The 127,259-nt window shown below is 42.9% G+C and overlaps 2 protein-coding genes across 4 annotated transcripts; both read left to right on the forward strand.

The window, feature by feature from the left end:
* Positions 1 to 28,186: 28,186 nt before the first annotated feature.
* Positions 28,187 to 37,461, forward strand: LOC310800776 (phospholipid scramblase 1; the record flags this gene model as incomplete). The annotated part of the gene is made up of 6 exons (XM_083663344.1): positions 28,187 to 28,255; positions 30,690 to 30,732; positions 30,865 to 31,085; positions 32,628 to 32,789; positions 36,736 to 36,897; positions 37,429 to 37,461. 6 exons carry the CDS (start codon positions 28,187 to 28,189, stop codon positions 37,459 to 37,461), a joined length of 690 nt encoding a protein of 229 aa, XP_083519470.1.
* Positions 37,462 to 63,366: 25,905 nt separating this feature from the next.
* Positions 63,367 to 120,950, forward strand: plod2 (procollagen-lysine, 2-oxoglutarate 5-dioxygenase 2). Of its 3 annotated transcripts, XM_083632181.1 has the most exons (20): positions 63,367 to 63,530; positions 86,496 to 86,587; positions 88,995 to 89,131; positions 93,379 to 93,542; positions 96,488 to 96,600; positions 96,794 to 96,857; positions 97,194 to 97,291; positions 99,378 to 99,479; positions 102,224 to 102,349; positions 102,456 to 102,577; positions 103,469 to 103,573; positions 104,490 to 104,615; positions 105,578 to 105,719; positions 107,318 to 107,380; positions 109,000 to 109,113; positions 111,188 to 111,253; positions 111,652 to 111,756; positions 112,539 to 112,685; positions 116,207 to 116,332; positions 119,504 to 120,950. In XM_083632181.1, exons 1-20 carry the CDS (start codon positions 63,428 to 63,430, stop codon positions 119,657 to 119,659), a joined length of 2,271 nt encoding a protein of 756 aa, XP_083488307.1. In that variant the 5' UTR covers positions 63,367 to 63,427; the 3' UTR covers positions 119,660 to 120,950. The 3 variants fall into 3 exon arrangements, with proteins under 3 accessions (XP_083488307.1, XP_083488308.1, XP_083488309.1); XM_083632182.1 differs by lacking the exon at positions 107,318 to 107,380; XM_083632183.1 differs by lacking the exons at positions 107,318 to 107,380; positions 109,000 to 109,113.
* The last annotated feature ends 6,309 nt before the right edge of the window (positions 120,951 to 127,259 follow it).

Consider the following 127,259-nt stretch of genomic DNA (forward strand, 5'->3'; position numbering starts at 1 on the left):
CGTTGGTACCAGCTGAATATCACAACCTGGGTGAGGTGTTTAGCAAGCATCGAGCTCTCTCTCTTCCACCTCATTGGCCCTATGATTGTGCCATAGAGTTAAAATCTGGGGAGTCTGCCTGGTAGCCGTCTTTATAACATCTCACGTCCTGAGCGGGAGGTTATGGAGGAGTATGTGCAAACGTCTATAGTGGCTGGACTGATTCGCCCCTCTTCTTCACCAGTTGGAGCAGGATTTTTTTTTGTGAAGAAGAAAGATGGCACCCTGCGGCCCTGCATTGATTACCGGGGGTTAAATGACATAAGCATCAAGAATCGTTACCCTCTTCCTCTCATCAGTTCGGCCGGGGATCCACTACATGGGGCAACCATTTTCACCAAGCTCGACCTGCGAAATGCTTATCATCTAGTACGCATTCGGGAGGGGGACGAATGGAAGACTGCATTTAATACCCCCAGTGGTCATTTTGAGTACCTCGTCATGCCTTTTGGACTCACCAACGCTCCTGCCGTTTTTCAAGCCATGGTTAATGATGTTCTACGTGACATGTTAAACAAGTTTGCTTTTGTCTACTTAGATGATATTCTGATCTTCTCCAAGTCGCTCCCTGACCACGTCCAGCATGTCCGCCAGGTGTTGCAACGGCTCTTGGAGAACAAGCTGTTTGTCAAAGCTGAGAAGTGTGAGTTCCATGTACCTTCCACGTCCTACCTGGGGTTCATTGTTGCTGAGGGGCAGATGAGTATGGACCCGGCCAAGGTGAGTGCGGTGGCGGAGTGGCCTGAACCCACCAACCGTAAACAACTTCAAAGGTTCCTGGGTTTCTCTAACTTCTATCGACGCTTTGTCCGGAACTACAGCCATGTGGCAGCACCTTTGACGGCACTAACATCTACTTCCTTCCAGTTTCGGTGGACTCCTGAAGCGGCTGCTGCTTTCAGGGACCTGAGGGAACGATTCACGTCGGCTCCTGTCCTGGTGCAGCCTGACACCTCTCGTCAGTTTGTGGTGGAGGTGGACGCATCTAACGTGGGAGTTGGTGCGGTCCTGTCACAACGATCTGCTGTGGATGAGAAGTTGCACCCCTGTGCATACTTTTCTTACAAGTTGGAGTCCCATGAGAGAAACTATGACGTGGGAAACCGGGAGCTACTGGCAGTGGTTCTGGCATTGGAGGAGTGGCGGCATTGGCTGGAGGGCGCCGAACAACCATTCGTGGTTTGGACTGACCATAAGAACTTGACGTATCTAAAAAGTGCCAAACGCTTGAATTCTCGTCAGGCCAGATGGGCGTTGTTCTTTAACCGTTTTGAGTTTATCTTGACTTTTCGACCAGGATCCAAAAATACGAAGGCCGATGCACTGTCTCGCCAGTATGCTGCAGAAGGGGAGGAGACGCGAGTGGTGGAGACCATTCTACCCGCTACTTGTGTGGTCGGAGTTCTGACCTGGGAGGTCGAGTCTGCTGTATTGGAGGCCCAGCGGGCGCAGCCGGACCCTGGTACAGGTCCTCCTGGTTGCCTGTTTGTCCCAGACTCTGTACGTTCCACGGTGCTCCAGTGGTGCCATGCCTCTCGACTCAGCTGTCACCCGGGCCGGAATCGCACCATTGAGCTGCTCTGGCGTAATTTCTGGTGGCCCACCCTGGAGGTGGATGCCCGCAGTTATGTGGCCGCCTGTCCGGTGTGTGCACAACATAAGACTTCGAATCAGCCTAGCGCTGGTCTTCTGCGGCCCCTGCCGGTACCACGTCGTCCCTGGTCACACATTGCTGTGGACTTTGTCACTGGTCTGCCACCATCCAAGGGTAATACAGTCATTTTTACTATCATTGACCGTTTTTCTAAGGCTGCTCATTGTGTTGCTCTCCCCAAGCTTCCCTCTGCCGCAGAAACCGGGGAGATTCTGGTTCGTCATGTTTTCCGACTCCATGGCATTCCAGTGGACATTGTATCTGACCGGGGGCCACAGTTCACCTCTAAGGTATGGAAGGCCTTTTGCACCGCGCTTGGCGCGACTAGTAATCTGTCTTCTGGTTTTCATCCTCAGACGAATGGTCAAGTGGAGCGATGGAACCAGGAGTTGGAGACGACTGCGATGTTTGGCTTCCTCTCAACCTTCTACCTGGGCAGCACAGCTTGTTTGGGCGGAATACGCACACAATTCTGCGGTCAGCACAGCCACGGGTATGTCCCCTTTCCAATGTTCGTTGGGTTACCAGCCCCCATTGTTCCCTGAACAGGAAGAGGAGGTAGCAGTTCCATCAGTGCAGGCACACCTCCGACGCTGTCGCAGAGCTTGGAAGACTGCCCTGCCCGCTCAGCCCTGCTGCGAGCATCCAGTCGCAACCGGCTACAGGCCAATCGTCGGCGTGCTCCAGCCCCAGTATATCGTCCAGGACAGAAGGTTTGGCTGTCAACGGCTCATCTGCCTCTACGTACGGAGTCGCGTAAGCTCTCACCCAAGTTCATTGAACCTTTTGTGATCGAGAGGATTATTAATCCTGCTGTGGTCAGGCTGAAGTTGCCCCGGACCCTTCGTGTGCATCCAGCTTTTCATGTATCTCATATCAAGCCTGTTGCCACCAGTAATTTGTCCACACCTGTCCCACCCCCCCCTCCTCCTAGGATGCTGGATGGTGGACCGGTATATACTGTCCACCGGCTCCTTGATGTTCGCCCCCGGTGTCGGGGATTACAGTACCTGGTGGACTGGGAGGGTTACGGCCCGGAGGAACGTTGCTGGGTTCCGCGGCGTCATATCTGCGACGCCGCCCTCATCCGAGCGTTTCATCTTCAGTACCCGGATCGGCCTGCTAGGGCGCCTGGAGGCGCCCGTAGAGGGAGGGGTACTGTCATGGATGCTGGCCAATCTTCTTCCTCTCACTAACTCTGATCTGTTCCCTGTTTGTCTGTGGGCGTGTGTTTAGGCTGGTTGGCTGAGTGGAGGCGGCGTTACACCAGGTGTGGCCCATTACCTGGCAGGTCCGCCCATCAATTAGGCGGGCTATTTATACCCTCGGGTTCTACAAGATGGCGTCTGGTTATTATTCTGGAAGTCCTGCCTGAGCCTGACGCTACTCTCGTTTGGTTTGTACTTTGATCATATCTGCTTTCCTGCTGGTTTTGTGGATTTCCTTGTTCTGACGTCTCGCTCTCCTCTCTCCTTGCCAGTCTGCCTGAGTCCTGCCGACCTGCCTCTCTCTCTGCCTGTCTGTCCCGATCTGCCTGACCGCCCTTGCTCCACGGAAACCTGACTCTCTCTGCCTGCCTCTCCCGACCTGCCTTGCCGCCCCTGCTTTACTTACGCGCCGTTGTGCGCTCCGCCAAAGCGGACTGGACTTCCTGTGCGATCTGAAGACGCACTATTTATAATTGTGTTCTACGTTTTGGCTTATCGCCTATTTACGTTTAAAAGACTTATTAAATACAATCTCAGTTTAAGCATCAAGACTGTGTCCGTGTCTGGTTTTGGGTTTTCTGTGCTGCCCGTGACAGTCAACAATGTTTTCACGTCACCGTATGAACCCGGGTTCACAGAATAGAACCACGACGAGGCAGGTACTAAAAGTAGCACGACTCGACCCCAATACAAACCGGGCTGGGATAGTTTTTAGTGGTGGAATGAGACCATTTATCGAGTTGAGCGGAGCGGGACCGCGCTACTAGCTGCGGTGGAATTGGGCCAATATGGTTTAACGTTAGCTGACAGCATAGCCATATTGTCAACAACACATTTTAGCGATCTTGAATTCCATGTTGGGTAACGTTATTCCCAGAACCTGCTTTAGTAACGTTCCGTTTTTTTTAAAAGATAGTGTTAGTTAGCGGCATGCTAGCTGTTAGCAATGCTAACATTAGACGCTAACTACTAACGTTAGTGATGTCATTGTCTGCTAGCGCTAAGAACACGACTTCCAGTCAGATATTTTCCAAATAAAATGATTCTGCACAAGTCTAAAGCACACAGAAGCCATTGAAAAGGGATCCGTCTTTCTGTGTGTGCATGATGAAGGGGGATAATTTGCAGCGCACTGAGGCACATGTTTAGTCATACTGGGCAGATTTTAGGGTGCATATTGCCACAAATTGGTCGCACTCTGGAGCCATGTCTATGACATCACTCACTCTGTATATGACATCACTGATGATGTCCATGTCTGTGTCCCTTCTGCAGTCTTTGCATGTACAGCAGGACCAAACAATGACGTGATCCAGGTCTTACGTCCTCATGTGGTCTGGAAGTGTCTCGAGCTGGTCCATGTTATCGCAGGGTTCAGGCTTGCCTGTGAGCAAGAGTAATCAGATTTATAACCTTTCGTGGTGTTTTATGGCAGTTGGCATCCTCCTCTGGACTACTCACCATACTCATCCTTCTTGATCTCACCGCCGCCTTCGACACCATCTCCCACCCACTACTCCTGCAACGACTAGCTGACATTGGGATCACCGGCACTGCACTCTCATGGTTTTCTTCATACCTCACAGACAGACATCAGTTCGTACAACTTGGGAATCACAGGTCTGGGTGTTCTGCTGTCTCACTGGGTGTCCCCCAGGGGTCAGTGTTGGGCCCAGTACTATTCATCACTTACCTCCTTCCCCTGGGCACAATCCTCCGTCACCATGGTGTTCAATTCCACTGTTACGCCGACGATACACAGCTCTACATCTCCACTAAACCCACCTCCACCCTCCCCCCCACCTCCCTCACTGCCTGCCTCCATGACATCAACAGCTGGATGAGCAGGAATTTCTTAAAACTTAATGGCAATAAAACTGAGGCCCTGCTCATCGGCTCCAAAAACACACTCACCAAATCCCAAATCCCCCCCACCCCCCACATCACCATTGACGGTTTCCCTGTTCCCTTTTCTGCACAAGTCAAAAGCCTCGGTGTCACCCTGGACAATACCCTTTCTTTCGCCCCCCACATAAAAAATATCACCCGGACTGCCTTCTTTCACATCCGCAACATCTCTAGACTCCGCCCATCCCTCTCCCAATCCAGCACAGAAGTTTTGATCCATGCATTTGTCACATCCAGGATTGATTACTGTAACTCTGTTCTCTCCGGCCTCCCCACCAAACTCCTCAACCGACTCCAGCTCATACAGAACTCTGCCGCCCGGATCATTACCCGCACTAAAGCCTCTGATCACATCACCCCCATTCTCATCCAACTCCACTGGCTCCCTGTTCCATACAGAATTAATTACAAAATCCTCCTGCTCACTTATAAAGCTCTCAACCACCAAGCACCCATCTACCTCTCTGACCTCCTGCACGACTACACCCCCTCCCGTTCCCTGCGCTCCTCCACTGCTGGTCTCCTCACTGTCCCTTCACACCGCCTCACTACCATGGGTGCAAGGGCCTTCAGCTGCACTGCCCCCAAGCTCTGGAATTCCCTACCCCCACACATCCGACAGTCCGACACCATCACAACATTCAAATCCCACCTCAAAACCCACCTGTTCAAACTGGCCTACTCCCTCTAACTCCCTGCTGTAATTTGCCTTGTTCTTAATTTGTATATATTTTTACTACTTGAAACTATATGTATATGTTCTATGTATATGTTGTATATGTTTTATTACTTGAAACTGTTTTTATGCACTGTAAGGCGACCTTGGGTGTCATGAAAGGCGCCTCGAAATAAAATGTATTATTATTATTATTATTATTATCCTTTATGTTGCCTCAGCAGGGAAGGCTTTAAGACATCACTGATGACGTCACAATTCAGTGTATGACATCACTCAGTCTATGACATCACTGATGATGGCATAGACATTGTGACATCAGTGATGCCACAGACATCACAATTGGTCAAGTGACATCACTGTTGATGTTACAACATCTATGACATCATCAGTGGGTATGACATCAGTCACCACTGGCCACCAATCGACGATGATGACAATGACGTCATCACTCTGGCCACCAATCGATGATTGTGGGGCATGACATCCTCAGTGGGTATCACATCATCATCAGTGATCTCATCGGTGATTTATGACCTCATCAGTGATGTCATAGCAGGGTGAGCTGTGATTGGTCAAGATGTCATAGCAGCGTGAGCTGTGATTGGTCTATGTAAGATGACGCCATAGCAAATGGAACCACAGTTCTTGTGGAGGTGTCCAGGCTCTTCTGAAGTGTCCGTCCTTCTGTCTTGATCTCCTGTCATTTCGGCGCCTGATTGTCTTCACGACGCTTAGCTGAAGCTGGAGAGTTGCCGGTCCCTTCCCTTTGGGCATTGTTGGCACAGTCAAGTAGTGTAGTACCAGTCCTACAGTACTTATACTAGCCCATCACTTATAGCCTCACCTTTATTATCACAACTGTCTATGACCTCAATTGTGATTGTGATGTGATCAGTGATGTCACTGTGTTATGACACCTCTTTACCACTAGGTGGACTGTGTTATGACACCTCTTTACCACTAGGTGGAGGTAGAGAGCCAGGTAGGGCCCTACCTATGTTTCCACAGAAGATTGTTTTCTTTCCATATAGGTTTACCCCGAAGAGGGGGAGGGGGTAGACACTCGCACACAAGAGACTGTGGGCTGATTGAATGAGTGAGCAAGACACAGGGGCTAGCTGGGAGCAGCTGGCAGCCTGAGAGACACGTCACGCATCGAGCCAGCATGGGATGCACGCCACTACACCCTGAAGTGACATCCAACCGCGTCTGATCTGGTCGGGATTCAAAAGCCTGCAGTCTGCGGCACACAGGGACATCCTAGTGCCAGAGTCCAATCCCTTGGCCTCGCATCAGACGTCAGGAGCATATTAGAAGAGGTAAGAAACCACCTTATTCCCCGAGGCCTGGCTCCAAGTAAAGCCTGGATTATGCTTGACGCTTTGGCCGGCCGCATGGAAATGAGAGACACGGAATCCTGACGAGGAAACGTGTGGAGCTTTTATACTCTGTGTGGGTTTCTGCAGGCGGAATTGAGCGCGAGTCTTGAAAACTCCACTTTGTCCGCCCGTCCGCGTCCGCGTAGTTACAAAATTCGGCGTGCGCACGGCCGGTCGAAAACCGTCCGCATGGAGCCTTGCGGAGGGGCGTGTCTGCTGATTTGACGTCACTTTTCCGCGTGGACACTCGCGTTCCTCGCTGATGCGGAAAGCATAATGAGACCTTAACTCAGTGACGGAACTAAACTAAACAAAGTGTAGCTTTGCAATGTCAATGTCATGGTAAGAAATCCCTCGCAATGCTGATTATTGGGCATTTGATGCTCCAGAGTTTGCGGGCACTGGTGCCCCCCCGCCCCCGTGGCCTCCTCTGCCGTGGCCAAGGATACAGTGTGCACCACAGCCTTCATCTTCATCTTCTCCCTCACTTTCGGAAGACGACTCTCCAAACTGCCTGGGCTTCTTATAAACACAGCAACATTTTGAAGACCTCCTTCCAAGATGCTCGTTGTCCACTGTGTCGCTGGTCCACTCCACTTTCTTATCAGTCTTTCTCATCCTCAGCTTGATCATAAGCCCCTCCTGCTGGGGCGGCAGTGGTTTGTTAGCCTGGACAGTCTCCGTTATCGTCTCACTAGAAGTCCCAGGAAACTCTGCCATCCCTGATGCTGCTCTGCTAACACTTATGGGGCCAGCAGAAAGTGGGTCTGCAAAAAGCAATCAATGTCATATCATCCATGATTTATGACCTCAGTGATGTCATAGCAGCGTGAGCTGTGATTGGTCTATGTAAGATGAGGTCATAGCAGCGTGAGCTGTGATTGGTCTACGTAAAATCCCTGATGTCACAATGTCTATGACATCAGTCGGTATGACATCATCAGTGGGTATGACATCATGATGAGTGATGTCATCAGAGCGTGAGCTGTGATTGGTATAATATGTAAGATGATGTTATAGCAGCATGAGCTGTGATTGGTCTATGTAAGATGATGTCATAGCAGCGTGAGCTGTGATTGGTCTACGTGAAATAACACAGCATCTTCCCCATCCCCCAATGGGGAATTCCCCCCAAACACAGAGCATCAGAGCAATGGTGCACCTTGCAACTCCGGACACAAACAAAGCTCTCCAATTATAGTAGGAATTAATTGTGCTATGTATCATTATATTATTTTTGTGTGTACCTTTTGAGGCCCTGTGGTGTTATATTCTCAATCACAATAAGAACTAGAGGGACAAACCTGTCTTTATTTGTCAGACACCCACAACACATGCATGCATTGGCCAATTTGTCCATTGTCCAACAACTATATGTCCAACAACTATTATGTCCCAACAACTACAGTCCAAATATAGCCTCTTGACTATCGAATCAGAGATAGCTTGCCAGGCAGCTGGCTGCTGGCCTACATCTGACTCTGTCTGTGACTCACAACCCTCAAAATGGTCGAGTGACATCACTGATGACATCACAATTGCTCGAGTGACATCACTCACCATCGGTGTCTGTCACAAATTGCTGCCTGGGGTTTCGCCTAGTTTGCCAGGTAGCTGGCTCTGTCTGAAGCTGACTGACTTACTCACAACCCTGAGGACAAATTACGTCATCAGTGGCCGGCAGCCCTGCCTGGCAATATTTTTGCCAGGCAGCCAGATGCCGGATGACGTTATCAGTGATGTTATTATCAGTAACACACATAATGCTGCCTGGCATATAGTGCATTTGCGCTTGTTCTTTTCTTTACCAGCCTGACAGCATTCATATTTGGCACGGGTACTGGCAGAGGTCCTGAGCAGACGGTGATAGGGCCGGATATTTTAATTCAGTCCTTATGAACGATTAAATGGACAAAAACGGTCAATTAGTGATAGCACTACGCACAGCAGCCAGCAGGTGGCACACAACACACACAGACATGGCACACAAATGCACATTGTTTTGCAGGCAGTCACCATTCATGAATGAACATGCCGCCAAAGAGAAACAATAGGCTACCAGTCCGGTACAGCAATGCTGTTCACGGGATAGCAGTGAAGAGCTGAGTCTGCTATGTAACGTTAGAGAAAGGTGAGTTTTCGCCAGGCAATGGAATGACAATACTACCTTTAGCTTGCTACCATTGACTGTATATACTGTATGGACGGAGCCTACCACTGTTTTTTTGGACTCCCGTGTTGAAGCACATCCATGGTTGAAGTGGCCTGTCGCCATCTTGGGGTCCTTGCGCAGCACACGCGAGACGGGATAAGATGAGGGGTTCCCCAGAGCTGCAGCTCTCAACCTTGAACACACATGGCTCCAATGAGGACTACCAGGTTCAGCTGAGGAGACAAACACAACAAGTAAACATCTCAGTGGTGCTAAGAGGAAATCTATAATAAACAAATGAAAAGTTAAAGCAGGTAATAATATTAATTGGTGTTCCAGCTGGGACACAAATCTCCTTGCATTCCACAACTGGTGCCATCAGGCTATTGGAAAATTGTTTGTGCACACTAATGTTGTAACCTTGCAAGGCAGCTGGATTCACGCGGGAATGAGATCACGATCACGCAACAAATCCATCTTGCTACGCTCCAATCTATTGGTTTGAATCCGAACCACCAGTGTCGGACCGGACCAATCAGCGTTCGAGGAAGGAGGAGATGGTCCTAAGTGGTTGAAGTTAGCTCATGATAGACGCCTAGACGGTGAGAGATAGATGGTTCATCCAATCACCTGCCAAGTATTTTTTTGAAAGTGGCTGCCCTTTTTAACCAGTTTCCAAGATAGAGCTCCAAGATGGTTCTGTGAAACAAACCATCTGGGAGCACCAGGTTACTAATGTCTAACAACTAGGAAAGAAAAAAGACATAATCTGACAAAGATAGCTGTGGTGTGTCTAACTTCAGTAAAAGTGAATGGTCTGATGAGGATGGAGGTTTGTTTTTCCTTATATCTGGCTTTGTCCAGAAGGAATTACCAATTTAGGAACCACTTCTGTTGAGTGACGTCTCCTACACGCCAATCAGAGGAAGCCTTTCAGCCTTTGGTTGGGGCGGTACTCTAAGCCAATCACAAAATGCCTGGCAAATGGCAGCAAACTTCGCTACGAGAGATTGCTGCCTTAAAAATATTGAATTTTGTTTACAAAGGTCTTAAATTTATTCTTGTTACTTTGTACATGACAACAGCCAGATAGTCTGCAGTGTTTGGCTTGCACGTCGAAGTAAACACCCATTTCTTTCCGCATATCATTGCTTGAGCTACCACCAGTGAAGTGGAAAACAGACAGAGAAGCTAACTGGACAGCTAAGCTAACGAGTAAATACCATATAAGTGCGTGCGCATGACAGCCACCGAGACATGTAAACGGCGGTGTCCGTCTGTCCGATGCAGGAGTGTAGTGAAAACCGGGCCAGCGAGCAGAGAAACAGCGTTTCAACATGCTGAACGATGCCCAAATGTTAACAGCAAGCACTGAACCAGCGTCAAGCAATGGTGCGGCAGCAAATATAAGACTTCCGGTGGATGATTTTCAAAGTAAAAGAATGATTCTGCACAAGTAGAGCGCACACCATTGATAGTATACAGAAGCCACTGAGAAATTATTATTTTGCCCATTAGAAACAATAAACTAAGCATTTAAACGAAACTATACAATTTCTGGATGACAATAATAACATTGAGTTCTTCTCCGCAACATCTGTCGCCATTTTGAAGAGGATGTTAGGCATCAGATAGGGTCTTGCTCAGGTAGTAATCTTTTAAGACGTAGCCGCGAGAGTGGAAAGCTGGTCTATGGGGAAATGGCATGTGGTTGGACAGGCGCTAATGTTCAGTATGAGCGAGAAGCGCCTGGTGGTAAGTCTCAGGACAAGACTTCCTGTCATTATTCTTTTCAAAATAAGATGAATGTAAAATGTATGGTCTGACAATTGCCAGTTGTGGCACTTTTGACAGTAATCTACAGGTGTATTTTAAGCAGTGTTGGGCAAGTTACTGAAAATTGGTAATTAGTTACAGTTACTAGTTACTTCTCTCAAAAAGTAATTTAATTACTTTAAAGTTACTAGTTACTTCAAAGTAATTAGTTACTAGGGAAAGTAACTTTTGCGTTACTTTTAATAGTCTGCTTCGATTGTTATTAATGCGCACATTATGTTAGTGTCACTGTGCCACAGTGTGGCATTGAACATTCGCTTATTGGGGAAGCAATAGCTTACCCAAGGTCATTAGCCTCTGGGGCTCTGGCTGCAGCTGCAGCTCTCTCCCCGGACTATAGGTCGGAGGATCAGAAACCGGATAATCCTCTGAAGTTATTTTCATGTCCTAAAGTAACTAGTAACTAGCCCAGTTACTATTTTAGTAACTGTAACTGAGTTACTAAATTTGAAAAGTAATTAGTTAGATTACTAGTTACTGCAAGAAGTAGTTAAGTTACAGTAACTAGTTACTCCCAACACTGATTTTAAGTTCTTTGAAGTATAAGTCGAAATCTGCAGGACAAAAAAGAGAAAAGGAAACTCTCTAATTATATATTTAGCAAAATATTTAAGAATGCTGCTGCCTGCTACAACAACAGGCTCATCAACACGTTGCACGGAATTGTGTTGCTAGGGAACGATGTGAAACCTAGCTTATGTCCTGTCAGTTATTGTACTAGCAAACACTGCAACAAGAAGTAAGCTGGGGGCAATTTAGAATCAGAATCAGAATCAGAATCACTTTTATTGCCACAGTATGCAAGTTACATATGAGGAATTTGTCTTCGTGTCTGTATGCAGCATAGCGGTCACATCAATATACATAGATAAGAAGTAGGAAGATAACTAAAGACAATCACAAAGTTGCAAGTGCAATCAAATCAAGTAAATATATACAATATGTACATGAGTGGTGAAGTGTTCTGTGGATAATAAATCTGAATTTACGTTGAATTTACATGAGATTTACAGACTGAGTTAAATAGGCGTTAAATAAGCAGTGGATTTACATGAATTTACAGTCGGAGTTAAATAAGTTTTTATGTTGTTGAATTGAAACCATCTATCTATAGGTTACTATGCAATGAGTAAACCATATTGTCATCAAGCCTCACTCCATAAATGAGAATTCCAGTTATTTTCAACCTGGGTCTTATTTTTCTAGTTTGTCCAACTGTCAGCTGCAGGAAGGAAGTGCTGCTCTCAGTCTCCAGTACACACTGTCAGTTGCAGGAAGTGCTACTCTCAGTCTCCAGTACACACTGTCAGTTACAGGAAGTGCTGCTCTCAATCTCCAGTACACACTGTCAGTTGCAGGAAGTGCTACTCTCAGTCTCCAGTACACACTGTCAGTTACAGGAAGTGCTGCTCTCAATCTCCAGTACACACTGTCAGTTGCAGGAAGTGCTACTCTCAGTCTCCAGTACACACTGTCACCTGCAGGAAGTGCTACTCTCAGTCTCCAGTACACACTGTCAGTTACAGGAAGTGCTGCTGTCAGTCTCCAGTACACACTGTCAGTTACAGGAAGTGCTACTCTCAGTCTCCAGTACACACTGTCAGTTACAGGAAGTGCTACTCTCAGTCTCCAGTACACACTGTCAGTTACAGGAAGTGCTGCTCTCAGTCTCCAGTACACACTGTCAGTTACAGGAAGTGCTGCTCTCAGTCTCCAGTACACACTGTCAGTTGCAGGAAGTGCTACTGTCAGTCTCCAGTACACACTGTCAGTTGCAGGAAGTGCTGCTGTCAGTCTCCAGTACACACTGTCAGTTGCAGGAAGTGCTGCTGTCAGTCTCCAGTACACACTGTCAGCTGCAGGAAGTGCTACTCTCAGTCTCCAGTACACACTGTCAGCTGCAGGAAGTGCTACTCTCAGTCTCCAGTACACACTGTCAGCTGCAGGAAGTGCTACTCTCAGTCTCCAGTACACACTGTCAGCTGCAGGAAGTGCTGCTGTCAGTCTCCAGTACACACTGTCAGCTGCAGGAAGTGCTGCTGTCAGTCTCCAGTACACACTGTCAGTTACAGGAAGTGCTGCTGTCAGTCTCCAGTACACACTGTCAGTTACAGGAAGTGCTGCTGTCAGTCTCCAGTACACACTGTCAGTTGCAGGAAGTGCTGCTGTCAGTCTCCAGTACACACTGTCAGTTGCAGGAAGTGCTGCTGTCAGTCTCCAGTACACACTGTCAGTTACAGGAAGTGCTGCTGTCAGTCTCCAGTACACACTGTCACCTGCAGGAAGTGCTGCTGTCAGTCTCCAGTACACACTGTCAGTTACAGGAAGTGCTACTCTCAGTCTCCAGTACACACTGTCACCTGCAGGAAGTGCTACTGTCAGTCTCCAGTACACACTGTCAGTTACAGGAAGTGCTACTCTCAGTCTCCAGTACACACTGTCACCTGCAGGAAGTGCTGCTCTCAGTCTCCAGTACACAGTGAGCTGCAGGAAGTGCTGCTGTCAGTCTCCAGTACACAGTGAGTGAGCCAATGCAAACTCCAACAACTGAGGCCAAAATGCCAGTAAAACATGTCCGTAGAGCACAGTAACAATCACACTGCAATGGGACCTGCCAACATCTGAGTTTCCAATTATCCAATGCTTGAAAGTCTATTGCAATATTATATAATGTAACTGTGAACTAGTTGGCAAGTGACCGTTAAAGTACTCTGTTCATGCTGTGTCACATTTACCATACCATGGAAAGGCGCTATATAAATCCAATCATTATTATTATTATTTATTATACCAACTGCTGATTGGACAAAAATGTCAATCTTTCAAAGATACATACTACAGCATGCGCTGGGACGCGTCATCAGTGATGTTAACTGGGGTCGTGAGGTGTTTCGGGTCTGTCAACATCATACACCCTCGCCCAGTAGACCCACCCAGCCGAGGCCGATTACGACCCCGACCCGCGTCCCAGAAGCAGCCGCTCACGGGTCAGCCTTCCTACTCTGTCTGCAACGTTGCCCGTGGAAGGGTTGATCACGCCCAATCCGCTGCAATAGAGTTAGTGCTACACCGCAGTATTGAAAGACCTTCGGTGCATGGAGGTCTAAGGCCCTGTGGGCTGATTCCAGGCCGGGCACCTCCTTCGTCTCACCAGAACCTCCCGTGGAAGAAGGCAATCCTACCATGCCGTACCATGGGCAGGGAGGATGCCTCAAGAAGGCCTGTGCGCTGCACGTCATTCGCCTGCGCCGAGCACCGCGCTCTAGCCTGAAGGACCCCAGGCCGCGCCGATCTTTACGCAGATTTTCAGGAGGCTGATCCGTAGCGTTTGTGGATTTCTCCCTCACGAGAGAGCCAGGCTGGGGTGCTAAAACCCATCCCGTACCGGATGCCGTCTCTCCGACCGTCAACTGTCTCTCCAGCTTGTCACCAAACTATACTTGGTTGTCACCTAGTCTATTCCTAAGTGTCACTGGCCAGGGGGAGCCAGGATTTTAGTTTCAAAGATACATACTACAGCATGCGCTGGGACGCGTCATCAGTGATGTTAACTGGGGTCGTGAGGTGTTTCGGGTCTTAGTAATCTTAGTCATGCATAGCCAAATCGGTGCACAATCCACATAGAAAGCATCTATTTTAATTCAAACAAACAAAAAATCACTATCGGCCGCATATCGGTAAGCAGTGAAATTTTCCCCGACTAAAATCGGTATCGATCTCAAAAATCCCATACGGGTCGGGCTCTAGTACCACCTGAGGAAACCCCTGACAAGGTGATATATTATCTCAACTCAAAAAGTGATCCATGTACAACTGTGGGGGTGGGGGAGACACAATATGGCTGTGGGCATGTTATGTTACATCATCTGAAAGTCCTCTATTCCAGAACTGGCCATCAACAAGCCTCCTGGTGTATTAAGGCTGCTACAGCATGCAAAATAAAAAGGGCATGACTGAATCATGAAACACGTATTGCCTCTATCTCCAACAACACAACGTCTACACCAGTTCATGGCTTTCATGTACCATCGCCTTCATATTTTCCTCCCAGTCTCTCCCCTATTAGAAAAGAATGCAGTGGGAACGTCTTTTGAAAGTGTTTTGCACATCCTTGCATTTCAGTGAACTTTTACCATTGTGTCTCTCTTGACCAGAGCAGAGTGGCTTGGAGTAAAGCCTTGTGGGTACAGCTGTTGAGAATCATCTCTGCATTGTAGGAGAATAGTAGAATGCACAAGTGGTTGTTAGGGCAGAAAAAAAGAGTCTCCAATAACATGCAATTTCCTAGAATAGATATGGCGTGATTAGTATGTGACAGATCTAACATTATAATAGAGACCAATGCTGGTTTATAGCATGGCATTCATTCTGAGTCTTTATGTATTGTCCACATCGGCTGTGGCTCAGGAGGTAGAGCGGGTCGTCCACTAATCAGAAAGTCGGTGGTTCGATCCCTGGCTCCTCCAGTCCGCATGTTGAAGTGTCCTTGGGCAAGACACTGAACCCCGAATTGCTCCAGATGGCTGTGCCAGCACCCTGCGTGGCAGCTTGCTGCCTTCGGTGTGTGAATGTAGGCATAATTTGTAAAGCGCTTTGGATAAAAGCGCTATATAAATGCAGTCCATTTTACCATTTACATCAGAAATTCACTGCACAAATTGTTTTTATTGAACTCAGTGTATTGTACATACTGTACATATATGGTGTGTCCCATTAAAAACCCACAAACTCACATCCTGATTATGATGAAGCTGAAGGATATAGGGTTATGGTGATATTTGCAGGGACAATGAGGCTTAAAAACACCTTGTAAACACCTCCTGGTTGAAGTGCATGTGTTGGTCTGTCTGTGTAACCCACATGGAAATAATCTATATGTACCCTATATGTTTTAATATAGGGCCACATATAGTTTTCCCATATATGGTGCATACATAAAATTGGCCGTTTTCCTATATTATATGTACATATATGTACCTATATGTATAGGTACATATATGTACCTATATGTACATATAATATAGGAAATCGGACAATTTTATGTATGCACCATATATGGGAAACCTATATGTACATATGTACCTATATGTAGGGTTTTAAATATAAAAAAAATAGCAGCGCACACGGGATTCGAACCCCGTTCTCCAAGGTTCAAGCCGTGCGCTCTAGTGCTGAGCTATACATTTTGTTATACTAACCAGAGAGCCGGGCACATTATATACTCTCTCGCACACAAGGTAGACCACAATTGTCAGCGATCGGGAAGTTATTTTATGTGATGTGTACGATCGTAACAGACTAAAATGATGTTGTGTGTGTGTGTGCATCTATAGTCTGTAGGCTGTACGGCTTCAGAGGTTAACTTAATTTAACACCAGAGACTCAGGAGGTAGGCCTACACAGAGCCTCGTATAGTCTGTTACAATAACATAGTGTGCCCAGAGCACCTCGTTCCGCACTTGATGCAGACCGGTGCAGACCGCTTTGGTAGTCAGTCACAGCTAGTAAGTACTTGCGCATGCTCGTTGCTGCAGGAACTGAATTCATTATTTTATAGTATTGCGCTAAACTATTAACCATAGTTGTGTCCTGGAAGGTTTTTGCTGGCACCACATAGCCTATAGTCCCATATTTATGATATTTCATGTGACATAAAATGCGTTGAAATGTAGTTTTCGTGTAGATCAGATTTCAACTCTCAGTTACACAATAAAAGACAATAAAATGCCAATTCACACACTATCAATATTGTCTCTATTCCAAACTACAACAAATGTTTTAACAATATGATGAACCAAATTGTGTTTTTTTACACGTTTACGTTGTAACCGCATTTTAGCCGGTTGAAAAGAGGGTGAAATTAGGTCTTAGACGTTCAAACCCAATATCACCCAGATTTAAACTAAAAATCAACGTTGAAAAAACGTTTTGTGCTCGCTGGGTATATATGGATTATGACACAGTGTATACAAACAGATTTGTAAATGACCTATATAGGAGGCATATACCTTGTATTGTGTACATATATGGCCTATATGTGGATATAAAGAAGTGAGACCTATATGACCTGTATTATGAACATATAGGGCCTTTATGTGTAAAGAAGCTATATAGGAGACATATATGCCCTGTATGTGCACATATAGTACCTATATGTGGATATAAAGAAGCTATAGGAGACCTATATGCCCGGTATATGCACTTATATGCACCTGAATCTGGCCTATATGCAACCTATATGCGGCATAAATGTGGCCTATATGCGCATATATGCACCTAAATCTGGCCTATATGCAACCTATATGCGGCATATATATGGCCTATATGCTCCTATATGCGCATATATGCACCTAAATCTGGCCTATATGCAACCTATATGCGGCATATATATGGCCTATATGCTCCTATATGCGCATATATGCACCTAAATCTGGCCTATATGCAACCTATATGCGGCATATATATGGCCTATATGCTCCTATATGCGCATATATGCACCTAAATCTGGCCTATATGCAACCTATATGCGGCATATATATGGCCTATATGCTCCTATATGCGCATATATGCACCTAAATCTGGCCTATATGCAACCTATATGCGGCATATATATGGCCTATATGCTCATATATGCTGCATATAGGTTGCATATAGGTTGCATATAGTTGCATATATGTTCATATAGATTCTTTCCATGTGGGAAGGTCTGTTTCCAGGTTTACATGGTATTATCCTGTTGGTCTGTGTAAGGTCTGTTTCCAGGTTTACATGGTATTATCCTGTTGGTCTGTGTAAGGTCTGTTTCCAGGTTTACATGGTATTATAATTTATCCTGTTGGGTCTGTAAGGTCTGTTTCCAGGTTTACATGATATTATCCTGTTGGTCTGTGTAAGGTCTGTTTCCAGGTTTACATGGTATTATCCTGTCGGTCTGTGTAAGGTCTGTTTACATGGTATTATCCTGTTGGTCTGTGTAAGGTCTGTTTCCAGGTTTACATGGTATTATCCTGTTGGTCTGTGTAAGGTCTGTTTCCAGGTTTACATGGTATTATCCTGTTGGTCTGTGTAAGGTCTGTTTCCAGGTTTACATGGTATTATCCTGTTGGTCTGTGTAAGGTCTGTTTCCAGGTTTACATGGTATTATCCTGTTGGTCTGTCAGGTCTGTTTCCAGGTTTACATGGTATTATCTGGAATTTTTCATCTCACGTGGACATTTGGCACTGGGATATGAACATGCATCTCAGCTTATGGTGCATTTGACCTTAATTGGCTGTTGTGCATGTGAGCTGGTTTCAGGCATACACATGTCAACACATTCAGTACTCGCTAATGACTGAGAGACAACTTGGTGAGCAAGGCACCAAGGCCTTATGCCAAGTGATATTCTGTCAGCTCACTTTAGCTTCTGCAATACATGTTCATATAGAAAGAAGAAAATTACTTTCTAGTAGAGCCTGACCGATATATCGGTCCAGCGATATTATCGGACGATATTGGCCGATAACCGATATATATCGGTATCGGCCGATATCGCCGATACTTTTTTATTTTGTATTTTTTAAGTTATAGACAGCATGTTGTGTATATATATATTTTTTTTCTTAATTCAAGATATATTTTATATTTGTTCTATTTGTGCTTTTCTATTTCTAGTTATTTATAATTATAAAATTCCCAGTGAAGTTTACCGTTTCATTGCATTGATGTAATTTTTGACAATACAGTTTATTGATAAGCTGTAAAATATCCTCCCTACATTACATATCTTACGTCAAGTCATATCTTTGTCGAGTGTTTGATATTTGAGGGATCATTGCAAAAAATATATATATAATGGGTATATATAAGAATATCGGCAGATATATCGATTCGATATCGAAATTTTTTTACTCCCTAATATCGGTATCGGCCTCAAAAATCCAGTATCGGTTGGGCTCTACTTTCTAGATAGATTTTTCGACATTAGGTGGCCAATTTAAAATTTGTAATGGGATATTCAGGACTAAACATTTCTGGGCATTGCATTCTTTAAACCAATTGCCGATGATTGATGATGCCGATTGTAACAAAGCCCTAGCACTTTAGCACTTTTGTTACCAATCCTTTGCACTATTCTCACATTTATATGTATTTGTAACATTGAATTACTGAATAGTTTGCGCACCATAGTTTGCACAGTAACATTTGCACAGCATTAATAATTGCAGACCAAGTCATGTTTGAAGTATTGCATATATTTTACTAAGCATTTTCAGTTTGTGTGTGAGTTTGTCTTGTCCTGCTGGATCAGCTACTCAGCATGGGCAACGAGCTCCACCTGTGAAACAAACAAATGCTCAGTAGTCTGCTTAACCTGACATGGAGCAGGTTTTCATTGTTTGGTATGGGCAAGTGCAATAGAACTTCTGCAATATAATTAAAAAGTAAAGTACAATAATAAATTGGTGCAAAGCAACGATTTTAATTGTTTGATGCATGAAGTCACTTACCTTTGTTGTCTCTGTTCTCAGGGTGTTCAGGCAAAAGAGTCCTCAGGCTCCGAGCACCTATTTATGGTTCCGGGAGGAACTAAGTAATGGGATAGCAGAGGGTGTTGTGTGTTTGCTTAAGCTGTGTCTATTTGATAGATATGCAGAATGGTGGGTTAAAGGGGTAGTATACTGTATTATTGAATGTTATTGTTAAAGTGACCCCTATGTAATTGGTAGCATCCAGCTAATTACGTGTGGCAGACTATAAAAAGCTTTGTCCTGTTAAATGTATTTTTTGTCTTTTTTGTGGGTGGGTGTGGGTTTGGTTGCACAGTTCAATTGCCTCTTTTTTCTGTGAATCCAGCCGCTATTCAATTCAACTTTATTTCAGACACTTAGGAAGGTCCATAGGAGAACATAACACTATACAATACAATACAAAACGTAGAAAAAAAATAAAAACAACAGACCTTGATATCAAGATTACAGTCATACATAGAGGCTCTTCCGCCAATGTTGCCACACGGTTGAGTTGAACCTGGTGTTACTTTTGACAGGATTACTTAAGGCCACAATAACACTGTTCATCGAGTCATCTAGACGACACAAAAATCTGTACATGAGGTTTCTTAAAAGTGCTTTAAACAGCTGGCTTGCACTGTGCCATCTAGGGACATGCAACAACAGTCGTAGTGCATCATTATAGGCCACGTTTAGTTTTTGCAACCTGCTTTTCCTGTAGCTGCTCCACAGGTGTGCAGTATACAGCGGCGTACAGTACGCTCTGAACAGTGAGGCTTTGACATCTGAAGTACACATAAAATTTGCGAATCAACATGTTTGCCTGTGCATATAGTTTACAACGCTGTCTCTGAATATCGTTATCATCAGACAAATCATCTGTAATGCAATGGCCTAAGTATTTAATCGCAGTACACACTTCAAGAACATTGTTACTCAAATAAAAATCAGGGAAAACTGACTTTCGATCTTCTTTACAACGCACAATCATAATGTTACTCTTCTTGGCGTTATATTTGATGTCACATTCTATACCGTACCGCTAAGTGGGTCAGCCTAACACCGGTGAATGACTAACACCAAGGCGGGTCAATTCATTCATCACCCTGTTAATGTTAAATTGCGTTTGTTCCTGTTTGTATAGAGGGCCGTAGCCAGGGGGGGGAAAGTGTGGACGATTCCAAGGGCCCTTGACTGACAGGGGCCCCCAATTTTTTTCTTTTCTTTTACAGTGCACCTGAACGCAACATACAAGATACTCGCTGAATAAGTGTCCAAATGTTCATGTCATCTGGCCAATACTCCACTTCTGTTATAACATTTCAGTCTGGAATATGGAATATCTTTCAATAATCTTTATGACTAAAAGCCTAAAAGTAATCTCATGTGTAAGAAATTACTGTTCTACATTGAAGTAAAAAATGTAAATAATTAACTTGTTGGTTTTGGATTTATTTAGCTTCAAGAGTGCATTTTTGTTCATGTGACCCTCAACACAGGCTTTGAGAATCCCGGGCCACTTACTGATACTTATGCTTAAATTAACACACTCATATTCTGGTTTATTTCAAGAAAGACATTTTGGCTAGTGGAAATTCTAATTGGCTGGTAACTTCTAGCAGCCATATTGGCAGGTGGCCAAAAAAGGAAATGTCAAGCACTGCAGGGAGATTGTCACACTCATTGATACATATTTGAGGTTTGTTTATTAATTGGGAAAAGGACCACTGGAACAAACGCCGCAAACATGATCCGGCTACTTTTTTAATCTGTCTGGCTACTCAAAAGTTTGGGGAACTCTCTGATTTGAAATGAGATATTCCTCTAAATTGGGCTTCAAATGGCCAAAATTTTCGGCATCCGTGGGCCCGATGTGATATCCTTTCATGGGGCCCCGAAATCCCTGGCTACGGCCCTGTTTGTATATACCAGGGGTCGGCAACCTTTTTGATATGAAGTGCCATTTTTTTATTTGTTTGTCAATCAGTGTGCCACACCAAGATTAATGTCTCACACATGAACATTTAAATCTCCAAAGGATCTGTACTTATTCCATCCACAAGATGGCTGCTATTTTAGATAAACATCCACAACTGACTTGAACTCACCAACCAAATGTGTTCACCAATCTTGTTCACCAGCAATAAACTTAAAAATAAATGAATGTAAATTATCAGTTACCAATTGCAGCATATAGTCTCCTCATTTAGTGTTCCAACTTCCAATGGCAGCAAATGTCAAAATAATTTGGGAATTAAGTGCAACAGAAATACAGTATAATGAGCACCATACAAGAAGGCTAGCATACTGTATGTATGCAGACATCCATATCTGACTTGAAATCATTAACCCCTACTGTACCAAACTTCCATCATTCTTAAACCCTAACCCTAACCCATCATTCTTGTTCATCAGCAATAAACTTCAATTATCCCCTCTTAACAGTCTTCAGCAGCAAATCCTACATTTGTTTGTCATAGGTTTCTCATTCACACGTGGAGGTTGTCAACACACGCACATGTACAGAGGACAGCTGTGTGTGTGTGTGTCAGTGTGTGTGTGTGTGTGTGTGTGTGTGAGAGAGAGAGAGAGAGAGAGAGAGAGATATTTGATATTTGACCGTGCTGTGGTGGGCTTTACATAAATGATGCTTACCAGTCTTGTCAATGTGATCCGTGGTCCTGTTTTCCTTTGTCAGTCACTTAAAGTGTAACTTACCCCCAAAACACTTTTTTTCCAGCTTTTAACCAATATATATGACTTTGGGGGTGGTGTGTGAAGAATGCTGGTCAAAATTTCCACATTTGAGACCAAACTGTTGCCATTCTACCATTTGTATCATTTTTCAGCAGCATAACTGGCATAAGTGCCCTCTATGGGTGGAACACTGCTTTTTTTTTGCCCTCAAATGAATGAATGGGAGATTTGATACGTCGTGATGTCACGATGAACCACAACTCCAAGCCTTTTCCCATGATGTCACTTGACCTGTTAATCACCTGTTAATTGATTACAATCGCCTGTTATTTTCCTACCAACTCCTATGTAACACAATACTATCAATAAATGCCACTATAATCATAAAAGGAAGGAAATGACATTGTGTTGCTGTAAATCATTCCCAACCTTTTTCATACTAAGGAGCCCTATGATGAGATTTGGTCTCTCAGATGCAAATCTTATTTTTTATTTTTTATAGCCTAGATATGATTTTGTCCAGAATTCCATATAATTAGGTTGACAGACAACATAGAATGCTGGAATCCTCTCAAGGACCACTGGTGGTCTTCTGTGCCCCTTTTCGCTGGGGACACGGAGCTGCTGCACTGACGCTCTGCCCGCCTGTGTGACCAGCGGCTTGCCCAGTCGTATGCAGCGGTTCACGCAAACAGATGCGGGATTCCCACAATAGTTACTCCCCTACTCCCCCTGTACCCTTTCCTGGCTCCTCACAACTCAAGCCTATTGGAGGGAGGGAGGGGTTATTGTGTGTTTGCAGCTGCAGCTCCGAGGCTCCCCAGCCACACAGTCACACACAGACCCTCACCTGACGTTAGTCTGCCAGGACTCATGTCATGACATGTATCTTTCTGCTCAGTCAGCGACAGACAGCGTGCTGTCAGTATGTAAAAAACAACGAAACAAGCCGTGTGTGCCGCGTGTCCATCTGTGTACAGCGCAGACAGCTCCCGAACAGAGAGAGAGAGAGAGAGAGAGAGAGAGAGAGAGAAACAAGCCGTGTGTGCGTCCGTGTAGGCTACAGCAGCGGACAGAGAAAGAGCGAGAGAGAGAGAGAGAGAGGCTGCAGGAGCACGCGCAGAAGCTGAGGAACAGAGAGAGGGGGAGAGATGTGTCATATCGTAATATTGGCTTTGGGCCTCGCAACGGGCTCGGGCCAATTCATTTCATAACTCCTCCGGGCCGGATCGGGCACAGGCCTGTATGTCATGGGCCGGGGAGGGCTCGGCCCGAGATTTCAGGCCCGCGCAGCTCTCTACTCCGAGCCCCCGCTCCAAAGTGAGCCTCCCTGAGCGACTTTCATCCCCGCCGTCATTTCCGCAAACAAATCTCATCGCAGTTTAGCGCACATGTAAAATATAACGCTATACTACGACGTGACAACGTGACAAAGCTGCTCTAAACACATCGGCTACTATAATATATTTCCCTGCATCTCATACTGAGATTAGATCGGTATTAAGTTTGGACGGACTGAATGGCTCAAGGAGGGAGCTCTGCAGCTCTGCCCTGCGCTGCGCCCTGAGAGGAAAAATCAGAGGTGCAGTAACTTTTAACAAGAATCACGAAAAGCCCCCAAACGAAAATTTAAAACGGATTTCATGGCGCGGTATATGGCAAATTGGACGAGGGAATGACGTGGAGAAATCTCGCATTGTGTTAGGGTTAGGGTTTGTCCTATTGTGCGGTGTGCTGCGGTAACCAGCCTCGCGTCACCAGTCTCTCCTAACGTAGTTAGACAAGCCACACACACATACATGGGAGAAAAATAATTAAATTTCTAGTTCGCCACTGAATGGCCAAATTTATATAACTTTCAACCATTTTGAGCAACGCTGTTTCCATACAGGCCACCAGCGTTGGCTAGTTGTTGATATTTATAAAGATATTGCAGCTCTCATATAAATTATTTTCGAGGCGGTGGGCAAACTGTAATGGCGTCGATTTCCGGAAAAAATTCCTGAGCTGAGCACAGCCAAAGAGTATAGTATAGACAAGAGGATACGTCATTTCTTGGTTTTTCCCATAAGTTTTTTCAAATCACCGTTTTGTTACATATCTGGGGGGTAAGTCCCCCTTTAAGTTCTACACAGGTTCCGGAGTGGCAGTTGTCAAACGATGGGGGAGGGGCCGTGTGAGAATATCTGCCTCCTTAATATATTTACCGTCAGACAGTGAATGGTCTTCCATGTTTCACAAATTATGCTAGGCTTTGCGTACACCGCGGGGGATGTTGTTCTTGGCGGCGGCCAGCAGCATCTTGCAGTACGAGTCGTAGGCATCGTTCAAGTTGTTGGGGCACAGGTGTGGTAGACCAGCGGCTGCCTTGTTCACTTGTTTCGTGAAGGCTGCCCAGTTTGCTTTCCGGAAGTTCCACCTCTTGACCTCCCTCCCTTGCACAGGCTGGACGAAAGATGGGATGGTGATGAGCGAAGGTCGGTGGTGTGACCGGGGAAACATGTCCAGGATGCGTCTTACAGGGAGTGGCTGGTTGTTATGCCGTTTTGCGAATGCCAGGTCTGGGTTGGTGGTGCTGTTCCATCGTGCAGAGTAGAACGTGCATGGCTCCTTTGGGTCGTATAGAAGTGTAGCATCGACAGTCGAGGCCCAGTCTACCAGGAATTCACCATCAGCGTTGGCGCTGCTGTAACCCCAGTCTGTATGGTGGCTGTTGAAGTCGCCAGTGTACACGGCGGGGGCTGGGACATCTGGCAGGGACGATGGGACCAGTCTACTGGGTGGTGGTTTGTAGATATTGACGATGGTAGTGTCTTGCACTGTGGTTGTGATCCATTCTATCTCTGCACCCTCTGGAGATTGTCCGGTGGCTGACCAGTCCATATCCTTGCGGACAAATGTGGCAATGCCGTGATGTTTACTGGCGGTGTGGCCGGCCAGGGTGTACCCAGGGACCCTCAGGGTGTTCTTATTTTCCTGGTGGGTCTCCTGCAGGGTGATCACAGTCACGTTGTTTTTGCTGACTATTTGCTCAAGGATGTTGATCTTGGCAGTGGTGAGGCCTTCGACGTTGAGCTGGAGAAGCGCTAGCGCTGGGGCTGTGGTCGGTGGACGGTGTAAAGACATTTGTTTCGCTTAAAGGGCATGCAACCTTGCAACTACTCTTTAGCTACTTGCGGGGGAGGCCACGTGGAGGCTGTCTTCTTCTCCCCCGTTTTGTTACATATCTGGGGGGTAAGTCCCCCTTTAAGTTCTACACAGGTTCCGGAGTGGCAGTTGTCAAACGATGGGGGAGGGGCCGTGTGAGAATATCTGCCTCCTTAATATATTTACCGTCAGACAGTGAATGGTCTTCCATGTTTCACAAATTATGCGATAGCTTGCTTTTGTAGCATGATTTTCAGCAGTGGCAATAAGGCTTTGAGGGAGTTATCTTGCGTCCCATATTGTTACGGGACATGGCACGACATTTGGCAGCCTTGTCAGCCTCATCCTTTAAAGTTTTCTCGTGTCAAAATTGGCGTTTTACGTTCGGCAAACGACATTTTCAAGACATAAGTACACACAGCACGGCCCTTCTGACACAAAACCTCCATTCCTCTGTCTATATACCTGGCTTTGGCACTGACATTTTCATCTGCTCTCTGCAGTAGTCTCACGTGGTCACTGGGCTGCGAGACTACTCTGCTAGTATCTTCTTCTTCATTGCAGGGGGGGGGGGGGGGGGGGGCGGATTGCAATACCAACTTTTGAGGTGCATACCGCCACCTACTGTACCGGAGTATGTAGAACAGGCTCAAGTTTACACTAGTCTAAGAAATTAAATACAAATAAAATAATTAATAAACTACTATTACAATGTATTTTTAAGAATTATATTACCTCTCTCTGTGTAATCCATACCTTACGTATCTTTTTGTTCCATAGTATCCCTTCCAAATCCCATCCTCGCCCATGCAGCCTCTCTCACCCTTTGTTGCAAACTTATCCTTTCTTCATTATATTTAACACATTGCATTGCTACATGTTCATCATTTTCAGCAATATTACAATGTGCACAATCTTGTTAATTTAGCCTACTTTTCCCAAAGAAAATGAAAATCTTAAGCTGGACAAACTTGTTCACGTCAAGGACCCCAGAAACTGACAAAATAATTATACCACGGACCCCCCATTTAATACGATTTTGTCCCCGGGTCCCCCATCTAATAAGATTTTAGCTTTATGTTTTATTACAGAAATATGAAACTCATGACCAAAACAGTCATACATTCTGTCATTGTGTGAGTGACTTATGGATGGAATTATAGTGACAATAAATGAAACCCCTTTCTGCTGGGGACCCCCTGGAACCCCCTCAAGTACCCCTGAGGACCCCATTGAGAACTATACTGATCTCTATAGTATGTTCTGCCCTTACTGTCCTCCTCATCCCACATTTTCTGCCAAAGTTGTAATTTTATTTTTATTTTGTGCTTTACCTTTCCGCTTTTCCATAGAGGCAGAGAGTAGAGTGGGTCACTACCGTAAATATCCTAAATAACAGGCCGCACAACTGCAAATGGCTGAAATACAGTAGCCTAGGTAATTTGGCAAGGCACTTCAACATTTCTGCAAAAAAATGTAATAATAGGCTACTATAAATAATTGCGCACTTATTATGCCACAGTGCATTGCCGTGTGCCATTATGACACATGTTCCTAACTGCCTGAAATATTATAGCACTATATGATGTAATAAATAAATAAATACAAAAAATTAAGTAATCATCATCATCATCACCACCACCACCACCCCACCACCACCATCATCATCATCATCATCATCGGTGAAGACATTATGTTGTGCTGTGCTGTTGTGAAATGGAGAGTAATATGTTGGGCAATGAAAACCACTATTCTTTTCATATTTCAAGGCCCTAAATTCCTGTAGGCTACTACGAGACTGCTAGACCAGAAATACTCTCCAAACTTTTTCTATTCTCCAGTAAAGGTCAGAAATAATAAGACAAAATAAGATAATAAGCCTAAAATAAATGGAGGAATGAAAATAAAAACAATTGTTTAAAAAAGTAACTATTTATCTAATTACTTTGATAAACGGTTATAGACTTATAAAAGTAGGCTACTTCTAATTATTTCACAAACTCAATCAATTTGATAGTGTTGATTTACTTTATCCATGATGTGTCTGTCTGTTTTGAGTTGCAGGCAGCCTAACAACTTGAGAACCATCTGGTCTACTATTACTCCTGTCTTGTCATTGGCGAGTGAAGATAGGAAATACAATGACGTGGACCAATGGGATTATGGGTTTATTCCAAAGCCCTTGGTTCCGGTGGAGTGGCCTGTTATTTTTCAAGTCGTAGGTGAAATATTGGTATGTATTACTGTAACGTTATTTCGCTGTGCAATGCTAATTTTGTCTGTGGTATGGCTAATCTGCATTTAGATAGGCCTATCTAAAATAACTGACTTTGTTCGGGTGACATGCAGCTCATCCCCGGTAAGAAGTCGCTCCCTTGCTGGAGAGCAATTGTGTGAATAGCCATGATGATGCCAGCCACACCATGGCGTTACACTTTATTAGCGTTTAGATGAAACAACACCGTTGCCACGAAACCATAGAAATTTACAAAATATGTGATCGAGATCTGCACCGATATGACCTACATAGCTTATTGTAGACGGGAATTTGCATAGGAACTATGCTAACCACATTGGCGGAGTAAGATGATTTCCAATGTTGGTGTAGGCTATTGCCGACTAAAGCCCTCGTCTCACTTCCAAATAATAACCAGGAATATGGTGATCTTCCCCGTGTAGTTAGTAAGGTCTGCAGCAGCTCGCTCCAGGCTGTAGTCGAGCCCAGCGCATGTTAACATGTCTTGTCATATGGGCACACAGTAGCTACGAGGTGGGACTCCAGGCAGTGGGATTAACTGGACAGTAACATGGATTGATAGATAGGCAGACATACTATGCACCTGCCGCCGCCTTGGCTTTATTGCTGAGCGTTTTCAGTTGTTTATGCGTGTCACCTAAATAAGCAGCAGATGGCGCCACATCCCAGTTTATAGAGTGTTTGAGAGTTCAATGACATTTTATCCATTAGCAGGTTGCCCTCCAGTCCACAACAAAATGAATATGTATGCAGTGCCCAGTGATGGAATACCAGGCTGTCCGCCGGGATTAGAATACTTGACTCAGGTAAATTGTAATGGAATTTTTTTCTCGTATTATGGACTGGACATGGTCATTTATATTAGTAAAAGAGCCATATGGTCCACTAGCCAGTAGCAAAAAAGAAGGCAGTGGTTCTCAAACTTTTTCACGTCAAGGACCCGTAAATTGACAAAAAATTAGACCACAGACATTTGATAAGATTTTGTCCCAGGGTCCCCCATCTGATAAGATTTTAGCTTTTGTGACGACCCTCCCACTCTCCTAACCCTGTCTTGCAGGAGGAGCCTGTTGTTGGGGTCGTTAGGCTGATTGGGTGCACCTGGGCCCGGTGCGCTCCTTGGGCTTAAGAAGACCTTCAGACCATCAGTCTCTCTCCCTCCTCACCAATGCACCTTTTTTCCCTGTTCTTTTGTTTAATTAAATTGTTTTAACTTTTACTTTGGTGTATGACTCCCCTCATTTGTTACTTCCTTAGTTGTAACATATGAGGGGAGAGGAGGGAGAGAGAATGAATCGCCTGAAGGTCTGCTTACGCACATGCACTGGGCCAGGTGCACCCAATCAGCCAAACGACCCAAACACCAGGCTCCTGCAAGACAGGGCCAGGAGAGTGGGACAGTCATCACACTAGATGCTGTATTACAGAAAGTGTGTGAAACCCATGGTCAAAAGAGTCATACGTTCTGTCATTGTGTTACTTATGGTTGGAATTCTAGTGAAAATAAAGTATTACTCTTTTTGCTGGGGACACCCTGGAACCTCCTCAAGGATGCCTGAGGGTCCCGCCCTGGACCCCACTTTCCTCACTTCCACCGCCCATTACCACCGCTGGTATTAGCGTGGCCCCGCCCAGCTACACTCGCTTTTCTGTCTCACCGGTCAAAAACCTGGACAGCCCGGGTTGAGTCGTGCTAGTTTTAGTCCCTGCTTTGTCGGGGTTCCAGGGCTGTGGACCCGACTGATTGGTCAGGCAGAATCGTGTCGACTGTGTCTGGATACTGTCTGTCAATGCTGGATACCAGTTTAGTGGGACTTGCCTTCTCTTCTGTCATTTCCATCAGTCTTTTATGTTGCTGCCTTCGCCTCTGGTGAAATAAAATCAATCTCCTTGCTCAGCCTTAACATGACGGTGGTTTTCTATTGTTTTGAGAGAGAAAAAGTCCGCTGCTCGGGAAGCCCTTGTAGTTGTGTGTTACGTCGGCTCCGCTAGGCCGGAGTTTAGCGAAGCCACGGTCTTTCCTGGTGAGTGGCCGCCGGGCTGGTGGCTTCCCTTCTCCCCGTAGCGTAACCCCCGTCCCCCACGCAGTGCATGCATGTAAATAACAACAAATTGATATCCAGTCTCTTGGCCGATGGTCTCTCATTTGCCAATGTATGTCATATAGAGGCACCAGTATTTCATAACCAGTTTAAAAGTTCTGTGTATGGATTTAATTTGAACGTTACACGTTATAGCCTACTTCCTGGTATGGTCGCAGTGACTAGTACTGACAGCACCAAAGTCACGCCGGCTAAAGTCACGTCCTCTCCTGCATTCAACATTCAACCGAGGGATTTCATCCGCCATTCATTTTCCATCTACAGTTTGTTAAAATTTCCTTGTGTTCATTTAACTTTATACAAATGGAAGGCGGAGGGAAGATATATGAGCGGAGGGCGGATATGCGGTCGTATGACGACCAGGTGTGGGCGGAGGCAAGTAAACTTGCGGTGTAATCAGACAGTCTATTCAGGTAGACACGAGTAAGGCCAGTAAGAGTAGAGTCGTACTGTGCTGTTGTATGTGGTGGAAAACAGCCAGAACCACTAAGGTTAACAATTCATTTGCCTGCAGTGAAAATAGGTGGGAGGAATGGATGTGTCACTTCCCCTTCCTGACTGCCATCAACATAGGCAGCAGATACAGTAGTAAAGCACAGCTCTATTTGAGCTGCTCTGTGGCTTGACTGCCTGCTCCTGGGTGTGAGCGTGTGTATGCCAATAAACTTTCTCTTCACTCCCTTTGCAACTACGCCCACTCTGTGAAATGACTGCAAGTTCTCAGGAACAACTTGGCTGCTCAGGGGGAAACGTTTGATATTGACTTCTAACACAATGAGCATGATGTTGGTTTGTGATGGTTAGATGTTTTATACTTGACTGAGAGTCAAACGTTCCTGTCATTGTGCCTCTACTGCAGCCAATATGTCTCTTTTAGAACAAATAACCAGTGTTGGAAACGTCAGCACCCAGAAACAATGGAGAACAGCTGTCTGGCTGTTGTCGACAGACTACGGGACATTTGATTATGCATAGTGTCGACCAATCAAGGCATTCATTTAAAACCCGGGTATAGATTACTTACACCAGGACGCACATTGGAATTCTAATTCTGTTGATTGATGGTTCTGTTGACTAGTTGGTCATTGCACTGCACCTTGATTTAAAATCCATTGTATGTGGTTTTCTGGTTATCTAGGTGGATCAACTACTAATCAAACAGAAAGTGGAGCTCATTGAAGGTATGTAAACGTGTTATAACCCCTGAGAAAATACTAGGCTATTTCTGCTAGTTCCATTGGGTTAGACATCATCATGGCTGAAGCAGTTGTTTTAGCGATAACAGCTGCACACATTATTGTCCGTCCACGCAGCCCTCGTTGGCTTCGAGAGCAACAACAAGTACGAGGTGCGTAACGCCATGGGCCAGAACGTCTTCTATGCTGTGGAAGAGAACGACTGTCTGAGCCGACAGTGCTGCGGCCCGCTGCGCTCCTTCACCATCCGCGTCGTCGACAACTTTGGACAAGAGATCATCACGGTCACCCGGCCGCTCAAGTGCATGTCCTGTTTCTTCCCTTGCTGTCTACAAGAGGTGAGGGAGCCTCTTAGGAAAATCACTCACACCAGCAGAACACCCGACCCTGTGTGACTGGCCATTTAAGTCAGGCCTCGCTCACAGAGTTGGCATGCAGCCTCCCCTCTCTCTCCCCAGAGGGCTTTCATAGTCCACTTCCCTGGCTGATTCCAACTCCGCTGAGCTGTGCTCTCCCACTCGGATGTCTTCCATCAGTAGCTAACGAATGGAGCTATTCATGGTGCTGAACCTGTGTTGACTCATTTTGGCCATTAAATAGCCATTTTTGCCCCATTTAGTCGTCCGTAATTACCTGATTCGAAAATCCAGCTCCGTTAGGTCACACGCAGAGAGGCGCTCTTTACACTTCCTAAAAGATTCAGCGCGATCAAAATGGCGTAGCTGTGGCCGAACACAATTTCTGCTCACTCACTCACACACAGAGACTTCACATTGGTATGATAGGATTGTACCTGTGAAATTAAAGTCTTCATGGGGCGTCTGGCTAGAGAGCAGTGGTTCTCTTTCACGTCAAGGACCCCTGGCCTAAACTGACACAAATTAGACCACACAGAACCCCATTTGAGAAGAATTTGTCCCACGGTCCCCCATCTGATACGATTTCTGCTTTTAGATGTTTTATTACAGAAAGTGTATGAAAGCCATGACCAAAATAGTCATACATTCTGTCATTGTGTTACTTATAGATGGTATTATAGTGAAAATAAATTAAATTAAAAAGTCAATTAGTGATAGCACTACGCACAGCAGCCAGCAGGTGGCACACAACACAACACACACAGACATGGCACACAAATGCACATTGTTTTGCAGGCAGTCACCATTCATGAATGAACATGCGGCCAAAGAGAAAAAACAGGCTCACAGGCTCCCTCTGGTAGCACACCCTACCCTTCCCTAAACCGTCGTTCCCTAAACAGTCGTCTCTCTGGAACTTCACAGGCTCACGGCAGCAGGGTCTTTTTCATTAACTGAGGCTCCCTGGACCCCACTTTGACAACCATTGGTGTCGAGGTAAAAGCACTTGCCTACCACCGTGGAGACCCAGGTTCAATTTCCGCCAGCGGTGCTTCCGGCTTGGCCAGACGTTCCTACAGACACAATTGGCCGTGTCTGTGGGTGGGAAGCCGGTGGGGTATGAGTCCTGGTCGCTGCACTAGCGCCAACTCTGGTCGGTTGGGGCGCCTGTTCAGGGGGGAGGGGAACTGGGCGGAATAGCGTGATCCTCCCACGCGCTACATCCTGCCGGTGAAACTCCTCACTATCAGGTGAAAAGAAGCGGCTGGCGACTGCACATGTCGGAGGAAGCATGTGCTAGTCGACAACTCTCCCCAGATCGGCAGAGGGGCTGGAGCAACGACGGGGACAGCAGGCGGAATGGGCCAAGTACAATCAAAGGAGAAAAAATAAAGTCTTCAAACTGCACCACCACTTTTTACCGTTCACCATATCCAATATGATGACCTCCATATCTTCCTGCTTTATGTGCCCTTTATTGAAAAAGCTTTTTCTCTTCTGCTCACATTCTGTTCTGCTCAGCTGGAGGTGCAGGCCCCCCCGGGGAACACAGTGGGATACGTGACACAACAGTGGCACCCGTTCTCCCCCAAATTCATCATCCAGAACGAACACAGAGAGCCTGTGCTGAAGATCCACGGGCCCTTCTGCGGATGGAGCTGCCTTCCAGATGTTGACTTTGAGGTAGGTTTATCCAAACACAGAAGCCTATTAAATTTGCGAAAACATAACACGACACGGTAATACTCTGGCCCTCGGGACATTTTTGTAAGGGATCCTCCTCCCGGTCTTTTGTGAGGCAGGAAATATGTTTTGAATCAGGGCGGGGTGGGTGTGGCCCGGATGAAGCCGTGGTACAGGGCGGGGCATGCTCCTGTGTGGTACAGTGTGCCCATTGTTCCATGACCGTGGCTCAAGCAGGTTTTATTAGACTGAGCAGCGCCAGCGAAGGCGATTTGGGTCAGTGACACAGACCTCTCAGCAGACACAGAGTGGTCAGTGATACAGACCTCTCAGCAGACACAGAGCGGTCAGTGATACAGACCTCTCAGCAGACACAGAGTGGGGGGTCAGTGATACAGACCTCTCAGCAGACACAGAGCGGGGGGTCATGGTAAATGGTAAATGGACTGCATTTATATAGCGCTTTTATCCAAAACGCTTTACAATGTGCCTACATTCACCCATTCACACACCGAAGGCGGACAACTGCCACGCAGGGTGCTAGCACAGCCATCGGGAGCAATTCGGGGTTCAGTGTCTTGCCCAAGGACACTTCGACATGTGGACTGGAGGAGCCGGGGATCGAACCACCGACCTTCTGATTAGTGGACTACCCGCTCTACCTCCTGAGACACAGCCGCCCCTGATGTCAGTGATACAGACCTCTCAGCAGACACAGAGCGGTCAGTGATACAGACCTCTCAGCAGACACAGAGCGGTCAGTGATACAGACCTCTCAGCAGACACAGAGGGGTCAGTGATACAGACCTCTCAGCAGACACAGAGCGGGGGGTCAGTGATACAGACCTCTCAGCAGACACAGAGCGGTCAGTGATACAGACCTCTCAGCAGACACAGAGCGGGGGGTCAGTGATACAGACCTCTCAGCAGACACAGAGGAGTCAGTGATACAGACCTCTCAGCAGACACAGAGGAGTCAGTGATACAGACCTCTCAGCAGACACAGAGGGGTCAGTGATACAGACCTCTCAGCAGACACAGAGCGGTCAGTGATACAGACCTCTCAGCAGACACAGAGGGGTCAGTGATACAGACCTCTCAGCAGACACAGAGCGGTCAGTGATACAGACCTCTCAGCAGACACAGAGTGGTCAGTGATACAGACCTCTCAGCAGACACAGAGCGGTCAGTGATACAGACCTCTCAGCAGACACAGAGGGGTCAGTGATACAGACCTCTGAGCAGACACAGAGTGGGGGGTCAGTGATACAGACCTCTGAGCAGACACAGAGTGGGGGGTCAGTGATACAGACCTCTGAGCAGACACAGAGGGGTCAGTGATACAGACCTCTGAGCAGACACAGAGTGGGGGGTCAGTGATACAGACCTCTCAGCAGACACAGAGGGGTCAGTGATACAGACCTCTGAGCAGACACAGAGCGGTCAGTGATACAGACCTCTCAGCAGACACAGAGTGGGGGGTCAGTGATACAGACCTCTGAGCAGACACAGAGCGGTCAGTGATACAGACCTCTCAGCAGACACAGAGCGGTCAGTGATACAGACCTCTCAGCAGACACAGAGCGGTCAGTGATACAGACCTCTCAGCAGACACAGAGGGGGGGGTCAGTGATACAGACCTCTCAGCAGACACAGAGCGGGGGGTCAGTGATACAGACCTCTCAGCAGACACAGAGCGGTCAGTGATACAGACCTCTCAGCAGACACAGAGCGGTCAGTGATACAGACCTCTCAGCAGACACAGAGCGGGGGGTCAGTGATACAGACCTCTCAGCAGACACAGAGTGGGGGGTCAGTGATACAGACCTCTCAGCAGACACAGAGTGGGGGGTCAGTAGTTGTGTTTCCATTACCCTCAGAAATGCGCAAAATCTAAATATCGCAATAGAAATTGGGTAATGGAAACACGTGAATTTCGAAAAACCTCCCAAATATCGCAAAAAGTTTTTTCGCTCTCATGAGGTGGTTTTTCAGACGTGTCGATATAGAAGTTTATCGCAAAAGTGTAATGGAAACACATTTTTCGCATTTGCACGTCATGTGACCCATATTATCCCTTGGAAAAGGAGCGGGAAATAAGTTTGGTAAGTAAGGTTCGATAAGCCGTGTCAAAACCTCCGCAGCAAGTGGAAAACTTTGAAGCAACGCTACCTAGCAGAAAGACGAGTGTTATGCAAAAGCGTAGCCGGGCAAATTAGATAATGTTTAATGGCAGAAATCGGTCCATGGTGACAGCAGGCTGCCTGTGTGCGTGCATTTGGCACAGCGGCGAGATGAGAGGATGAAAAGCACACACTGGTGCGGTGGTGCTGTCTGAAGTGAATACAGTGACTGTGAGTAATACATTGCACACGTTTCAGGTGCAATTATAGAACCAAATCAGCCTTTTCCCCCCTCCATCTCTAAATCGGACCAGTTGTAGGCTATTAGGCTACCTTTTTTCCTCTGCCTGTCGCGCTGACTGCATTCACGCAGCCAGCAACATTTTGCGACTCATTTTCTTTTGAATTGATAATCAGGCTCGTTTATATGCATTGTAACTTCATGTTGGGATTTGCATTGACCATTGGTTGGATTTGAGCATGCAGGGGACGGGATATGGGGCAGATCCCCGTGCGTAATCACTGTGGCAGCTGCTGCAACGGGGAATCACTCAAACGCAACTTCAATGGAAACGCCTACAAGTCGCAATTGTACATTGTCGAAGTTGTAGAAATATCGCAATTCTTTTGCGAAAAACTGTAATGGAAACACAGCTAGTGATACAGACCTCTGAGCAGACACAGAGTGGGGGGTCAGTGATACAGACCTCTGAGCAGACACAGAGTGGGGGGTCAGTGATACAGACCTCTCAGCAGACACAGAGTGGGGGGTCAGTGATACAGACCTCTCAGCAGACACAGAGCAGAGCGGTCAGTGATACAGACCTCTCAGCAGACACAGAGCGGGGGGTCAGTGATACAGACCTCTCAGCAGACACAGAGCGGGGGGTCAGTGATACAGACCTCTCAGCAGACACAGAGCGGGGGGTCAGTGATACAGACCTCTCAGCAGACACAGAGCGGGGGGTCAGTGATACAGACCTCTCAGCAGACACAGAGCGGGGGGTCAGTGATACAGACCTCTCAGCAGACACAGAGCGGGGGTCAGTGATACAGACCTCTCAGCAGACACAGAGCGGTCAGTGATACAGACCTCTCAGCAGACACAGAGCGGGGGGTCAGTGATACAGACCTCTCAGCAGACACAGAGGGGGGGGTCAGTGATACAGACCTCTCAGCAGACACAGAGTGGGGGGTCAGTGATACAGACCTCTCAGCAGACACAGAGTGGGGGGTCAGTGATACAGACCTCTCAGCAGACACAGAGTGGGGGGTCAGTGATACAGACCTCTCAGCAGACACAGAGTGGGGGGGTCAGTGATACAGACCTCTCAGCAGACACAGAGTGAGGGGTCAGTGATACAGACCTCTCAGCAGACACAGAGTGGGGGGGTCAGTGATACAGACCTCTCAGCAGACACAGAGTGGTCAGTGATACAGACCTCTCAGCAGACACAGAGCGGGGGGTCAGTGATACAGACCTCTCAGCAGACACAGAGCGGGGGGTCAGTGATACAGACCTCTCAGCAGACACAGAGCGGGGGGTCAGTGATACAGACCTCTCAGCAGACACAGAGGGGTCAGTGATACAGACCTCTCAGAAGACACAGAGGGGGGGGAAATGAAGCATGACATCACGACGGCAAATCCCCCCTAGCTGCTTTGAAGTCACAACAGGGACTCTTACGTATGTGTCAGTGGGCAAAATACTGAATGAATTCTCCTATGATCTCCCTCCAATAAAACCAAACCAGTCTAGGGATTGCTCTGTATCCTAATGCAACACCTTTCAGCATTTGTTCTTTACTGTGCCCTTTCCTTAGATTTTGACCATGGATGAAGTCAGTAAGATTGGCAAAATCAGTAAGCAGTGGACCGGACTTCTTCGGGAGGCGTTCACGGATTCAGACAACTTTGGCATCCAGTTTCCCATGGACCTGGATGTGAGAATGAAGGCTGTAATGATTGGTGCATGCTTTCTCATTGTAAGTGTGGCATTCAGCTATCCTCTGCAATAGTTTTCTCTGTTTTTTTAGTTGGATATAATCAACGTGTCCACAAATTGGAAACAGCAATTTTAGCACTTTTAAAAGGCTATGAGTTTTAGGGATTTTCACACCGTATTTTAGCAGTAGTTGAGCTCCTAAAAATGTGGCCACAACAGCTGCAGTAGCCTCATATGACCCCCTTTCCGCTGGGAATGATGAATTGCACTCCGCTGCTTGTTACACATGTCATGTAGCTAGTACTTAGCCTACACTTTGTGGAAAATATGACCTGAAACTCCAAAATCACCCTGAATACAAAGCAGCTTGTTGGAGCTACTGTAGTAGCACCAGTCACATTTTATTGCCACAATTCTAATGTGCTTTTACAGTTGATTTGACAGTGATATTGATATCATGAGGACATTCTACCCAAACCTGCAAATAGGAATTAGAGCATTGTCATTCCAATGCTTCATTTTATAACGCCTCTCTCTCTCTCTTTTTTGCTTTCTGACCTGCTTTCTACAGGATTTCATGTTCTTTGAGAGTGCAAACAACTAGGAGCCAAAGAGGATTTCACAGCCAGCAAACAACATTCCTGGAGGAACAAGGCCATAAGTAATCAAACCTAAATGCCCTAACATATTGCAGCTTTCAAATGGTTGTAGAGAAATGACCAGCAGGCACCTAAATGTGATTACCGAGCATGAACAATGGAATAAAAGGTTTGTTTTAGTCTTAACTGCTCAGGTTGGATGTTAGAACACGTTTTGTTTTTCTGAATAGAGCTCTGGCCATGAGTGTGAGTACCCAGTGTGGTGTTTTTACTTGACTTAATTTGTGACAAAGTCTTGATGTGTGTTTACATTGCGGTGACTGAGGCTATCTGGGCGCAGGACCAGTGCTAAAAATGCTTGGAAATAGGAGGCTACCACCCATCTACCACATAGTGAATCAAATGAAAGCCCCACTGCAGTGCATGTGCTGTCTACACACAAGCTGTGAAACCAACAATGGCTGTCATGATCATACGTGTGCAAAAATAGTCGACCAAATAGCAATTTTCTACTTGGTCGTAATGATAAGCTCTGACGTTATTTATTTATAAAACAATGTGCTTGTAGCATTGTGTATATTGTGTCAGAACTTAAGGAGTCATGTAACGTGGTGGATTTATTGATTATTTTGGTCTATTAATTAATTTGTCAGCATAGCAGTGTGTGCGTGTGTGTGCATGTATGTGTGAGTGCGCGTTTCAACTTAAATATAAACTATAATGTGATATTAAGTAATATTTTTAATGCCATAATGAGTGCATTTACCAACTCTAGGAGGTTGGTTACTTGGAATGGATGGGTTAGTACTTAATTTACTATCACAGTCTTGTCCACAAGAGGGAGTTAGCTTTTCATTTAAGAATAGCCCACTGTACAAGCCAAATAAACAAAGTAATACTTGCTGGAACTACACTTCATGCCATATGATTCATTCAAATATTTGTGTCTAATGATATATATATATATATAATTTATTATGGAAATGTTGGTACACACTCAGGTTGAAATGCATGCTACTGTAATACTATTGGCACTGGAAATTACACATCTGCAACTGAAACTATGAATGTAAAGCTAGATGTTAATATTTTGGCGTTTTCTTTTCTTTTCTTTTTTCTTTTTTACATTAAAACATATTTTCAACTGAATAACCATACTTTGCGTTAATTTGTAACCTGAAACCTGAAACAGACCTCAGTTCTGCTTATCTTCACTGACACTGCTGTATTGCAAATGGTGCAACTAGGAGATAACAGCCATAGTTAGATAAAGCCATGATTTCTTTTTGATTTCACTTGATTCACGCGTGCAGAAGCTGTAGAATTGAGTTTGCTCAGTGGGAAGTCCAATGAGGGATGGAACAAAATGACATGTAATTCTATTGTAGCAAAGATGACATAATTGAAAGTGATTATCCATGTTGGCTACAAGACTTCTGAAATGAGTGACATTTCAATGATCTCACCCCATTGGCAGGATGTTTCACTTACTTATGATTGGATAAACATGAGAGCACCTGTAAATATGGATTTTCTGCAGTGATACTTTCTGTTTTCAAAGTTTAAATGGCATTGTTGAGGAAGTGGGCAATTGTAAATTTGAACAAGATCAGGCTGAACCCTGCTGTTATTCTCACCTGATTTCTTTTGACAAGGATAATTTGCTAGAATGCACTTCTATTGCATAATTATTAATGATAAGAGATCGGTGCACTTCCTCTGAAGGCTCTTGAAGGTCATACATGTATTTTAAGACAAAAACAAAGTCATAATGGGATACAAAGACAAAAACAAAGTCATAATGGGATACAAAGACAAAAACAAAGTCATAATGGGATACAAAGAGAAAAACAAAGTCATAATGGGATACAAAGACAAAAACAAAGTCATAATGGGACACAAAGAGAAAAACAAAGTCATAATGGGATACAAAGAGAAAAACAAAGTCATAATGGGATACAAAGACAAAAACAAAGTCATAATGGGATACAAAGACAAAAACAAAGTCATAATGGGACACAAAGAGAAAAACAAAGTCATAATGGGATACAAAGACAAAAACAAAGTCATAATCGGATACAAAGAGAAAAACAAAGTCATAATCGGATACAAAGAGAAAAACAAAGTCATAATGGGATACAAAGACAAAAACAAAGTCATAATGGGATACAAAGACAAAAACAAAGTCATAATGGGACACAAAGACAAAAACAAAGTCATAATGGGATACAAAGACAAAAACAAAGTCATAATGGGATACAAAGACAAAAACAAAGTCATAATGGGACACAAAGACAAAAACAAAGTCATAATGGGATACAAAGACAAAAACAAAGTCATAATGGGACACAAAGAGAAAAACAAAGTCATAATGGGATACAAAGAGAAAAACAAAGTCATAATGGGATACAAAGACAAAAACAAAGTCATAATGGGATACAAAGAGAAAAACAAAGTCATAATGGGATACAAAGACAAAAACAAAGTCATAATCGGATACAAAGACAAAAACAAAGTCATAATGGGATACAAAGACAAAAACAAAGTCATAATGGGACACAAAGAGAAAAACAAAGTCATAATGGGATACAAAGAGAAAAACAAAGTCATAATGGGATACAAAGACAAAAACAAAGTCATAATGGGATACAAAGAGAAAAACAAAGTCATAATGGGATACAAAGACAAAAACAAAGTCATAATCGGATACAAAGACAAAAACAAAGTCATAATGGGATACAAAGAGAAAAACAAAGTCATAATGGGATACAAAGACAAAAACAAAGTCATAATCGGATACAAAGACAAAAACAAAGTCATAATGGGATACAAAGAGAAAAACAAAGTCATAATGGGATACAAAGACAAAAACAAAGTCATAATCGGATACAAAGACAAAAACAAAGTCATAATGGGATACAAAGAGAAAAACAAAGTCATAATGGGATACAAAGACAAAAACAAAGTCATAATGGGATACAAAGACAAAAACAAAGTCATAATGGGACACAAAGACAAAAACAAAGTCATAATCGGATACAAAGAGAAAAACAAAGTCATAATGGGATACAAAGACAAAAACAAAGTCATAATGGGATACAAAGAGAAAAACAAAGTCATAATCGGATACAAAGAGAAAAACAAAGTCATAATGGGATACAAAGACAAAAACAAAGTCATAATGGGATACAAAGACAAAAACAAAGTCATAATGGGATACAAAGACAAAAACAAAGTCATAATGGGATACAAAGAGAAAAACAAAGTCATAATGGGATACAAAGACAAAAACAAAGTCATAATGGGATACAAAGACAAAAACAAAGTCATAATGGGACACAAAGAGAAAAACAAAGTCATAATGGGATACAAAGAGAAAAACAAAGTCATAATGGGATACAAAGACAAAAACAAAGTCATAATGGGATACAAAGACAAAAACAAAGTCATAATGGGATACAAAGACAAAAACAAAGTCATAATGGGACACAAAGACAAAAACAAAGTCATAATGGGACACAAAGAGAAAAACAAAGTCATAATGGGATACAAAGACAAAAACAAAGTCATAATCGGATACAAAGACAAAAACAAAGTCATAATGGGACACAAAGACAAAAACAAAGTCATAATGGGATACAAAGACAAAAACAAAGTCATAATGGGATACAAAGACAAAAACAAAGTCATAATGGGATACAAAGACAAAAACAAAGTCATAATGGGATACAAAGACAAAAACAAAGTCATAATGGGATACAAAGACAAAAACAAAGTCATAATGGGATACAAAGAGAAAAACAAAGTCATAATGGGATACAAAGACAAAAACAAAGTCATAATGGGACACAAAGACAAAAACAAAGTCATAATGGGACACAAAGACAAAAACAAAGTCATAATGGGACACAAAGACAAAAACAAAGTCATAATGGGATACAAAGAGAAAAACAAAGTCATAATGGGACACAAAGACAAAAACAAAGTCATAATGGGACACAAAGACAAAGACAAAAGTCATAATGGGACACAAAGACAAAAACAAAGTCATAATGGGATACAAAGACAAAAACAAAGTCATAATCGGATACAAAGACAAAAACAAAGTCATAATGGGATACAAAGACAAAAACAAAGTCATAATGGGACACAAAGACAAAGACAAAAGTCATAATGGGACACAAAGACAAAAACAAAGTCATAATGGGATACAAAGAGAAAAACAAAGTCATAATCGGATACAAAGACAAAAACAAAGTCATAATGGGACACAAAGACAAAAACAAAGTCATAATGGGACACAAAGACAAAAACAAAGTCATAATGGGACACAAAGACAAAGACAAAAGTCATAATGGGACACAAAGACAAAAACAAAGTCATAATGGGATACAAAGAGAAAAACAAAGTCATAATCGGATACAAAGACAAAAACAAAGTCATAATGGGATACAAAGACAAAAACAAAGTCATAATGGGATACAAAGACAAAAACAAAGTCATAATCGGATACAAAGAGAAAAACAAAGTCATAATGGGATACAAAGACAAAAACAAAGTCATAATGGGATACAAAGACAAAAACAAAGTCATAATGGGATACAAAGACAAAAACAAAGTCATAATGGGATACAAAGACAAAAACAAAGTCATAATGGGACACAAAGACAAAAACAAAGTCATAATGGGATACAAAGACAAAAACAAAGTCATAATGGGACACAAAGACAAAAACAAAGTCATAATGGGATACAAAGACAAAAACAAAGTCATAATGGGATACAAAGACAAAAACAAAGTCATAATGGGATACAAAGACAAAAACAAAGTCATAATGGGATACAAAGAGAAAAACAAAGTCATAATCGGATACAAAGAGAAAAACAAAGTCATAATGGGATACAAAGACAAAAACAAAGTCATAATGGGATACAAAGACAAAAACAAAGTCATAATGGGATACAAAGACAAAAACAAAGTCATAATGGGACACAAAGACAAAAACAAAGTCATAATGGGATACAAAGACAAAAACAAAGTCATAATGGGATACAAAGAGAAAAACAAAGTCATAATGGGATACAAAGACAAAAACAAAGTCATAATGGGACACAAAGAGAAAAACAAAGTCATAATCGGATACAAAGAGAAAAACAAAGTCATAATGGGATACAAAGACAAAAACAAAGTCATAATGGGATACAAAGACAAAAACAAAGTCATAATGGGACACAAAGACAAAAACAAAGTCATAATGGGATACAAAGACAAAAACAAAGTCATAATGGGATACAAAGACAAAAACAAAGTCATAATGGGATACAAAGACAAAAACAAAGTCATAATGGGATACAAAGACAAAAACAAAGTCATAATGGGATACAAAGACAAAAACAAAGTCATAATGGGACACAAAGACAAAAACAAAGTCATAATGGGATACAAAGACAAAAACAAAGTCATAATGGGACACAAAGACAAAAACAAAGTCATAATGGGATACAAAGAGAAAAACAAAGTCATAATCGGATACAAAGACAAAAACAAAGTCATAATGGGATACAAAGACAAAAACAAAGTCATAATGGGATACAAAGACAAAAACAAAGTCATAATGGGATACAAAGAGAAAAACAAAGTCATAATGGGATACAAAGACAAAAACAAAGTCATAATGGGATACAAAGAGAAAAACAAAGTCATAATGGGATACAAAGACAAAAAACAAAGTCATAATGGGATACAAAGACAAAAACAAAGTCATAATGGGACACAAAGACAAAAACAAAGTCATAATGGGATACAAAGAGAAAAACAAAGTCATAATCGGATACAAAGACAAAAACAAAGTCATAATGGGATACAAAGACAAAAACAAAGTCATAATGGGATACAAAGACAAAAACAAAGTCATAATGGGATACAAAGACAAAAACAAAGTCATAATGGGATACAAAGACAAAAACAAAGTCATAATGGGATACAAAGACAAAAACAAAGTCATAATGGGACACAAAGACAAAAACAAAGTCATAATGGGATACAAAGACAAAAACAAAGTCATAATGGGATACAAAGACAAAAACAAAGTCATAATGGGACACAAAGACAAAAACAAAGTCATAATGGGACACAAAGACAAAAACAAAGTCATAATGGGATACAAAGACAAAAACAAAGTCATAATCGGATACAAAGAGAAAAACAAAGTCATAATCGGATACAAAGACAAAAACAAAGTCATAATGGGATACAAAGACAAAAACAAAGTCATAATGGGACACAAAGACAAAAACAAAGTCATAATGGGATACAAAGACAAAAACAAAGTCATAATGGGATACAAAGACAAAAACAAAGTCATAATGGGACACAAAGACAAAAACAAAGTCATAATGGGATACAAAGAGAAAAACAAAGTCATAATCGGATACAAAGAGAAAAACAAAGTCATAATGGGATACAAAGAGAAAAACAAAGTCATAATCGGATACAAAGACAAAAACAAAGTCATAATGGGATACAAAGACAAAAACAAAGTCATAATGGGACACAAAGACAAAAACAAAGTCATAATGGGATACAAAGACAAAAACAAAGTCATAATGGGATACAAAGACAAAAACAAAGTCATAATGGGATACAAAGACAAAAACAAAGTCATAATGGGATACAAAGACAAAAACAAAGTCATAATGGGATACAAAGACAAAAACAAAGTCATAATGGGATACAAAGACAAAAACAAAGTCATAATGGGACACAAAGACAAAAACAAAGTCATAATGGGATACAAAGACAAAAACAAAGTCATAATGGGACACAAAGACAAAAACAAAGTCATAATGGGATACAAAGACAAAAACAAAGTCATAATGGGATACAAAGACAAAAACAAAGTCATAATGGGACACAAAGACAAAAACAAAGTCATAATGGGATACAAAGAGAAAAACAAAGTCATAATCGGATACAAAGAGAAAAACAAAGTCATAATGGGATACAAAGAGAAAAACAAAGTCATAATCGGATACAAAGACAAAAACAAAGTCATAATGGGATACAAAGACAAAAACAAAGTCATAATGGGACACAAAGACAAAAACAAAGTCATAATGGGATACAAAGACAAAAACAAAGTCATAATGGGATACAAAGACAAAAACAAAGTCATAATGGGATACAAAGACAAAAACAAAGTCATAATGGGATACAAAGACAAAAACAAAGTCATAATGGGATACAAAGACAAAAACAAAGTCATAATGGGACACAAAGACAAAAACAAAGTCATAATGGGATACAAAGACAAAAACAAAGTCATAATGGGACACAAAGACAAAAACAAAGTCATAATGGGACACAAAGACAAAAACAAAGTCATAATGGGATACAAAGACAAAAACAAAGTCATAATGGGATACAAAGAGAAAAACAAAGTCATAATGGGATACAAAGAGAAAAACAAAGTCATAATCGGATACAAAGACAAAAACAAAGTCATAATGGGATACAAAGACAAAAACAAAGTCATAATGGGACACAAAGACAAAAACAAAGTCATAATGGGATACAAAGACAAAAACAAAGTCATAATGGGACACAAAGAGAAAAACAAAGTCATAATGGGACACAAAGAGAAAAACAAAGTCATAATGGGATACAAAGAGAAAAACAAAGTCATAATGGGATACAAAGACAAAAACAAAGTCATAATGGGATACAAAGACAAAAACAAAGTCATAATGGGATACAAAGACAAAAACAAAGTCATAATGGGATACAAAGACAAAAACAAAGTCATAATGGGATACAAAGACAAAAACAAAGTCATAATGGGATACAAAGACAAAAACAAAGTCATAATGGGATACAAAGACAAAAACAAAGTCATAATGGGATACAAAGACAAAAACAAAGTCATAATGGGACACAAAGACAAAAACAAAGTCATAATGGGATACAAAGACAAAAACAAAGTCATAATGGGATACAAAGACAAAAACAAAGTCATAATGGGATACAAAGACAAAAACAAAGTCATAATGGGACACAAAGACAAAAACAAAGTCATAATGGGATACAAAGACAAAAACAAAGTCATAATGGGATACAAAGAGAAAAACAAAGTCATAATCGGATACAAAGACAAAAACAAAGTCATAATGGGATACAAAGACAAAAACAAAGTCATAATGGGATACAAAGACAAAAACAAAGTCATAATGGGACACAAAGACAAAAACAAAGTCATAATGGGATACAAAGAGAAAAACAAAGTCATAATCGGATACAAAGAGAAAAACAAAGTCATAATGGGATACAAAGAGAAAAACAAAGTCATAATGGGATACAAAGACAAAAACAAAGTCATAATGGGATACAAAGACAAAAACAAAGTCATAATGGGATACAAAGACAAAAACAAAGTCATAATGGGATACAAAGACAAAAACAAAGTCATAATGGGACACAAAGAGAAAAACAAAGTCATAATCGGATACAAAGAGAAAAACAAAGTCATAATGGGATACAAAGAGAAAAACAAAGTCATAATCGGATACAAAGAGAAAAACAAAGTCATAATGGGATACAAAGAGAAAAACAAAGTCATAATGGGATACAAAGAGAAAAACAAAGTCATAATGGGATACAAAGACAAAAACAAAGTCATAATGGGATACAAAGACAAAAACAAAGTCATAATGGGATACAAAGAGAAAAACAAAGTCATAATGGGATACAAAGACAAAAACAAAGTCATAATCGGATACAAAGACAAAAACAAAGTCATAATGGGACACAAAGACAAAAACAAAGTCATAATGGGATACAAAGACAAAAACAAAGTCATAATGGGACACAAAGACAAAAACAAAGTCATAATGGGATACAAAGACAAAAACAAAGTCATAATGGGATACAAAGACAAAAACAAAGTCATAATGGGATACAAAGACAAAAACAAAGTCATAATGGGACACAAAGACAAAAACAAAGTCATAATGGGATACAAAGACAAAAACAAAGTCATAATGGGACACAAAGACAAAAACAAAGTCATAATGGGATACAAAGAGAAAAACAAAGTCATAATCGGATACAAAGACAAAAACAAAGTCATAATGGGATACAAAGACAAAAACAAAGTCATAATGGGATACAAAGACAAAAACAAAGTCATAATGGGACACAAAGACAAAAACAAAGTCATAATGGGATACAAAGACAAAAACAAAGTCATAATGGGATACAAAGACAAAAACAAAGTCATAATGGGATACAAAGACAAAAACAAAGTCATAATGGGATACAAAGACAAAAACAAAGTCATAATGGGACACAAAGACAAAGACAAAAGTCATAATGGGACACAAAGACAAAAACAAAGTCATAATGGGATACAAAGAGAAAAACAAAGTCATAATCGGATACAAAGACAAAAACAAAGTCATAATGGGACACAAAGACAAAAACAAAGTCATAATGGGACACAAAGACAAAAACAAAGTCATAATGGGACACAAAGACAAAGACAAAAGTCATAATGGGACACAAAGACAAAAACAAAGTCATAATGGGATACAAAGAGAAAAACAAAGTCATAATCGGATACAAAGACAAAAACAAAGTCATAATGGGATACAAAGACAAAAACAAAGTCATAATGGGATACAAAGAGAAAAACAAAGTCATAATGGGATACAAAGAGAAAAACAAAGTCATAATGGGATACAAAGACAAAAACAAAGTCATAATGGGATACAAAGACAAAAACAAAGTCATAATGGGATACAAAGACAAAAACAAAGTCATAATGGGATACAAAGACAAAAACAAAGTCATAATGGGACACAAAGACAAAAACAAAGTCATAATGGGATACAAAGACAAAAACAAAGTCATAATGGGACACAAAGACAAAAACAAAGTCATAATGGGATACAAAGACAAAAACAAAGTCATAATGGGATACAAAGACAAAAACAAAGTCATAATGGGATACAAAGACAAAAACAAAGTCATAATGGGATACAAAGAGAAAAACAAAGTCATAATGGGATACAAAGAGAAAAACAAAGTCATAATGGGATACAAAGACAAAAACAAAGTCATAATGGGATACAAAGACAAAAACAAAGTCATAATGGGATACAAAGAGAAAAACAAAGTCATAATGGGACACAAAGACAAAAACAAAGTCATAATGGGATACAAAGACAAAAACAAAGTCATAATGGGATACAAAGAGAAAAACAAAGTCATAATGGGATACAAAGACAAAAACAAAGTCATAATGGGACACAAAGAGAAAAACAAAGTCATAATCGGATACAAAGAGAAAAACAAAGTCATAATGGGATACAAAGACAAAAACAAAGTCATAATGGGATACAAAGACAAAAACAAAGTCATAATGGGACACAAAGACAAAAACAAAGTCATAATGGGATACAAAGAGAAAAACAAAGTCATAATGGGATACAAAGACAAAAACAAAGTCATAATGGGATACAAAGACAAAAACAAAGTCATAATGGGACACAAAGACAAAAACAAAGTCATAATGGGATACAAAGACAAAAACAAAGTCATAATGGGATACAAAGACAAAAACAAAGTCATAATGGGATACAAAGACAAAAACAAAGTCATAATGGGATACAAAGACAAAAACAAAGTCATAATGGGATACAAAGACAAAAACAAAGTCATAATGGGATACAAAGACAAAAACAAAGTCATAATGGGACACAAAGACAAAAACAAAGTCATAATGGGATACAAAGACAAAAACAAAGTCATAATGGGACACAAAGACAAAAACAAAGTCATAATGGGATACAAAGAGAAAAACAAAGTCATAATCGGATACAAAGACAAAAACAAAGTCATAATGGGATACAAAGACAAAAACAAAGTCATAATGGGATACAAAGACAAAAACAAAGTCATAATGGGATACAAAGAGAAAAACAAAGTCATAATGGGATACAAAGACAAAAACAAAGTCATAATGGGATACAAAGAGAAAAACAAAGTCATAATGGGATACAAAGAGAAAAACAAAGTCATAATCGGATACAAAGACAAAAACAAAGTCATAATGGGATACAAAGACAAAAACAAAGTCATAATGGGACACAAAGACAAAAACAAAGTCATAATGGGATACAAAGACAAAAACAAAGTCATAATGGGATACAAAGACAAAAACAAAGTCATAATGGGACACAAAGACAAAAACAAAGTCATAATGGGATACAAAGAGAAAAACAAAGTCATAATCGGATACAAAGAGAAAAACAAAGTCATAATGGGATACAAAGAGAAAAACAAAGTCATAATGGGATACAAAGACAAAAACAAAGTCATAATGGGATACAAAGACAAAAACAAAGTCATAATGGGACACAAAGACAAAAACAAAGTCATAATGGGATACAAAGACAAAAACAAAGTCATAATGGGATACAAAGACAAAAACAAAGTCATAATGGGATACAAAGACAAAAACAAAGTCATAATGGGATACAAAGACAAAAACAAAGTCATAATGGGATACAAAGACAAAAACAAAGTCATAATGGGATACAAAGACAAAAACAAAGTCATAATGGGACACAAAGACAAAAACAAAGTCATAATGGGATACAAAGACAAAAACAAAGTCATAATGGGACACAAAGACAAAAACAAAGTCATAATGGGATACAAAGACAAAAACAAAGTCATAATGGGATACAAAGACAAAAACAAAGTCATAATGGGACACAAAGACAAAAACAAAGTCATAATGGGATACAAAGAGAAAAACAAAGTCATAATCGGATACAAAGAGAAAAACAAAGTCATAATGGGATACAAAGAGAAAAACAAAGTCATAATCGGATACAAAGACAAAAACAAAGTCATAATGGGATACAAAGACAAAAACAAAGTCATAATGGGACACAAAGACAAAAACAAAGTCATAATGGGATACAAAGACAAAAACAAAGTCATAATGGGATACAAAGACAAAAACAAAGTCATAATGGGATACAAAGACAAAAACAAAGTCATAATGGGATACAAAGACAAAAACAAAGTCATAATGGGATACAAAGACAAAAACAAAGTCATAATGGGATACAAAGACAAAAACAAAGTCATAATGGGACACAAAGACAAAAACAAAGTCATAATGGGATACAAAGACAAAAACAAAGTCATAATGGGACACAAAGACAAAAACAAAGTCATAATGGGACACAAAGACAAAAACAAAGTCATAATGGGATACAAAGACAAAAACAAAGTCATAATGGGATACAAAGAGAAAAACAAAGTCATAATGGGATACAAAGAGAAAAACAAAGTCATAATCGGATACAAAGACAAAAACAAAGTCATAATGGGATACAAAGACAAAAACAAAGTCATAATGGGATACAAAGACAAAAACAAAGTCATAATGGGATACAAAGAGAAAAACAAAGTCATAATGGGACACAAAGAGAAAAACAAAGTCATAATGGGACACAAAGAGAAAAACAAAGTCATAATGGGATACAAAGAGAAAAACAAAGTCATAATGGGATACAAAGACAAAAACAAAGTCATAATGGGATACAAAGACAAAAACAAAGTCATAATGGGATACAAAGACAAAAACAAAGTCATAATGGGATACAAAGACAAAAACAAAGTCATAATGGGATACAAAGACAAAAACAAAGTCATAATGGGATACAAAGACAAAAACAAAGTCATAATGGGATACAAAGACAAAAACAAAGTCATAATGGGATACAAAGACAAAAACAAAGTCATAATGGGACACAAAGACAAAAACAAAGTCATAATGGGATACAAAGACAAAAACAAAGTCATAATGGGATACAAAGACAAAAACAAAGTCATAATGGGATACAAAGACAAAAACAAAGTCATAATGGGACACAAAGACAAAAACAAAGTCATAATGGGATACAAAGACAAAAACAAAGTCATAATCGGATACAAAGAGAAAAACAAAGTCATAATCGGATACAAAGACAAAAACAAAGTCATAATGGGATACAAAGACAAAAACAAAGTCATAATGGGACACAAAGACAAAAACAAAGTCATAATGGGATACAAAGACAAAAACAAAGTCATAATGGGATACAAAGACAAAAACAAAGTCATAATGGGACACAAAGACAAAAACAAAGTCATAATGGGATACAAAGAGAAAAACAAAGTCATAATCGGATACAAAGAGAAAAACAAAGTCATAATGGGATACAAAGAGAAAAACAAAGTCATAATGGGATACAAAGACAAAAACAAAGTCATAATGGGATACAAAGACAAAAACAAAGTCATAATGGGATACAAAGACAAAAACAAAGTCATAATGGGACACAAAGACAAAAACAAAGTCATAATGGGACACAAAGAGAAAAACAAAGTCATAATCGGATACAAAGAGAAAAACAAAGTCATAATGGGATACAAAGAGAAAAACAAAGTCATAATCGGATACAAAGAGAAAAACAAAGTCATAATGGGATACAAAGAGAAAAACAAAGTCATAATGGGATACAAAGACAAAAACAAAGTCATAATGGGATACAAAGACAAAAACAAAGTCATAATGGGATACAAAGACAAAAACAAAGTCATAATGGGATACAAAGAGAAAAACAAAGTCATAATGGGATACAAAGACAAAAACAAAGTCATAATCGGATACAAAGACAAAAACAAAGTCATAATGGGACACAAAGACAAAAACAAAGTCATAATGGGATACAAAGACAAAAACAAAGTCATAATGGGATACAAAGACAAAAACAAAGTCATAATGGGATACAAAGACAAAAACAAAGTCATAATGGGATACAAAGACAAAAACAAAGTCATAATGGGATACAAAGACAAAAACAAAGTCATAATGGGACACAAAGACAAAAACAAAGTCATAATGGGATACAAAGACAAAAACAAAGTCATAATGGGACACAAAGACAAAAACAAAGTCATAATGGGATACAAAGAGAAAAACAAAGTCATAATGGGATACAAAGACAAAAACAAAGTCATAATGGGATACAAAGACAAAAACAAAGTCATAATGGGATACAAAGACAAAAACAAAGTCATAATGGGATACAAAGACAAAAACAAAGTCATAATGGGATACAAAGACAAAAACAAAGTCATAATGGGATACAAAGACAAAAACAAAGTCATAATGGGATACAAAGACAAAAACAAAGTCATAATCGGATACAAAGACAAAAACAAAGTCATAATCGGATACAAAGACAAAAACAAAGTCATAATGGGATACAAAGACAAAAACAAAGTCATAATGGGATACAAAGACAAAAACAAAGTCATAATGGGATACAAAGACAAAAAACAAAGTCATAATGGGACACAAAGAGAAAAACAAAGTCATAATGGGATACAAAGAGAAAAACAAAGTCATAATGGGATACAAAGAGAAAAACAAAGTCATAATGGGATACAAAGACAAAAACAAAGTCATAATGGGATACAAAGAGAAAAACAAAGTCATAATGGGATACAAAGACAAAAACAAAGTCATAATGGGATACAAAGACAAAAACAAAGTCATAATGGGATACAAAGACAAAAACAAAGTCATAATGGGATACAAAGACAAAAACAAAGTCATAATCGGATACAAAGAGAAAAACAAAGTCATAATGGGACACAAAGGGAATTCAGCTCTTGCGATACATAGCGATTAGCGCCAGTCATGTGAAAAACCAATAACATGTTCTCCTTTTGCACTAATACTGTCAAACATTTAGTCGTGCAAACAAGCTCTGAGCTAAGCTATACTTGTACGTATAGGTTTGTGAAAACATCAATAAAAACAAATTAATGTTGTGAGGTAGCTGTTTATTGGTCCTTATCTCCAAAGGCACAACTACATTTCATTCAAGATTCACTTGAATAGCAACAGGAAGTAATTAGATCACAAACGAGGCACTTGACTTAGTGCAAGTATGCAGCGCAGCGGACACATGAATTGTAGAAGACGAGGTAATACATAAAAATAATTTTGTAAAATTATATAAAAAATTATAAAGTGCAAAAAAAAAGTCCTTTAAAGTGACATATGATGGTGTGTGTGTGTGTGTGTGTGTGTGTGTGTGTGTGTGTGTGTAAGATAGTGTCTGTGGGATAATGAGTCGGTTGTGCTCACGGGGCATCGGGGGTGGGGGGAGTGATAAAGTCCATATTTGTGGGGGCTTTCAGGTCTCGTTGAGGAGGCGGATGGCAGTTGGGTACTGTCCCTGTTCTGGTACTGGCAGAGACCAGTCTTCTGCCAAGGGGGATAGTAATACTAGTATTATTTCAATGAGCGACGTGATAAATACTGACCTGGGGTTCCAGGAGGCCCTAAAACACAATACAATGCCACTTTATGGCAAGTAATCTATTTGCACCGATGTCAGACTTTGTCATCCAATTCATGTGAAACCATTGTGCCTTGTTTGAGTTTGAGTTCATCTGAAAGATTCACTGGCTAATTATCATCTCCAAAAAGAAAATAGTCTGATCCGATGTGATCCATCATTTTCTCACAGTTCTTCATGAAAATAATGAATGGTTTTTGTTTTGCTTCAAAAAGCTGGCTTATTGCATCATGGATTGGATTGGTTACAGCAGACACATATGTCCTTGTGAAGACTAACAGAAAGGTAGTTGAGGTTTGTGAGAACATTTCATTCTATCCCCTTTCAAACAACCCATTAACCTGAAGCTGTTAAAACTTTGGGTGTAACCTAATGAACTCTCATTTCAAACTGCATTTTCAAGCTTTTTTTTGTATCACACCTCAATGAAAAGAGCTGTAAGGAGCCAGCAGGCTGGAGGAGAGCAGGTTTGGCTCAGATCCCTGCCTGTTGCCTCTGGTGCATTTTGGACCAGCTCCCATCAAATATTAGCTTGGCTCTACTCTTCTGAGGCGCAAGAGAACACCACACATCTTTATACCATTACCCTTCATTCCCTGGAAGTATTTTCTGCAATTACTCTGAAATAATGTGAAACATTTGAGGCAGGGCGTGCTATATGTGTGATCACAGATATGAGCAATAATCCACTTTTACTAAGCAATAAGCCTACTAAAGTAAAACCATAGATAATATATTACTATAGATGGGTCACCGCAGGCTCCGCCAATTCTAACAAATGGTAGCAGCAAGTCTCCTAAATGGGCGTGGTCAATCATTGACTCAGACCTGCCGAAAGTCTCCTAAGTGGGCGTGTCCGTGGAAAACCATGGGCAAAACCCACGTGACAAAATGACAGGAAGTGAGTTGAAGTTGGGCCGTCTTGCTTGAATCCCATCGTCTTTGGTAAAACCAAGGTCAAATTGCAGAATGGGAAAAGGCATAATGGCTGGTTCTAAAGTCCCACTAAGATACAAGTAGCTTCAGCGATGGAGAGTTGTTCACATTAAAGTTAGAATGCTGCACAATCTCAGACTTCTATGAATTACTGTGAGTTGTGGCAATTGCACATTAGCTGTCCTTTGTTATTTGTGTTGACTTGACACATATTCAATGCATGACACAATTTCCCCGAGTTCTCTGGAAAATATATGACACCGCACAGCTCTAAGTGCTATAGTTAATTAAGCAGTGGTTGGAAAAGTTACTGTACACTATGCTGCTGAGGCGTGTGTGGCTTATCTTCAGCAGGATATGCAGCGACAGGATATGCAATTAGCCTGACAATAGACCCTTAATGACTTCATGCTGTCTGTGGTGAGAGCATTTGTAAACAAACTCAATCACATCGGCTCAACTTCACATTCTCTCCTCTTTTTGACCATAGTTGATGTGGGTGTGACGTGTGAGAGTCTGACATTGTACTGTAAAGCTTCAAGCAGGGGACATGCAAGTTTCAATGGTCAAACAGCCATGTAATAAAGAGTTCCAGGGAAGAAGGATAATCAATTGTTGAACTCTCTGACCTTTGAACTCTTTCTGACCCAGCATTTCAATTAACCCCACTGGGAACTTTCGCCACTAAAAAAAGTGATTTCGGGTCAGTGAAAAAACCACCTGTGTTTTCCAAAGGTGACTGTTTTTAGCCTCAGAGTTTGTCCTCCAAATTCCTGTTTACATAACTGGGCTATGGAGCCTATAGGCGTAAATTGCATTTCTGGATCTTGGGGAATAGTGATGTTAGATAGTACGTGCCACAGACACACAGAAAATATGCCAATAATGAGAAGATGGTTTCTGTTATGACTGAAACACCAGTGTTCTACTGTAACTGCAGCAGTGATATTTACTGAGTGAGATGTGCTCGAGTGGGAATAACGTCGATGTTTACTTCAGTGTGGGATTTTCTTTATGTGACACTTCTCCCCCCTTCCATATACATGTAGTCCCCTTATAATTAAACTCATGTTAAAGCTTTATAACCCATAAACTGTGTTTGAACATTTTACTGTGCACATCTTTGACAATGACATTTACAGTGTCATACAGCGGTCCGGGAGTCGGGCGGTGCACGCAAAACACAAACATCAACTTTAACATGCTTTGCCTTGTTGACTGCAGCAGACAGTCTGAGTTAAGAGCTATGATGTGGTGTGTTTAGTTTACACTCCTGACACATTGCATTCTGGGGGCTGGGCACTGACGCTCTTCCATTGTTTATGTTTCACTCAGCTGCTGGGTTGAAGTACGGCATACATGCAGACTGTTTGAAAGGGCTTGCAAATAAATGGGAAAGGAAAAATGTATTGTGATACAATAAGGCTGGTTATGTTATTGCATAGGTATGTCATTTTGGGAGCATGTTACAAATCAAGAGTTAAGCCGAAGCCTTAATGGAAACCAGATTACAGTCTGTATACTAACACGTGGATTAGGTTACATTAGCATATACTCCTGTGATCGGTTTCTAAGCAGGTTCTGCGAAACAAATAGCTTAATTTGCGCGATGTTTGGGTCAGTATATGTGGAATTTCCGGTATCGATGTGTTAACTCCACATCATTTGACAAATGGCCGAAGCAACATCTGTGCAAACGCCGCCTGAGAAAACACACCCAGGGGACAAAGACAGCAGATGTAGAATGTAGAAATAAAATGTGGGCTTGGTGTTTACTTTGCCGTTGGCCTTCGTCGGAGTGAAGGTTTGGAAACGTTTTAGACCTCACCAGGATGGTGGAAATGATGCAAGGTTGCTTTTATTTCCTGGATTGCTATGGCAATTCTGTTTTTCTTTTTCAGACTTGTGGTTTGAACATGACCTCCTAATGATGACATTCTTCTGTTTGTTACACTAATGAAAGGCCGGCTCATCCTGTGTAATTTCGAGGAACTCTCCACAGAAAAACATCTCTAACTGTCCAGTAAAATTCCAATTTAAAGTACTGAAAATCACCAGGGATCGTAAAATTTAAAATAATTATAATGCAAAACCTTCTCCATGCTGTTTAATAATAATAATAATAAACCTTCTCCATGCTGTTTATTCTCAGGTTTGTTGCCTGGAGAAAAGCCCATCTTCAGGTTGAGATAATCCATGGCTTTGCTGCCTTACCTCTTTCCCCTCTCTGTGGCCAGACTCTGGGGTGAGAAGAAAAGTGAGCTTCCTGAGCTCGTTAGAGTGCTATGATCTCAGCTTAAGTGCAGTGTTGGTCTTTCGGGGGGAAAAACCCCCTCACTTGCCCCCCTGCCCTTGCACCACACCCTGGGTCCAAAAGGAGGGCCTGTGGCCTCGTAAGTGGGACCGAGGCGGACAGAAATGGGCCGGAGATGATGGAGAGATGGATCGTCAGGAAGACGAGCTGACTCAGAGGGAGAGCAACGCTGCACTTTCCATCGATCTGAACTAGTAATTAAACTAACAGAGAGGAGTGATCAAAGCAGAGCTTTTGGAATATAAATAACCCCCTTTCTTTTAGAGGCATGAGGCAATTGTGGCTTCTCCATCAAGGTTTAGGGGGACCCACTGTCTAGGATAAGTGACTCGCCATTGCAATTGTAAAACCAACCGTTGCATCACCAGAGGGAATATAGTCAAATATACATCAGAAAGAAAGCCAAGGTGTGCCCTAACCACTAGAAACTGTTCTGTCATTGTTGTCATTTTGGCTTGGATATTGCCTAAACTAGGTTATTAAGATAAATGAAAGGGACAACATGTTCTTTTTTTAGATTATAGACACGGTCTATAAGGGGCACGGTGGCTCAGTGGTAGAGCTGTTGGTTACGAGTGTTTTTTTTTTTTTTAGACCTTATTTTTGAATATCAGTGAATGTAGAACAATAGCTTTGAGGTTTTCCCACCTTGCCATGTGTCCATTTTCCCATTATACTGTTGTGGGTGGGTCTTCCAAGGGATTTTGTAGGATTTTGTTCAATACTGGGCATCTGTTTTGTTGAATGTTTGCCTCTCTAATGTAGCATCTGTTACTGTTACTGAGTCCATGTCCATCTATCATGACAATCAAGCCTTCAGCCTGATTATAATATTTATATTCCAGCGCCTACAAACCCACTGTCTCCACAACACAACTCAAAATAGAGGAATGAAAGTGCTACATGCTGTCTAGGAAATATTCAAGAAATTAAAAAAGCTTTCTTCCAATTACATAAAGAAAAATGGAGTATAGAAATATGGAATAAGCCTAAATTAAGAACTTATTGTCTTATAAAAAATATTTATGAAGTAGAAAAATATGTTGAACAAAATCTATCCAAAACACAAAGATCTCTCTGTGCCCAGCTACGCTCAGGTACCTTGCCTCTTGCCATAGAGACAGGTAGGTTTACCGGTGTACCTGAGGAACAGAGACTTTGCCTGTTCTGTGATCTAGAACAGATTGAAAATGAGATTCATTTTATGTTCTTCTGTCCTCTGTATGATGAATTTAGACATGTGCTTTTCGAGAAAATGAGCTGGCTATATAATGATTTTTTTTATTTGGATGATTATAAAAAATTGGAATTATGTTTTAGAAAGGGAGCAGTCCATGCAGCCAATTTCATTTCTAAAGCCTGGGAAAAGAGAAAAAATATGCTGTATATTTGATTTGAGTTTTATAATGTGTACGTTTGTGTATATGTATCCAGTGTGGATATGTTTATATATACATACACATTGTGTGTGTGTATATGTATGCATACATACTATATGTTTATGTCAAGTTGTTTACACACCTTGCAAGATTGTTGTCTTTAGTGTCTTATAAGCCCATGCGGGCTGGGCACCCTGTGTGCACGACACTTGAATAAAAATATCTATCTATCTATCTATCTAGGCAGCTGCGACAAAGAGTATAGCAGGCAAGAGACAAAATCCTGGTGCTTTTTTTACAACAGCGCTGCCGCCATTTTGGACCACACACAAAAAACACTTCATTGTACCAATGGGACAGCAGAGAACCATCCTTCACACCTCAAACACAGCTACTAAAGCGCAGTGAATTCAGCTTGAGCAGGAGCCTGGCTGTTCACATCAGACGCACTTTGTTTTGTTCTGGTCATAACTTTTACTGCCTTCCTGCCTGGCTTGACACAATCGCTCGCGGCTCGCGCCAAAAAACAGATCAGACGCCGAAACTGTCGCTGCAGGGCGCGAGCCGACGTGCCAGGCCAATCTGAGCGGAGCCGAAAGGACACTGGCTGCGCGTCCAGGTGCTTTGCAGTGTAAGTTCTTTGGCTGCAACACTGTTTAGTCTTTACTAATGGAGGATGGATTCTGGTTCTCTGTGTGTTTTATTTGGCACCAATTATTTAATTAGACTAAATCAGGCTTAAATACACACTACTTGAGCGAGAGTGGTGTCCCCGATTCTCCGCTGCCTTTTCAGGGGGCACGGTGGCTCAGTGGTAGAGCTGTCGCCTCACAGTCAGAAGGTCCTGAGTTCGATTCTCGCCTGGGACACTGTGGGCGCTGTGGTTGTGTTCCCCCCCATATCTTCAGTGCCTACTGCCCAGGTGGGGTATCTCGTCGTAAGGGCCTTTCTGGTTGTGTGGAGTTTGCATGTTCTCCCCGTGCTCCCCCAGGGGGTTCCTCCGTATATAAACCCCCCCCACCAAAAACATGCAGAAGATCAGATCGTCATCGTCATCCGACCAGTGACGACATCATCCGAAGTTGGTCCCCGGGCGCTGTACGAGAAAGCGACCACTGCTCCTGGCCTGCCCCCCGGAGGAAAGGACATGCCTGGATGGGTTAAATGCAGAGGACACTTTTCACCGGCCACCGTCAGCATGAGTGTGTTGTGGCCGCATGCATGTGTTGTGGTGTTCGTGTGACAATAAAAGACGGGGCTTGTCCCGTTACGAGAGAGGCTGATGAACAGCCACATGTGGGGGGGGGGGGGTGCTTCAGTTCCGAGTCTCCGCTGCCAGCACCTACTGAGACCCAGATCATGTAGAGGTATTAATTGGGTGCAGGTGTGCCTCCTTGTCCTGATGGGCTCCGCCTGGCTCTCTCCATTACACTCCATCCTCACCCTGCTTACCACACCGCGCCCTTTCAGCTTCCACCTGATTTCCCCAACTTTTATGTAATTAAATGTAATTTTCTCACCCACCCACCCACCCACCCACCCACACACACACAGTGAACTTTAAGTCTGAACTGGTCAACATATGAGAGAATGTGTAGTGCCACTGCCAAGCATGTGCACTAAATGTGTCACACTTCTCATAGCCTACTGCCTGAATGGTGATGTGCTAAATTAAGATTTTGAGTGACTGGATGGATGCCTATAAGCTCTATCCAGGATCTCACAACTCCGAAAACAGTACTCTGGTGGGATATTCCAAAGCTCATATACATTATATGAGGACATTATTGTCAGGGTCAAATCAAAACCAGAGGACATTTATAACTGGCTTTTCCAAAAGTTTAGGGGGTGTTCAGACTTGGGCCAGTGAATCGAAGCCAGGCAATGTTTATTCCCTATCATATGCTGCCAGACGCAGCACGGGCTTCTGCACCACAACGAGGCCTACTTCTATTTTCCAGCTGCAGACAGTTACGTAACCAATGACATATTCCTCACACTTCAATAAGGCTGTTTTTGATTGGATACGTTACAGGGCTGATGCCTTTTCAAAATCTGGTAGGCCTTGGGTAAAACGCAGTTAGTTTTCAACTTTGTGTGTGTCTTTGTGAGGGTCTCGGTGGGAAGAAGTCCCTCTATTCTGGTCCTTGTCTATATGTAAGCCTTTCTATTTGAGATACAGCAAGTCCTCAATTCAAAATGGAGTCATAACACACTAATTGCACTTCTACTCAGACTATTAAGCACACACAAAAAAGCACTGTGTCTACGCTGCTGCACGCTTAGGCTACTCAGTTGCATCTTAAAATGCAATGAGAGGAATAACTGAAGTCCAAGTCAAGATATGTTTTTCTGGCATAGCTCTGCTTTTTTGTCTGCTTTTCCCAGGCCCCACTGCCAATAAATAATGTATCTCATAACCTCCCCCTTCCACACAGCATTACAGAACCCTATAGCCTGGTGATGTCATCGCAAAACAATCCAGGCCCACTGGCAGTCATCACTGCTGCTGCCAGGCATGGTAATGTTTGCCAGACAGGAATGGTTTACAGCTGGGGGCTGCCAAGCCTATTGGGGATGAAAGACAGACACAAATGAGAGAAAGCAATGGTTGCAAGGTCAGTTAAGACACAGAAGAGCCATGGCCATGGCGTGTGATTGTTTCTGTGGAACTGACCCGGGCGAACAATCACACAGTATAACTGGAAGCTTACTGTAATTTCATGTCTGGTTTCTGTTTCCGCCCTCATTACGCCCACACATGAGTCTGTACTAAAGGCATGCAGGAGCAGCCAGCAGGACATCTGCAGCATCAATTAAGTGTTAGCATTACTGTAGGTATTGTCCTTACTGTAGGTAAGTCAAAGGTGATAGGCTATCAGAGTCACTTTGACTGCCACAGTAGGTCATCAGAGTCACTTTGACTGCCACAGTAGGTCAATGATGAGATTACACATGAGGAATTGGACAGTAAGTGTAAGTATGCAGCGTAGTCAGAAGACAAAAACGATAAAAGATCAAATTACAACAAAAAAATCTAAAGTGCAGTCTAATATGTACAATATACACACGAATTAGAAGGAGCCAGTGATAAATTTGAATTTACAATCTAAAAGGTGCACGATGTAAGTTAAAAGAATACTGTAATATAAAGTAAAAGAATACAGTAAAATACAATATTCTCGTAGCAGCTATGATACATTTAATGTAACAAATGCAGTCCAGCTGCTGCTACTTTAAAATGGCGTGTGTGTGTGTGTGTGTGTGTGTGTGTGTGTGTGTGTGTGTGTGTGTGTGTGTGTGTGTGTGTGTGTGTGTGTGTGTGTGTGTGCGTGCGTGCGTGTGTGCATGTGTGTGTGCGTGTGTGTGTGTGTGTGTGTGTGTGTGTGTGTGTGTGTGGGGAGGGGGGGGGGTATGTCAGTGTGGAGGTTCTGGCCTGTTGGAGCCAGCTGTGCTCGGCGGATGTGTGTGTGTGTGGGGGGGACGGGGTGTGTGTGTGTGGGGGTGGGGGGGTGGGGGGGGGGGAGAGGGATGCTGGTAGAGTCCTTAGTATAGGTCTAAAGATATGCTGTTTGGGTAGTGTCGCAATATATATAATCTTGTCAAATATGTAGTATGTATATGATTTATGTAACCTACAGTATGTTGTGTGTAGATGTAGTATACAGTAGGACTTGTCATGTTTGTCATAAGGGGCTATAAATCCTTGATGCTTGATCCAGCAATGTCTGTCATAATGGATGAAATAGTTAAATAAGTTAAAAATAACAACCCAGAAAAAGGAAAGAAAAGAAATCCTACTTGAACGCAATGTTAAAAAGATCGGCTTTAAGTTGTAACACGAGAAGGTTTTTCTTAGTTTTTGAAAGCTGATATTTCAGAGCAACAAGGCGACAAAATAGAGAGGCCCCATTTCTATCTATTTGTACGATCATAAAAAGAAACATGGAATATAGGTGTCACTTTTTCCAAACTAGGCATCTCGCGCGCTATGCGCGAGTCAAAAATGACCGACCCGAATGGGTCCGGGAATTTTGTCCCCGGACCCGATTGGACCCATCTATTATTAGAAAGCTGAGACCTGGACCCGTACAGATCCAATAAATGTCTGACTCATCCCGGACCCGGAGTCATTTCTTTTGAATGTACCCAAGACCCGGGCCAGATCCGGGTTGGCTCCTCGGGTATTCGGGCATACCCGAAGACCTATAGTAGGTTCAAGGGCTCATTTTTCTGATGTTTGTTTTAACTATATCTCAACAAAATCATGAACGTAAACAAAGCAAAAGGTGGCGCGGAAAAGAAAAGAGACAAAAAACGTAAGAGACTTGAAGCCAATGCAGAAAAATGTTGCATGTGTGTGTTTGGCTGCTGTGCTATGCGTGATTGAATGTGTTTGTGTAGAAGTGTTCTTAAAGACTATTATTGCTGCCTTGTTATGATGCGGTGCCTCATGCCTGCAGTTGTTGGCGGGCCATGGCCAGTGGTGTGAACTGTGAAAGCTGTGTTGATTAACGTGGTCTCTCAGGAAAAGAAAGCTCCTTCATGCTATATGGCCTATAACACAAGAGAATAGAGTAGTCGTTGTAGTATGCTGTCCTCTGCTGCATTAAACGTCACTCTGGTGTTTTTTCTCTACTCCAGCCAGGTCAAAATGCAAAGAAAAATATCATAATTCTTTAAAAAAAGAATAGAAAGTCCTTCCAGCCCTATATTCAGTGAAGAAGACATAGAGGTTGATGCAAGGGGCAAGTTTAGTGAGACTATTTTTCCTTCATGGTAATGCATGCAGATTTAATTTGTGTGGTCTCCCTTTTTTGTCAAGTCCATTGAGCCTGGGCAGTGACAATGTACTTAGTCTGGTGATTATGGATCTTTCCAGGAGGCTGAGCAGTTTGGAAAATAGCTGGTTACACCTGCTCAGTCTGTTAATTTAAAATTAGATATTTCTCTAAATCTGGCTTCCAACCCCCCACATTTTTTTGGAGAAAGAGTTCACCCCTGGTGGGCTGGTCTGGACCTACTGGCAGGGCCTCTCTTTGGTCCCAGTCCGGCCCTGCCCGAAGACCTCTACAATATACAATAAATGTATTTTAAATTGTAATCCTGCTAATCCAAATGTTTACTAAATGTAACTAAGCCATTACATCTTCTTTACGTTTTTATGTCCTCCTGATTACAGCTGATTACACTGATTACATGTAATCAGTCCAATGCCTGGGAAGTGGGAACAAGTCAACTGTGTTGCATAGCACATCTAAAAAAAAAAGAGGAAAATAGTAGTGAGTTTTGTAAGAAAATAGTCTATCCAAAATAAAATAAATAACTCTTAACATAGCTCGGAAGCCCTTTAAAACATGCATTTTTTTTTTGTTTTATTTCGTGGTTAACCTCTAGGAAAGTAAACTGAATGAAAAGTGAGGAGGGGGCAGAAAGGCAGTAGCCTACGTGCTGTTGATCTACTTACATAGGGGAGGGGAGCAGGGTGGGAGACTTCACAGCAGTGGGGGCGTTCAAACACAGCTGCACTTATTCAATCACACTTTCGCTCCGGACGTCCTATGGGGTGAACACCGTTATCTTCCCTCTCTGACTGCACATGGGCTAACTTCACCAAGAACCAATCGTGACTGCAGTTGCAATTAAGGAACCACGCCTTTTGCTCTATGTTTCCTCTGTCTGAATTACAGTATTTATACGCGTCCCTCGAGCAACTTGGCTAGTGAGAGTGCTGTCTCTCTCTCGCTCGTCCAGAAAACTTTGATAGCCATCGGTGGATTTCTCTGAATTATTTTTATTATCGCGAGAGCCTCCGACCCTCCAGGGCTGCGACCGCTGGGCTGTTGGAGCACGGTCCAGTTAACAGTCCATTCAGTCCTGTCTGCGCTCTGTCCCGGAACACACCATCACAGCAATGGAGTACCCCAAGTTTTACTTTTTATTTTTATGCTGGGTGAACTTTGCAAAGTCTGTCTACTCCACTGACATAACTCAGGCGCCTGTCACTATTCCTAAAGGTAAGCTACGAACTTTTTCTCAGTTGGTGGTCTGCCCCGAAGTTATACAGCCTGTAATGTTGAATGTAGTCGTATAATGTAATGTCATACACGTCCGATGTAATTGCTTTCGCATGTGTTTGATTAATAAAACCCGCTTTAGTCATAAATCGTGTCAGAGCTGTCATGCTAATTGAGCAAATATGGGATTGGAATTGTTTTCGAAGATGTAATTCAGCAATGATGACGCGCATGCACGTTTGTGGCTCCGTGTGTGGGAATGTGAATGTAGGCTATTGTGAAAGCCTGTGCTGTCAAACAAATGTAGCCTACTGCACAATTAACAACTTGACAGTGCTTGATAAGAAAGAAAGAAAGACGTCTGCGGTTTCACACAATCTATTTTTATGCTGTTCGGCGCACAGCACAGACTTTTATTATGCAGATAATGTCAAACTGTAAAACGTCAGTGGGATAAATAAACAAGCGACTGGAGGCAAGGCGGGTTGGTGCTTCCAGTGGTATTCTTTCTATTCTACATTATTTGAATACAATCTTTATGCCGTCAAAGTTGAAAAACACACTTAATTGCTCCCATTTACTTAACCTTAGAAGTGTGAGAAAATCTATGGAAGCAAGCAATTATGTGCTCGAGAAAGCAGCTATAAAGCTGCTGTAATTGAACTGAACTTATGGACTAGGGCCAAGTGCAACCTGCACTTTCTGCTCAGCTGTTGAGGACAGCCTCTGGGGTGCATCTTGCTCCCAGCAGCATCCCAGATGTACCAGAGCTTTATTGACTTCTCTGAGAAAGCCAAGTTCCAGTTAACATGTTGGTGCTCAGCTCAATTCAATTCAATCTCAATTACCCTCAAATTATTTAAATAAAAAACACGGCTCCTATCAAATCACAGGGCACCTTGTAAAAACCTACAAACACCCCATAAGTGGCTGCACATGTTTTCTGTTGTTGTATAAGCCTGTTTATGAGAACTTGGAATTCTAGTAAATACACATTTCTAATAAGGCATTTCAGTCAGAGAGAGAGAGAGAGAGAGAGAGAGAGAGAGAGAGAGAGAGAGAGAGAGAGAGAGAGAGAGAGAGAGAGAGAGAGAGAGAGAGAGAGAGAGAGAGAGAGAGAGAGAGAGAGAGAGAGCAAAAAGCCTTACATTTGTCTGATCTGGACCAACAGGGCATCTGCAGTTAGACATCTATTTTGTAGTAAAGTTCTGATATAATATACTGCACAACTGACTGACAACCCATTTTTATATCAAAGCCTATCAATACGTTAACGTGACGCTGCTAAATGGTTTGTTTGTGATCTCGTGATCTCACGCGAATCCAGCTGCCTTGCAGGTTAGGCTATCCATATGTGAATGGAAAGCAAGTAGGGGTGCACCGATCGACCGGCCAGTGATCGGAATCATCCGATTTTCAGCCTAAATAATGAGATCGGAGAATTCTGGTTTATGCTTTTATGTGCCATTTGCCAAAACCGATTGATAACGCAAAACACATGAGCCATTTTTGGTGGAGTTGGTCACATGTAAACACAGCTGAAACATATCAGCGGTGTCATTAAGTGTATGAGACCGACACAACACGTCATCTGTAATGATGCCAGGATAAAATACCTTGTGGGAGAAGCAATAGTCATCCTTGCAGCAGACATTCGAGCAGGACGATCGGTAGGGCAGATATTGCTCGTAGGCGATCGGTGGCAAGAAAAACGTGATCGGTGCACCCCTAAAAGGAAGAATTTAACACTTTTCAAGAACAGTAGAGTAGGCACATCAGCTTAGAAGAACAGTAGGCACACCAGCTTAAGAGAAGAACAGTAGGCACATCAGCTTAAGAGAAGGACAGTAGGCACATCAGCTTAGAAGAACAGTAGGCACATCAGCTTAAGAGAAGGACAGTAGGCACATCAGCTTAAGAGAAGGACAGTAGGCACATCAGCTTAAGAGAAGGACAGTAGGCACATCAGCTTAGAAGAACAGTAGGCACATCAGCTTAAGAGAAGGACAGTAGGCACATCAGCTTAAGAGAAGGACAGTAGGCACATCAGCTTAAGAGAAGGACAGTAGGCACATCAGCTTAGAAGAACAGTAGGCACATCAGCTTAAGAGAAGTACAGTAGGCACATCAGCTTAAGAGAAGGATGGATAGAACAGGACTAAACAACAATCTTATACCATATTTGAGAAGACTAGAATAGCTTTTGAAAAATAAGCCAAATAGATAAACCCAGAGCTCAAAAGACATTGCTTCATTGTCTTGAAACATTATTTGCCAAGGTGGCTCAGTTTATAATGTAGTGCAGAGGGTCTTCAACTTTCTCTGACCCAGACTGAAGATATGCTTGACAAGAGACCCACGCTGATCAAAACATTCTATGCTGGTCTTGTCATGGGGTCTTTAGTTCCACCAGATTCCACAGACATCGGCCATTTTGGGTCTCATAGTTAGTTAGGAGATTAGCTTACAATGGAATATGATGAGTCATTCTTCCCCCAGTACACAGTAGGAAGCGTGCAAGTATTTTTCTGCTATTTTCTTGTCCAGTGAAAGCAAGATACAAGAGATTGTGTAGGAAAAACAGAGCAGATAAGGTGACTTGGCAGGATCCTGCCTGGCCTTGGCCAGCATGTATTCTTGTGGTGTGAGTCTAAGCTGCTACATATTATCTTTGGGCAAAACTGCTTCTTAATTCAACAGATATTTGCCAGAGCAGGGCTGAATGGTTTGCTAAATGAACCTTCACTCAAAGAGTTTTCTTTTAATTATCCTATAAGTTTGCTTGAGCTGCTTTCTGGGTCATTTGACAGCATTTGAGTTGACGTTCACAATGAATGGATGGTGTTCATGGATGGTGTTCATGGTGTGTCGGCAAACCACCCCTACTGTTACTCTATTTCAGCCAGTAAGAGAAGGAGATGGTTGTACATTTGTAAACCTATGACCTTACCTATGAGTAAGGTCACCTGTTCTCATTGCTGGGCAGTGGTGGCCTAAACGGTTAGAGAAGCCAGCTTGTGACGAAGATCGTCGGTTCAATCCCCCGGAGCGGCAGGATAAATCTGGGTGGGGAAAGTGAAAAAGCAGCGCTTGCCCCTCCCTCATTACCACCACTGAGGTGCCCTTGAGCAAGGCCCCAACTGCTCAGTGGCCAGCAGAGCAGACTGGTTGTACTGGTCAGCTTCCGGGTGTGAATGTGAACAGGGCACTCCTGAAAAAGAGAGCATTGCTCTCCCCCTGAATAAATAAAGGTTTAAAAAATGCTCCGTAAGCTTTGAACATGAAAACACCAGCACACTATCTCACAATGTAAAGAAACCAGCACACTATCTCACAATGTAAAGAAACCAGCACACTATCTCACAATGTAAAGAAACCAGCACACTATCTCACAATGTAAAGAAACCAGCACACTATCTCACAATGTAAAGAAAAGAAAGGAAAAAAGGAGGTGACATAAATCAGTGGACTGCTGTCTTGCATCATGTTCATGGTATTTTACAGGGTGTGTGTGTGTGTGTGTGTGTGTGTGTGTGTGTGTGTGTGTGTGTGTGTGTGTGTGTGTGTGTGTGTGTGTGTGTGTGTGTGTGTGTGTGTGTGTGTGTGTGTGTGTGGAGGTGACATAAATCAGTGGACTGCTGTCTTGCATCATGTTCATGGGGGGGGGGGGGTGTATTAGATTGATTACTTGAAAACATCCTTTGCATTCCAGGCACTGACTGGGAGTCTGGGACATATCTGTTATAGAGTGGAAGTGTGTGGGAGGATGGGATGACTGCCACTACCCTGCATGCTCTGGGTTGCTCAACCATGCAATATGTTTCTTTAGATGACAGTAAAGCTCTCCCAGACATCAGTCACATTCCAACATGGAACATTTTATAGCTGTAGAAGAAAAGGAAACTCCACCTAAGATTGGCCGTGCCTTTATGTACTGTGTAATGTCTCGGCTCTCTGGCCTGCAATTGCAGTTCATAGTGCTAACAAACCTAGCTGGCTGACCAAGCCTGCAATTCATCTTTTGGAACATTGTCACATATCACCACAAGTTTGGTTCAATGCGTCCTTTTCAGCACAAACGTTGTGTTGTCTAAGCTGTCTCCTGTGTTTGCTTGTTGTTTGCCGTGTCTGATGCATTTTCTGCCGTCCGTCAAATATAAGAACCGCACAATAAATAACTCCCTGTGGAAATCACCATCTCACGCTGTCTTAAAGAACAGGTGGCAGTCTAGCGTTGTTCTCATGACCATGTTCAAAATCTTAAATCATCTCTTTCCCATCGCGCACTCACAGTGGAGAGGGCTGAGTGAAGGAATGGAGCAGCTGTTGAGCTTTGGCAGGAATATTATATTATATTGGCTGAATATTTTATTTGATGTGGACAAGTGGCGGGGAGGTCTTGTCTTCATGTTTCATCCCTTTTTAAAAGTCCGACACCGTTTCGCTAATCACCATCATACCTGCTACGTATGACATCCATATTATGTTAAATAATAAAGATACAAAATGTTGATGTGTGAACTCTCAGAATGCACTCTCAGTGTCAAAACATATAAATTGCTTGTCCCTTTTTGGAGGACCAATATAACCAATGACATGCTCATAGTTGCGGAACCCTGCAATAGGCATTGACATTTTTAATATTTACTGCATTTAAAAAAAATCAGAATAATTAGGGCTGGGTGATATATGGAATAAAATCAATTGATTGATCGGGAATTGATTATGCTACAACATACTTTGCTAGTCATTAGCAAAGTTATTAGGATCCAGTAACCAATACCATTTATGTAATAATGACTATTAATGCATAGTAATAATTGATTTTGCAATTATCAGTATTGTGACGGGTGGTCTTTATTTATTTTTAGATTATTTTTGGGTTATTTTTGCCTTAATTTAGATAGGACAGTAGGCAGACAGGAAAGGTGAGGAGAGAGAGGGGATGACCTCAGGTCGGATTCAAACCCGCGTGAACCGCACAAAGGACCGAGCCTCCATTTTACCACCACCAGGTACCAGGTGAGCCACCAGGATGCACTGTGACGGGTGGGATTAAATGAGTTAATGGTTAATCACCTGTCATCCAATAGGAATCCACTTTACACAGCAGTAAAAGGGCAATAATGCAGTGGAGCCCATAGTGGCATATTTTCCAGTGGGAAAATTCCTGATCACCCAATCATCATCATCTATTCTCCCCATCACTATCCAGGTAGTTTTCAAAGATGTCACCAACATACAAAAAAGAATAAAAAATCTGCAAAGTACAAAAAGTTCTAGTGCAATCAGTTACAACGATACTAGTAAATCACATATGATATTACAGGCAAGCCAACAAGCGATTGTTAGACTTACTGTAGTGTACATGTTAGCAAACAAACAATTGTTAAAAAACTATACATAGTTTACACCTTTCCTGTCTGCCTACTGTCCTAATAGAATATAAAAGAAGTCACTGGACTCTATCACTTGCTCCTATCCCTAAGCAGTCTCTTCAAATGAGTTGATGTGTGGAGAACCTGGAGCCTTTTCATGGTAACAGTATTAATCAATTCAACTAAGTGACTTCATCAAGTTGCATTCCGGTTGTGTCCTTCTACACTAACTTCAGTACATTTTTTGGCGACTAGGAAAAAGTGACAGACAGTATTACAGTATATTATTTCAGCTTCGATGCTTAACCTCTAAGTGCATCCTGTTGCCCTCAACTAGGTTGGTATTCCTGCAAACAATTAACATTTTAAAGCACTATGGTAACCCACGACTTTGGCCAATAGAGGAAATGACTGCCCCTGTAATCATTACCCCGACAAGAGCACTGCATGATGTACAACATTTCAACTTTGTTGTTTTCTTTTTATATTATAGTTGTTTTCGTTGTGGTAAAATAAGAGGTAGGTACTCTTAATTTGAAATGACTTTTCCGGATAGACCCGCATCCCCTGGGCCGATGCTGATGACATCATGCCACATTCTAAGTTTAAAGTGGCTGGGGGGTTGGGCTTTTTGGCATGTATAATTGAAAACACTACATGACTCTTATATTTTATGGTACTGGTGTGTTTTATCAATTATGGCGGCTTGAAGCTTCACATGAAAATAAGCTCTATTTTTAGTTTTGGACTGAAATCATGTCTGACTATCTCCTCCAAGCAACCAGTGTCCTAGTGTTTTCTGCATCCAGGCCTCAGATGACGTTACTGGCGCTAAGTGAAAACACATGAAGCACTCACCCAGGTAGAGACTAGGGTATTTGTTAGGTGAGAAGGAATGTCTGCATGCCCCGAGGGTCCTGGCTTCCAGGTATCAAAACTGCTACTTGTGTGTCAAAGCTGCTTGTGGTTGCATTAAAATTCTAATGTAATTGAAAGCTGGGAACGCTTTAAAAGTAATGGTAGGTTGGGCAGTGGTCTGTGTGTGTCTTTGTGTTGTGTTCTTGTATGAGTGTCTGTTTGAGGGATCAGAAAGGGTTGGCTGCCTGCGTTACTGTTCTATGCATTTGTGAGGACGGCGATGCACTGCACTAAAGCAATAACACTTTGTGAGGCCTTGTAAACACCAGCAGTCAAAAAGAAGATCGTCCAAATGTTGAGTGTTTAAATTTTTAGTGAGAACAAATTGACTGCTCATGCAGGAGGAGATGATTCATTTTTTCTCTTCCTATATCCTTAAGCCCCTGACACACCAAGCCCAATGTCAGGCGTCGGCAAAGTCTGGGCCGTTGGTGAGCATCTGTGGCTGTAGTCTTTGTCCTGTGTCTCTGTGGCTCTAGTCTTTGTGCTGTGTGCTGCTCGCACTGTTGCCACTAGTCGGCCTCGGTGGCGGCTTTTGACGATTTTCCATGTTGAATCACCGTCGGGCGGAGAAATCACTCTGATTGGCCAGCTGGTTAAGTGAAGCAGTGCACGACAAGAGAGGACATGCATAAAAGGCTCTTCTCATGTTTCTACTTCATCTCATCTGATAATTCCAATACGGGGATCTTTTCACAACGGCATGCCTTCGGGAAAGCCCCTTGAGCCTGGGGAGGCCCACCTCCCACTTTGGAAACCTTTGAGCTGGACCTTTTGATCGTTATAGTGTTCAGGCTAAGATTAGATTAGATTAGATTAGAGTAGGTCAGGACAGGGCAGACTAGGTTGTAGATTAGTTAGATTCCTTGTGTGCTAGTTAGTTCTGGTTAATGGCTAGAGTAGTCAGAGTGTCTGAGCTGTTGCTCGTTTGACCTGGCCGCTCCGCTGCCAGTTCTACTGTGCCGCTGCTACCTCGGACGCTGCTGCCCCCGCCGCTGCAGCGGGATGGCCAGGTGGATTGAGTAGCTGCTGTATGCCCTAGGGCTGGGCAATAAATGTCAGACTAATCGTTTGTTCTCTATTCAGTGGCATCATATCACCTGGTAATTATAATACATTTTACTTGGCATTTTACCCCCTACACATACCCAATGTGTTCCTGCATACAGCCTCCTACACATACCCAATGTGTTCCTGCATACAGCCTCCTACACATACTCAATGTGTTCCTGCATACAGCCTCCTACACATACTCAATGTGTTCCTGCATACAGCCTCCTACACATACCCAATGTGTTCCTGCATACAGCCTCCTACACATACTCAATGTGTTTCTGCATACAGCCTCCTACACATACCCAATGTGTTCCTGCATACAGCCTCCTACACATACCCAATGTGTTCCTGCATACAGCCTCCTACACATACTCAATGTGTTCCTGCACACAGCCTCCTACACATACTCAATGTGTTTCTGCATACAGCCTCCTACACATACCCAATGTGTTCCTGCATACAGCCTCCTACACATACTCAATGTGTTCCTGCATACAGCCTCCTACACATACCCAATGTGTTCCTGCATACAGCCTCCTACACATACTCAATGTGTTCCTGCATACAGCCTCCTACACATACCCAATGTGTTCCTGCATACAGCCTCCTACACATACTCAATGTGTTCCATACAGCCTCCTACACATACTCAATGTGTTCCTGCATACAGCCTCCTACACATACTCAATGTGTTCCTGCATACAGCCTCCTACACATACCCAATGTGTTCCTGCATACAGCCTCCTACACATACCCAATGTGTTCCTGCATACAGCCTCCTACACATACTCAATGTGTTCCATACAGCCTCCTACACATACTCAATGTGTTCCTGCATACAGCCTCCTACACATACTCAATGTGTTCCTGCATACAGCCTCTCCTACACATACTCAATGTGTTCCTGCATACAGCCTCCTACACATACTCAATGTGTTCCTGCATACAGCCTCCTACACATACCCAATGTGTTCCTGCATACAGCCTCCTACACATACTCAATGTGTTCCTGCACACAGCCTCCTACACATACTCAATGTGTTTCTGCATACAGCCTCCTACACATACCCAATGTGTTCCTGCATACAGCCTCCTACACATACTCAATGTGTTCCTGCATACAGCCTCCTACACATACCCAATGTGTTCCTGCATACAGCCTCCTACACATACCCAATGTGTTCCTGCATACAGCCTCCTACACATACCCAATGTGTTCCTGCATACAGCCTCCTACACATACTCAATGTGTTCCTGCATACAGCCTCCTACACATACTTAATGTGTTCCTGCATACAGCCTCCTACACATACCCAATGTGTTCCTGCATACAGCCTCCTACACATACTCAATGTGTTCCATACAGCCTCCTACACATACTCAATGTGTTCCTGCATACAGCCTCCTACACATACTCAATGTGTTCCTGCATACAGCCTCCTACACATACTCAATGTGTTCCTGCATACAGCCTCCTACACATACTCAATGTGTTTCTGCATACAGCCTCCTACACATACTCAATGTGTTCCTGCATACAGCCTCCTACACATACCCAATGTGTTCCTGCATACATCCTCCTACACATACTTAATGTGTTCCTGCATACAGCCTCCTACACATACTCAATGTGTTTCTGCATACAGCCTCCTACACATACTCAATGTGTTCCTGCATACAGCCTCCTACACATACCCAATGTGTTCCATACAGCCTCCTACACATACTTAATGTGTTCCTGCATACAGCCTCCTACACATACTCAATGTGTTCCTGCATACAGCCTCCTACACATACTCAATGTGTTCCTGCATACAGCCTCCTACACATACTCAATGTGTTCCTGCATACAGCCTCCTACACATACTCAATGTGTTCCTGCATACAGCCTCCTACACATACTCAATGTGTTCCTGCATACAGCCTCCTACACATACCCAATGTGTTCCTGCATACAGCCTCCTACACATACTCAATGTGTTCCTGCATACAGCCTCCTACACATACTTAATGTGTTCCTGCATACAGCCTCCTACACATACTTAATGTGTTCCTGCATACAGCCTCCTACACATACTCAATGTGTTCCTGCATACAGCCTCCTACACATACTTAATGTGTTCCTGCATACAGCCTCCTACACATACTTAATGTGTTCCTGCATACAGCCTCCTACACATACTTAATGTGTTCCTGCATACAGCCTCCTACACATACTCAATGTGTTCCTGCATACAGCCTCCTACACATACTTAATGTGTTCCTGCATACAGCCTCCTACACATACTTAATGTGTTCCTGCATACAGCCTCCTACACATACTTAATGTGTTCCTGCATACAGCCTCCTACACATACTCAATGTGTTCCTGCATACAGCCTCCTACACATACTTAATGTGTTCCTGCATACAGCCTCCTACACATACTCAATGTGTTCCTGCATACAGCCTCCTACACATACCCAATGTGTTCCTGCATACAGCCTCCTACACATACTTAATGTGTTCCTGCATACAGCCTCCTACACATACTCAATGTGTTCCTGCATACAGCCTCCTACACATACTCAATGTGTTCCTGCATACAGCCTCCTACACATACTCAATGTGTTCCTGCATACAGCCTCCTACACATACTCAATGTGTTCCTGCATACAGCCTCCTACACATACCCAATGTGTTCCTGCATACAGCCTCCTACACATACTTAATGTGTTCCTGCATACAGCCTCCTACACATACTCAATGTGTTCCTGCATACAGCCTCCTACACATACCCAATGTGTTCCTGCATACAGCCTCCTACACATACTTAATGTGTTCCTGCATACAGCCTCCTACACATACTTAATGTGTTCCTGCATACAGCCTCCTACACATACCCAATGTGTTCCTGCATACAGCCTCCTACACATACTCAATGTGTTCCTGCATACAGCCTCCTACACATACTCAATGTGTTCCTGCATACAGCCTCCTACACATACTCAATGTGTTCCTGCATACAGCCTCCTACACATACTCAATGTGTTCCTGCATACAGCCTCCTACACATACTCAATGTGTTCCTGCATACAGCCTCCTACACATACTCAATGTGTTCCTGCATACAGCCTCCTACACATACCCAATGTGTTCCTGCATACAGCCTCCTACACATACTCAATGTGTTCCATACAGCCTCCTACACATACTCAATGTGTTCCTGCATACAGCCTCCTACACATACTCAATGTGTTCCTGCATACAGCCTCCTACACATACCCAATGTGTTCCTGCATACAGCCTCCTACACATACCCAATGTGTTCCTGCATACAGCCTCCTACACATACTCAATGTGTTCCATACAGCCTCCTACACATACTCAATGTGTTCCTGCATACAGCCTCCTACACATACTCAATGTGTTCCTGCATACAGCCTCTCCTACACATACTCAATGTGTTCCTGCATACAGCCTCCTACACATACTCAATGTGTTCCTGCATACAGCCTCCTACACATACCCAATGTGTTCCTGCATACAGCCTCCTACACATACTCAATGTGTTCCTGCACACAGCCTCCTACACATACTCAATGTGTTTCTGCATACAGCCTCCTACACATACCCAATGTGTTCCTGCATACAGCCTCCTACACATACTCAATGTGTTCCTGCATACAGCCTCCTACACATACCCAATGTGTTCCTGCATACAGCCTCCTACACATACCCAATGTGTTCCTGCATACAGCCTCCTACACATACCCAATGTGTTCCTGCATACAGCCTCCTACACATACTCAATGTGTTCCTGCATACAGCCTCCTACACATACTTAATGTGTTCCTGCATACAGCCTCCTACACATACCCAATGTGTTCCTGCATACAGCCTCCTACACATACTCAATGTGTTCCATACAGCCTCCTACACATACTCAATGTGTTCCTGCATACAGCCTCCTACACATACTCAATGTGTTCCTGCATACAGCCTCCTACACATACTCAATGTGTTCCTGCATACAGCCTCCTACACATACTCAATGTGTTTCTGCATACAGCCTCCTACACATACTCAATGTGTTCCTGCATACAGCCTCCTACACATACCCAATGTGTTCCTGCATACAGCCTCCTACACATACTTAATGTGTTCCTGCATACAGCCTCCTACACATACTCAATGTGTTTCTGCATACAGCCTCCTACACATACTCAATGTGTTCCTGCATACAGCCTCCTACACATACCCAATGTGTTCCATACAGCCTCCTACACATACTCAATGTGTTCCTGCATACAGCCTCCTACACATACTCAATGTGTTCCTGCATACAGCCTCCTACACATACTCAATGTGTTCCTGCATACAGCCTCCTACACATACTCAATGTGTTCCTGCATACAGCCTCCTACACATACTCAATGTGTTCCTGCATACAGCCTCCTACACATACTCAATGTGTTCCTGCATACAGCCTCCTACACATACCCAATGTGTTCCTGCATACAGCCTCCTACACATACTCAATGTGTTCCTGCATACAGCCTCCTACACATACTTAATGTGTTCCTGCATACAGCCTCCTACACATACTTAATGTGTTCCTGCATACAGCCTCCTACACATACTCAATGTGTTCCTGCATACAGCCTCCTACACATACTTAATGTGTTCCTGCATACAGCCTCCTACACATACTTAATGTGTTCCTGCATACAGCCTCCTACACATACTTAATGTGTTCCTGCATACAGCCTCCTACACATACTCAATGTGTTCCTGCATACAGCCTCCTACACATACTTAATGTGTTCCTGCATACAGCCTCCTACACATACTTAATGTGTTCCTGCATACAGCCTCCTACACATACTTAATGTGTTCCTGCATACAGCCTCCTACACATACTCAATGTGTTCCTGCATACAGCCTCCTACACATACTTAATGTGTTCCTGCATACAGCCTCCTACACATACTCAATGTGTTCCTGCATACAGCCTCCTACACATACCCAATGTGTTCCTGCATACAGCCTCCTACACATACTTAATGTGTTCCTGCATACAGCCTCCTACACATACTCAATGTGTTCCTGCATACAGCCTCCTACACATACTCAATGTGTTCCTGCATACAGCCTCCTACACATACTCAATGTGTTCCTGCATACAGCCTCCTACACATACTCAATGTGTTCCTGCATACAGCCTCCTACACATACCCAATGTGTTCCTGCATACAGCCTCCTACACATACTTAATGTGTTCCTGCATACAGCCTCCTACACATACTCAATGTGTTCCTGCATACAGCCTCCTACACATACCCAATGTGTTCCTGCATACAGCCTCCTACACATACTTAATGTGTTCCTGCATACAGCCTCCTACACATACTTAATGTGTTCCTGCATACAGCCTCCTACACATACCCAATGTGTTCCTGCATACAGCCTCCTACACATACTCAATGTGTTCCTGCATACAGCCTCCTACACATACTCAATGTGTTCCTGCATACAGCCTCCTACACATACTCAATGTGTTCCTGCATACAGCCTCCTACACATACTCAATGTGTTCCTGCATACAGCCTCCTACACATACTCAATGTGTTCCTGCATACAGCCTCCTACACATACTCAATGTGTTCCTGCATACAGCCTCCTACACATACCCAATGTGTTCCTGCATACAGCCTCCTACACATACTCAATGTGTTCCTGCATACAGCCTCCTACACATTACCAATGTGTTCCTGCATACAGCCTCCTACACATACTCAATGTGTTCCTGCATACAGCCTCCTACACATACCCAATGTGTTCCTGCATACAGCCTCCTACACATACTCAATGTGTTCCTGCATACAGCCTCCTACACATACTCATTGTGTTCCTGCATACAGCCTCCTACACATACTCAATGTGTTCCTGCATACAGCCTCCTACACATACTCATTGTGTTCCTGCATACAGCCTCCTACACATACCCAATGTGTTCCTGCATACAGCCTCCTACACATACTCAATGTGTTCCTGCATACAGCCTCCTACACATACCCAATGTGTTCCTGCATACAGCCTCCTACACATACTCAATGTGTTCCTGCATACAGCCTCCTACACATACTCAATGTGTTCCTGCATACAGCCTCCTACACATACTCAATGTGTTCCTGCATACAGCCTCCTACACATACTCAATGTGTTCCTGCATACAGCCTCCTACACATACTCAATGTGTTCCTGCATACAGCCTCCTACACATACTCAATGTGTTCCTGCATACAGCCCCCTACACATACTCAATGTGTTCCTGCATACAGCCTCCTACACATACCTAATGTGTTCCTGCATACAGCCTCCTACACATACTCATTGTGTTCCTGCATACAGCCTCCTACACATACTCAATGTGTTCCTGCATACAGCCTCCTACACATAACCAATGTGTTCCTGCATACAGCCTCCTACACATACCCAATGTGTTCCTGCATACAGCCTCCTACACATACTCAATGTGTTCCTGCATACAGCCTCCTACACATACTCAATGTGTTCCTGCATACAGCCTCCTACACATACTCAATGTGTTCCTGCATACAGCCTCCTACACATACCCAATGTGTTCCTGCATACAGCCTCCTACACATACTCAATGTGTTCCTGCATACAGCCTCCTACACATACTCAATGTGTTCCTGCATACAGCCTCCTACACATACTCAATGTGTTCCTGCATACAGCCTCCTACACATACTCAATGTGTTCCTGCATACAGCCTCCTACACATACTCAATGTGTTCCTGCATACAGCCTCCTACACATACTCAATGTGTTCCTGCATACAGCCTCCTACACATACTCAATGTGTTCCTGCATACAGCCTCCTACACATACTTAATGTGTTCCTGCATACAGCCTCCTACACATACCCAATGTGTTCCTGCATACAGCCTCCTACACATACTCAATGTGTTCCTGCATACAGCCTCCTACACATACTCAATGTGTTCCTGCATACAGCCTCCTACACATACTTAATGTGTTCCTGCATACAGCCTCCTACACATACCCAATGTGTTCCTGCATACAGCCTCCTACACATACCCAATGTGTTCCTGCATACAGCCTCCTACACATACTCAATGTGTTCCTGCATACAGCCTCCTACACATACTCAATGTGTTCCTGCATACAGCCTCCTACACATACTCAACGTGTTCAACAAGTCAGTGGGCAGTGCTGTGTCCCTAATGGCACAATGCCTTGCTGAACTACAGTACACTTCAAAATATTTGATGGAGTCCACAAGTGTAATAGTAGCAATTAGCACACAGCTGGATTAAATCATCGTGTTTGTACTGCTGGTCAAATCAACACTCCAGCACTGCGTCTGTGACCGTAAACTAAAGTCCAATAGGAGCTCTTGTTACGGCCCTGGGGCCTATTGCCCAATTGCCTTTGCCTGTATACTGTTGCCAGTTTACATTGCAGGTTGCAGGTTGCTGAGAGCTGGGCTGATTAGCCTGACTAGAGATGTGGAGCACCTGGCCAGTGCTCCCAGGCCTTCTACTTAGAGCTACCTGCCCTGTCAGTCAGCAGAGCTACTCTCTCCTCCACAGACCAAGCTGCTTCACTTCGCCTTTTGTTTTACACTGACAAAACACACCACACATTACCCACTGCATCCATACACTTCCAGACACCACTGATACTGACTACCACACTCCATTGTATTTTCTGTAGTATTTTCTTAAATTTTGGGGGTTTTGTTAATAAATTCAGATTATTGTTTAAAATCCTTGTGTGCAGTACATCTCCCTCAAGCCGATCATAACACTCAGATGATTGATTCAGATAGTAAAGTTATGCAGGTCTAATGCAGGTTGAGATACACATGTTTGGGCTGTTCCTGTTCAGACTTGACAAATTCAGTGTAGAAAATGGGGGTTAGGGTTTAGTGTCAGTTTGCCTTCACTTGTAGGCCTATACACCTAAATATATACAAAATGTCAGCTTCTCTGTCCTTTCCTTCGCTGTGGTGGAACATCCGTCCATGGACTTTTTGACATTTCCATGTCTCTCTGCTGAGACATTACCTTACACTGTGCGCCTCTCATTTACCTGGAACCAGAGCGACAAGTCGCTCTCCATTTGCATTGTACATTGCGGTGGCCAAACTACACGTCGGCACTTGCTTTGGCCATCTTCACATCACATACCAATTTGATGTTCGAATGTTGTTCTTTTTCTATTCCTGTAAATGTGCTCTTGTGCACTCTGTGCCCTGATGGTCATACATGTACACTACAGCTGATGGCATCCATGATGTCTGGGAATCCGGCATTTATCTTTGAAGATGCACCTAAATGCATCATAGCTAATCCAATACATACAAGATGTATAAGAGATAGAGGCTTGAGATATTCCCCATCACTCCGAGACACTCTTTTAAAGGAAAGGGTGCATGATGATACATTGAGTAACATGATTCAAGATTGAAGATGAACCATGATGTACATCATGGTTGAAAATTCAGCACAGCTCAAGGATCGAGCCCCTACCCATACAGACGTGCTGCATGCACTGGGCTTCTGTTAACCCCGGCACATTTGAACACTTTCTTGGAACGGTCCATGCACCCTGATGCTGTTTACGGTGCAGAGGTTTAGGGTTAGGAAAGGAGCTTAGAAATTGACGCAAGTTAGGGTCAGAATCCACATTTCATATTGTGATATTAACTTACATAAGTCATCGCCTCAAGTGCACATTTTGCAGGAGGCCACTTATCCCCATGCGTAATTGGGTGGGAACTGGCAGACTGGGTCATAAAAGACAGAATAGAGCACTGCTGGGTGAAGGTCTGCTTGTACGCATGTCTCTCAAGTCAGACTCAGCCAAATAGATGTAAGGACAGAAAGAAATGTGGGCTATTTATTCTCTGGACTAGGTACTAGGTACTGTCTTTTTCTTGGCCTGACACTTTTACCTGCGACCAGCAGCTCTAGGTCGGTTGCTTGATCCACAGAAATGTCCCCACCTTTTGGCGGCCACAGTTTTCTCCCTAGGAGGCAGAAATTTGGCATGGAGGTCAGGGCAGCTCCCAAGCTCTGGAACTCTCTCCCCCCGGACATTAGAGAATCAGACTCCCTTACTGTCTTCCAATTACGTCTCAAAACCCATCTCTTCTCCTCTGCCTTCTCCTAGCTCCCCCTGCCTATCCCTGTGTGCCTGTGTCGTGTTTGTCCATTGCCTGTTGCACTTACGTCGTCCTCGCCCATTTAGTGTTTCTTTTTGTAAAGCGTCTTTGAGTCCTTGAAAAGTGCTATAGAAAACCCATGTTTATTATTATTATTATTAAGTGTGTGTGTGTGTGTGTGTGTGTGTGTGTGTGTGTGTGTGTGTGTGTGTGTGTGTGTGTAAGTAAAGGTATAAATGTGTGTGTTTGTGGTGCTCATGCCAATTGGCTAAAAGGGGGCGGAGGGGATTTCCTAAATGCAGGATGCCAGAGGCAGAGTATAGGCCAGGTCCTGCCCCTGCCATCCTGCATTTTGGAATTTTGCAGTTATGTGTGTGTGTGTGTGTGTGTGTGTGTGTGTGTGTGTGTGTGTGTGTGTGTGTGTGTGGCCAATGTGAATATACTGACATGATAGTGAAATAGAGGCACCAGGTGGTTGTGTTCACTTGTAAGGAGCAGCCTATCAAAGAGGAAAGATCCTGTTATCCTTATGTTCAAGGAGAGGGCGCATTCCCCATGAGAGCCCTTTTCCTTCTGCAAGAAATGCTTACTTAAGCAGAGGCCCAGGCAGTGAGTGGGACCATTCGCTCATCGGAGTGTGAAAGTTTACCTAGACGGCTGTGCCCCATGTGGTACAGAGAGAGAAGAGGGAGGGAGGGAGAGAGAGGAGAGAACACTTTTGTGCGTTCATGACTTTCTTTGGGAAGAGTTGCAGCAGTAGCGTCTGAGCTGCATTCCTGTCCAGCTGTGGGCTGTTCATACAGGACTGTGAAGGCAACACTCATGTGTTTGCCCAGACTAGATGCTCATCCTCCAAAATGCTGTCTGTCTAAAAGCCTCTGCTTTGAGTGGTGCCATCTGTCTCCTAGCTACGCTTCATGACTAACGTGATTATGGCCTGTCAACAACATCAGTGCAAGTATCAAAAAAACTGGGTCAAAGCTGGGGAATTTGACCAAAATTGCAGTTAGTTAGATAGATAGGTAGGTAGATTTGTAGCTTCATTTTGCTGAAATAGTTACAGTTTAGTCTAGAGAATATACTCAGATGGGGACTAATTAAAATTCCAGTATGAACCACATGGCTTCCATGGTTGATTCCCTGGAGCGTGGAATGCTTGATGTCACTATCTTGTCTGAATACACAGACAAGTTGCCCTTAATTGCAAAAAATGATGTATGACACTTATATGACACTTTTATATGACACTTACTGTATATATGGCACACATGTTGCACGGAAAGGGTAAATCCCCAACTTGGTCTTCACTCTTCAGACTTAATTGTCCATAAATTCAGGCATGCAAGGGTAGACATTTTACAAGTTTGATTTTGTCTAACTTCATTCCCATCAACATTTTGATTCAACATCCTTGCATCCAATACCAAAAAAAAGAAATGTCAAAGATTAGATTACTTGATAGATTTTACTCTGTATTATATTATACTGCTTTGTGTTGGATCTCTGTCTCTGTCTCTATCTCTGTATTGTGGAAATCTGACTTTTTATCTGTGCAACTATTCATCAGTTGCCCTGAATAGAGAGGAACTGGAAGATGCTTTTGGGGCTGGTCAATTTTATAACGAGTCAAGGCAATGCTGTAATTTATCATCTATACGTACGCTTCAGTTTATCATGCTAAATATTGCTTCTATCCATGCACATCAGTAAGGTCTGAATGCACAGAGATGGACACATAAACCCAGAGGTGTAAGCACCACTCAATGGTGACCAGGATGAGCCTACTGTAGTTGCTAGAAATCAACTAAGTCTAACCCTTTCGTTAAACTTTATTATACAGTAGGAAGTCCCTGGAGATCCAGTATCTGTTTTACAAGGAAAACCTGGCCAAGACAGAAGCATTTAGCAATAACAGCCACAACCAAACATGTACAACAGAATAATAAGATACAGTACACACAACTTAATTATAAAATAACCACATAAGGGCATATAGGGCCATTATATGTCAAATTAAATAAAAATACAGATCCGGGGTGGGGGTAATAGTCAGAGAAAAAAACTGGTAAATTTTCAGAGAGAAAAAAATCTAATTTATGGGGGGAAATAATTTTCTCTGAGATTATAAAGCAGCAGAGCTACAGTAAGGCAGGGCAGACAAGCCAGGTAGCCGAGGGACGAGGGAGAGAGACTGAATAGGCCCTTTTCACAGCAACTGTTTTGAGGTGGTAAAGCAGGAAGTACACCAGGTGTAAGTAACCAATGACATTAATGAGGGCCCTGGCACTGGAACGCCTAAATGGAATCGAACCATCATTATTGGTTACACCTGCTATACCACCTCAAAACGGTTGCTGTGAAAAGGGCCTATGGTCTGCAATGGGTGCACCAGGCCCAGGTGCACTCAATCAGCCTAAGGACCCCGACACCAGGGTCCTGCAAGATAAGGCCTGGTGTTTACAGTCCCACTAGCAACAGCACTACAAAAGAAACATGGAACTAGCAGACGAGCGGTTTGACATCTTCATGCAAATCGAAAATGCGTCTTGAGAGATTAATATTCTAGAAGATATATGGCCTTGGCTGGACTCAGCAGCCCAGCCATAATGCCAGAGCCTTTTTCGTTGTATTTGGAGACGATGTCATAATATTCAGCCAAAGTTTGCAACGGTAGTTCGTTCATGAGGCCAGGAGCGTCTGTTTGTTCCCCACCAACTATTTTTGTTAGAGCAATGAAAATGACTCATGAGAATCTTTGAATAACACTCATCATAATGTAGGAAATAAACACGTCTGTGTCATCTCTCTGAAATCAAAGGTGGTTTGCGTCCCTAGGGTGTACTTAACTTGACGCTGGCTTGTCAGGATGCACGCCTGCGGCTTCCATGTTTATGACAGGAGGAACGTGTGGTATGATGAGGTCAGGGAGAAGTCACACAGGGCTAATTGGTGTTACTTCAAGTCTGTGTTTTTCTGACGGGAAGTGTCTCCCTGACATCAGTGGCAAATTCAGGCATTTCTTTTTAATACAGGTGCTGCAGCAGAGCAAACACAGAGGCTGTGTTCGAATACCTCTACTAGCCTACTGTCTACTCTTTCTCAATGTGTATCTACTGTATACTAACTACTAAATATGAAATTATGTATCCCATCTGTATCTCCACTGAAGTCGCAATGCATTATGGGCGGATGAGTACAGCAGAGTACCCTTTCGCTGTCTACTACGAAATTCTTGCGAATGTAGTAGACTTCCGGGAAAATCTCGCCTACACAAAATGTATGTACTGTACAGTGTGAACACACTACCTACTCAATTTGAGTACAAAAAGTCTAAATAGTTTAGTTTACAGCCAGCAGTTGCCATGACACTAAACTCAATAAATAAGTCACAAACCTGAACAGAGCAAGGGTCTCAACATGCAGCTTTCATGACTACAGTGTAAATGGATGTAGAACAAACAAGCCTACTTTTGCTGAATTAACATTTTTAAATTAATGAATTTGTTGGAAAAGTGACATACAGTAGTATGCTGGCTATAATAACTTCATTATAATTGTGAATTTTCATGGAGATTACCAATCACTTCCAGGAAACCCCTGAGGAAAACACTTGGCACGGAAACTTACACACTGAAATGTGACTCTTATTGCACAGGGATTTCTTCACTGCAGAGCGATATCATCTTAGCCCTCGTTCACACAGGACGCTGAACGTAGCAGAGCTGAAGCTTGAGGCAGGCACAAGCGGAACTGACGCCTAACCGTTCACACAAGAAGCCTTCTCTTTTCCTCACCCATTGACTTTTGAACCCACCCATTTACTCAAGCTTCAAAATTGGAAAATAAGACTGAATCCTGAACGATCGCTTGAGCAAGGCATGAGCGTAGCTTCAGCGTGGCCTCGCCTGTTAACAAGGACGCCTAAATGAAACTTGTGGGTTCAGGGTAGGTTGAGCGTTGCTTTGCGTATGGTGTGAACGGGGGCTTACAGTACTGTTTTAACCGAGGGATAAGTTATAGCTGTATCTCTTGACTGTGGAAAGACCTTGGGTTGCAGACAATATGGGCTTATAAGCAAAAGGGAAATGTATAAATTTGATGTCTGTATTATAACATATTTTTATGCTTTATTAGGTATTCAGGTTCAGTCACTGAAGTATTTTCTTTTTACAAGTTATTAAATCATTTCCCCCCTTTATTAGTGTGATTTCCAAATTTTCCATAGCTCTCTCCAAGTTTTACTGCAATTCTTGCCTTAGCAAAAACATGAAAATAGTCACTTGTTTGATTTATGGCACCTCTTCTGGTCAGGGGGAAAAGGCCATCATCAGAGTAAACATCTTACCTGAACCTGACCTGATTTCAACCTTGCCACTGTGATAGTAGAGGGCAGGAGAAGAGAGGAAGCGTGTAAACCTCTCCTGTTACTATGAATTGAAAGCAGTTGTTTTACAGTACTGCATGCAAAAATGTGCTTCCCAGATGTGGGGAGGGAAGCCCCACCCCCTCCCTGTTGTACCGTCAAGCCAAAGCATGAACACGAACAAGAACAGGGACACACCTGCACTCAGAATATGCACCCCCGTTCCTCTGTGCGCTGCTGCGTGATTTGAAACCCATCTTGTTCTGAAATCTGCCCAATTCTCTGCAATCTGTCATCCATTATGCTATTGGGTTAGATTTATTCTGTCATCCAGTGCTATTAGGTTAGATTTATTCCCGACCCGGAATAGAAGGTCTGTGTCAGAGCAGTACTGGAATAGCCATTATAGAGCGATGACAGGGCTACAGGCTAGACTGGGATGAGAGAATGGCTAAGTCACCTAAGACGGGAAATGAATGGAAATATGCTGCAAGGAGGCTGTGTGTGTGTGTGTGTGTGTGTGTGTGTGTGTGTGTGTGTGTGTGTGTGTGTGTGTGTGTGGGGGGGGGGGGGGGGGGGGGGAGGGGGGGGCACGGGTGCTTTCAAATGGGGTCACAGATAATTTGTCAGGAGGTTCTTTTTAGTTAGCTTTAATTCCACTGGGCTTGTGAAAATTGAATCTTTCTGTGCCGGCCGTGAGGGAATCCACACAATGAACTCCTGGGCTCGTAGCAAGTTACAACCCCCCGACCCCCCCACCCCCACCCCCAAAAAAGGTGGGGAAAAAATTAAAAACTAGGTCACTGGGAGAGCGCAGACCTCCGCCAAGGTTCGTGCTATTATTGCTTTTTCGTGACTCTGATACGCATCCGCTTTTAATGGGTTCATGCTTGGTCCATGCTACACCCTTCACCCCACCCTTCACTTGCTACACCCTTCCACCAAGTTTCATGTAAGTCGGGCCAGTAGGTTTTTCCACAATTCTGGTGACAATCAGACAAACAAACAAACGGCACCGGAGGTAATGATGATGAGCCCATAGTCTGAGCACTACACCAGTGCAAATCCATTTTCCACAGCAGAATGTGCTTTTGAAGTACGTCTTCACAAGGCCTTTGTAGCGCCTGATATTCACTCTTCCTCTCATAGGCTACTTACCAACATCCAATAAATCATTTACAAGGCTTTAGTGGAACATACGACTGTATATTAAATACAAGGCAGAATGGCCCTAGAAACATTAAAAACAGAATTAGTATTCCAGTGGTCCCATAAAACCATATTATAGTGTCATTGACTCCTTTTTTGTTGACCTGTGTGATGCTGCAGCACAGCAGTTTCAGACAGTTTGATTGGACTTGTTGGAAGCTGGAAAGGAATTCGTATTTCCTCTTCGTGGAATAATAGCTTTTGATGATCCGGGCCTAGAGATGCAGGGTTCTTCCTCCTTCAGCTCATGTTGGCAGGTTACTTTCTAATGACGGCTTCCCCCAGTAGAAGGGTTTAACTAAACCGAAACAAGTGAAAACTAGCTGTGGGCGCAGCTTCTCACATGAGGCTGTGGCACTGTTTGGTCTCTCCTTTCCACAACCTCAGCCTTCAGCACTCACGGCCCAGCGGAAATGTCCTGGAGGTTTTTTGGGAGTTCCTTTACCCCAAATTGAAAGAAATGGTTTATCTTTAAAGTCCCCGGACAGAAATATGCTTTTGTTTTTAAATTGAATCAAGACTTAAATATAGATGTTCCTTACTTAAGATGTAGGTTTATACTGCTGAACCAACCAGTTATCAGTGTGTTGACATAGGTTTGAGGTTTGGATGGAATTTGGTTAACAGAAATGGGCTACCCACTACATTATAGGCATAAAACAACATACATATTTTGGTGGAGTTCTTTCAAACAGAAGCTGAGATTTGTGCCATAAAATGCCTCAAATCACAACTTGGAGCAACTGGGAGCACATATCTCCCCTGTAATTTGGTAGCCAATAAATATGTGATGATTTCATTAGTCTCATGGGTTATGAAATTTGATTTTCCGTCTCTTTCAGAAAAATTGCTGGTCCTAACAGTTGCCACAGAGGGGAGCGATGGCTTCAACCGCTTTATGCAGTCTGCAAACTATTTCAAATACAACGTGAAGGTAAGGTCGTCTCATATTCTCCCATTACTTTAGTGAAATGTTTGTTTGCTCAAGCTGACCACAACACACACACCACAGACACACACACCACACACACACATACCACAGCCAAAATGGTTTGCAAGCTTGATTGGGCCTTTCAAGGGAAACAAGGAAGCAGCGCAGCAAAATATATAGCGATGTTGATGAGCCATTTGATCAAACATTTCTTAAAACAAACCAATGACAAATCAAATCAGCCTCCAGACCTGTGAAATGGGGTGAGAGATAATGTCACTTGTTTCCAATGCAAATTAACTCACAATTTCTTGATACTAGGGGAGTGATCTACCTTTTTCTTCTTCTGCCTTGTTTCACGATCATTTCTGAAATGAGTGAAATACGGAAAAACAACTAGACTTATCTCACCTCATTGGTAGAATTATTAACTGTTTAAGAAAAAGAAAAATTTGAAGACATTTTGATATAATAATAATAATAATAATACATAGGACTTATATAGCGCTTTTCTAGGTACTCAAAGACGCTTTACATGAAACCAATAAACATACAGTATAACATAAACGTACACAGATACAGAACAAATACAAATATAGGGGTTACAAAATGAAAGAGGATAGTGGAGGTGGAAGTCAGATATTGTAGGCTTTCTTGAAAAGGTTGGATTTGAGTTGGTTTTTGAAAGAAGTGAGTGTGTCAGAGTGTGTTTCAGATGTTAGGGGGCAGGAAATTCCAGAGGGTTGGGGCAGCAATGGTGAAGGCTCTGTCCCCCAAGGTGCAGTACTTGGTCTTGGTGATGCGGGTGAGAAGGTTGGCATCGGCAGATTGGAGGTGGCGAGTGTGGGAGTGGCGATGGAGGAGATCTGTCAGGTATGAGGGGGCAAGACTATTGAGAGCTTTGTAAGTGATTTTGAAATGGATTCGGTGCTGAATTGGAAGCCAGTGAAGGTGTTGGAGGATGGGTGTGATGTGTTCTATGGAGCGGGAGTGGGTGAGCAACCGGGTAGCTGAGTTTTGAATGTATTGCAGTTTTTGGAGGACAGTGGAAGGGAGGCCGTAGAGAATGCTGTTGCAGTAGTCTGGAGGTGATGAAGGCATGGATGTTTCTGCAGTTGAGGAGGAGCGGGTGGGGCGGAGTCGTGCAATGTTACGGAGGTGGAAGAAGGATGTTTTGGTATTGTTGTTGATGTGTGACTTGAAGGAGAGGGTGGGATCCATAATAATGCCGAGGTTTCTGACCATGGGGGAGGGGGTGACTGTGTGTCCATCAATGCAGGGTGAGAAGTTCTGGGAAGAGGGGAGGAGGGATTTAGGGCCGATGATGATGATTTCAGATTTATTGCAGTTGAGTTTGAGGAAGTTGTTGTTCATACAGGTTTTTATTTCAGTGAGGCACTGAGGGTGGAGAGAATGGCAGGAGTGAGGGTTTTGGTGGAGATGTAAAGCTGGGTGTCGTCGGCGTAGCAGTGGAATTGTAGTCCATGGCGGCGAATGATGTGACCTAGGGGGAGCATGTAGAGGATGAAGAGGGGACCAAGCACCGAGCCTTGAGGGACTCCATGTGAGACTGTGGTATGGGATTTGCAGTTATTGATGGCGATGTAGTGAAATCTGTCCGACAGGTAGCATTTGAACCAGGAGAGTTGCTGAACCAGTTATGCCAATGCACGATTGCAGGCGACTGAGGAGGATGGAGTGGTTAATGGTGTCAAAGGCTGCACTGAGGTCGAGGAGGAGGAGAATGTTGAGGGAGCCGGAACCAGAGGAGAGTTTCAATACTGTGGTGTGTTCGGAAGCCAGATTGGAATATTTCATACAACTTGTTGGTGTGGAGGTATTGCTTGAGTTGTATTGCGATGGCACGTTCCAGTATTTTAGAGAGGAATGGGAGGTTGGAGATGGGTCTGAAGTTGTTGGCGTTGTCGGGGTCCAGGCCAGGCTTTTTGAGGATGGGTGTAATAGCAGCGAGCTTGAGTGGAGAGGGAACAATGCCAGAAGTGAGGGAGGAGTTTATGATGTCAGTGATGAGTGGGGCGAGAGAAGAGAGACAGGTTTGACAAGGGTGGAGGGGATGGGGTCCAGGTGGAGGACTTAATGCCAGAGAGTAGATCAGAGAGGTCAGAAGGGGGGAGAAGAGGGAAAGGCCATGGTCTGTTGGCGGGGAAGGTGCAGACTCCGGGTCGGGAGTGATGGCACAGGAGGTGGCAAGCTGGTTGTGGATGTTTTTGATTTTGGAGTGGAAGAATGATAGAAAGTTGTTGCATTTTTCTGGGGTGAAGGAGGGTGAGATATTGTCCAAAGGTTGTCCAGATATGAGGGTCAATAACTGAATAAGACTTTTTTGCAGTACAGTTCCTGATGGACTTCCTGATAGACTCTACCACTTACCATAATGTGTGTGTCCCAGGTGTTGGGCATGGGGGCAGAATGGCGGGGCGGTGACGTGGGCCACTCCATCGGTGGAGGGCAAAAGGTCCGACTACTGAAGGAGGCCATGGAGGGTCTGGCCGACCAGGACGATCTTGTTGTCCTATCTGTGGACAGGTACGTTGGGACTCGTATATACATAAAGACATTTGTAGCTTTTCTTTCCTGTATATACTCTTGCATGCCAATAAGACTTCCTCATTTTCATGGTGATCTGAGTCAACTGTTCATTTGACTGGCTCTCTTAAAAACTTCAGAGATACTTTTTTTAAGTAAAAGCATTCCTTTTCAGTAGCCGCAAATATCTCTCAAAGCCTACAAGCTGTGTTCAGTGTTCCCTAAAGTAATTGGAATGTTTGAATATTCATTAACCATCTTTCCTGTAAGACTGCTATTCCCAAGGGATGCCTGTTCTTTGAAACAGTGGAGGAGACATGTCCCTTTTCTCCATATTGAGTCCACATGTTTCCAAACAACACATCAAATTCAATATATATACCGTATATATATTTCAGTGTTTTGTGTGTGTGTGTGTGTGTGTGTGTGGGGGGGGGGGAGGTTATTATTATTATTATGAATCTATCCATTCCTTAATTCGTCTTATTTTATGATGCTTGACTATAAATTTGGGATGCTTTGATAAAGACTATCTCCACCCAAATATCAGTTTTGCTTGATCTAGCCTATGAAATGCATTTCTATAATGAAAAATATATATATAAATAAATGGAAGCAAAACACCCTTATTTGCTGTGCAGATCTATGAATGAGTAATTAGAATAATTTTCACAATTACTGTCTGTAATAAGTGCTTTGAAAGCAAAGCCTGGTCATTGAGAGGTGTTTCTGCGTGTTTATGTAACAATTAACCAGCCTCCCCTCATTCATTACAGACTGAGCTTTGTGAGATATATGAGAAGAGTAAATCTCACATGCAGGTAGATGAAGTATGAGTTTTCAAGGCCAATGGAAGGTTTCACTGAGTTAATGTGAGTGATTTAGCATAATAACAGCCTTAGGCTACAGCATATTTCTTCAAGTACAGTAGAAGATGATGATACTTACCATGTCTCGTGAATACTGTAGCTATAATCACTGTGCAAAGTTGTTGTTCTTATTTTCTCCCCAATTGTACTTGGCCAATTTCCCCTGCTGTCCTGGTCGTTGCACCACCCCCTCTGCCGATCTCGGGAGAGCCGTAGACTAGCTAGCACATGCTTCCTCCGATACATGTGAAGTCACCAGTAGCTTTTTCCCCTCCTGACAGCGAGGAGTTTCATCGGCAGGATGTAGCGCGTAGGAGGATCATGCTATTCCCCCAGTTCCCCTACTCCCTGAACAGGTGCCCTGACCGGCCAGAGGAGGCACTATTGCAGTGACCAGGACACATACTCTTAATCTGGCTTCCCACCCGCAGACACAGCCAATTGTAGCTGTATGCACGCCGGGCCAAGCCTAAGGTAACACAGGGAGGGAACCTGTGACCCCCGTGTTGGTAGGCAGGGAATCTACTGCTGCACTACCCGGTGGGCACCCCTAAGTATTTGGTATTTGAAATTTAAAAGATTTAGTTTTTTCTTAAAATAAATCATATTACTACTATAATTGGAGAGCTGTCTGTCTGTCTGTCTGTCTGTCCGTCCAGAGTTGCAAGGCATACTGTTGCTCCGATCGCCTCCAAAATTTGCCAAACACTTTTCAGGGGTCTACTGGAATTAATCTGTTCCAAAAAAAATGAAAAAAGTCACTGATATCTCAATGTGTGTGTCATTTATGACATCACTGATTATGTCACTGATATCACAAAATAATACTAAAAACCTCAGTGGCATGCCGTCCATTAGGCGAACTAGGCAAATGCTAGGGGCGCTTGAGCCGTTAGGGGCGCCAGAGAGGGTAAAACATTTTTCTTTCTTTTTTAAATAATAGGCCTACTATTATTTTACAATAGTAGACAAAAAATAAGCAGAACGACGTCTTAAGCCTTTAAATAATAGTGAAATCATTTTTCTAATTCTGGCTTTCTGGCTGCCTGGGGTGCAGCACTTTCACCATGGTCCCTAATCCATACCACACCACCCCCTGCGCGGCCGCGCCCCCTTCTACCTGCTCGGAGCTTTTTCCCAGAGTGGGGGAAGGGAGCTTGAAGGTGGGTGCTGAGGGTGCTGCAGCACCCCCTGGTGGCAAGAAATGGGAATTTCGAAATTGTTGGATTTGGCTGTCTTGTGTTTATACCACCAACAAGATGCATTAAAAAACAGTTTGTGCTCCCCAGCTCTAATCTTATTTCATACGCTCTCTCTTCAAAAGTGTTTGATTTTCATCATAATCTGGTTTTCCATAATAATAATAATAAGTTCAGTGTTTATGCCTGTGTTGCTGTCTGTTGTAGTGTAAAACGACTAAAGGGAGAGCAGGTGCTTACATGAAAGTGAGTGAGAAAAGGAGAAGATACTGAATAATGACATCACAACAGTATAATCCTAATGTTAATTTAAAATTAAATATTCTTCTAAACATGGATGAAAGTCGAAAAAACGTAAAATTTTCTTCGGCGCTGCCCTTGCGGGTAGCGCCACTGGGGAAGGGCGATTCTGAGCCTGCACTGCAGTGGTGGAATTAGCTGCGATATAATTTTTATTATATTTTCTTTGGGGGAGGGGGGAGGGGGGGGGGCACTAGCAAAAATCGTGCCTAGGGCACCAACTTGGTCAGGCACGCCACTGAAAAAGCTCATATTAGAACATTGGAAAATCCCTATTTTCTTGTTGATGTGATGGGTAAAACAAAGAATACTACAAAAATAAATGGAGGATACGGATAGAGCCATGTGCATTTGAAGAACCAGGACCACATGGAAGGACTGCACCCTACTGTAGCATTTAGTGGCCTTTTATTTCAATTTTCACGTATTCATTCAGTTTCATTCTAAAACAAACATGAAAGCAATCCGAGTCCAGATTGCATCTTTTACTTCTTGCGTGAGTGGAGCTATTTATTCTCTCACCACAATCTCAGTCAGTTAAGCATCTTAGATGATTTGTATATCAGGCAAGGCAACATAAAAAATAAGCTGTATTTGTAAAAATGCTACCAAGACCAATTGATCCCCAATCCACTTTTTATTTGCACATAATACAGTTTTTAAACAATGTCAAAAATGATTTTCTTGGGGGTTTAACACTTCCATCTACAATGTAGCAGTAACAATGATTGATGAGTTGAGGAGGGACAGAGAGATACTTGTGTGAGCATGTGTTGGCCAGATGTGGCTGCAGAAATGCTCAACACAGCTAAGCAGCATTCCTCACTCACCTACACACATCCATGAGGTGGTGTAAGTGGATGTTAAAGGATAACGTCAGTGTTTTTTTAATGCATTTCTTACCGTCAACAATCCTATGACAAAATCAGCAATTAATTAGTTTTTCTAACAAGTCTCGTCCAGGTAGCTGATGAACCAATAAAGCAAAAATATCTCAGCAGTCATACAACCAAATTGTATATATACTGTAGATTAAAAAATGAAAATAAAATAAAAAAATACGTGATTTTAAACTATGTGAGCTGTATTTAAAGGCTTTTGGCTTACAATTGGAAACAATGGAGGGTAAAAAGGGTACATGGGAAGTCATAAAGTAATGGGAGTAGAGCAGCCATTCCCAGCCAACCTGTGGGCCGGGGCTGTTGCTTGTTTGACCTGGCCGCTCCGCTGACAGTTCTCTTGTGCCGCTGCTACCTCGGCCTCGGTCGCTGCTGCCCCGCCGCTGCAGCGGGATGGCCAGGTGGATTGAGTAGCTGCTGTATGCCCTAGGGCTGGGCGATAAATGTCAGACTAATCGTTTGTTGTCTATTCAGTGGCATCATATCGCCTCGTAATTATAATACATGATAACTTGATTGCAAAATTTTACTTTGCTTATACAAATGATATTGTGATATACATTACAGTAGTATGTTTCGAAACTGACCCCTGTGACTATTCCTGACCGTATCGCCAAGCCAAGTCAGTCTGTCTGTTCTGCTCTCTCTCCTCCTCCCCCTCCCTCCCTCCCTCTGCTCTTTTCCTACCTTTCTCCCTCTCCCTCTCCACCTCCCCCCTTTCCCTGCTCTCTCCTCCCCCACTTTCTTTGTTATCATGTATGTACTGTATGTGTAAAGAGTTAGGCACTTTTTCCTCAGTCTGAGGTCACAGTTTCAAACCCTCTGTCACCAAGAATGTCCACTGTTTACATCAAGATTTCTATCTGCCTCTAGCAAGTAACAGCGTAGATTTCTCAGATGTTAGATTAGGTTGCCCATAAAGGGTAAAAAAAAAGTCTGATAATGATCTGTTGTATTTCTTTTTCACTCTGCCCTGTTAGCTATGATCTTATCTTCGCCGGGGGACCAGAGGAGATCCTCAGGAAGTTCCAGCAAGCCAATCACAAAGTGCTTTTTGGTGCAGAGGGATTGGTATGGCCAGATAAGCGACTGGCTGACAAGTATCCATCCGTCCGCAGTGGGAAGCGCTTCCTCAACTCAGGAGGTGGGTCTTTTACTGTCAATGGTCCAAACACATGATTTCCACATTACTGGAGATTATGCTGAATTGTTTTGACCCATTCAATGGGTCAACAACTTTTCTATCAAGACAGATTATGAAGATCAATGAATCAACCTTAACCATTACAAATTGCCCCCTTTCATTTGATTTAAAGAGCATGGTGCAGGTTGGAGACCACATTGCATTAATGTGTAGGAGGGGTATATAGGTATACTGTTCCTGAAATGGAGGATTTCTGAGTGGTTTTATGTCTGCCCTGGTGTCTGTCACCTTTTTCATTCTCCATAACTTTGCATCCCTGTGTCAGCCCCAGCAGAACGTCCAGCAACAAGTGATGTCACAGGTGTTTCCCATTTAGAATGCTGTTGTGGAAAATCAATAAGCAGTCAATCAATCAATTTTACTCTGACAATGCCATCCTTTTATTTCTGCCCTGGGGGCCTGTAAAAAAAACCATTTTGTTTTTTGGTGTATTTTCGTACTAATCATGAGCCCAAAATGCAAATTCATACAAAAAAGCAAACTGCACCACGCTCTTTAAAGCGTCTTTGAGTAACTAGAAAATTCTATATAAGACATATGTATTATTATTATTATTATTATTATTATTATTATTATTATTATTATTATTATTATTATTATTATTAAAATGTCATGTGCACACCAGCTTTATGTTGGACGCAGCTATAAATCATATACCCATGTGTTTGACTTTTTAACTCCATTCCACCAACCCCCTAAAACTTGAAGGCTTACAGGCCAAGGCTGGAATTCTGTGTGGGTCAAGCTGCACTGCACATTCAGTTTAGTGGTTTCAAGGAATGGCAGCAGGCGGGTGTTATTTTTTAAATACGAAACCACAGGACTTTTATTATTATCTCTTGCTCTAAAATTAAAGTATATTTTCCCTGTAAACCGGCTTTTGGAGACATCAAGGTATTTCCTGTCCAAATGAACAGGAGGTAATATAAGCCCATTCATGTGAATATTAGCTGGATAGTGTCTTCATTCTCAACCCTTTTTTTTTATCCAGATTTCCTTTTTTTCAACGCTCGATCTTGCATAGACATATGAAAATATATGTTGCAATGCATGATCCAAATGGCCTGGTCAACAATGTCCTGCCAGTTCTTCAGAAGTTTGAATGACTGTTTTCTCTGTGGTCATCAGTCTGGCCTGACCTCCCATATTGGAGCCAAGCTGTCTCATCTGATCACAGCCTGTTTTTAGCATTCATTGTCATTGACATGACATGCGAGTCTTGGCCCCCCATGTGCCACCGTTTGTATAAAATTACAGCTTTTGGTTTTGTTCCTAAGGCTACCACCCAAGTGGCCGTTGGGGGATGTTTTATTGCATCTACTGTGTGCTACTGTGTGTCACAGAGGGCACTGGGCTTTGGGGATGGACTCACGATAGATTACAGGGGATGGGTGTGTGTCTCTGTGTGTGTTCACCTCAGTAGACTAACAAAAGAGTCACTCGAGCAACCGACCAAATAGAAATGGTTCAGATGGGGGCCTGTAACCCATGGGGATTTGCCATCGAGAGCTGAAAGTAAATGAAATGGATTTCTAGCAGATACTCCCCTTGGGGAGCCATTAGTTCTGTCACAACAGGTACAAAGACCTCAGCAGAACAGCAAGCAAGGAGTAGATCTTGTCTAAACAGAATGAAAGCCCATTGGGCAGTGGAATGTGGGGTGGCTGTACCCTCACCTAGTGGTGGAGGGTCGAACCCAAAAGAGGTGACCCTCCTTAAATGAATTCACTGTAGCTATTCCCACAGAGACACCAGGCTTAGCCTTTGGGTGCCACATACACAGCGGTCTCACATGTTGCATCCTATGGTTTAAAAAATTATAGGGTCGAGGAGACGATTCAGGCGACTCCTGTCGCCAACATCAGCTTTCAAAACTGGACAACCAAGTTAGCAAGGCACATTAGCTGAACAATACAGACAAACACAAATGGATTCTATTATTTCAAACGATTTGTGGGAATGGCAGTGATTGTATTATGTTTTATTATGTGTTTTATGGCAGAGGAGGTAGCGATTGTGAGTTGCTCCATGACGCAGTGGTGCAGTTAAATTGACCACAAGTTTTGATGTTATATACTTTTCTTTTCTACCATGAAAATATATATTTCATTTGTTTGTTCAAATGTTGGGTCAAAATAGGTTAACACCTACGGTGTTAGTTGGAATCTGTTTGTTCATTGTTGTTGTTGTTTGTTGCGGTCATAAAAGCGTCATTTTGTGGATGGTTTGAAACTGATTATACACAGGAAATGATTTGCATAAAGTGTCATGATTTTAACATAATCAGTCCTGCTATTCAGACTATGTCATATCTATCTTTCACCTTGTTTACAGTGTCTGAGGCTTTTATAATGAGGGGATCTAAAAAGTACACAGACCAACGACATAGCCAAACCCTGCAATCTTCCACTGTGGTCAGTCAGTGAGCTTCAGCAAGAGAGGAGAAATGAGGAGATAGTGGAAAAGTGGAGTAGATGCTGCCTTGAGAACTTTCAGTCCAGAGCGGATGTGAGCCACTAGCATGCAGACAGTGTTTCATAAGCCCAGCTATGAGTTCTCAGCCATTTAAAGACATTACGCTTTTCCACTGGTGCCCATTGTCACTGTCTTGTATATCCGACGTGGTTTGTGGCGAGCGCTCATTCCTACCCAGTGCTCGTTTTTCTGGGATTATTGCCAAAAATCGCACTTTGTGTATGCCTCTTGGCTTATTGCCAGGGTGAGGTATTTAGCCCTGAGAGCAGCTTTGGTTTTCCCCCTCTGCAGACATAATTGACACCAACACTCTGTCACGGGTGTATATGACCTTGTAAAAACATTTTTCTCAACCTATATTTTACTTTACTGCTGGCAATGTGTTTACCGCTCTATGCTATAACTTACAGGTATAATTGGCTACGCCCCGTACATAAACAAAGTTGTTGCACAGTGGAACCTCCATGACAATGATGATGACCAGCTCTTCTACACTAAAATATACCTGGATCCATTACAACGAGTAAGTATTCAAACAGCAGCTGCTGATGCTTACTGTTTTCTACTATTGTATGTTGTATACCATACTATGTACTGTTTGCTGTATTTATTACTCAACCACATATGTGAAAACATCTGAAAATACATCATTCCTAGAAAACATGCAAATTCTAGAAAATGTGCAAATCTTTCATGTCTGTTTTCATGTTTCTCAGGACACTCTGAATATGACTTTGGACCACAAGTGCCAGATTTTCCAGAACCTGAACGGTGCCATTGGTGGGTAACCATAGCAAACTAATTAAAGGTTCTTCAGTTTCCTGCTCACCTGGATCTTTCTTTTTGCCAAATATTTTAAATATAATGTTATAAAGCCTCCATTTTACTCTATCACTTGTAAGAAAAGAAAATGGATACTTGGATATTAATTAATTAAACCAACATACTGTAGCATTTTTGCCACCTAAGAAAGATTGCATATTTTCAGAGAAGCTGTAGGCTTGGTACTGTATCCTCTGAGTTACAAAAAAAAATAAAAAAACATCTGAACCTGAGCATATGGTAAGAAGATTTTGACAGCCTGGCCTGTACTGTCTCGTGTTCCTGTTTTGGCAGATGAGGTGCTTCTCAAGTTTGGAACAGACAGAGTGCGAGTGAGAAACACAGTGTATGACACTCTGCCAGTGGTTGTCCATGGCAACGGAAACACCAAAGTGAGTAAGAAATGATGCCGTCAAGCATAGCTCATATATCATAATGACATTGATGTAGTCTACAAGTTTGCAGCTCAGCACAGACACTTTTCAGATACTCATCCTCATGGAGATGACTATAGCTTTGGGCTGAATTCTTGATATTGGCCTACGCCGTTTCCATTTTCATCCAACCAGCATTCATCCTCCAAGTTATCATTAGTTATAAATCCCCGAAATATACAGGCGGCCCCTTTGCGGTATTGGCCAGAGAAGGCCTCTATGGACGCCAGCTCATTATTCAGTGGAGGAGAGAGGTCTGGCCAAGACTGGGCTATAATGCTTCTCTCCATGTGTCCTATATTTTCTCTAAGCCATCGCTCTATCTCAGAGTGCACTACAGTGAGGGGGCCATCGCTCTCTCTCAGAGTGCACTACAGTGAGGGGGTCTCTCTCAGAGTGCACTATAGTGAGGGGGCCATCGCTCTCTCTCAGAGTGCACTACAGTGAGGGGGTCAGCAAGCTCTCTCTCAGAGTGCACTACAGTGAGGGGGTCAGCAAGCTCTCTCTCAGAGTGCACTACAGTGAGGGGGTCATTGCTCTCTCTCAGAGTGCACTACAGTGAGGGGGTCATCGCTCTCTCTCAGAGTGCACTACAGTGAGGGGCTCAGCAAGCTCTCTCTCAGAGTGCACTACAGTGAGGGGGTCATCACTCTCTCTCAGAGTGCATTACAGTGAGGGGGTCAGCAAGCTCTCTCTCAGAGTGCACTACAGTGAGGGGGTCATCACTCTCTCTCACAGTGCACTACAGTGAGGGGGTCAGCAAGCTCTCTCTCAGAGTGCACTACAGTGAGGGGGTCAGCAAGCTCTCTCTCAGAGTGCACTACAGTGAGGGGGTCATCACTCTCAGAGTGCACTACAGTGAGGGGGTCATCGCTCTCTCTCAGAATGCACTACAGTGAGGGGGTCAGCAAGCTCTCTCTCAGAGTGCACTACAGTGAGGGGGCCATCGCTCTCTCTCAGAGTGCACTACAGTGAGGGGGCCATCGCTCTCTCTCAGAGTGCACTACAGTGAGGGGGTCTCTCTCAGAGTGCACTACAGTGAGGGGGCCATCGCTCTCTCTCAGAGTGCACTACAGTGAGGGGGTCATCGCTCTCTCTCAGAGTGCACTACAGTGACGGGGTCAGCAAGCTCTCTCTCAGAGTGCACTACAGTGAGGGGGTCAGCAAGCTCTCTCTCAGAGTGCACTACAGTGAGGGGGCCATCGCTCTCTCTCAGAGTGCACTACAGTGAGGGGGTCAGCAAGGATGTCTGAATGATACTGTGCAGAGTTTTTTCTGGCCTTTTTCCCTAGCCCCCTCACTATTCACATTACTCGCTCCACCACCAGCGCCCGTCTCTGGGCTTCCTTGGTCAGGAACCAAACCCAACACACTATTGAGTCATTCTCCCCAGAGGCCTCCACATGTGGAGCACAAGCTTTAAATGGTAGATCCTACGTGTCTTAGCGAGACTTATATGTGTCTTAGCGAGACACTTGAAATGGTTTCTATAATCGGTGCATGCTAGCTTGATCTCGTTTATGCTCTGTTCCTTTTCCCCCAGTTATCACTCCACGTTGAATCTGCTGCCTCAGTAGTGCACAGGGAATTATACATTACTGGGGGACTTTGCACATGTATTCCTTGCACACTAAATACAGAGCAGCTATGGTCACCATGAGTTATGATTACAATATGTTGAAATGTATGATGAGACTTTACAAGAAAAGGAATAATTATGTTCGATTCTGTCAGTATAAATCTGACCAAAAGAGACATCTATGGCCCTCTGGGCTTTAGTCTGACGTGCAAATGGATTGTGTCTGCCCACACACCTGCGGTAAATCACTGACTGAATGTCTGCAGTGAGTGTCCAGGAGGACATTCCATACGAGTGTAGATCATGTTTTGTGTGGGCCCTGCTGAAGCCTTAATAGGACTCATACGAGTGTAGATCGTCTTTTGTGTGGGCCCTGCTGAAGCCTTACTAGGAGTCAGTGCATGTGCTATCATTAATGTTCTGCATGACTAGGCATTCCCCTTCTCTGACTTGTTATCCTGACAGATATACCTGAACCACTTGGCCAACTACATCCCCAATGCCTGGAACTATGAGCACGGCTGCGGCAACTGTGATCAGAATATGGTGGACTTGTCTCAGTTGCAAGTAAGTATTTCAAATTAAGCCATTTTCCTTTCTATTCACTTTCCTCATTTTAAATTGCTGCTTTGGAAAGTTCCTCTTTAGCCTCCTCCCTGAAAGGATGAACCATATGATAGTCATTCAGCATGGCCCATCCATCTATCAGTGGCTGTCTAGACAGGAGGAGTGGAGCCCAGCCTGTCCCTATTTCAACAGATAAGCCAGAATGATGGTGCTATGCACACTCCCTTTCCAACAATAATAGGTTATGTGCCCTTTGGTCCCCTTGGACCCTTATTAAAAGAACATAAGTGCCAGGCAAACTACTTGGGGAAGAGGAAGCGCTGTGCTACTGTGGTGCAGGATATGGCTTCTGGGGTTTTCAGAAGGGTTCACTTAAAGGGGTGTCACTGTCGACCAGCCTGCTTTTTAGTGGGCTTCTCAGTATGGCTTGTATCCACAATGGTAAGTTATAGTGGTTGCACTGAAAATTTGTCACAGAGTTCAGCCAAGGCTGTCGACGTATAGACACAGCAGGAACGGTAGGAACTAGGAAGTGTCTCCGGTGGTGTGGTTATGTCTGTCAAGAATATTACTCCAACGTTCCTTTTCTCTCTGTGGGGAAAGTAGGAAAGATACGCAATTTCCTTATTTATTTAGTACACTAGAATTATTTTTATGTTTTCGCATCGTTTATGTTTTCTGCAATTACAAACCTGTTTGATCAAAGTGCTAAATGTGGCAGCAATCAAATCACATCAAGGTCTTCACTAGGGATGGGCATTTCTAGCAAAAACACTATTCGAAATTCGCTGGCCAAATTCGAATTTAATTCGAAATTCGAAAAAAAAATAAAAAATGTAATTTTTTTTTTTTTTTTTTTTTTTTTTTTTTGTGTGAGTGAAATGTTGCATTGTCTCCCCTGATTCTAAGTCTATGGCTTTATTAATTAATATAAAAAGCTTCTGCTGTGGATTTTTAGCTCAAACAAGCATTGCACCACTGAAGTAAAGAACATGTTACATGACATTGACATTTTCGAAAATAAAAAACAGTTTTGACAATCATGAGTGGTTCATTAAATATTTAGTAGGCTCAGGTCTGAGTGCCAAAGGGGTGCCAAAGTCACCCCCTCTCCCTCTTCATGGGATTTCATCCGCCATTCATTTTTCCATAAACCTTGCTTAAAATGCTTATAAAAATGGTTTTACTTGCTCAAACCAAGCGATTTGACTATACTTAGAATCAGGGGAGACAATGCAACATTTCACTAAAAAAAAAAAAAAAAAAAATTCGAATTTCGAATTTCAATAATAAAAGTCGACCTTGATAATAACAACGATTATTCGAAAATTCGAAATTCGATGCCCATCCCTAGTCTTCACACTACACAGACAAAACAGAATGTATATATTACAAAAAGAAATATTGCTTTTTTTGTCAGAATATCCAAATCCCCACGTGGACATTTACTGTAACGCCGTAAGCCCCATGAATGGATGTGCTTCAGTAGTGTAGCTGGAGTCCATTCAATACAAACACACCTGTATTAAAGGCATCTCTGTGAAAGTTGTCTGAACCTCCAAAGTGAATGCAGAAAAAATGCTGTTTCCAAATAATGGGAAAGGCTTCGGAGGCTGTTAGTGAAGAAGTTTGGTTCTGCTGTGTCGCTCAGTAACGGACTGTGTGTACTGGGGATGGAGATTTCTGACACATCGTGTCATCTGGGAACACTGGTCACACTGTCCAGGCCTTTTGTGGGGGTAAATCCAGGTCACCAGAGTCCTGCCTGATGCTTTGTATATACTTTGGTTTTGGGGCGAGCATAGCGACCTTACACAGACTCACAGTGTTAACAAAGGCAGAGCGCTGGCCCTCGCAGAGAGTGCACGCGTCAGCCAGATCCTTGAAGTCTGTCTGTTTGTCCTTTTTGAAAGTTGAGGTGTAGGTCCTGTCTCGTTTGATGAGAGGCCCCGTTTCTTTGTTGTCTGCCCTTTTCCCTCCTTGCTGTCTGTAACAATTTAAGAGCAATATTGGCTGGACTCCTGGGTGCCCCCCTTCATTTGGCTGAAACATAGTCATTGGCTGGACTCCTGGGTGCCCCCCTTCATTTGGCTGAAACGTAGTCATTGCGGAACTGGCAAATTAGATGGTTCCACTCGGGTCCTTTTTCATCCCTGGCCCAGACCTTCGCTGTGAACTGGTCAAGAGGATCAGGACACCAGACTGAGCTGTGTGGGCTGGAGCTGAGTGTCATGGGAAAATGTTTTCTCCGTCTCTCTCTGTCTCACTCTCTTCTTCTTCCCAACTGTTTGAGGAACCATTTTTTACAATGGCTTTCTTCTAAGGAGAGCTACACGTGGCAAGCTGTGTTAGAAGTCAAAGTTCCCTTAAAGTTCAGCTTCACTCTGATGAAATTATTGTTTTTGTTTTTGTTTTACTTGGACTCCAGTGAGATTCAGGCCTTTTTCCATGAATCTTGTTATTGTGGAATGTAAACAGCAGAAATTACTTCAAGAAAATTTACATTTGTGAGACATTCAAGCAACATTAAATCAAGATACCTGGGGAAACCAATATTACTACTGTAGAGAGGAACTGTTCATGAAGTCAATACAGTACTGTATCCATGCTATAGAATTTCACTCTTTTACGTTTGTGTGACGAGAAGTGTTAAGACACACAGATGATTTGTGTTAAACAGTATTCCATTTCCAAGTCGTATTGTTTGAACTAGTTTTAAACTGTTTCTTGTCTTGTGTAAACAGGAATTACCAAATGTGCTGGTTGGAGTGTTCATTGAACAGCCAAGTCCATTCCTTCCTGAGTTCTTCCAGCGGCTGCTGACCCTGGATTATCCCAAAGATAAACTCAACATTTTTATCCACAACCACGTGAGTGTATGCAGCTGCTGGTGGATGTGATTAGCCAGTTTCTCTCCTACAAGTCCTTACTGTACATGTGTGGCTTTTGATCCATTAATATTGACTCTCTTCTTAGGAGGTTTACCATGAGAAGCACATGCAGAGGTTTTGGGAGGAGAACAGGAATGTGTTCAACAGTTTCAGGGTTGTGGGACCAGAGGAAACTTTAAGCCAAGGAGAGGCCAGGAACATGGGCATGTACGTGTCTCCTAAATAATCATCTAAATACTAATCTACTGTCGTCTCTCACTGAACCTTTTGTGGTTTGGGGAACAAAACCGATGAACCCAAATTATGGTGTGATAAAAGATGGTGATATAAAGGGCTGTTGGCCATGAGTAATCATAGCCAAATAAAAGGCTATGGGAAATTTTTGAAGGGAAACGTGGTCAAAACGGAAAGAGAAACTCCGGTGAAAATAATGGACTCTGATTGGACTAATGTTCACTCAGTCATCCTGCTCGTTATTCCACCTGCCAGAAGGCGGGACATCCGCTCATTAGTCCAATCAGAGTCCATTATTTTCCCTTTCCATTGTGACCAAGTTTCGCCTGCTTGAAGTACAGATGGGTAGGTGGGAGCATTTCCAAATGTTTGAAGAGACTACAGCCAGATGAACAGTTTGCTCTCCAGACTTGTGGTAATTTGTGCCTTTCCTTGGCTAGAAGATGCAAAAGTGTGCATGTGATATACTGTGTGCATAGCAGCCATTCAGATACACAGGTGCAGTCCACCTCAGCCCAGTCCTCCCTCTCATTGCTCAGTGAGATGTAACAGTCTGTTGTCATGGTGCTTGGTTGATCTGTGTGGCTCCATCTAATCCTATCTAAAGGAGAGCATTGGTCAGGACAGCCCTATAATGATGTAGTCTAAGGTTTATTAGCAGTCTCTAATCTTGTGATCACATTATCCACTCAGTGTGAGTCTACCTCTGTAATTGAGAATACTGACGGCTTATAATTAGGATCTGATAAATTCCAACTTGTGATTATTCCTAAGTATTTGATTGACTCCCGTAAGCAGCCCTAATCAGCTCTTGAACTGAATAACCACTATATACTGTATGTCCTGCTTGTCTGTGTTTTTTAGGGATCTTTGTCGTAAGGATGCCAAATGCGACTACTACTTCAGCATAGATTCGAATGTGATGCTGACCAACCGCCAGACATTAAAGAACCTCATTGAGCAGAACAGGTACCGACTTTGTCATTGCAATAGAAGCCACTTTGAAAGCCCCAGAAGCCTCCATGCCATGGTCGTTGTTTTGACCATTGAGACGGAATTTTATTCCTTAAGTGGCAAAACCGCGGGAACATTACAGCCAAGTGAATGGGTGTTTAAAAATAAGCACTTCTGACTTCCTGTTTTTGCCCGGGCACATGGAAACAGTGCAAGGTTGCACTGAGCTTGAAATGCCACTATACGTTATATGAAAAACAAACATGCAAACTTTTTTTTTTTGTGTGTGTGGCTCCAGCTCATGATTTTGAAAACGGCCCTATAAACTAGATGTCTCTGTGGCTGTGGCATAAGTCTGGTGACCTGCTGCGGGCATGCAAGGCAAAGGCACTTCTGGGATATTTAAAGACGGCATGGGAATTCTTTGCTGGTACAGAAGTTGTGGGAATGAAATGTAAATCTTAACCAAGAAAATTTGGCAATAGTATAATGCATCCATATGATTGAACATTGTGATGTATGGTTAACATATTTTCAGTGCGTTCTTTCACTCATGATAGAAAAGAAAACTTTCATTGTGGTTTGGGTTTGTAAGACTAGAAGTCCAGTAATGCCAGTGGTTCTGTGTTACTATTTCTCATGCAGATTCAGAGAAAAAGACCAGATTCAATGTAAAGCCTGCTGTACCATTGTACTTTTTGAATACGGTCCAGGTATCATTTATGGGTCTGGTTTGTCTTACAATCCCCTGGGATTTACCCACTTGGCAGTGCTCATGTCCCTCCACACAGGGGTTGATTTTATAGATGCAGCCTGTTTGTTTTACCATGAAGAAACCCAGTAGATTTGGTGGCTGTCTGTCTGTGAAATGCCACTGAGTTTTATCCACTCTGACAGAAATACCATCTCTTCCTGCTTCGCTTCCCTACAGAAAAATAATTGGTCCCCTTGTCACTCGGCAAGGCAAGCTGTGGTCCAACTTCTGGGGAGCCTTGAGTCTGGATGGTTATTATGCCCGTTCTGAAGACTACATCGACATTGTGCAGGGAAAACGTGTGTAAGTCACCAGTCCAATAAGGTTTGGACTCTACTTCAAGCATATACAGCACCGATTTTGCTTTTTCATGGATCACAAAATCTTATTTAAAACACAAGTTTGGAAAATTGGAAGACATTACTCACCACTCATTAATGGTGCACCAAGCCTCATGGTGAAAAATAAAACAAAATAATAAAATAGAATAAAATAAAAACTCTTATCACAACTTCCATGTCACTAAGGCTACAGTACGTTCACAGCTGAAAGTGCCCCAATTCTGATTTGTCATTCCCTAATATGTGACCGAGATCTCATGTTTTTTAATCAGTGTGGACAGCAAACGGCTCCAGCAAGTCACATTTATTTTCAATTTTGATGTGGAACACATGAATATGTGATACAAAATCAGATCCTGATGCATGCAGACTACATCAGACTTGTATTTGAATGCCTGACTGTCATAATCTTGGCACACATGGCAGCTCGGCTGAGCCAATGACAACAAGATACAGAGCGATGGAAAGACTGAATTGATCTGACTGAATTGATCATAGTTGTTGTTATTCAGTCCAAACTTGGAGGCAAATACTGTAACCAAATTGTCTTCAAAACAAGCATTTTGTTATCGTTACTTTCTGCATGTGTGTCTTTTTGACAACGGTGCCATTTCATATTGGTATTATCATGTTACATTCAAACCAAAAGCGAAAATCACCAATCATCAGTTGGTGATTGTGTTTCCTCACAGACAAAATAGTCTGAATGAATACCTAGTTTTCATGGATTCAACCCCACTGCCTCATATTCCCGCGAAGAGCCATCTCTCCCTTCTCCAACCAGCCCTAGAACAGACCTGTATAGTCACGGATGGCATGTTGAATATAATGAAACCTCCTCCACTTACTCCAAGAATGATGCATGTGGTTACCATGGTTACCATGAAAACCAAGCCTTCTTCTCCCTATATCTTGTTTTTCTAGCGGTGTGTGGAACATTCCTTTCATGGCACATATATACCTGGTAAAGGGTGAGGTCTTGAGGAAGGAACTGAAGGAGAGGAACTATTTTGTCCTGGAGAAACTGGACCCAGACATGGCTTTGTGTCGAAATGCCAGGGAACTGGTGAGAACGCACCACCTCTATCTTAACATTCATGTTTCTGTATAGTGATATTATACATCTTGTAGTATGAATGTTAATTATTTTATAATGTGTATAATTATAATAATAATAATAATAATAATAATAATAATAATAATAATAATAATAATAATAAAAAAAACATGGCTGTATGAGGGCTGTTTATGCTACAAAACAGAATTCTATATTTACTTACGGTAATGTAGCAGTACTGTTTAATAAGATAGCACTTGAATTGATCCCCTTGTGGGAATTCAGTAGGGGTGGGGGAAAAAATCGATTCACCTAAGTATCGCGATTTTTAATGTCACGATTTTTTGGATCGATCTTTTATTCCAGAATCGATAATCGCAAATTAAAAAAAAAAAAAAAATTTTTTTTTTTTTTTTTTTTTTTTTGGGTGCTTGCAGTCAGGCCACTCACTGAACAGCAGGCCAGGCGCCGCCTACTGGTTTACTAGTGGTTTTATTACTTTATTAGTTAGTCTGAAGTAATAATTACACTTCAGGGTTAAAGTGGGTGCATCTCATTGTAAAATTGGACCCAAATCTGGCTTCAAACGGCCCAAATTTCACGCGCGTTGGCCCATATCGGCCTGGCCTGCTTGGTATCTAATGCCCGGCCTGAATTATGATCCCAGTCCGCCCCTGTTTTTAACTATATCGCCCAGCCCTACTCATGATATATAATATACAGTCTCTAGTGTATGATTCAACTTTTCCCATGTTCTAATCTAGTGTAAAAAAGCAAACAAACTGAAAAAATAAAAGAAAAAAATAAACAAAAATCGCAATAAATCGTAATATCGAATCGCAATAATCGTAGAATCGCAATAATCGTGAATCGCAATATATATCGAATCGGCACCAAAGTATCGTGATAGTATCGAATCGGGAGATAAGTGAATCGGCACAGCCCTAGAATTCAGTAATATAGTAGTATAAATGCAATGAATGTTAATGCTGAAAAAAGTCTGCAGCTCCACGGAGACCAAAGAGGAAAGACTGGCAAGTATACGCAGTTTGAAATGTGCGCTTGTCTGTCATCAAGGCATGGTTTTCCTCTGTTGGCGACAGCCTCTATGGTGTGTCCAAGGTTCTCCGCTACACTTACATAACAGTATATCCCAACATCCTCCACTTTCTCTCGTCCTCTTTGTCATGTGACTCTTGACAGCACAACTGATCGCACCGTCTGGCTTGCTCACTGAAAAATGTCATCTTGTCTATTGTGTGTGTCCTTCTCCGTCAAAGTTTGAAAAGTAAACTGTGTATTCAGCTGTGCTCGATATCACTGACATGTCACCCATGCTCAATACTAAACAACTGCCATGCCTCGTCCAAACTCGGTGTGCCTTTGGATTGCACCGCCTTTTCCCCCAGCATGACCTCCTCCCAAATTAACCCCGAAAAACATCAGCTTCAGAGGGAGTCTTGCTCCTCTTTCATGCAGGTGCACTTTCTCTCCTCCTGGTTGTATGCCACATATTACATCTGAACTGTCACTAGGCTGTCTCTTCCTCTGCAACGAAACATTACAGTATGTTATACTATTTACATGGTGCTTTTCCTTCATTTTAGACCAGTCACAGAGAAAAAGACTCCCCTTCTCCGGAATCATTCCATATGCTCAGGCCCCCAAAGGTTTCCATTTGTTTTGATTATTCTGCTTTCTGCTAAATCCATTTCCAATGGGTTATCAATCTGAGGCCATTCAAACTTTTAGTTTACTTTTTGGTGAATATTAAAAAAGTATTTCATAGGCAGACTCTTTCTCGCATGTACCCTATTTGTTTCAGGATTTCTCGTTCCTGCATTATAGAGAAATTATGTAAAATTGTACCTTTTGACATTGGAATTGTGAAGATTCATGAGCAGGTTTTGCTGCCTAGACAGAATTCCCGATTGAAATTAATTGATTTGAATATTATTTCAAACGGGGCAGTCAAATACAGTATATAAATCAAAAACGTCTATATGGAAGTGCTGTCTATGTCTTCATAGAAGAAATCAGGAAGTCTGGCAACCCTTTGGAAATCGATGTTGACCTGTTACTTGTGATGAGTTGAGGTTCAAGAGTAGACTCTTTTTTTCCCAAAGCTATAGAGAGGAAGCACCGGTTTTTATCCTGACGTTTAAATCCCTTCCAAAAGGAGATCAAGGAGGAGGAAGAAAAGTAGAGAGATACTGTACAGTCCATACGCAAGTCCCCCTGTCCTGATGCTTTCCCCCCAAGAGCCAAACCTCACAGCAAACACACGTAACCAGCTGCTTCCCCACCTCCAAACACACTCACTGATCTCAGACTAGGCTCCAACAATAGTTCCTCCCACCCATCTATTCCATCTGGTCTAAAATCACATGTTCGTGATTATTCACAGGATGATTTCATGAATTAAGGTGGGAAATGTATCACAGACTGCATTACCATATTTGTCTTCTAGAAAGCCTAGTCTGATAGTGAGTCCAAATCCTCCCTCACACCCAAACATGCTGCTTCCCCACCTCCAAACACACTCACTGATCTCAGACTAGGCTCCAACAATAGTTCCTCCCACCCATCTATTCCATCTGGTCTAAAATCACATGTTCGTGATTATTCACAGGATGATTTCATGAATTAAGGTGGGAAATGTATCACAGACTGCATTACCATATTTGTCTTCTAGAAAGCCTAGTCTGATAGTGAGTCCATATCCTCCCTCACACCCAAACACGCCCCCCCCCCCCCCCCCCCGCTTAACTGTAGAGGGAATATAATTCCTGGATTTGCTCTGTCCCAAGCTGCCCAGCACTCCTCTATCCCTGTCCTCCACCTCCTCTCACCCCAACCTTCCCCTCCCCCTCCCACCATCACTCCCCTCACTCCCCCCTCCCTGCCACCCATAAATAATCTTAGATTATTTATCTGGGATTTGAGGCTCTGTTGGTTCTATCTACAAATCAAACCCAATGGATTTCAGTGTGCTAAAACACACTTAAATCACTTTTTTTTTTACAATACTGAGCAAATGAACCTTTTTAGTATTTTGCTGTCAGTAACAGATTTGCCAATTTAATGTGTCAGTGATAACTGTTGACGGACGTTTAAATAAGAAATTGCCATAATAATAACCTAAGTGCTGCAATATTGTTATGTAGATATACATGCATTTTGCATTATAGATATAAATCTATTGTAAATCTTGCCTGTGAGACATTACAGAGATTTAGACTCTGTAACTTTTGTTCTGGAACTGACTGAACTTTCTTCTTTGCTTCAGGGAGTCTTCATGTACATAACAAACCGTCACGAATTTGGGAGGCTAATTTCAACAGCCAATTATAACATGTCCCATTATAACAGTGACTTGTGGCAGATCTTTGAAAACCCTGTGGTAAGTCATTATGATCTCTCATTCTCCTTTATATTGCCCTCTACAAACAAACAAAAAAACACACATTTTGCAGAACTCTCCGCAGAATTTCAACCAGCTTTATTATGCCTCCGCCGGCGATAGCCAGGCCGGAGGCATTATGGATCCGGGTTGTCCGTCCGTACGTACGTACGGCTGTCCGTCCGTCCGTACGATGTTTGTTAACGCGATATCTGAGGAACGCCTGGACGGAATTTCATCAAATTTGCCTCAAACATCGACTTAGACTCAAGGATGATCTGATTAGATTTTGGTGGTCAAAGGTCAAAGGTCAAGGTCACTGTGACCTCTCGAACGCCATTTTCAAGCTTGTTAACGCGATATCTGAGGAACACCTGTACGGAATTTCATCAAATTTGCCTCAAACATCGACTTAGACTCAAGGATGATCTGATTAGATTTTGGTGGTCAAAGGTCAAAGGTCAAGGTCACTGTGACCTCTCGAACGCCATTTTCAAGCTTGTTAACGCGATATCTGAGGAACGCCTGGACGGACTTTCATCAAATTTGCCTCAAACATCGACTTAGACTCAAGGATGATCTGATTAGATTTTGGTGGTCAAAGGTCAAAGGTCAAGGTCACTTTGACCTCTCGAACGCCATTTTCAAGCTTGTTAACGCGATATCTGAGGAACGCCTGGACGGAATTTCATCAAATTTGCCTCAAACATCGACTTAGACTCAAGGATGATCTGATTAGATTTTGGTGGTCAAAGGTCAAGGTCACTGTGACCTCTCGAACGCCATTTTCAAGCTTGTTAATGCGATATCTCAGGAATGCCTTGACGGAATTTAATCAAACTTGTCTCAAACATCGACTTGGAGTCAAGGATGAACTGATTAGATTTTGGTGGTCAAAGGTCAAGGTGAGCTCTCCAACGCCATTTTCAAGCTTGTTAACGCGATATCTCAGGAATGCCTTGACGGAATTTAATCAAACTTGTCTCAAACATCGACTTGGACTCAAGGATGAACTGATTACATTTTGGTGGTCAAAGTTCAAGGTCACTGTGACCTCTCACACACCCAATTTCCAAGCTCTGTAACGCAACATCACAGGAGCGCCTTGACGGAATCTCTTCCAATTTGCCTCAAATGGCGATTTGGACTCCAGAATGAACTAATGGCGGAGGCATAAGTCCACGTTGCGGTCGTTCTAGTATGATTAGAAAAACAGTTGTATATCAGAAAACTGTAAACAGTTTTGCAGTTATCCATTTAGTTTGGCAGACTGACAATTGAGAGTTGATTTGAGAGTTGATTGACAGTTGATTTGAGTTGAGTTACTAGGCATCTCGCGCGCTATGCACGCTCGATTCCTAGGCTTGCCCGCTGCGCGAGCCTGTCCTGCAGCTCATCGAGGTTGGCCCTGCAGCTCGCATAAGCAGCTCAGCTGCTGCGTGGCCTTGCCTGCCCTATTGGCACGTGTGCGCAATGTCTCCATCTCTCTCCCCCTCTCTCCTCTCTCTCCCTCAGTCTCTCTCCCCCTCTCCCTCAGTCTCTCTCTCCTCTCTCTCCCTCAGTCTCTCTCGTGAGCCTCAGACTGATGACATCACTGATGACATCATCACTGATGACATCACTGATCACATCTTCAGTGACGTCATCAGTGGGACTGTGTGTGTGTGTGTCAGTCTCTTTCGTGTGTGTGTGTGTGTGTGTGTGTGTGTGTGTGAGTGAGAGAGAGAGAGAGAGAGAGAGAATTTATGACATCACTGATGATGTCATTAGTGGGACAGACAAACAGACAGAGCCCTAGCTCCATTTTTAGATAGAAGTTGTGAACTCTGGTCCCCAACTTCACAGATATGTGTCAGATTATGTGCAAAATAAATCAGCATTGAAAATCGGCAGAATGTCCCTTTAGCCACAATAGACTTCTTGGTTGTGAAGTGGCGACTGATAAGGCCCTGTGATTGACTCCTGTATTTGGCATGCTGGGACGCGCCCAGTGGGAGAAGGGATTATCTCTGTGGTATGCAGGTCAACAAACAGTCCAAAAAATGGCCACTAATCCCACATTCTTTCATCACAGGACTGGAAGGAGAAGTACATCGACCCAAACTACACACGCATCTTCACTGAGAACTACATGGAGCAGGTGTGTGTGTGTGTGTGTGTGTGTGTGTGTGTGTGTGTGTGTGTGTGTGTGTGTGTGTGTGTGTGTGTGTGTGTGTGTGTGTGTGTGTGTGTGTGTGTGTGTGTGTGTTGAGAGAGAATACCAGACAGATTGAGAGTGAGTGAGAAAACATGTATAATGACGCAAGTTAGATGCCATCTGGGAATCTGTTGTAAAAGATCTGGATATTGCATTACAGTACAGTAACTACAGCTTAGGGTGAAGGTGTGATCCAGTCTATTCTCAGACGTCACTCTGTGTGTGTGTGTGTGTGTGTGTGTGTGTGTGTGTGTGTGTGTGTGTGTGTGTGTGTGTGTGTGTGTGTGTGTGTGCGTGCGCGTGTGTGTCTGTGGGTGTTTCTGTCTGTGGGTGTGTTGCAGCCTTGTCCAGATGTGTTCTGGTTCCCAGTCTTCTCAGAAAAGTTCTGTGATGAGCTGGTAGAGGAGATGGAGCACTACGGGTCATGGTCTGGAGGCAAACATGAGGTCAGTGCTGTTAACCCCGGCTCACTGAGCAGAACACTGGCAGAAACAACTCCACATACTAACAAGCACACGTGTACTTTGTTCTCTGATGTGCCGCTTTGAACAGTTAAAGAGCATGGTGCAGGTTGAAACCGTAAAGTTAGTTTTTCTAAAAATAACCAAACGAGTAGGCTAAATGTTGAAAGCTCAAATTACATATTGCATGCATTGCAATATGATTGGATGAAATGTAAACTACACATACAGTAGGCAGTAGTAAATGGGCTAAAAAATTACACTGGTATTCCCCTATAACTATCACACAATCTCTCTCTCTCTCTCTCTCTGTCTCTCTCTCTCTCACACACACACACACATGCTATACATGTGTACACATATACTTAATTTTATTACCCATCATTCCAGGGTCTGCTATTTAAATATGAGATTAAAGGGTTATGATTTTTTCCTAATTGATGTGGCCTGTTTTATGTAGTTGTAAATTGGTAATTAATCTGTCTAAAAGTTAGCCCTGGAGACTAAACTCTCATACAGAGACGTTCACTAACTCGTGCCCGGACAGGCTGTTAATCCTCATGCAGGCAGACAACAGTACACCCTGCGGTTTTAAACACGCACGCGCGCGCACACATGCACACGCACACACACGCACACGCACACACACACACACACACAATCTCTGAAACGTGTGGTGGCACACATAGAGGATATGGCTCATTTGTTCCATAGTTCATCACACTGCACTGAGTGCACTTGACTTTGTCTCCTGTTGTGTTTCTCAGGACAAGCGGATCTCTGGCGGGTACGAGACGGTGCCTACGGACGACATCCACATGAAGCAAATAGGCTTCGATAAGGAGTGGCTACACTTCATCCGAGAGTTCATATCTCCCGTCACTTTAAAAGTCTTCTCTGGCTACTACACTAAGGTTAGCCAACCCCCACCTCTATTTAAAAGTCTTCTCTGGCTACTACACTAAGGTTAGCCAACCCCCACCTCTATTTAAAAGTCTTCTCTGGCTACTACACTAAGGTTAGCCAACCCCCACCTCTATTTAAAAGTCTTCTCTGGCTACTACACTAAGGTTAGCCAACCCCCACCTCTATTTAAAAGTCTTCTCTGGCTGCTATACTAAGGTTAGCCAACCCCCACCTCTATTTAAAAGTCTTCTCTGGCTACTACACTAAGGTTAGCCAACCCCCACCTCTATTTAAAAGTCTTCTCTGGCTGCTACACTAAGGTTAGCCAACCCCCACCTCTATTTAAAAGTCTTCTCTGGCTGCTATACTAAGGTTAGCCAACCCCCACCTCTATTTAAAAGTATTCTCTGGCTACTACACTAAGGTTAGCCAACCCCCACCTCTATTTAAAAGTCTTCTCTGGCTGCTACACTAAGGTTAGCCAACCCCCACCTCTATTTAAAAGTCTTCTCTGGCTACTACACTAAGGTTAGCCAACCCCCACCTCTATTTAAAAGTCTTCTCTGGCTGCTACACTAAGGTTAGCCAACCCCCACCTATATTTAAAAGTCTTCTCTGACTACTACACTAAGGTTAGCCAACCCCCACCTCTATTTAAAAGTCTTCTCTGGCTGCTACACTAAGGTTAGCCAACCCCCACCTCTATTTAAAAGTCTTCTCTGGCTACTACACTAAGGTTAGCCAACCCCCACCTCTATTTAAAAGTCTTCTCTGGCTGCTATACTAAGGTTAGCCAACCCCCACCTATATTTAAAAGTCTTCTCTGGCTACTACACTAAGGTTAGCCAACCCCCACCTCTATTTAAAAGTCTTCTCTGGCTGCTATACTAAGGTTAGCCAACCCCCACCTATATTTAAAAGTCTTCTCTGGCTACTACACTAAGGTTAGCCAACCCCCACCTCTATTTAAAAGTCTTCTCTGGCTACTAACACTAAGGTTAGCCAACCCCCACCTCTATTTAAAAGTCTTCTCTGGCTGCTACACTAAGGTTAGCAAGATAAGTCTTCTCTGGCTACTACACTAAAGCCACTTCTTAACATGCAGTGGAATCCGTATTATAACCTGCTCCTAGCCGGTTGGCCTGCATGTTAAACAACAATTAGCCGGCCTACGCGCACTCCCACGAGTCCGTATCATATTCATCTCGGTTGCCGGTGTAGGATCCGGATTAGCGCAAAAGCAGCAGCTGTTTAACTCTGGCAGCTCATGATCCTGATCATGTAGGCTAGCTGTTATGTGGGCAGGTGGTGGAACTTCACGTTCACGTAGTTTATTAATTAATGAATCATTCGGGCAATCGCTTATATCAACGAATTAAACGAGCAAACTCACGGTTTCCTCAAGTGCTGCAAAAACGGCTTGCATTGTTTGGTAGAGGGATCCCAACGCGCTTCAGCTATGCAGGCAGGCAGGTCCGGTGCATCAGGTTGGACGCTTACTGCTGCGCTGCTTGCTTGCTCCCATGTCAGAAAAAGCCTAACTTTTGTGGGGAGAAATACATTGAAAACTAGTCAGATATGACTTGAATGCCACTTGTAAAATAAATCACCCACAGTGATTGACGACGGTCCGACCACTATTTTGTCTGGGCGGCTTTATGTAGCCTAACAAAGGCGGAAGCGCTCATTTTTGGCACATTGCCACCCCTCGTGGTCGGAATGGACTCCGTTAAAACGCCATGTTTTTGAATGGAGTTTGGTTAGACTCACACGACACGACAACTATTTGCCTTGTAGGGAATAATGTGCATGCTCCCGCACCCCCTCCCCCCGCCCACTGGCAGAGAGAATACTGACCATTTTCAGCTGTTTCTAAACAAAGATCCCTCATGTTTAAAAAGGTAAAACCGGAAAATATCCTGCTCTGGCTAGCCAGAGATGATCCAGACTTCATGTTGAAAAGCCACTTAAAGGAGAATTTCGTTTTTTTACACCACGGTCCTCATTTCCAGGTTAAAATATGATGTTTTACTCACCGAAATAGTTTGGCTTCATTCGGATGCCCACGGAAGATTTTGAGCTCCGAGTAGTCTCCTCAAACAGGCTATAACGAGAGCCTGCGGCCAGCGTGGGGCATGCTGGACGGGAGTGCACGCGCTCTCTAAATTACACTTTTTCTGTCAGATCACGGTTCATTATGGTTGTAAATATAATTATTTAGCTAATAGCTAGAAGCTAAGCTAACAACAACACAGCAGTCAGCGTTGATCTGCCCCGGATGGGGTTACAGTGCCCATCTTCCCCCTCTGTGAAACCTTCTTCAGAGAAACCACAGAAGGGGGAAGATACGCACTGTAACCCCATCCGGGGCAGATCAACGCTGACTGCTGTGTTGTTGTTAGCTTAGCTTCTAGCTATTAGCTAAATAATTATATTTACAACCATAATGAACCGTGATCTGACAGAAAAAGTGTCATTTAGAGAGCGCGTGCACTCCCGTCCAGCATGCCCCACGCTGGCCGCAGGCTCTCATTATAGCCTGTTTGAGGAGACTACTCGGAGCTCAAAATCTTCCGTGGGCATCCGAATGAAGCCAAACTATTTCGGTGAGTAAAACAACATATTTTAACCTGGAAATGAGGACCGTGGTGTAAAAAAACGAAATTCTCCTTTAAGGTTATCCAGATAGGTCTTCTCTGGCTACTACACTAAGGTTAGCCAACCCCCACCTCTATTTAAAAGTCTTCTCTGGCTACTACAGCCAACCCCCACCTCTATTTAAAAGTCTTCTCTGGCTACTACTACACTAAGGTTAGCCAACCCCCACCTCTATTTAAAAGTCTTCTCTGGCTACTACTACACTAAGGTTAGCAAGATAAGTCTTCTCTGACTACTAACACTAAGGTTAGCCAACCCCCACCTCTATTTAAAAGTCTTCTCTGGCTACTACTACACTAAGGTTAGCAAGATAAGTCTTCTCTGACTACTAACACTAAGGTTAGCCAACCCCCACCTCTATTTAAAAGTCTTCTCTGGCTGCTACAGTACACTAAGGTTAGCAAGATAAGTCTTCTCTGACTACTACACTGAGGTTAGCCAACCCCCACCTCTATTTAAAAGTCTTCTCTGGCTGCTACACTAAGGTTAGCAAGATAAGTCTTCTCTGACTACTACACTAAGGTTAGCCAACCCCCACCTCTATTTAAAAGTCTTCTCTGACTACTACACTAAGGTTAGCCAACCCCCACCTCTATTTGCCCAAAAGCTTAAACAGGAGAAAAAGTTAGTTCTTCATTCTTTGCATGGGACCTGCTTTTACATGTATGTCACATTCTTTGAAGAAACTGGATCTTTCTAACAGCGGTTGATATATTGAGTAATTTGTTGAAAGATACACGGAGTCAGTATACCTTCAACTTGTTACTGACAGTAAGATGATGGACTGTGTGTCTTTTCCTTCATGTCAGTATATCTTTCACTTGTTACTGACAGTAAGATGATGGACTGTGTGTCTTCCCCTTCATGGCAGGGTTACGCTCTAATGAACTTTGTGGTGAAATACACGCCTGGGAGGCAATCCTACTTGAGGCCCCATCATGACTCCTCCACCTTCACCATCAACATCGCCCTCAATAACAAAGACACAGACTTTCAGGTACTTTCACTACTTCTGTCATCAAATCCGATCTACTTTTCACCCCTAAAGTCGTCTCTCCCGAATCGTCCTCATCTCATCTACTGAGATAGGGACCCCTCACCTTTTTATACAACATGGTAACTCTCCTTAACCTGACACAGCCAGAACACAATACCACCCCGTCTGGCAGAGTCAGGTTAAACTCTCCTAGCCCTCGTGCGCAATTCTCAGCTCGCCGATGGCTACCTTAATGCAGGGGTCTTCAATGACATCTTGGTTGATAGAGAAACAGAGCAGGGACCCCCTACGATTTAAAATAAAATTGTGTTGCATTTTAAATGTGGCCTATAGTAACATTTATAATTCAGCCAGGATACCAGGATATCACTTCTTTAGATTACATTAAAACAGTTGAAAAGTTGAAAGACCCGAAACACCCGATGACCCCAGGTACTATCACTGAGGACGTGTCCAAGTGCATCACTAGATGTATGCAACTAGCAATAGATGACATTAAAAAAGCAAGAATGAGTGAACGACGCATTTCGCATATTGCTTCATCAGATTTGCTTTGTAAATCATGTTTGTCAAAAGTAGCTTATTATTGCCTATTAACTCATTGAGTGCCAATGACGACAATCGTCGTCAATTCAAATAGTAACGTAGAGTGCCAATGACGACGATTGTCGTCAATTGCGTTTTTTGACGGTGGGACGTGGATCAAAGCCAGATGCATCTCCTGTGAAAGTATGGTGGATGTTGAATGTGTAAAAGCTATTTTACGGACCCATTAGGTGGCGACAGTGCTCTCCAGATTAGAGAAAGGTGAGGAAAAAAACAGAGAAGCAGCCGTGGGGACACGGAAACCGCATCGGTATGCATCGATATGCATGAAGCATAACGTTAGCTGTGCCTGCAGCAGCCAATCTGCTGCCACAATTGAGCCCCTCCGTCTCCGCTGCGATAGCCCGTCCACATGATTAGTTGTGGAGTTGTTATTATTCTCAGTTGGAAGCGCTGGGAGCCGGTGACAAATACACGCGGAACGCTGTGAAAAAGCTGGGTTTTCAGTGCAGAGCAAACGCAGCACAGAGCCACCAGAGCCACCAGAGACACACCCACGGAGGAGGGGTTTGCAGTCGAGGGGGGTGGGGCACGCAGGGCAGCATACAACACCGACCCAGACAGACCCAGACAGCAGGCTCGATGGACAGATTGGTTGGCAAACACAAGCTAGAATATCTGATGCCCACCAGCAGTAAATCAAGACCAGCAAGAAAGTGTAGGGTCTGCGCAGCAGGGGCCAGCGCTGCTGGATGCAGCTAAAAAATATTATTTTGCCAAACAAAATTCCTTTGTTTTCGCTCTTTTATTGAAGGAAATTATTTTTGAGGTGTCACTACATCAGAAAATATTAGCTTCAGAGTCAGTGATGTGCTTGAAATGTTTCATTTCACAAAAGGCTGATTATCTCAGCTTCTAGTCTGAAACGTCTGTTTTTGCTGAAATCAACCTATATTCTCCGGCTGATAACTAAAGAACGGAAAATGATATCAATAAACTTTTTTTTGCTGATGATACAATAGACTCTCATCGTTCTTTGGGCGTGTTCGGTGTTTACATAGTAATATCACACAATATTCTGTGGGCCTCGAGAAATCACTGAAAACGCTCTGAAACTCTGGCACTGGGAGCGTCCGTTCTCCAAAAGTGGCTGGCACTCAATGAGTTAATGCTTGGGGTGTACTCAATATTATTTTTTGTCTAAAATACATTTAATTTTTTTACACAAACTACTTTGACAGAAATTCGCAGACCCCCTGCATTACCTCTGCGGAACCCCTAGGGTCACGGACCCCTGGTTGAAGACCACTGCCTTACTGTATAAAAAAAACTTATCCTGTATCGGGCATTAAAGTCCCTGGAAACCAGAAATATTTTATTATTATTTAGCATTTTGAGTTCATCACATCACAGGAGCCTATGTTAATAAGCCACCAGCCAAATTTGAACGATGATGAACGTCGCAAAGTATATAAATTTAGGTTTGACAGTCATGGCAAAAGTCATGAGAATCAATTATTTTTTAGAGTGTATTTTCTCCCGCGGACTGTGTGGGCGTGTCCCGTCTGCAGCAGGGAAATTTCCCTCTCTCTTTCTCTCTCTCTCGGAGGACTCCTCCGAGAGAGAGAGAAAGAGAGAGAGAGATGGTTTGTGTGTGTGTGTGTGTGTGTGTGTGTGTGTGTGTGTGTGTGTTCGCGCGTTGCCCCGTGCATAGCGTACTGACTGACGGTCATCTGTCTATATGTCTGCACGCGCGCACACACACACTGACACACACAGCAGCGCTGTGCACTCGCAGGCAGAGGAGAGAGCTCTCCCTCTCAAGGTTCCAACACACCGCCGACGAAGCGATAAACTCGCAGATAGACAGATAGATAGATAGATAGATAGATAGATAGATAGATGTTGGTTCTTAAAAGAGCCTTTGTGTTGATGCAATGCGTAGTTAGCTAGCTGCAAAAAGGTGTGGGACCACTAGAACTCTGAAGAGAGATGGAGGCAGAATGTGCGGGACTGCGGGTTGCGCGTGTACAAAGGTTATATAGAGCTTATGACGTCATAAGATTTTGCATTTGGGCACCTCGCGCACTGCTCTTTTCAATGAGGAAGTACCTTGTAGAATCTTGTAGAAAAGTGTCGATTTTAAGGCTTTGGGTTGAAAGTAATGTATAGTAATTTCTGAGACACACAATTACTAACATAAGACCCTAAAATAACATAGTTGGAACGTTTTTGTGGATTTTGGTTTCCAGGGACTTTAAACTCATCTTATTTCTGCATTCTGAAGCTTTTACTACGGTCAGATATACCAACCTTCCTAGTTGCTTTTGGTACTGTCAGATGGAACAACCTTCCTAGTTGCTTCAAAAAGTGGGTGTCAAAGTCACCTCTTCCAGGTTAGGAATTATTTAATTTAATGGCCGATACAGGATTCCACACATTTTGAAACATTTGAAAGTAAGGTAAGAAAGAATGTGCTTCCCCAGCGAGCCAACAGGGGAGCTGTCACAAATGCTGGCCTGAGGGCTATACTGTAACTCCATGACTCTGTGCACCCCCCACTCCTCTGAGGGCTATAACTCCTTGACTCTGTAACCCCCCCCCCCCCCTCTCTCTTCCCTGCAGGGCGGAGGCTGTCGTTTCCACAGGTATAATTGCTCTATAGATTCACCAAGGAAAGGCTGGACCTTCATGCACCCGGGGCGACTGACCCACCTGCACGAAGGCCTGCCCACCACCAATGGCACCCGCTACATCGCAGTGTCCTTCATCGACCCTTGAACTATAGATTAGTATTTGTTACCAGGCTTTGTGTTTTGCTTTGTCTTTTTTTTTGTCCCATAATGTTTTGTTCAATGGATCCATTTTGTTCTGTCCTGTGATGTTTTTGTGTCCCAGATGTTTTTTTTTTTTGCTATAGCGTTTTGTTTTTGTTAAAAAGCAATTGATAATTGCATTGAGAGACTCTCTGTTAAACAGAGTGTAGTGTGGAAAGGGAACTGACATTAAAAGTCATTCACAGTGTAGATACACACAGAGAAGTGGAGAAAACAAACGCAAATTCGCAATAGCTGCGACCAGTCAGGCAGTCAGCCTCCCAGGGCAAAAACTGTAGCCACCAAAGGCAAAGGGTGGGGACATTTTTGTGGGCCAACCGGCCGGCCGACAGAGCGAGCTATAGTAAAGCTGATGGTCACAGTTAGCAAGAGTACAGCGCTCTATGCAGCAGCAGAGCGAACGTGCACTGCACTAGTAACTTCCAATGGGGAAACTTTTGTGGACCAACCGACCAACCAACTGCCAGACCGAGCTACACTGTATAGAGCTGCTGGTTGCAACTAAAAATAAGATGACATACTATGCTAGCAGGGTACACAGATGTGCCACACTCCCGTTCCCATCCAAACCTCCCATTGTCAAAACCAAGTCCCTAGCAATTTTTCTTTTCTTTTTTTAACTCGTTCCCCAAATTGATTCAACGTTGTTATGCTAACTCGCATTGCTACAGACTGCTAGCATTGCTAGCATCCGCATGGCCCTTGTGTATTTATTTGTGTTTCAGGTAAAACGTCACTGAATCGAATTATACTGTAATAGCTCATCATTTGCTCCATTAAATATTACTGGTGTTTTTGAACATTCCCATTTTCTAAATCAACATTTAGTGTTGAAAGTTATGGTATTTTCCTACCCTTTTAATACAATCAAGATTCAATTCGTTGCTCACAATTTAACTTTTCATTTAACTTTTCACTTGCTACATACCCAGTGAAAAAGAAAAAGGATAACTCTATTTTTGTATAACTTTGCACACAAGTAAAAAAATAAAAATAAAAAATAAAAAAATAAAAAGACAGCAGATTTCAATATGAATTCTGTTTGAATGAAGTTCAATATTGTGTTTTACTTGAAATGTTTGTTTTTTAATTTGCAGCATTCAATTGCTCATATGAAAACATTTCTACGGTGTTTACTTTCTCTTAGAGTTGTGTGAATGAACATTGAACCTCAGCCCATTAAGTTGCTTAACTTATTGTCAAATGATGAAAATTTAATAAAAGAAATCTTTGAAAAGAAACACTCATATTTTATGATTCCTACTTCATTACAACACCACAGATTTCTCAGAACACACAATCACAACAGTCATACTGCGATTTCCACAAACGTTGGATACTCGACAATTCAACATAAAAAAAAACATCTTGTTCCTGCACACCTTTGGCAATAGGATAGCAATACCAAGACGTGATCTTTGAATCGCTCCACCACTACAGACAGCTTTTTTGAGTGGCTATATTGATTCATCTTCCAAGTGTGTCAGGACCAGGTTGTCCCTCTCCACTGAACACACCATCACATGCAGAAACAATCAGTGTACAGAGAACCACGCAGGCTGGATTTCAGGTTTGGGAGTAGGCTACATGCTCTGCTACAGGGAGCGGGAGTGTTTGGGTCTCGCTGTGATGAAATACATCAGTGCAAATGTAGTTCAGTTTACCTTGGGTACCAGAGTGCACACATGCACATGTAACCACATGCAAGTACAGACGGGCGGGTGGGGGCGTAAGATCGATGAAAGAACGTTTGGGAGGAAAGTATGGAAGGAGGAAGGAGCTAGGGGAGCCAACAGAAAAGCCGTCCTGTAGAAATTGGGCGTCCATGTTCATGTATCACATCTGACCACCATTTTGACGACAATATGGATGACATAATCTGTCATGAACCAACTTGCCAGAGCAGCAAAATTATCCTGACTGAAGTACTGAGGGAAGATAGAGAACTACTATTCCTTGAGAACCAACGGTATCAGTGGATAATATAGTTCCAAATGTAACCATTTAGAAGCCAAATGTAATCGTAACCTCAGATCAGTGCTTCAGTTATATGAAACTTCATCTTACCTCTCACCTCTCCATCAAATCTCATTACCGTTAGCACCCGAGCCTCTGGAGACTGGACGCCCCCCGCTGAGGCCCATGTTCTCAGTGTGCCAGTCTGAGTCCCTGACCAGGCACACGTAGTCAGCACTCCCTGTGAAGCCTGCATGAAGGCGGAGTGTTTGAGAAGTCACTGTGAAGCAGAGGGGAGGCGGGGAGAGGAGGTGGAGATTCAGGTCAGCTCGGGGGGAAAGGCTCTCTCCTGCTGAAAGGGCCCTTTGTGGTCGTCATTTCCCCTGGTCTGCCCCGTGTCCAGAGCCTGTGAAAGGTGACATTGATGCCAGCCTGGCGCACAGGAAAACCTGCATACCTACTAAACTAACAGGTTCTCACAGGACAACTTATCAAAAGGCAGGAATGGAGGAAAATATGTTTCCAAGGCTGATTCATCTTTAAATAAGTTGAAGTGAGAGCGAAGCAGATTGACTGTGTGAACTGCAAAGCCAGAATGTCTCAGACAATTTTCCTGGTCTGATTTATAGTAAGAACCTGCACTACTAGAGTACATGCTTTTTAGAGTTTAGGCTGGACACAACTGCAGGCCACAAAGTCCTTGCTTAACCCACTGAAGTGAATACCTATGCTTAGGGTCAACGGCTCCACCGATGGGAAATGTGATCCCATCGCTAAGTCAATCCAAGTGTGCCTCTAAATGTAGGGTGCCCAGTGACAAATAGTGATTAAGCCGTGCCTGTGGCAGACTGACCACACAAAGGATTTGAACAGAGTGTTTACATGATGTGAGCGTTGGGGCCTGAGGCTAAGCTACGTGACGTGTGGGCATCTGCTGCCCAGAGCTGGAAGGAGGCAGTCATGCTGTGTGGCACGCAACCCACACATTTGTCTGCCACTGTGGCACTGTCACCTGCTCGCCACAGGGGAAGATGAATGGACATGGAAATCCACGAGTACCAGACTGCTGACCTGTTGTATGCCAAAGATCTTAGAAGTGTTGGAAAAGCAATTTGGTAGCATAACCCCTAGACACTATTCCACATTCTAAGTTAGACAGTACCTAAATGAAACACTTTTCCTGGCTCCAGAGCTTCCAATCCACCCACTCCAGCGAGTTGGCTGCTTCTGGTCTGGCGTCGTGACACGCAACAGCCATTTCCTCAGCTGACATTTTTTTGGGTCCAATGAGGGGGGGGACTCAGACAATCAGCGTCAATAAACAGCGCAATGGGTGGGACTAACCGCTGTCAAGTGCACCGGACCTGATAACAATGGCGACCACTAGAGACAAGATACAGTAGATGCTGCCATAGAGGCTGTTCTAAATTGATTAAAAGTACAAATTACTTTGAAATCCTAACACTCTGCTTTGAAGGCATTTCTTCAAAGAGGAGATCCACTGGATTCGATTCAGGCGGATACGTTGTTGGTCTCTAGTAAGTGATAGACCCCTTATACAGCTGTCAACATTGGAGCTGCGCGCGCATCGTGTAGGCAAAAAGCCGTGAGCCCAGCATTGACAGACACAGAGAACTGTGTAAAAGCCCCGCTGTCAGGACTGCTCTGTGCCCATCTGCGACACACAGTTAGATTTTAGTTTTAAAATGCAGTTCTCGGCTTACTACCACAGCTTATCGCCTAGTGATAAGCAATGTTATGCATCGAAATTAACGTTGGTTAATGGGATATGTCTTACAGACCCATACGCACTGGCGCTGTCAATTGGCCAAGCCTAGTGGCCAGCAATACATATCGTGCATTCCTTTATAACTGGGGATAGCGTAGAGAATTATTCTGTAACTTGCAAAGATATATTGTTATGTTGATAATGCACACAACTCAATAATGACATTATGTAACGTTACTTGGTCGTTAACTAACCGAGCGATGTGGCTGAGCAGCCTACAGTTTCAGGCAGCTTACCTGATTATGAAATGAGCACTACAAAGTCGGGCATTTTTAATTATGTCCTCGTTCCACTCAGTTCAACTCAATAATGACATTATTTAACGTTACTTGGTTGTTAACTAACCGAGCGATGTGGCTGTTACGAGCAGCCTACAGCTACAGCTTACCTGATATGAAATGAGCGAGCACTGCAAAGTCGGGCATTTTTAACGATTTCCTCTTTCGGCTTGCAACCAAAGACACCTACGGTTAGCATTAAAAGCAGTATGAGTTGACGGGATTCGGTAAAACTTTAGTCCTTGCTTTGTTGATAGTGTAACAGACTGTTCAGTGTTGTGTTGTGTTCTATTGCGTGTGTGCGAGGCTGTGTATGTTCCCTTGAGTTGCCGTAGAACAGGATATGTGGGGAGAAGCTTGTTATAACGTTACAGCCTGGCTCTATCGTTTATTATTTTATTAACCAAGTGTGAATAGGCGGACCCGAATACTCTGCTACAATAGCTTTCCGATTCTGGCATCGCACTGCACAACACAAAGACATGTCTTGCTCGAATAGTTTTCCAGCCACTGGAAAACTACTTGACAGGGCTGCGCGGAGTCTGTCTTTCTGCCTCCGTCTTGCGCATCGACGCTGCGTGATGTCAGTGTGACGTAGTCGTATAAGGGGTCTATTGGTTTGGGAAAATCAAATGCGTCATTCGATTTCCCCGATTGAAATCAGTTACAGTGGGGGCAATGTCAGACTGAAGAGGGAACTGGAGTGTAACAAATTGACAATTCAGTCTGATATCAGGCTATGAAACACTATTTCCTGAGCTGTTTTATTGTTTTGAAGTTATTTATTGTTCTTAGATGCAATGGAACACTTGAACAAAACATGCAGCAAATGTATAACTACATCATTTTAAATCCCTGAGAAGTGAAGCCATCCTTCTCGAAGCACGAAATGCACCTCCTTGATCAGATAGGGTGACATAAAGACAATCAACATTATATAGACAATAAACAGTATATAGACAATAAACAGTATATACACAATAACAGTATATACACAACAAACAGTATATACACAATAAACAGTACACAATAAATAGTGTATACACAATACATATTATATACACAATAAACAGTATATACACAACAATAAACTGTATATAGACAATAAACAGTATATACACAAACAGTATATACACAATAAACATATACACAATAAACATATACACAATAAACAGTATATACACAATAAACATATACACAATAAACAGTATATACACAATAAACAGTATATACACAATAAACAGTATACACACAATAAACAGTATATATACAATAAACAGTATATACACAATAAACATTATATACACAATAAACATTATCCGGAGCAGCGGATTGAGTGGCCCTGACCACGTGACCACCTTCGACCCTCCCTATAGGGCTGACCGTGGGTAGCTACTGGGACGTAAGTTGGGGCTTGGCCAGCCCCGGCTGGGTCACCTGGGCGAGGGTGTATGATGTTGCGAGACCCGAAACATCCTATGACCCCAGGGTACATCACTGAGGATACGTCCCAGTTATGCATCCATGCAATGTTTTTTTTCTTTATTAGTTAGCCTGGCCTAGCCAGTGACTCATAGGAATAGACTATGTGACAACCAGGAAAGACTAGTGACTACTGGAGAGTCAGTTGACAGCCGGAACAGGGACGGCACCCGGGTAGCAGTATGGGTTAGCTCCCCAGCCTGCGTCTTCCGTGAGGAAGAAGCCCAACAACCCACGAGAGGCCTTTTAGGAGGGCCATTCAAGCCGCAAGTGGAGACTGCAGTGCCACCAAGTACTGGTACTGCATGGTGTCCACTAAGATACCATCACCTCGGAATGAGATGTTTGGAGCGGGGGAGTCTGGTGCAGCGCACAGGTCGTAGACCTGGTGAGACGAGGGAGGAACCCGGCCGGGTGGCAACCCACAGAGCCCGGTCCCTCTACGTACCAGAGCCCTCCCCCTCCCCCGGTCCCAGCAGAGTAGTTCCGGAGCAGCGGATTGAGTGGCCCTGACCACGTGACCACCTTCGACCCTCCCTATAGGGCTGACCGTGGGTAGCTACTGGGACGTAAGTTGGGGCTTGGCCAGCCCCGGCTGGGTCACCTGGGCGAGGGTGTATGATGTTGCGAGACCCGAAACATCCTATGACCCCAGGGTACATCACTGAGGATACGTCCCAGTTATGCATCCATGCGATGTTTTTTTTCTTTCTTTATACACAATAAACAGTATATACACACAATAAACAGTATATACACTGTGTATTACACAATACATCTACTGATACATGTCAAACAGTATATACACACAATAAACAGTATATACACAATAAACAGTATATACACAACAAAAGAGTATATACACAATAAACAGTATATACCGTAAATTTCGGACTATAAGCCGCGGCTTTTTCCCCGTTTTTTGGCCCTGCGGCTTATATAACGGTGCGGCTTATCTATGGATTTTTTCGGGAAAAAACAACAAAAAAAACTGAATTCTCTCTTTTTTAGCACTCTTTCTGACTATAAATCCACTTCTGTTTTAATTTCCTCTCTTGCCCTCTTTTCACCACACCGCGGACACTGTGTGCACTGTAAAAAAAAACACAGGTGGTGTTGTGTTATGTTGTTTTGTTGAAATGTTAATAAATGGGAGCTTCCTCAAACAGCCATCTCTTTCCCGACAATCCCCTCTGTGCATGAACCCTTACATATGGTAATTAAACATTAAAACACAATTAAAAAAAAAAAAACAACAACATTAAAACACCTGCGGCTTATAGTCCGGTGCGGCTTATATATGTAACAAACAGGCAATTTTGCTGCTGCGGCTTATACTCCGGTGCGGCTTATAGTGCGGAAATTACGGTACACAATAAACAGTATATACACAATAAACAGTATTTTTTTTTTCCACCTTTGTTTATACAGGGAAAAGTCCCTTGAGATCAAGCTCTCATTTTCAAGGGATCCCTGTTACAGTAAAACATTTACAGTGAACACATGTTACCAGACAGACAGTTACAAACAAAGCAGAGGGATACATCAAGTAAAACAAGAGCATACATTCTGTAGGGTACCCTCAAGGAGTAGTCTAAAATAATTAAAGGAAATAAATTGGTCAAGTTTTAAAATGTTCTGGAGCTTGTTCCATCTGTCAGGGGCATAAAAAGAGAACAGTCCTTCCTAGGTCTGTCCTTACACGTGGAACAAACAATCTGATGTGCGATTGTGAACGTGTTCTATAACATGTATTACTCAGACTGATGAGCGATGACAGGTAGGAAGGAAGCTTCCCTATCAGGGCTTTATAAATGAATAAGAGACAGTGTTGCTCCCTTCGAGCCGACAGAGCGGGCCAACCCACTTTCTCATATAAAATACATTGATATATAGACAATAAACAGTATACACAATAAAGAGTATATACACAATAAACAGTATATACACAATAAACTATATACACAATAAACAGTATATCTAACTGACTAGTCTCCCAGATTGTGTTTGGAAAAAGGGGCAAGATGTCTGGGTTCAGG

This window comes from Poromitra crassiceps (genome assembly GCF_964638095.1).
Source record: "Poromitra crassiceps genome assembly, chromosome: 2".
Classification (NCBI taxonomy): Eukaryota; Metazoa; Chordata; class Actinopteri; order Beryciformes; family Melamphaidae; genus Poromitra; species Poromitra crassiceps.

What these genes read in the sequence shown, in the direction of transcription:
- plod2 (XM_083632181.1), top strand. Translation starts at nt 63,428, where the DNA reads ATGGAGTACCCCAAGTTTTACTTTTTATTTTTATGCTGGGTGAACTTT. An exon ending in ATTTCAAATACAACGTGAAG is followed by an intron (nt 86,588 to 88,994) that starts GTAAGGTCGTCT and finishes TGTGTGTCCCAG; the next exon opens with GTGTTGGGCATGGGGGCAGA. An exon ending in GAGGCCAGGAACATGGGCAT is followed by an intron (nt 102,578 to 103,468) that starts GTACGTGTCTCC and finishes TGTGTTTTTTAG; the next exon opens with GGATCTTTGTCGTAAGGATG.